This window comes from Centroberyx gerrardi, chromosome 10 (genome assembly GCF_048128805.1).
Source record: "Centroberyx gerrardi isolate f3 chromosome 10, fCenGer3.hap1.cur.20231027, whole genome shotgun sequence".
Lineage (NCBI taxonomy): Eukaryota > Metazoa > Chordata > Actinopteri > Beryciformes > Berycidae > Centroberyx > Centroberyx gerrardi.
Genome location: NC_136006.1, coordinates 6,204,973 through 6,345,112, shown reverse-complemented (window position 1 = coordinate 6,345,112; position 140,140 = coordinate 6,204,973). Strand labels below are relative to the sequence as shown.

The 140,140-nt window shown below is 41.6% G+C and overlaps 6 protein-coding genes and 1 long non-coding RNA gene across 11 annotated transcripts; 6 read left to right on the top strand and 1 right to left on the bottom strand.

The window, feature by feature from the left end:
- Positions 1-11,640: 11,640 nt before the first annotated feature.
- Positions 11,641-15,156, bottom strand: LOC139917170 (uncharacterized). The gene is made up of 3 exons (XR_011784900.2): positions 15,030-15,156; positions 12,480-12,854; positions 11,641-11,940 (listed from the first exon to the last, which is right to left on the bottom strand). It is a non-coding gene; the product is annotated as an uncharacterized LOC139917170 (long non-coding RNA).
- Positions 15,157-44,345: 29,189 nt separating this feature from the next.
- On the top strand, positions 44,346-45,089 carry LOC139917165 (exosomal polycystin-1-interacting protein-like). The gene has a single exon (XM_071906236.2). It carries the CDS (start codon positions 44,346-44,348, stop codon positions 45,087-45,089), a length of 744 nt encoding a protein of 247 aa, XP_071762337.2.
- An 8,737-nt stretch (positions 45,090-53,826) lies between these two features.
- Positions 53,827-65,412, top strand: crfb1 (cytokine receptor family member b1). The gene is made up of 8 exons (XM_071906238.2): positions 53,827-53,923; positions 54,552-54,663; positions 54,866-54,986; positions 59,657-59,814; positions 60,457-60,623; positions 61,235-61,391; positions 61,526-61,656; positions 63,359-65,412. Exons 2-8 carry the CDS (start codon positions 54,615-54,617, stop codon positions 64,217-64,219), a joined length of 1,644 nt encoding a protein of 547 aa, XP_071762339.2. The 5' UTR covers positions 53,827-53,923; positions 54,552-54,614; the 3' UTR covers positions 64,220-65,412.
- Positions 65,413-66,591: 1,179 nt separating this feature from the next.
- LOC139917167 (uncharacterized) lies at positions 66,592-80,478 on the top strand. Of its 4 annotated transcripts, none has more exons than XM_078286035.1 (8): positions 66,592-66,729; positions 67,943-68,085; positions 69,500-69,629; positions 71,510-71,685; positions 72,293-72,441; positions 74,231-74,390; positions 74,909-75,027; positions 79,225-80,478. In XM_078286035.1, exons 2-8 carry the CDS (start codon positions 68,037-68,039, stop codon positions 80,089-80,091), a joined length of 1,650 nt encoding a protein of 549 aa, XP_078142161.1. In that variant the 5' UTR covers positions 66,592-66,729; positions 67,943-68,036; the 3' UTR covers positions 80,092-80,478. The 4 variants fall into 4 exon arrangements, with proteins under 4 accessions (XP_078142161.1, XP_078142162.1, XP_078142160.1 ...); XM_078286036.1 differs by having other exon boundaries at positions 66,592-66,739; positions 67,952-68,085; XM_078286034.1 differs by having other exon boundaries at positions 66,592-66,739.
- A 1,618-nt stretch (positions 80,479-82,096) lies between these two features.
- Positions 82,097-94,232, top strand: LOC139911523 (interferon alpha/beta receptor 2-like). 2 transcript variants are annotated; one of them, XM_071899075.2, is made up of 7 exons: positions 82,097-82,587; positions 83,146-83,278; positions 84,620-84,798; positions 85,957-86,117; positions 88,533-88,695; positions 90,505-90,626; positions 92,499-94,232. In XM_071899075.2, exons 1-7 carry the CDS (start codon positions 82,545-82,547, stop codon positions 92,682-92,684), a joined length of 987 nt encoding a protein of 328 aa, XP_071755176.2. In that variant the 5' UTR covers positions 82,097-82,544; the 3' UTR covers positions 92,685-94,232. The 2 variants fall into 2 exon arrangements, with proteins under 2 accessions (XP_071755176.2, XP_071755175.2); XM_071899074.2 differs by having other exon boundaries at positions 83,122-83,278.
- Positions 94,233-95,543: 1,311 nt separating this feature from the next.
- On the top strand, positions 95,544-107,288 carry LOC139911517 (interleukin-10 receptor subunit beta-like). The gene is made up of 7 exons (XM_071899066.2): positions 95,544-95,673; positions 96,750-96,864; positions 99,892-100,064; positions 101,835-101,989; positions 104,067-104,217; positions 104,909-105,054; positions 106,333-107,288. The coding sequence occupies exons 1-7, from the start codon at positions 95,616-95,618 to the stop codon at positions 106,513-106,515; spliced, it is 981 nt and encodes a 326-aa protein (XP_071755167.1). The 5' UTR covers positions 95,544-95,615; the 3' UTR covers positions 106,516-107,288.
- A 4,293-nt stretch (positions 107,289-111,581) lies between these two features.
- On the top strand, positions 111,582-128,930 carry LOC139911516 (interferon alpha/beta receptor 1b). Its single transcript, XM_071899064.2, has 8 exons — positions 111,582-111,726; positions 117,194-117,323; positions 118,280-118,464; positions 121,288-121,448; positions 125,233-125,386; positions 126,055-126,212; positions 127,477-127,646; positions 128,513-128,930. The coding sequence occupies exons 1-8, from the start codon at positions 111,672-111,674 to the stop codon at positions 128,739-128,741; spliced, it is 1,242 nt and encodes a 413-aa protein (XP_071755165.2). The 5' UTR covers positions 111,582-111,671; the 3' UTR covers positions 128,742-128,930.
- Positions 128,931-140,140: the final 11,210 nt, after the last annotated feature.

Below are 140,140 nucleotides of genomic sequence, written 5' to 3'. Positions count from 1 at the left end.
GATAAGGTGTATCAGTTGAAATAAGGTAAACAAAAATGCTAACAGTAAATACACAGCCTATTTACACATGTATTTACTATAAGTATATGATTAAAACATAGTGAAGCAACATGATAAGGTGTTTCAGTTGAAATAAGGTATTGCATTAACTACAGTAAATGCATATGAAATAAAAACAATACATTCATGTTGTCCAGGCAGGGAGGAAGAGGGAAAAGGGAAGAGAAAGTGAAAAGACAAAGCAACAGGTTAGTTTGTGCGTCAGTGAATTGGTCTACACCAGCGGTTCTCAACCTGGGGTCCGGGGACCCCCAGGGGTCCTTGAGGGGGTTCCAGGGGGTCCCCAGAAAAATGGGGAATATTTTAATTTCACTATTATTTCATTGACTAGAAGTTAGCCCAATGAGAGAATGTATAATAATGACTATTCTGTTCATAGGTTTCACACTCTTCACTGTTAATCTGCCAATCTACAGTACAGACAGTTATGGAATAACTAAATCTTATCAGACGATCCCTGAGACTACAAAAAGGTTGAGAACCACTGGTCTACACCACAGAGCTATATTTTATTTATGATAATATACTGTATCTAATTACACAAGGCCATTTTAGGACCTAGGTGAAAGAACTGTTTAGGGAAAACTGCTTTTAATGCTGGCACACTAAACATTTATGGTGTTACTTTGTAGATATTACAATACATTTAGCAATACATGATAGCAATGCTGTTGGACTTTAAAAGCAGTGTATATGGTTTGGCAGAGGCATATTTTGAGTTCTGGTATTGGGCTGGTTTTATTGGCCGTTGGGCTGGTTTTGGGCTGGTTTTGATTGGCCATTGTGCTGGTTTTGTCACACAGACCTGGCAACCCTGCTACTGACGTGACTGATTGTTTTCCAGTCAGACCCCATGTATTTCCAGGGAAACGGAGATAACACTAGCAAAAAGTTTTTTATTTTGAGAGCGAATTGCCCCACAATATGAATACATTTTGGTTCTATCTTTTATTTTGTTGGTAACCGTTGTATAATCACAATATTACACTCGAGGGTAAGCGCCTCGGTCGTCACTGCATCACTGTCGTGCCAATAACGACGGTAAAGCTCACCTTCTCGTGTAATATTGCTTAAGTGAACGACGTCATAATGCCTGAACTCTTCCTGTTTCGACTGTCCGTGACACAACGTGGTGTTATGTGGTAGAGTGTGGCGTCCTCTGACTCACTGTTGCCATTTCAGGAATCTTTCTGACCAAATGGAGGACATTTTGTGAACCATGCTGGCTGTTCAAACTACACACAGATTTGACACCAGATGAAACCAGGTAGCAGCCGGCTCCAGGAAACAATGGAACACACACACAAACAAACAGGGATGTAAACTTTCTCAGAGGTTACAGCTGTGCAGAAACCACACGTCCCCTTTCATATGACGCTGTTTGAAATAAGCAGTGAGAGCCTATTTCATCGAAACTTTCATTCACTTGGCCTGCCCATTTTCCAATTAGTTTGAATGGAAAGGACTCGGTGTTCTGAAAGCACAGAGAGCTAAATGTGTTTCAAGGCCCCGACACACTGACCGTCGGCCAATGTCGGGCCGTCGGTAAGCGTCTGTGTCCCTAGTTTTTGCGGTGTGTCCTGCAACGTCGGCACTAGTCGGACCCTGTCGGCGGCTTTTCGGCCAATTGAGCATGTTGAATCGGCGGCGGAGCCCGTCGGTGAGAGAGATCACTCTGATTGGTAGTTCGTGTTTTGCCTCTGGATGATTGGACTGATAAATTCCTTCAACATGTGGAACTGAACGGGAAAGAGCCGAGCGAAATTTTTAAAATCTGGGGTTTCATTTATCTCCAGCTCTCGACACAGGTTCGGGAAAGCCCCTTGAGCCTGTCGCTGGCGTATTCATGATTTCACCCATTTAGTGCGGTTTCTCCTTATTTTTCGCCTCCGCCTCTTCCTTTCTTCTTCCACAACCAAAAGACCAAGGGCTGACAACGCCAGTGCCATTTGCAACTTCTTATCAGACATAAGGTATGGAGAGTTATGTCCTCTCACGCGGGCGCAGAACGTACGTGCTAGTTGGCCATCGGGTGTAGTCTTTGCGGTGTGTTCAAGTGCAACTTTTTGGACCAGACGCAGGCGACGTGAGGCGACGCAACAGTCGGCCTTCATCGCCGCTGGTTCTTTGAAGTTGGTTTGGTGTGTCAGGGCCTTTAGCAGAGCGTCAAGCGCTGCAAGTCAAAGCTACAATATGAACCTTACTTTTTGCCTTTAAAATAACAAATTAATAGGATATAGTACACATTCTCAGTCTTTGTGTGTCTGTGACCTTGTGTCTATGTGCCTAAATTCATCTGTGTGGCTGAAATCAGCTGCTCAGTGATGTGCGGGATGTTTTGGGGCGTATATCTTTTATCTTGGGTGCCCGGTGAGGTGGGCTTAGGTGACTATCAAGGTGAGGCTAGCGGCCACAGTGCAGGGAAGTCATTGTAACAAGAACAATGGCAGAAAGCAGTGAAGTCAAATGTGCGTCAGACAAGACCACAAGATGTGTTTAAAACCACAATAAACTGCATTGCTTTTGTTTTTTTGCAGATTTCTGCGTCAGCTGTCTGCTTCTTTAACACCTGTTGTAGCTTTACGGATGTGGGTTACTTCAGGCTATATGACAGCTCATCAAGATAAGAGACAAGTGTTGCCATGGGAACTTGACCAAGTGAGGGGGAGGAGGGGGAATGATGGTGCACTTCCTCCCTCAAGGCCAAAAGTTGTATAATGAAACTTTAAGTGACTAAATGTGTCATTAAAGCTCAGCATGACAGTCTAATTTGATGTTGTAAAGGTATTATACTGTGCACTCATCACACATGGGTGCCTAGCTATCAGTATTAATATGCAGTAATATACTCTCATGGTATATTAGGTATTTATGTAATATACTATGATACACTAATAGTTTCCTGCCCTTTCTTGCCGACCCATATATTACACCAAGACAAACCACTATATTCAGTGTTAGCCAACACAAACCCAATGCACATTAGTACACATAATTGTAAATCATTTTCACCTGTAGTCCCTGGGCAGGTGAGTGAACAAAGATAATAAAAGTTAAGTTCAGAGCTATGCACATGAGTCATAAAATATAAAACAGATGAATTATGCAGACATGAAACAGAAGCATGCACTAAGAACTTAGAGCGACACACAAGGACACTAACAGTTACACACCGTATAAACACAGATAGCACACAGAGCACAAACCCATTGTGTTGCCGCTATGACAATTTAAAAGTCAAAGTGATAACTTACCATATAGAAGGCAAAATAAAAGTTCCATAGAAGCCATTTGCCACTGGAAAACAAACAAGTGATTTTTAGTTAGCTGCAATATATCCTACAGTATGTCAAAGTGGTTACTTCATTGCTCTCAGTGCCTTGTGTAAACACACAGGCTAAGTTATCGTGATGGGGGCAATCTCTAAAAACGAGAGAATAAAATAAATATAGAATTACCCTATTATAAGAGCTTGGCATACACATCTGGTTATGAGGCTGTTGCAGAGCAATTGGCATGCAATAAAAATAGAACTCATGAGTCAGCACACTCTTAACACAGAAACACTTGCAAATCAAAATGGAATAATGAGGAAGAAACAGTCAGTATTTCAAAACACAGGCAAGTCTAACCTCAAAAGCATAAATATTTTATATGTCAGTAACTTTAACTTACCATAATGCACTTTTTTTTACTCCAATCCTCCACTCCAAAATTAATTTTGTCAGTGTAGATGTTATTTTTGGTATAAAACTAAATGCACTTGTCTCTCTCGCTCTCTCTCGCCCCTCTCTACCAACTGAGACTCAACAGATTAGAGTGACTCCCAGCCCGTGCAGCACTTCCTCCCCCATAGTTCTTCACTGCTGACCGCAAGAAAAGAAGGAAGCAGCATGCGTCATTAGGTAGAAAGCCCATCCTCTGTTCTCTGCAGTGAAGCAGGGTTGAACTTTCTCACTAAACTCACTCGCTCTTCCTTTTTCTTCCTCTTTCTCTTGCATTCCATGACTCCTGTTCTATTTATATGTTTCACTTGTCTAGTGTCTAATAGTTTAAGTGTACTCGTACATGAGTAACCAAGATATCGAGGCTGTCACATCTCTGTAGCAGCCTCAGTTTCAGACTAACAGGGAATGCATCCTAACTGGACTTGGCCTCATTGGCTCCCCTTACTACGCAATTACTAAAGTCCCTCCAAACAGGCCAGTTTGTAGCATTTGAACATCTTAAGACATCTTTTGAATTTGCCCAGAGCCTGTGGTCAAAATGAACAGGAGTCAGTGACCCTGAAATAGAAAGTCTGCCTTTGTAGTGTGGAAATTCAAAATCTGTGATCAATATCAGCTAGCTAGTAGTGTGTCGCCTAAATGAAGAGGTTCAAAAAAACAACCTCTACTCGCTGTAACTGCTTCTTACCTCAAAACAAATCCCTTCTTCCTCTCTTGTAGAGATTAACTTTCCAACCACTTCTCCATTCTACCTCTGTCCTTGACTCCTATTAATTATAGTTATTTTCCTAACATTATTACCCTAGAATCACACTTCATTCACATACCTTTAATCTATGAAGGGAAGTATTCGAGGACACACTTCAAACAACAGGAGGGACAGATGAAACATACACACACAAAGTAGCCCTGCTGTTCTAATAGGCCTCTTTTAGATGCAAACTGACCTATTATAGCATAAAGGTGTTATGTTTATGTACTGTAAGGCTAGTGTCTGGAAATAGACAAAGTAATACACAGTCCTGAAACAAAGCTGACAAGTGATAAAACATAAATATGTATTACAGTTACACTCATGGTGAATGTGAAATGATAAAACACACAGAGGAAAACTTGAGAAACCCAACTTTAATAATATTATAAATAGAATATTTCATGAGAAAAACAGCCAGCCTATGCTGAGGAAGTGCAACAGGCCATAATGCAATGCATAGAGAATTAACATTGAACAATACAATGAGGATAGATAGATACTGTACATAGACATAAACACTAAAAGGACACTACAACTATAGTGAAAAAACAAAAGGTGTGCTGGGAAATGATCAGTTTGACACAGTGACCTTTTTTTTTTAATTTCAGTTTCAGTATTCAAGAGCAGAAACTCACGCTAAGAAACGGTGCGCTCTAGGAAAGTTTTCAATACACTCTTCATCTGCTCTTCTAACTCGGTGCAACCCACATTTTCTGGAGACAAATCACACTGAAGTATAATAATACAATAATAATACAAATGTGCTGCTTCTTGTGTTTGTTCCTTTTTCCTTTGAAACTGTGGGAGTGTTACGTCTGCTCAAAACAACAAATTGACCAGAAGTGAGTTATCAGGTGAGACGGGGCCGTGTGCCCACTGGGAACCTCTCATTTCTGCATTTCTCTTTTCTCTGCATGTTTTCAGCGCTCTGAACCCCGCGCTCTAGAAGTTTAAAAAAAAATACTTCAACTTTCAGCAAAAGAGCTCTGCACTTCATATGGGTTTTTAGATAGTCGTTAAGCCTGGCTCAGACTGCCAGACTGTTCAAATGATGCCCCATGAGGGCGGCTCAGTCTAAACAAATTCATTTTAAAAAATCTTTTGAAAGTTTTTTTCGCAAAGGTTTTTTTACATTTTTTTTATCCATGTTCTGATTTTGTCATTTGTATCTTAAGGACATGCAGCAGGTTTACGTCGGCTGTTAGCTAAAATGCAAAACAAAAAATGGAGGGTGAGACGCAGACTTTCAGCAGCTGGAAGTTTTCCCATTACACTGAATTGATCTCAGTCAAGGATGCAAAGAACATTATGGTCCGTTGTAAATGTTGTGTGGCAGCAAGACGCTTTCCACAGCGAAAAACACAACATCCAGTTTATCAGCGATGTGAAACTCAGGGAAAAACAAGGAGCCGCTACTGCTAATGAAACGGAAAGTAACGAGTAATGTAAATAATTTCTGCTCCTGTTGAGTAATTGGTAAAACAACGTGATTACTATAAGTAAAGAGTAACTTAGGGCTGGACGATAATTCAATATTATCGTTTATCGTCTTTCAGTGGAATCATATCGTGATGATATGAAGATATTTTAATATCGTGACACACATTTCTGCTGTCTAAATTGATGAAGACAAGTAAATTTTACTTAAAAACTCTCATAAAATGAGGTACGGTAGGAATATTATTTGAAAATTTCAGTTTTGTTTGACATCACACCTAACATTACCATTTGGTTCAATGAGATAGACATTAATTTGATTATTTAACGTGATTTTGCATACATGAACCATATCGTGATATATATCGATATCGAGAAAAATCCTTATGATTATCATGATATTGATTTCAACCATATCGTCCAGCCCTAGAGTAACTGATTACATTTTCCGAGTAACTTGCCCAACACTGACTGACAGACTAACACTAACAGAAGAGGTTCCCGGTGGACACAGAACCTGAATTCTCACATACATTCCCCTGCACCACTCTTATATTTGAGGTTAGGTTCATCCAGATAATCGGTGTGTGTTACAGTTTTCCATGAGCGGAGGAGTTGCTAATTATACCCCTTAATACAGACTTCCAGTTAACTACAGGATCACAGCTTTAGTTAGGAGCGTCGTCACACTCGGGTGTCTCCCACATACCTTTGGACGTATCGCACACTGCAGATCTGTATCAGTGACTTGTTACTACTTCATCACCTCTGTGTTAGTGTGCAGCACCTTATACTACAGTCTGAAACATGGGAGCACAAGCACCATGACTGTTACAGTAGCTCAAACAGCTGCCGAGAAGACCTTTACTCTTTAATCTTCATATATTCAGGATGCATTTGAGTAGTCTTATTCAAAATGAGGCAATGATTGAACATTTTATTAAACAATGACACCTTTAAAGGATAATGGGTAGCTTAAGTCCTGATAACACTGGATCCTCACAGACTGCATCCTCTGTTTGTTGAATGATGTTCATTGATGAACATCATTCAACAAACATGATGAACTTTGTGATTTTTTCCAAAATTGACTTTTGGAATAGCTGTTTACGAAGTACAAGATAAATACCAAGATAAATATATGTTCAAGTAAATATTACTGTTACATTATTATATGCCCTTTTCCAATGCGTTGAAATAAGAAGGCCACTTAAAAATATAATGCTTCTTTCTTTTCAGGATGGGAGATAATTATGTTTGCTGATAGAAATTGGAGAACTTCCTGCAGGATTTAGCTTGGCTGTTAAAAAGTTACAGGAGGCTAGAAAATGTAAACCATCAAGTCTTGAAAAATATTTATATGGGATAAAATATCAAATTGTGTTTTGACTTTTGATTTTAAGTTCACGTCTATAAAGTTAATAATTAAAAACCACCTTCAACGTATGAGTCTTCTAAATGTCTTCGGTTTGTGGACATCGAAAGAAAACGGGGGGTGTATTGCCTCCATTCTCGTTCCTTCCTTTCTCTAAAGAAAATTAAAGAAAGGAGGGAGGGAGGGGTTAGAAAATAAAAGATTTTCAATATCAAAACAATGGGACAATGACAAAATCTTTTTACTCTGTAGAATCAAATGCTTCCTCATCACCTAGTACAGGGATCTCAAACCGTGAGCCATGCAGAGAGAGGATGGTTTTCATTCAGCCAAACACCACAGCAGCTGATTTCACTGATGGAGCGCGTTTACCTACGCACTAATAAACCAATCATAGTCCAGCTAAAGCAATTCCCTGATTATTCAAGTGGTCATGTAAACACAATGGTGCAATTTCCTTGATGGGATAAAGGCCGTTATCGCATTATGAGAATCCCGAATACAAGAGTTAGGTTTTTGCTCAATCTTTCAAATTATTCGCTACATTTATAGACTTAGTCTGATTTCTTTCTTTGTTTTTTTACATCTGCGCATTAGTGCAAACGTAACCGGATTTTGGACTGATAAGGAAACTGTTTTGCAACAGAAAGCAGTGCAAAGTAATAAGACACAGAAACCTGACCATATGAACATAAGCTCTGTGCAGCGCCATGTTCAAAATCCAAAACAACTGGAAGGAAGTTTGAGTTTTACGTCACTTCCTTAAGGAGAGAAATCCAACTATGTGTGAATCATGTAAACCAGGATTTCCCTCGTTATCGCAATACTAGAATGCATGTAAACGCGTAAATTGAATTATTGCCATAACCTGCCATAACCTTCCCAGTTACTGGGCTATTAGTGAGCATGTGAACTCCTTCATTAACACACCTTCAACCAGAGAGGAGGAACTAATCAGTGAAGTCAGCTGCTGTAGTGTTTGGTTTGAATGAAAACCCGCAGACTCTCGGCCCTCCATGTCACACAGTTTGAGACTCCAGGGGCCAGATGTATAAATGATGCGTCGCACAAAAACAATGCAAACACCACTTTCCACGCCGAAATTGGTATTTATAAAAAAAAGTAATGTGCAGTGAGAATGTGCGAACCTCCACGTTTTACACCATGTACACAGACTTTTCTGAGTCAGCTGAGCAGAGTGTGATTATAGCAATGTGTCAAAGACAAGGAACATATTGAAGAGGGAATTTGGGCAACATTTTATTTGGAGCCTTAATCTTTTCATCCATACCATAGTGGCCTATTAGGTCTCAACAGTTTCATATAACAACATCTACAGATGTGTCTGTTACCATCCTTGTTTCCACAAGCAGGATGTTTTTAGTAGTAAATAGGTTTCATATTGTTCCCAAATTGTATGAGAATGTGAGAATAAGAATATCGCAAAACATCAGATCATAAATTAGACGTGATGTGATGTGAACAAGTCTGATTTTCTGGCCCCTGTTATGATTAGCGTTTATGTCCAAGCTACATTAATAGCGGTGTGTCAGCATCCATTTATGGCTATTCATTAGGCTCGTGCACATGCGCACAGTTTCATGATGATTGAGATTAGAAAACAGAACAATGCGTTAAGAACACGTAAGCACGGTTTTATAACTCTGAAGGAAAAAATGCATATGCATGTCTTCAATTTTGTACAAACAGATTTGAATCTACAGAGTTTTATGCATCTGGCTCTTGGTCTAGTATAACACTTTTCCTTTGATAACAGGCATACACCTACTGCATGTCCTGATGGACAAACATAATTGCAGAAAAAGAGGGGGTTTGGGTAGGAAGAGGGGAGAAAGTGAAAGCATTGTCTTTTTTTAGAAAAAAGATTACCCAATGATTACTTTGGGTAAATGTTGGAATTCTGCCAATACAGGCTTAACACCTGTCTTTATTATTAACAGTTATATAATTTAATATTTATTACATATAAAGGGAATTATGTTGCATCAAACATTCAATCATAAGTTGAGGAGAATGGAATGCACTACTCACTTTTGCAGTACACATAAGTCCCCACTGCAGTACCGACGATGACGATAGCGGCGATGACGATGCCGATAATGGTTCCAGTTTGGCTGCTCACTGTTGGAATAACTTAAAGACAAATACAATACAGTGTTAGGCTGTAATATTGTTTAACACATGAAACTAATAGAGGATAAGCTCAGATCCAACCACTGGGGAGCCTGTCAAAAATATGTATTACGTCTTTGAGGACAAGGAGGCTTGAACCTGGGTCCTGCGGCTTAGGATCCACCCCTGGATTAAGACAATAGCTGAATCTCATTTCAGGACCTTGTAAACTCGTCCATGTGATGTATTATGTCTGTCATGTGGAGGGACACTCACACTGAACAGTACAGTGAACAAGAGGGGTTTCACACAGCAACACGCTTAAATCCAAATTTGAGGGGGAATCACAAAATAACTCCCGGAATGCATTGAACATCACAAATTGATGATGGCATGAATGTGACAGTAAAGAAGATTTTGAGGGATTATTTATTATTATTATTATTTATTATTGGAGGAGACTTCCATTTCTTCCTGTGGGTGTCAGCTGACTGACAGGAAGTAGAGCGGAACGTAACGCAGCACTGAGATGCAAACACTCAACTCAGCTCAATGAAAAGATAAAACGGAGAAACTTTGAAACTTCTCGATTACTGTGATGGATTCTCTCGCTCTGTGGAAGTTGTTTTTCATTCTGTACAAGAGTGAATGGCAGCAAATGGCTTCTTCTGAAGGGAGGAGAACAAGTCTTGATATCTGCAACTATGCTGATTGTTTGCAGACAAACCAGGAAGGATGGAAAGGAGAAGAGAACCTAGATGATTGGCACAAACTTAAAGGTCCCATATTTTACAATTTCCAGTGTTTTATTTTATGTCTTGAGGTTTCATGTACCAAAAACACTCTCAATCCGTTTGTACACGTTCATTTTCCAGCATCTCTCTGGGCCTTACCAAGAACAGGCTGTTTCTGTCGCTGTGCCTTTAAGGCTCATTAATATTAACGACCCTCTGTTCTGATTGGCTAACCGTTTCAAGAGACACCACTGCTCCGCTTAGCCTGGTAAGACCATCCTGATCACGTGACCTCACATTCTGTTTCGCTCCACGGATCAGTCTGGACTTCTAGCCGCCCACATCGATTTCCTGAAATTACGATGTAACCGGGCCAATCAGGGACTGCGTCGTAGTTGATGATGTAACCGGGCCAATCAGGGACTGCGTCGTAGTTGATGACGTAACCGGGCCAATCAGGGACTGCGTCGTAGTTGATGACGTAACCGGGCCAATCAGGGACTGCGTCGTAGTTGATGACGTGAAATACAGGCCGCCGCTGGCGAAACAGTAACGGCGTCTCCCGAAGCAACGAGAGGTAACGTTAACGTTAGTAGAGTAAACACAGCCATAAGTGCAGTTATTGCAGAAATAGACTCAATAACAACAATTAAACAAGAACAAGAATATGCACCAGCGGATTTTCTCGGCGGAAAAGACGTTTTCACCGTTCTTCCGAGTGGATTTGAATTTGGATTGGCTGATTGGCTGAAGGAGTTTGTCTGTCAAGGCAAGTACTCCTAGCCACCCATCGATGTGGGTGGCTAGAAGTCCAGACTGATCCGTGGAGCGAAACAGAATGTGAGGTCACGTGATCAGGATGGTCTTACCAGGCTAGGCTAAGCTAGCCACAGGTGTTTAACTCTGATTTAACTGTAGTGAAAACTCAATGTAAATAAACAATGACAGCCTCTCAACGTAATTTGATCAAACCATACATGTTTGAGCCAGAGTCAGATCCTGAATGTGAAAGAACAGAAGACAACCAACCAAGACTGCAACACAACCAAAACTACAACATGTTTCAGAATGGTAAATTCTTATCTTTTATCTTTTTTATGCTTTGTTAGCCCATTATTTCTTGTAAAAGCCACGGTGCTGTAGGCGGACAAATGATAATGAGCAAACCTTTGTGACAGCACAAAGTTACCTAAGTCCAAACGGCTTGTTTAGAGGCTCGCTTTTCTAATATAGATTGTGTGAATTTAGTTGGCGACTGTGCGTTTTGATACTTTCACCTTCCTCCTTTATAATCAAAGAGGCCTTTATAATCCTTTATAATCAAAGAGGGATATAAAAATAAATAAGTAAATATGGGACCTTTATAAAAAATTTAAATTTAAAAAAAAAAAAACGGTTTTCTCCTTTAAGCACCTGGAGGAGGAGGACCTGTAGTGTCTCTGGTATCGCTGAGAGTCTGGTTTGAAGTCGGGTTGTAAACATGGCAGGAGACAGACGTTACAGACTCTGTGAAGTTGACTCTGCTGCTGATGCGGTAGGTGCCATCTTCCTCCAGGGTCACGCTGGTCTGAACCTCGTGTGGTTCCAGTGTACGTTCAGAGGCCTGGGAAGTGTCCCGGGACGTCCAGGTGATTTCAGGTTTAGGGTAACCTCCCTGTGTGCTGCAGGTTGCTGTCATCTTTATGGGATCTATTTCAATTTTGGGGACCTGGAAGGGAGCTGGAAAGGGTTTAGGATTAGGTTTAGCGGGTTCTTTGCAACGCTTGGGCACATGTGCACAGGCATACTAATGATAAAACAGAAAGACAGAAGAAATAAGAAACACAAACCCAAGGGGCTTATGAAAACGTATCACCCCAAATGAAAAAAGGAGAGAACAATCTAAATCTTATAAAGTAGGAGAGGGGTACAATAGCACAAAAAACGCTATTGGCAGGTAAGGGAAATGCCCTGATGCATATACTGACAATGAAATCATAGAAAACGGTAAGTGTGGTAATGTTACAGTTACAAGAAAAACAACTGTGACAGGAAATGGTGGCAAATTTCGTTCTACTATTTAATGATGATCTGACTTGGTAGACTTAATCATAAAATGCCAGTAATAAAGATGTCTTGTAGTTTTAGAGTCTGGAGCTACATCAATAAAACAGAAACATCAATAAATTAAAAAGAATATGACAACAAGAACTGTGTTATTTTATCAATTCATCAAATCATCAGTTCATTTGACATAATATAAATGCAGACCATCATACCTGCAACATATAGAGTCCGGTGGCAGACTTTCTCTATTCTGCTTGAAATAAAAACAACCTCAAAGGAGGTTCGGTCGTCTCCCAGCTTCAGCGGCTCAATGAGAAGTGAAAAGTTTCCCAAAGGTAACTGATCTGGGAAGATTTCGGTCCTATTTCTGAATGTCTTGTTTTGTTTTTGAAACTCTTCTTGTCCTTTGTTGTACACATGGGCAACAATGTTAGAGCCACCTTGACCCTGCCAGTATATCCGGCTTTCTGCAGGCTGGAACGGTTCACTTAAGTCATGATGGCACTGCCAGAGAACCGCGGATCCTCTTGTTCCGTTGATATTTGTGTTCTCAGATGATGCCAGCAGTGGAAGAACCAAGTGGAAAACTACAAAGAAAGCGAAAGGAGATTTAGTCAAAGCAAACAACCACAAACCAGCTTTGCTCTCTGATCTTTTCTATGAGTTGTTCCCTATGAGTAACAGTTTACGGTTATAAAAGGGCTGGCTTGACGGCAAAAGCCAAAGCAACAATATGCAAATTTTTGCATTGATCAAGCAAAGTATAGCTACCGTCCCGCACTCTTCCCCCTCAGCTGGTCCATTTCCTGCCCCAACACTTGTCACTCGTCTTATGGGCTTGAAACAGCCGGAGTAGTCCATGGGCCAGACCAGATTTCGGTACCACTCAAGAAGGCAAAATCTAGTTAAAAATTTTGAAAAGGTATATGTCCATAGATTATATTTTGGTATGATAACCATTGCTGAATGGTAGCTTTGTCACAGTAATCAGCTCATGAAGTTAACCACTACCCCTACAATAAATTGGATTGTAGGCGCTGATGCATATCCTAATTTAGGCTCATTTTCAGGACCTTTAGTCATGTTTTATGAGAATATGTTTGATATAATTTTAAAGGGTAGCTTCTTAGCTTTCATTCAAGCCCAGTTGTGAGTCTGACAAATAAAGAGGTCACATGGGCTCTTCAAAGTGTCAGTGACATTCATTTTTCCACAATTTTCCCCTAAACTATAGTCTTTATTTGAGCACTGTGACATCTAGGAACATCACAGACACAAACATCAAAAACTGGAATACTCACAGGACTGTAAGGATTCAGAAAAGGTATAATCTACCCATACTATCCCATCGTGAGGGGTGATTTTGGGCCTTAAAGTAGAGTATGTGCTCTGGACTAGTGATTCTCAACCTTTTTTATATCAAGGACCCCTAATTTAGTCCACATTAGAGCCACGGACCCCCATTTGATGAGATTTTGTCTCTCGGACCCAAAACTGAGAATATTTTAATTGCTAGATATGATTTTTTTGTCCAGAATTCCATGATTATCTGTAATGCAGGTAGAGAGATAACAGTGAAACTATGATCAAAACAGTCATTCTTCTGCATTCTCTAATTGTGTTAACTTCTTATAAATTAGTTTAATTCACAACAATTCATCAGTATGCTGGGGACCCCCTCAAGGACCCCTGGTGGTCCCCGGACCCCACTCGGAGAACCACTGCTCTGGACAAGACATACACTAAACAACCCTGTTCTATTTCATACAGGCTTCGCCCTCTAACGGGGCTCTATTGGCTCAACCACTCATCTAGTCGCCGCTACCATGATGACACAATGCCCCACATACTATGTACCATGATGGCAAGACATAAAATAATAGTTTGTACTTATATTCGGGGGTTTTTTTATTTGCCTATCCCCACTTTCAACAGACTGTAAAATGTTGAGACTGAATTTTGTGATGCTGAGAAGCATAGAGAGGATCACTGAGTCATCTGTACCCTGCCAGTGCAGTATAGGTGGGGCAGCCTGAATACCAATGGGCAATTAGAGCATTTTTTTGTCCTTTTGTTTCATGGCACTCATGGTCTTCTCTGGCCTCTCACCCTCTGCACACTTTTGCATTCACAGCATACATGTAAACACCAGAACTGATAAGGCCACATATTAAAGAATCAATAGTCAAATGTTAGTGTATTGACACAGTATATATAGATGCCAGAGATATTTTATTTCCCTTCCCATGCAAGAGGCAAATCTGTGGCTGCAGCTGGCGAGGCTTTATCAGCCGGCCCAGATTCCAGATGGAGAAGGAACACAAAATTGTTTACGGAGGCAGGTTATATCACAGCCTGGGTGTTTTCTCTCCCCTAAAGTGATGTAGCTCTGAACACAGGATTGTGCAATAATAAACAAGATGGCTCCCTATTGAGACATGTCCCGTGTGTCCCGTGTGTAGTCGGCCTGCATTATAGCTCCCAGGGAATCATAGCATGCAAATAGCCAAGCAAACAGTAGCATTATTTCCTCCTATCCTGACACACACTAACTAATCTTTGTTGTTGTTAATGTCAGTGTAGACAGTTTGTGCACACACTCGCAACCAACTGTCCTCCTCCATTCATTGTACTCCACAGCCCACAGTGCCACACATAATTAGCTTTAACTTCAGCCATGCTAAACAGTTTCCCATTGAGTGAGTGGAGTAATGAGCTCATAGAAAAAGTCAAGTGCAAATAAGTCATGAGTGATAACTTACCAAACACGAAAGCAGACAGAACTGCTCTCTGGAAGACAAACCCCATCATGTCAGGTCAACCTCCACTTGTGCTCTGCTGCAATATCAGGAAGTGGGCAGTTTCATATTATGATTCAGAGGCTGAGATGTGACCGGCTGGCCACGCCCACAATATCTTCCCGCATAACTATGTTTCTCCAACACTACAAATTGCATAGAGATTATAAAGCAAAATCACACTGTATTTGGATAGTGCAAATTAGATGTCATGTGACACTTTGGTGAACATCTACATTTTGTCACCTGATAGATGAGTATCAACACTGGACTATCCAAATAAAGCAGACTTGCTGTCTTTGTCTGGGCTCCGGTCACCCGGAAAATAATATAAGATGCTGAGTCATAAGAGTCGCTCTCTCTCTCACTCTCTCTCACTCTCTCTTTCTCTCCTTCACATAATAATTTCCTACCTCTGAAATCTGTGGAGTCTATTTTTCAGAAGTGTCACAGACTGTCAAGCTGACTCCTGCAGTCCCTCCCCTCCCTCTCTATCTCTCTATCCATCTTGCTTTCTCGATCTCTCTCTCTCTCTCTCTTTGCCTCTGTACATTCCTCTCTCCATCTTTCCTTCTCCTTTTCTATTGCCTTCCCCTCACTCTCTTGCTCTCACACTCTCTGTCTCTTTTACTTTATTCCTCTGTCTCCCTACTTAGATCCAAGATGGTGCTAAAGGTCATTTGCCTCCATTTAACCCTTTACCATCTCTCTGTGTTGTCTTCATACACAGCAAATTGATGCTTAGTAACAGTGACAGAAACCGGTTGAAGCAGATTGTTTCCTGTGAAAATTCCCATGCAGCAGGGCAGCACACTAAACTAACTGCCACAAGGCTGCATTCTTCGAGCTTTTGATACTAGACTGACGAAACACATAGCTGTGAGCTAGCTACAGCTTCTCACACATGTTGATGTGGGTTTGATTTGGATAACAGAGCTCACAGAAAGGAAAGCAAGAGTTATGATATTACTCGTCTCCGTTTTCGGGTTCACTCTGTTTATAGACACCAGGTAATTACATCAAGAGGCCACATGCTTGCGAAACTTAATGCAATGTATTTCCTGAGGGATCGTTCAAAAGTGTAAACCAATGGGATATCAGTCTGGGGGAGAAGGGCAGTTTGATTTGATGGGAGGGGCGGAGAATTCAAAACCATGTGATGGCATCATGGAATTTTTATGTTCGTCGACTGGTACACCATGAAGTCACCATTAAAGATACTACTACATTTATTGTTAAATGTGTATATTATAACAATGAAAATGAGGTAACAAGGTGAAAAAGTCATTTTTCATTTCATTGTGACTTTCAAGAGTTCACCACATGTAGCTAAAAATTGTCATGGTCTGCCCCTGTCTTCCATGATCTGCCCCTTTTAGCTCTAGTGTCTGCCCTCTTAGCCCTAGCCCTTGTGTCTGCCATGGTCTGCCCCTGTCTGCCCCTGTGTCCTGGTCACCACCCCAGTGTTTCCCACACATAGACTTTACTTGGGCGAGCCGCCCAGGTATATTAACGGCCGCCAAAGTATATTTGGCGACCCATTTTAGCATTTATTATTTTTATTTTTTTATCCGTCTGAGAGAACGACGCCATCCGCGATCGATTAACTAGTGGACAATCTCCCCTCGCTCTGCTCTACCCCTCTAGGGTTTCCCACACACAGAAAACTTTATATGAAACTATATAATCGTAAAACTGCGTGTAGCGCATTGATTCGCTCAGCCCCTAATTGCTCCACGCGATCTCTCTCTCTCTCTCGCTCTCTCTCTTTCTCTGTCTCTCGCTCGCTCACTCGCTCTCTCACCGGACCCGTCGCCTCCCACTGCACACGCGTGAGGGATATTTTTTTTCCATGCCAAGAAGACGGCCGACTGAATTCCCGAAAAGAAGAACTAACAGTTAACGTTACTCGGAATACAGCTGAGTTTCCAAGATTAGCACGCTGTATAGCCTAGCTGCTAGTCAGTATCCACTGAGTGGACTGATAACGTTAATATTAACTTTTTAACTCTGACTCTGAATGTTTGCTCCCTCAATCCAGATTAATATTGAAAAATATTTTCAAAGAAGGAAAAGGACTGGTCCTGAGGAGGAGCAGGACAGTCTGGACCAGAGGAGCTGCTGAGCAGTAAAACAGAGCAGATAATAATATCAAAGGCTGTAATGTAACGATGTAAAGATACAGGAGAGACTGACAGCAGAGAGATGCAGCAGGGCAGAGGGCAGAACAGCTGATTTCTCTGTAAAAGGAGTCTCATTTCTATTCTTCACCTTGTAGACAAAAGCAAGCAACAAACAGAACAGTGTAGCACTGTTTATATTTTTAAGTAATGTTATCTTTGACACAAAGTACTTTAGATATATACAGGTTAGTTATTTGTTTGACAAATCTCAAATATATTGACAATATAAGAGAATACAAGAATAAAAAGGCACTCGACCCCCCCCCCCCCCCCCGTTGTCAACCCACCTACCACCACAAGGACATTCGAATTCTGTGGGAAACACTGCACCCCTTTCACTCCCCAGTCCTGCCATCCTCCTGCCAGCCACTAGATGCCCTTGGTCTTTCCTCCCTTCTCTGCTCCTTCCCTCCACACCTGCCTGTAATCACTCATCAGTTCGGCTCCCCGCTCTTTGGAGCCCGCTCTGCCTGGCTCACCTCTGCTCTTTGCCTGTCCTGCCTTGGCCCAGCTGCATGCCAATCCTCAGCTCCAGGGTTCCGACTGCCTGCCCAGGCCCTCGCTCCAGCTTCCAGCTTCCAGCTACCAGTACAGTAAATAAACTGTCTTTTGAACTATGCTCCAGCCCCTTGTCTCTGTGTCTGCATTTGGGTCCTCACCACACCTCACCGTAACAAAAATACAGTTTGCACTTTATCCTCATGGTCATTGTTATGTTGTCCCAAGCACGACAAGTATGCAGTCAAAATATTTTTCAGTTTGTCGGCTGGTGCTTGCATAACAATACTATCTCACTGCTTGTATCCTGTACAATCAGCCCATGTGCTTCCTTTTCAGATGTTACAAGTAAAGTTACTAAGTAATTACTAAGCAGTTGGTTGGTTTTCTTTTACATACTAATTTGGTTCTACTGTATAACATTATAAAAATGATTGTCTGCATTATTAATGCAGGATAGATGCAGAATTAACACAAGGACTTCTACAATGGATATGACTGTTTAAGTCTTATGTGTAGCATTTTATATAAACTCAATATATCATTGTCAAATTAAATGTGATACCTTGGTGTAATTACTGTAAACAAATGAGACCTTGGTGGAAATGACTGGTAGCCTCTATCTCATGCCAGGTGCACATTTCATTCTGTGCATGTTTGTTTTGCAGAGCAAGAAGGCAGACAACATCCCTTGATTACAGCAAATATGCTGACTGACGAGGTAAACTGGCATGAAGTTGAAACTGTGCAGGTAGAATAGTGCAACTGGAATAAAGTTGTGTGTCTCTGCAGTAAAAGAATCTTCCTTTGTGCCATAAGAGGGAAATATGGGAATAATAAAGGTATAAATGTCTCCCTGAACACACTGAACAGGTGAGGTAGCAGCCTCTGAACAGCTGCTCACTGTGACTTCAGATTTACTGGCCTTGCTAACATGGCTACGCTACATACTAACATGCACAGTATGGACAAAAGGACGTACAGAACTGATTAAACTAATAATAATTAGCTTGAGGGAACCTCGACAGTAGCCTGGTAAGACCATCCTGATCACGTGATCTCACATTCTGTTTCGCTCCACGGATCAGTCTGGACTTCCAGCCGCCCACATCAATTTCCTGAAATTACAATGTAACCGGGCCAATCAGGGACTGCGTCGTAGTTGATGACGTAACCGGGCCAATCAGGGACTGGGTCGTAGTTGATGACGTAACCGGGCCAATCAGGGACTGCGTCGTAGTTGATGACGTGAAATACAGGCCGCCGCTGGCAAAACGGTAATGCCGTCTCCCGAAGCAACGAGCGGTAACGTTAACGTTAGTAGAGTAAACACAGCCAAAAGTGCAGTTATTGCAGAAATAGACTCAATAACAACAATTAAACAAGAACAAGAGTACGCACTAGCGGAGTTTCTCGGCGGAAAAGACGTTTTCGCCGTTCTTCCGACTGGATTTGAATTTGGATTCGCTGATTGGCTGAAGGAGTTTGTCTGTCAAGGCAAGTACTCCCGCCCACTGATCCGTGGAACGAAACAGAATGTGAGGTCACGTGATCAGGATGGTCTTACCACGCTACCTCGACAGTAGTTCCTGAGAGGGGAGAGTGTCTTCAACCTCTATCTGAAATCCACAAAGTAACATTGTACTTACATGCGGAGGGTTTCTCTAACTCCTGGCCTTGAAGTCCTCTCTCCAATGATCAGACTTTCTCCCTTTTTGCAATGATTTATATGAAAATATTGACTTTGTTCGCCCAGGATGGTTTGGAGGAGGATGTTTGTGTATATGAGAGAGATATGGTTTGTTGCCAATAAGGTCCATGGGTCGGCTGACAAAGACATAACAGCTAAATAACATCAGTAGACTCTGGAATGTGATCATGTGTGAGCAACACCTGGTATTTTGGTATCTGATTGCATGCGGTAAAATCAAAAGTAATAAAACCTGTTACAATAGTATTGTACATTTGACACTGCCAGCAGCACAATATTTTAATATTGGATATACAGACATTATCAGAAAAATCTATTGCCGCAAGCAAAAAGTCAAGAAACTCAAAATAAAGGGATGAAGTATAAACACTGAAAGAAAATACTGGTATGAGGAAGAGGAAGAGGCTACTGTCTCTGCTCTGCTGGACCGTGTGCCCTTCAGAGATGAAGGAACACAGAGTTGGCACATAAACCTACAGCATACCTGCACCTGCGTCAACTAGCGCGTCACCAGTCATGTTTTGTGTTTGCAGAAATGTCGATCAACTTGATGAACAACAATCTTGAATAAAAAGATATTCCACGCTAGATATGTGAGAGAGTGTGCTGCAGCCTGCATGTAAATATTGACTCACTATTGTCCCTGAAAATGTGAAAATTGCCAACGTTAGCAGCAGTGAGTTTAATTATTGACATAGCTGATGTGATTTCTAGGAATATGACACACACACACACACACACACACACACACACACATTGTCCCTGCGTCTTGGCAGTCAGCCAGATCCACTTAACAGGCTAAATGTTTATTTGAAGTGATTACCTGTTCTTCCTCTCTCTCTTGTTGGGAGGGAGTCAACACATGCTGAAATCCTTCAGTTTAATTTGATGTTGCTCTGCTTGATTCTCACTTCTTGCTACAGTAAAGGTCAAAGCTGAGTAATGTCTGTGCTCCCTCCTTTCTCCCACGATCTCACATGCAACGTTAAACAATTCCCCTTTAAGTTTCTCTGTAAAAAACATTCCTGCGCTCTCTCCTTTTGAGCTTAGTTAAAATAGGGTGTGAAAAAATATATTAAAAAAAACAACTATGAAAACACGCATTCATACACTCTCTGGCCAAAATAATTGGAACACATGAAACAGTTTTCCATAAAACATAAAAGAGCTGTTACATGTTTGTTAAGCAAAACCTGCAGCCTCTGTTCTTAATCTGATTATCTACGCTGTTTTGTGACTTTCAATTCATGTGCAACTTTTAGATTATGTCTGTTTTTTGATGAGCATGACAACAAGCAGCAAACAAACATGTGACAGCTCTTTTATGTTTTATGGAAATTTTGGCCAGTGAGTGTATATACACATTATGTACTATGTTGGTGGGAGAAGACCATGTATTAACAGGTCAAGCAGTTATAAAAGTTGGGAAATGTATTGAAATAAGTGCTGCTCAGTGGATTGGAGCTCTGCCTAGAGGGGAACAAGTCTTCAGTCATTCTACAAGGTATTTATGTTTGAGGATAAACAAGACATTAAAATGCTAGATTTCAACACACAGATTGACATGTTCCCTCCATCCAAAAGAGAGAAAGAGAGAACAGATAATTTGAAGCCAAAATCCAAACTTCAGTTAGCAACACAGTGTCAGTAAGTGAATTGATATAGGAGCTACTTTTTTGTCAATGAAAGGGAGCGTGGGAGTTTGGTATTTACTGACTTTAAAAGGGAAACTTACCCTTAATCACAGCTTGCATCATGTTAATTCTCTGATTTTAGGTAGTTTGTAAGAGACGTGTGTGTACTCTCCACTGGCAAAAAATGGAGCGAAGGGAGCTTGAATTGACTGATTGAAACTTTAAGTCTGTATATTCACAAGTGAAATCTTTCTGCTCTTGACACAAAGCACTTAAGGACTGTGTGCGAAGCTCTCCAGCCAAGATGTTAGCTCCTGATTAACTGCATGCTGGCACGCCCGAGTCGACGGCTATACTGATGTGTGTGTGTGTGTGTCCTGTCTCATTGGTTTTTTTTCCCTCTTCACATGCACATACTAAGAATCTGCTCACTGTAGTTTGGAACTATTATCAATAAAGGCCTGCACTTACACAATGTTGACAGACTGTCTACATACAACACTGAATAAGTTTACTTTTATCCTTTCAGTCAGGTGGATAAGTGGAAGAAAATCCACTTACAGCTTCTTTTTTTGTTTACCTTTATCTAAGAGTTCCGCAATTGAGTGAGCACACATGATGCTTTTTAGCAACGCCCTGCTTCACTTTCACAGTATGTATAATGTATAATTTGGCCAACTTGTACAGCTAATGATGGAGGAGCGGGTGGGAGGGGGGCAGAGGTGTAAATATTGAACATATGAACCTCTTCAGACAAAGAAATTACTTTAAGTAGATTGTTGCTCAAAATCTGGGTCAGGTTCTAAATCTGGTGACAGACCTGTTTGTGGCCATCCTTGGTTTTATTGACAGTTACAGCCATTCAGAGAGAAATGAAGACATGAAAGAAACATGTTCATGCGGCTTGCTGCATGTGTTTTTGGTCGAGTCACATGCTTTGGGCATGTCTGGGGCATGTCTTGGGCGTCCTGTCAGACCCACATTGTAGACAGTAGTCCCGTGTTTTTATGGAAAATTCCCTTCACTGAAGAGCCAAAACAAGGACCACCTTGTTGAGTTGAATACACACAGCAACCACCTCCAGATTACACACAGCGTAAGTTTACAGCTAAACTAAAATATCAGAATAGGACTCAGTCAGTTTAACATAGGGATGTAAGTGCAGCACAGCAGTATATACAAGAACAAGCTAAATTACTTAAATTTGGGTCCTCAACTGAGAAAGTTTAAGGATTTTTTTAGAGCACTTTAATCACTAGTCTACGCACAGTGTAATTAGCATAAGATAATATGACACTTTATTGATCGTCGTGGGGAAATTAGGTCATTGCAGCTGCAAAGGCAACAAATCAATAGAGAAAACTATTTAGTATAAAAAAGCAATGTATTAAATAGGCAATAAAAAAACCTATAAAGAGACTATAAGACTAAAACCCATAAAATAGAATTTAAACAATACATAACGTTCTTTTGTATTACATCTTTGTTGTTTTCTAATTCATTGTTGATTAGTTAGTTCTAGCTAGGCTCCATCTCTGTAAAGTCCTTTGAGAGTCTGTATAAACTTGAGTCTGCCAATGAGGAATTCATTTCTTTGTCTGTTATTTCTGAGTCACACCCAGTCAACCAGGAACAAGCGACTGTTGCCATGGCATTGTTTGCACACTTCTGAAACAACAGAGGTAAAGGGTTATCACTGCACAAACACTGTTCATCAGGTTTGATTATGTGCAAACACACTTGATCGCCAGAACACTCCGTCTGCATTAAAAAATGATTTGTGCCTTTGAATGCCCTCTTATCAAGTGTTTATACTGGATTAAGTTATATAGTTTGACACATACGGTACCAGACACCGACGATATCTATCAGTTAAAGATTATACACGTGCATACTTTCTCAACTACAGCGCATGCAGCATGAAATCCAGAATTTTTAAACATTTCCTTTGCATAAGTAGATGTAACCATGGTAGAAGAAGCCCTTGCTTTTTACATACTGCACTGTTAACACACAGTGAGGGAAATTATTTGGGAATTCCTGCCGGATTCTCAAAACTGTTGGGGAATTTCTGCGGTCAGTCACACTGAACGAAAGTCACAAATGATGACTAAACATGTAAAAACCAAACATGAAAAAGAGAGTTGTGTAGCTGTAGATCCACTAGTCTGACGAACCTCTGCCTCTGTCTGTCAGGACGTGTGTGTGTGTGTGTATGTGTGTGTGCTGGACGTGCGTGTCATTGCTTAATGACGATGGATGTGTCAGAGCGCTTGCTAGAGCTTCTCTGTTCCTGGACCCATGGAGGCGCAAGGTCCCACTGGCATGTGAGTCAGATCCCAGTTTCTCCGGGCTTCAAGAGGAAACCCCATGGAAAACTGGACAGTCACGCCCCCCAGGCTTCCGTGTTTGCTCGGACGGGCCTGACTTGAACGACCAAAGTTACTCTGCGGTGGGTGTAGGTCTAACTCTGAGGCAGTGAATGTCTCGGAGGAGGTTATATCTGACCCCAGTATCTAACCATAACCCGAACCCGAACGCCCGAGGTCACCTCATGAGGACGCGACAACAACACTGGACTGAGTCGAGACTTCAAGGGAAGCTCTGTCTCCCCTTTGTAGATCTCTGTCTCCCACACAGTGTTTAAAACTGTAGCCATAGATGAGAGCAAGATTACAGGTTTTACCAACTAAGCTCAATCTTTCCATCTGGCTTCCTGACAGTCATGCTCCTCACTGTAAACATCATGGTCATGAGCAGATAGCCGAAACCATGTCTAACATCCTGAATGGCTGCCATGCATACAGGGCGCTTTACATATAGGCATGACAGAAACGTGGATTTGATATCAAAAGATATCGCATCAATTTTCAGGTCATCTAATCTGTGTTCTTATAAGCATTCTACTGTCAAGCCGGGCATGCTCAGTCTGTGTAGTGATGATTCAGACGTGTTCTCTAATATTGCAGCCAACACCCCTGATGATGTTGTTGTCCATGAAAATCTTAGAGAGGTGTTCATACTAGAGGTTGGCTGTACTTTTGACTACAACCTAGAGGAAGCCTTTCAAACCAAGATGCTGAAATATCAACAGCTGGAGCAGAATATTTCACAGCTGGGCTACAAGTGTAAACTTCTAGTTTTCATGTTTGGCAGCCTGGGTCACGTGCACAAGCTAGTTGTGAGGGGCCTTCAGATGGCTGGTCTCCCTAAGAGAAGGGCCAAGCAGTTAGCGAGGTATTGTTCAGTATCTGCTATCATTGGTAGCTGCTCATTATGGAGAAGGTGTTTTTTATACCCATGAAGTGGATACTATCTGTTATTTTGCGACCTGTCATTACTATTCTTTTTAGATCGTTTTTTTATGCATCAGTGTGGTTGCCAATTAGGCTAATCTGTTTCAACCGACTCTAAACTCATTCTTTTGTCTTGGAATGTGTTTTGGCGGTTAGATATTATGTGAAACGCATCATGGAGGACACAAGAACGCACAAGAAAGCATGTTGAGAAAGAGCCACTAATCACACACCCCATTTTGTTGCATCTGGCGTTGCCTTTTTGTTTCTCTGAGTTTAGACTACACAACATCCCCACACCATACCGCTCACACATCCACTCACTTACATTGACTTTACTGATTAACACACTCCACTGTTCTTTTGTTCACCTTCCTTTTTCACTGGTCAAGACCTCTGATAAGGTCGATTAGTGTCTAAATGTAGGTTACTGTGACACAGAAAACTGTCTTGTCTTTAGCCCTAGTCTCTAAAAATGCTTCGAGTTGTAGCTTGAGAAGAGTCCGCTCAGTTAACCTGAACAAACTTTTTTTTTTGCTTTGTTAGCTAGCAGCCAATGTTAATGTAACCATGCAACTGCTAACACTAGCTTGTACTAGTGACAGGCTTTCAGTATAGGACCCAAGTGCAGAGAACAGACAAGAGGTAGTGGAACGGTTCAACTGGTTTATTTAGAACCAAAGGAAATACTGGAACAGGCAGCGAAGTAGAATACCTACCTATACTAACAAATAATCTAAGAAAATAAAACTAAAAACCTGTAAACTTATCTATCTCTAACTGCCGTGATGGTCGACAGTAATTGATTACACAAACTTGTGATGACGTGGAGCTGAGAACTGGGACGCAGATTGGCGATGTGAGAAACAAGACTCGGCAGGGCAGTGCAACCATAAGGACCTAAGTGCAACAAGAAAAAACATATAATACACAACTCCACATATCATACAATTAGACCGACTTTTGTGTATTTATCAGTTGTATGGCTTTGGGGAAGAAGCTCCGGTTAAGGCGTTCTGTCCCGCCTCCTATTGACCTGTACCTTCTGTCAGAGGGGAGACGCTGAAACAGATGGTGAGCTGGGTGGAGAGGGTCATCCGTGATCTTGACTGCTCGTGAGATGGTGCGTTATGTGTGTATATGGAGTCCAGTGTGGGGAGTTTGCAGCCTATGATCTTTGATGTGATAATTCTGTCCATTTTCTTTATTGTGTGCTTAGATGTATTTCCATACCAGACAGTAATCGATAATGACAGGATGCTTTGGATTATGGCTGTGTAAAATTGGACCAGTAGACCCTGCTTGACTCTGAGTTTTTTGAGTTGTCCCAGGAAGTAGAGTCTCTGTTGGGCTTTTTTCATTTGATCTTTGGCGTTGAGGTCCCATTTCAGGTTATTGCTGATGTGTGTGCCAAGGAACTTAAAGGAGAACAGCAGCGATAGGATGACACAGGCTACATTCTTCCCGTGAGTAATAGAAAAGAGCAGAATACTTCACGTGGATAATTGTCTCCTCCTGCCTCGTCTGCCAGGACGTGCTGTGCCAGGACCGCGGACAGCGGCGCTCGTAAAACAACTAGATACAGCAGAAGATGTGCTGATCAGGTTAGCTGACCAGACACTAAGGTTAGCTAGCTAACAAGCTGATATTATCTGAGCACAATCACATCAGATGTATCAGATGATGAAATGATCAGTTCCCAGTCAAAAACAGCACAGAAATGAACCATGTTTGTTGAATTCATTTGAGATGGATAGGTTGTAAGTTTAGAAACACAATCAGCTGTTCACAGTCACTGTTGCCCAACAGCAGAGGACCTCCAATATGGCCGCCAGAGGGTGAGTTATGAAACCTGAAAGCCTTCCATAGAATGGAGCTCATAGTGTGGCTTGTTTCCTTAGCGGGCCCCATCAGTTTTCAATGGGAGATAGAGACCATACGTATGCAGATGGTGTGAACTTCAACACTCGGCCAAAAAAGAGGGAGGGAGAGGGAGATGGAGGGAGAGAGAGAGAGAGAGAGATGGAGGGAGAGCTTCTTGTTTGTTGTTGGTCTCTCACTCTGCTGCAGCTGGTAGAGTCACACTCACTTTGCCCACAAAGGCACAAAGGCTTATTGTGTGAGAGACCGAGGCCAGGCTGCCTGGGCGCGTTTTGGGTGTGTTGATCAGACAGTGGCACACACACCCACTCATACCCACACACACACACACACACACACACACACTGTAAATGTTTGCCTCTGTGTGCTCAGTCCACAAACGATGTTGCAATCCCCCACACCCTCATGTCTTAATAATCTCTGAATAACTCAAATAAATAAATAGTGCGTTTCCATATACAGTATGTTCCACTTAACACTCACACACACATTTTCTCTTCACCACAAATTTCCTCCTTGCTTTCTGTCACTCTTAAACACACACACACACATACACACACACAAACAGCGCACTCACTCTTTCCTTCTCTCCCATCCATTCAACCCCATTTTATCCTTGCATTCTTTCACTTCTCTCTTTCTCTTTCTCTCTCTCTCTCTGTCACATACACACACACATACACACACTCACTAATTAACAGCTCCTGTGGTGGGAGTGTGCAGAGAGTGAATGCTTGTCACGCTGGTTTAATAATGAAACAAACCGGCCTTTGGCTTCGGCTGGCCACCAGTTACCATGGGTACAGAGAGAGAGAGAGAGAGAAGGAGAGAGAGAGAGAAGGAGAGAGAGAGAGGGAGGGAGGGAGTTCGACAGCTAACTTGGCATTCCAGCTCAGATCCTCAGGGAACAGAGTCTCGTCAGGACAGATTTCAGAGAAGGGAAATAAATAAGTGAAGGAGGGAAAAGAGGGAGGAAGAGTTCAATTAGCACCTTCGGGGGGGGGGAAGAGGATTACGAGGAGGGTGAAGATAAAGGCTGAAGACCTTCTCATCGTCAAAGAGGTGCGTTGAATCTCATGTTGACCTATAGTAGGCTTCATCGGTTCCCAAAGTGGGGTCCGGGGCCCCCCAGAGGGTCCTTAAAGGGGTTCTCGCAACTGATAATGTAATAACTGCTGGATGATGATATAACTTGTCGAAATGTATTGAAATGTCTCTCTATAGGTTGAAAATGAAGTGAAAATATAATTAATTGCCAGATGAGATGAAACTTTACTGACCCACGTAGGGAAATTGGGTCCCTGCAGCAGCAAATAGTCATAGGATAGAGCAAAGAAAAATAGAATATATACAGAAAATTAGAATATAAACAAGAATGTATTGGTTGAAAATGCAATAAAACCTGTTAATGTAATAACCTGCGTGAGATAAGATGAAATATTAACGATACCGTTGTGGAAATTCTATTACAGCAAACTGTAATAGAATACAGCAAAGAAAAATAGAATATAAACAGGAATATATGGCTTGAAAACGCAATAAAACCCTAAAAATAAAAAGAAGTGTCAATAAACGTAAAAAAAAATAAAAAAATCTGCAATTACTTAAAAATAAATACATAATTAAACCTGTTAATGTAATAAATGGCCAGGTAAGATGAAGTGGCAGGATTGTTCAAAAATCGGTGATGTTTGATTGGTTGGAATTTTTATTTACGCCTCCTGGTGCACGATGAAGTCATCACTAAAGATTTTATGTTTCCCAGGAAGTAGAAGTAATGAGATTTTGATATAAAAAATACAATAAAATAACATTTTTGCCTTTTTCCGGCATGAATTGTCAAATAGGTGTATGATAGTATGAGCTAAAAAGGAAAAATGAGATTTCTCACCTCAGTGTGACTTTGAGGCTACAGCATACAGTATACGTTTTGGGGTGATAGAAAGCGCCCCAGCTTCCCGCCCTCCTCAGCCTCAGGACAGATGATCTGCTGAGATAAACCACCTCCTTAAGCTGCACCACTCCACCAAAACACGACCCAGCTCACTGCTGGCTGCTTTGTGTGTGTGTGTGTGGGTGATGTGGTTTTCCTCTCTTACAAGAACTAAGCATGTTCAATAAACCCCTGTATTTTCCGATGACATAATACCATCTGTGTGTGTGTGTGTGTGTGTGTGTGTGTGTGTGTGTGTCAGTGCATATGTGGGTGACAGGGATGTACCTTTCTGGTTGCCAGTTGCAAGAATTCTGCAAAAACATAACGCGGCCTGGTGTGTGTGTGTGGGGGAGTGTGGAGGGTGGGCACTGCGTTTCTAGGAATCAAGTGAGTGTGTGAACTCATTAACTCAACAACCATGTGCAAACTGATTAGTGATCTAGCAAACCAAGTGGAGGGACTGGCAAATGATTTGTGTGTGTGTGCGTGCGTGCATACATGTATGTCTGTGGCTAAGCAATAAGCAGAAGTGAAAAATTAGTTTATGATTTTACCAGAATCAGCACCAGTCATATTCCAGGTAATAACCACTTGAATCAAAGCAGAATTATTGAGAATGTACTGGGGGTTTTTCGCCAGTGAAGGCAAAAAAATTCCTGGAATCACGTCAGTTCCAGATGAAAAGCCACACTGATACTGCAGAAGAGGGAAGGTTTCACATGTCTGTTACTGTGTTGCGTACATTCAGAGTTTACACATTGACATAGAGACATTAGTTAACTGTGAACAAACCAGACCATCAGTGAGAAAAGCCTTGTTTGCAGTTTCACACGTTCGCATCGCTGTCTTTGCAACAGGAAACAATGAATTCGTGTGAAATTTGATTTTAATGTCGGCGGCTGCGGTCGTGTCCTTTGTTTCCTGTAATTATACCAAGGTGGCACTTTTCATTTCATTCAAATTGATTTCATTCATTTTGATGTATTGATGTTTCAGAATGCTACAGATGCAGGGGCACCTTTAAGAATGCAAAATTAAATGAGTTGTTTTGCAATGCAGTGTCACTACACACACACACACAAACACACACACACACACACTTCCCCACACTTCTCTTTTAGATTTTACTTACTCAGCATGCTGCTGGTTGCAATGTTTTTTGGCTGTTAAGGCAACAAAGGCCAGACCCAAATCTCAAGACAAACCTACATATAAGTGTAGTTCATAGATATTTCACACACACACACCTACACACACACACACACACAGACACAGACACACACACACACTTCCTGATGATGTGAATTGAGAAATAATTATAAATTATAAAAAGTGCAATTTCAACAAATATCACTGGTATGTGCAACTAAAAAAGGCCTGGGTGTGTGTGTGTGCGTGTGTGTGTGTGTGTGTGCCTTTCCCACCTCATCATCATCATCATCCCTATTCAAGAGGGATATTGTTAATTCCAACGTTACACACGTTTACTACAACACACATTTATGTTACTTTTCAAAGACAGTTCAAAACTCTGCTGTCATCAACAGATGTTGTGTTGTAACACAAAGATGTGCTGTCCCAAAGAGGACACACAGATGTGTTTAAAACGACACACCCTTTGTGATTATAAAGTATGGAGACGTAACTGACAGTAACCTTCAGACAGTCACATGACGACTGACCCCTCTCCCCCCTGTTGTTCTCAGATATTAGTCAACATGGGTGAGAGAAGAGACTCAAGTGAGATTCCCATGCATAAAAGTATCAGTCATCATGCCATGTTAGATTTGTATAAGTACACTGAATAGGCTTGTGTGTGTGTGTGTGTGTAGGTGTGTGTGCGTGCGTGTGTGTGTGTGTGGTTAGGTGTGTGTGTGTGTGTGGTTAGGTGTGGGTGTATGGTGTTTCATTTTCCCACGAGCCCTTGCCAGGCTGGGCGCTCTCACTGTGGATGCTGACTGTGTGTTTTGGAGGGAGTGTGTTGCCACACACTCGACCCTCCACGCCCCAGGAGGCAGGCACACACACACACACACACAAGCCTATTCAGTTATGTACCTGGAGAGTTGATCAAGGGGCCAAAACAAACGTTAGTTCCCAATCACTTCCCAATATGAAATCATATGTTTTGCAGTTTAAGTCACCTGTGTGGAACAATGAGAAACCTTCTTCTTGATCCTCAGGCTATGATTATGCTTTACATGGTGTGATTGATAATTGTCAGATATTTTTCAACCGGTGGAAGAAGTCTTCAAAAATCTATGTTATAAATTGTTAGTTGAGTAACCTATATGCCTAGAAGTAGTGATGGGCGGACTCGAAACAGCATTTTGGGTTAGGTGTGGGGTTAGGGTTAAGGTTAGGTTTGGGGTTAGGTGTGTGGTTAGCGTATCAAAGTGGCCAAGTCACGTGATTTCAGCAAACAAAGCTTTGTTGCTTCTTATTGTTTCGAAAAGTGTCAAAGTTTTGTTGATTGGACGCTGGGGGGTCGAGCCTAAAGTGAACCTGTGTCAAATTTATGGCAACTTCTGATCTCGAATCAGTTGTCATAACTTAGGCTTATACTAACTGACAAGATTTGGCTGATCTGCAGTCAGTGATTCCAGGTTTCCTGCAGATCACCTGATGTGCCTTCCCACTAATATTTACAATAAAAACAATTAAAGATGGCCAAATGTTGTGGGTTTTCACGTAGGAGAGAGAGACAAGAGTCATTTTCACTGATTTTCAGAGAGATTTAGTTGATTTGGAGAAATGGAAGGAGCAAGAAAGAGGCCAAGGTTACAAACCACTACAAATTGTTTTCTTCAATAAATAAAATCCTGATAACACTCCTTACACTACTTTAATACACAAATGTTTATTTCATACACAAATTACAGTATTTCATACACAAATTAAGGTATAAGCATATAAATGCCTTCTTATATATGTCTATAAAATCTAAAAATAGAACGTAAATATTGTATATAAGCTATACTGTCATACATACTTACACAAATGATATAATGAAAATGATTAAAATACAACCATATGAAGGCCTCCATATTCTGCATAACTTCAGGTCTGTTTATTTCAGGATATCTTAGACTACTCTTAAATGAAAACATATGCAAGTAACTTCCAAATCGTCCAAATCATTGTAGGTGTTGTTTTGGGTCTTCCCATTGGATTTACACACATTCAACCAGCAGATGTCGCCAGCATGCGGTGTCTCAAGCGTTTCCAAACAGCGAATCATTTTCCAAAGCAATTGGTTCAGTTGGTTCAAAGCTTCAGAAAGCCTCATTTCTCCCATCACTACCTAGAAGTATCCATACAGTACTAGTGTACAGACCCAAGCAAGAACAGTGTGAACATGTAGTAATGTTGCTGAATTCAACAGTAAAGATGGCTGATGATTTCATGCTTACAGCTCTTAGATATTAGTAATAATTGATTGGGGCAATGAGATATTTTGTAGGGAGCAAAACAAACGTTAGTTCCCAATCTTCCCCCGGAGGAAGAAAATCATACCTGTGTGGCACAATCTGAGAAACCTTCTCACTGATCCCCAGGCTACGCTTTTATTGTATTGTTTACCTAGAGTGATTAATAAATGAATCAGCTATAAACAGATGCAAATGAATGCATGGTATTAGCATCCAAAAGAGGAATTCATTTGCTTGCCCGCTCCAGGTTATCGTTTGGGTCGGGTGAACTCTGACCCCCGGCCTGCGACTCAGACTGCAGGATGTTTGCTGTGACGGAGCGGGCCGGGGCAGGGCGGGTGCTGCTGGGTGCTGCTGGGTGCTGCTGGGTGCTGCTGGGTGCTGCTGGGTGCTGTGGGAGCCTGCACAGCCAAGGCTGGCCTAGATGTAACACAGTACAGTATTATATGGCTAAAGGCAGCTAATTGTTTTTCCAAACTCACAACCTAGAGAGAACCTGACTGTTTTTGACTGGAGAGTGGAGCCTGATGACATCTGATCAACTTTGTGTTTGTAATGTCAGCTTGTTAGGTACGAAGCCAGAAACAGCCGTTTGTTTGGGTTAACTGAGCTGCTTCTTCTCAAGCTGTACCTCAGTGTTTAGGAGTGTTTAGGACTGAAGGCAAGATAACTTAACTGCAAAGTCTCTGTACCACTTTTCAGTCAGTACACATGCGTTGGTACTGTTGTCTAAACGCAAGAGGAGCGTTTACGTTGTGATTATGAGTGCTTTGGTGCTGTCGATGGTACTCAGCCACACCTTGTACCTACCTGTCATACTCACAGTAATGAACACCCTCCAGGGTATTATTTTTATTTAGTAGTAGAGTTCCAGGTAGCACCACTGCTACACAAATTATAACAGTTTCATTTGACAAAAGTGTAAGAAAGAGAAGGGTAAGAAAATAGTTTTAAGCAGTGCCGCCTGCACTAGAACTAAAACAAGGACAGATGTGGAACCAAATTAAAACGACCCTCGAGCTCCTCTGCTGCAAAACATAACAGAAGAAACTGAGTATGTTTACAGGTACACTAATATTTCAATCGTAACCTGATTAAGGCAATACTCCAAGACAATTTCAATACTTGAAAGTATTGACGTAAACGCCTTTATCTGATTATCTTGTAAGCTATGTTATCAGAGTAAGCAGATAATCAGAGTAAGCATAACACCTAGAGTTCAGCTCAAGCTCTGGGTTAAATGGGGCATGTAAAGGCCTTAGTCAGATGTCTTTTGTTTGTTTTTTCAAACTGTGCATATCATCAAGGTCACCAGACCCAGGCAGACAAGAAAGGAGAGGAAGCGATGGGGAAGCTGGCTATTATGTCCGTTCCTTTAGACCTACGGCCAATTGAACTGGATAATTACCTCCGCCGAGGAAGTCCTGTTTTAACCTGCGTCTGTGTTTGTCCATCCTGTGTTTGTGTGTTAGCAGGATATCTGAAAAAGTTGTGCACGGATTTGCACAAAACTTGGTATGAAGGTTGGTTATGGGCCATGGAAGAACTGATTAACTTTTCATGTCGATTGGCCAAAAGGAGGTGTGGTGGTGGGCATGGTCTCCCACAAAAAGGTGTGTTTTTGTGCATTTCAGAACAGATTCGCATAATATTACAACTTTGACAGAAGCTTGTGCAGGGAGGAACCACTGGGCCTTCTTACGGTTTTTGTTCTGTCTCTGGGTGAAGCCTTGCAGGGTTTTGTCAGACATGCCGGAGGATGTAAACCGCCTGTAAACCACATCCTACACAGTACAGTTTCCGTTTTCCAGATCGTTCCTAGCAACCTCAAACAACGAAACTGGAATTTCCCAAGCATTTACTCAGTTGAAGAGGCAGCCATGCAGCAGTTTCTAGTCATCTGTACTCTGGAAGCTCCTTTCTGTGGACTCAAAGCTGTTTAAACGTACGGTCCGCACTGTACTTGTGCCTGTGTATACATTATACATACTTCAACAGCTCAGTAAGTACTGCCCCAGCTGCCTCCATCTCCTCCTCTGATGCGTTCGCTGCCCCCGCCCAGCATCACGGCTCTGGGTGTCCTGGGTGAACCGGGCGTCCCGGTGCTGCAGCTCTGCCCCTGGCTGCCATGTTGTCTGTCCGCGCCACCAGACAGGAAGTGATCTCACTGCCCAAACCCTGAGAGGAGCAGGAGCCAGTTTTTCCATCTGCTCCGACTCTCTTTGGGATCTGTTTTTTTCTTGTGCGGTTGCCACTAGCAACAGCTGTTGTTGCTGTGTAAACATTTCGAACATACATGAACAAATGAAGCGATTGTACTTCATGACCTTAACCCGCTGCCACCCTGACCATTAATCCCTAATACAAAAGATGGCCGCTATTCAAAACTGACAACCTATCCTGTGTTTATAAGGACAGAACACACACACACACACACACACACACACACACATTAACTGTGAATTAATTAGGTGTTCTCTGTTCTGCTCCATAATACCCAATGAAACCAATGTGTGCTGCCCAGGAAAAATAGTATTTGCAAATAATTCTTAGTGCGTGTTTAATGTGTGTGAAGTACTAGTCCCGTGTGGGTGGGGTTTAGTGTATCAGGATTATATGATCTGCCTGGTACGGCCTTTATATGCGTCTGTGGCTTCCACACTTCACCAAAACTCGTTCACCGACGGCACACATCCACACCCAATACACACATAAACACAAACACTGAAACTGACATCCGCACACACACACTCTCACACACACTTATAGACTCACCGAGGTGACAACTCCGTATTCAGAGTTTTCACACATGCCTGCACATAATCAAATACAATAACCACAATGCACACTGGCCTGACACACACACACTCACACACACACACACCCTTGTACTTGTAACCCTATGAGGACCTGCCACTGACTACATTACTTCCTTCCTTCCTGTAACCTTAAGTAACCCTTACCATAACCTAACCCTAACCCTGAACCCTAACCCTGAACCCTAACCCTGAACCCTAACCCTGAACCGTAACTGTTACCCAAACCTAAACCTCGTTCTAATCTTAACCCTAAACCCAAACCCTACCATTTACCTTTCAATGTTTTTGCAACTTACCTTTGGTGCACTTGTTCATTTATTTATTTATATTTTATGAAGCACTTACTTTTACACCCAATTATTTTATGGCATTTAAGACTCGAGTTCAACTGGGTTCACCTGGCCTGTGCACCCGACACCACAAAACACACTTACAGCCATAATTTCCTAATTTGAACCCAAACTCTAATCCTAAACTAACTTTAACCCGTCATTATAATCTTAGTCCTAAACCCAGATCTAACACCATGAAGAAGTGAGGATCGGCCAAAATAACCCGCACTCCCTCTGAAGGTCTTAAACAAAGATTACAAGAACACACACACACACACACACACATACACACATATTATAATCATCTTTTCAATCCCTTCTCAAAACCTACTTGTGTAAGAAGGCCTTTTTACAGTTTGTTTACATCACCTTTTTATTCTCCTGTTTTAAGTCTGTTCAGGATCCTTGCTTACTTTTTTATTTTGCTGTTTTTGCCTTTTATTGTTCCATCTTATTGTTGTTATTTCACTTTCTCTCTTAGTAGTTGTTGTTGTCTTTGGACTTTCTATTATTTTGACTGTAAAGCACTTTGTAACTGTAACAATAGAGGCACCAACACAATACATATTTTTAATTTTGTTTTATTTTAATATATGAGTCCATATCTTCTGAACGCCAACTAAACTAAGTTTTTCAAATTAATTATTAGACTTTGGGCTTTGGTCTTCAAATAGTCAAAATCTTTTTCAGCCACAAGATGGCAGCAAACAGCTAAAAAAATTCAATGAAAAAAAAAATCACTGCCTTGAAAAAAGAGGGGCGGGTTCCAGAAGAGGACGAGAGAGAGAGAGCGGGGACTAGGGAGCGAGCGAGGGAGGGAGGGAGTGGGAAAAAGATGAGGAGAGAGAGAGGAAGAGAGGGCGAGTGACATGCAGAGAACATGGGCAGAGAGTCTGCGTCTGTCATGCTGTCACCTCAGAAGAGAGATCTAGCTGTCCGCTGTTCAGCAAGTAAGACGTCTCTCTCCATCTCTCTCTCACTCTCTCTCTCTCTCTCTCTCCTTGTGTTTCTCTCTCTCTCTCTCTCTCTCCCTCCATCTGTCTCTCTGCCTTTCTCTCATTTTCCCTACTTCTCGCTCTTTCTCTCTGTCTCTCTCTCTCCCTCTTTGCTTGTTTCTCTCAATCTCTCTCTCCCTCTCTCTTTCTACCTCTCTTTCACTCTCTCTTTCTTCTTCTCTGCTTCTCTCCTCTCTCATACTGCCTCTCTCCCAGTTTCTCTCTCTCTCCCCCCCTCTCTCTCAATTTCCCTACTCCCCCCCCCTCTCTCCCTCTCTCTCATTTCCCTACTTCTCTCTCTCTTTCCCTCTCTCTCGCTCTGTTTTCCCCTCTTTACCTCCGTTTCCCCCTCCGCTCTCCATTTTCGTCTCTCTATCTCCGCTTCTCCGTCCTTTCTCCCTCTCTCCTCTGCCCTCTCTCACTGTTTTTCCGTCTCTCCTCCCTCCTCCTCCCTTCCTTCTCACCCTCCATCCTGACACTCTCTCTCTCTCTCTCTCTCTCTCTCTCTCTCTCTCTCTCTCTCTCTCTCTCTCTCTCTCAGACAGGCACATGAGGTTTTCTGTTGGACCTGCAGACGGATGTGGAAGCTGCTGCTGTTCTTCTTGCATGAGGACGAAGCCGGCTGGATCAGTGTGAAGCCAGACGGCAGCAGCATGCCACCTTAACCCACACTGCGCTCTGTGTAAGTACGCTCACACACACACACACACACACACACACATACATTTTCATATTTTTTTTCCTACGCTCATTTTTCTGCTGCAGTATGCTCTAACGCAGATAGATCGGACACAAATTCATATTTCTTAGCTTTTATTTTCCCTTCTTATTTTTCACTGGACCTCTTCAGCTCTGCCTGTCCCGCCGGTGGGTCGGTCATTACAGACACATGCTGCGCAGTTTCAAATTCTAGTCAAGATCCCAAGGTTTCCAAATATACCAAATATGTCAAGCTGAATTACAGGGAAATGTGTAGAAAATGATGCGCAAGACATCTAGATGTTTTCCATTTGATGTAATGGTGCAGCCGTAAAGTCATGGCTCATTGAGTGTGAACATTTCACTCAGTATAAGCAGCTACAGCTTCAGTGAAGCATTGAAATGAGCAGATACAGAATATGGATGTGATTATCGCTAGCCTCTTCTAGCTAACTAACTTCCCTGCTTAATTCAGCAAGAGGTAATTAGTTTGAATTTTGAGGACTTCAATACCCAGAAATCATGTAACGTGATGTTGCCAACGACGTGTTCACATCATAGCCGATTTAAACATACAAGTTGCCGATTGAGACGTTCAGTTAGCCTCCTGTTGGTAAATACAAGAAGGACGGGGGAATATTTTGCAGGCGCCGATTTCTCCCTCTTGGCGTCAGGAATCGTGGGAGTGTGTCGACACAGGCGGTAAACACGCCGCTGATGTCAGCAGACCAAGAGTAGGGCTGGGTATCGGTACTCGATAACTTTAAGGTATCGACCGAAATAACCCAAGTAGTATCGAAACTTCTCCAGTCAAACGATACCTGCATTCGCTACTTTTTGTACACAGATCTAGAAAAAAATCACTATTTGTATGGTTTTTCTTGCAGCCAATCACCACAAGCGTTTGATTTAATGCGACGTGTGATTGGCCCGCTACCGCAGCAGCTACACCCCGTAGAGTCTGTGGTGAAGTCGAGCGCGGTGTGTGTGACGGAGTTGGCAGTTCAGCGTGCCGAGATGCCACCAAAACGTTAAAAAAAAAGGTATCGAATGAAGTACTCTATTGGTTTCGGTATCACTTACTGGTATCGGTACTGGTATCGCCATTTTTTAAACGATGCCCAGCCCTAACCAAGATAGTCATATTCACACAATTTAATCAACCATGCTTACGAAAAGAGAGCGACAGCAACATCTGCAGTTCGTTTACGGTCGATTTTTGATTGATAGGTAAAAATTAATTTGGATGTGGACGTGAACGCTTCCAAGTTGCAGCAAAGAAATGCCATCCTGTTGTTCCGCTTGTTCCGTTACAACATGAACATCATAAACTTCTGCTCAGTGTGTGTGTGTGGGTGGAGGTGATGAAGAAGTTCAACCAGGTTGGGGAGTCCAGCTCACTGTTTAGGAGACAGTTTTGTATTCCACTTTTTGGCCAGATAGGGTAATTCTAGTCTCAATTAGTGGAGTATGGGACGCTCTTCTCTACTGCAGCCCCATTTTGTGACTGATAAGACAAATATTTTGCCAAGTGCAAGTTTAATATGTTCTAATGTTGATATTGTCTAATGTTTTTTTCGGCTGATGTAAAACTCAGACACAAAAAAAATACACAAATTCATAATCGTCATCGTAAGTAGCATCGAACTGATGTGAATTATGAGGATAGGGTCATACATTTATGTTTTTCTGAAAATATAATTGATTTTTGTCCTGTGGCACTGTAGAAGTCACCGATCTATTGCTGCTGCGTTGTGGCTCCGTACCCAAGAAACAAGAAACTGTTTGGGAAAATCAGGTTCTGCTCTCTTCTCACAAGACTCTGGGGTTTTGTTAATCTGATATTTGAATAATCTGATTCTACTGTCCGACATTCAAGAAAGACTCGCCTGCAGTACTAATGCCAGAGAAATGCATGAAGGTGGACCGCAGCAGCTGCCGTTATATATGAAGCTTTGTGTGCGTGTGTTTACCGACGGCCTCTGTGCGTTTACATTGTAGGTCACAGACATTTACTGGAAACATAATTTTTTTTTTGTTTTCATTTGAACCACATTTCAGCTGTGGAATCCAATATTAAGCTTTGTGTCGATGTGCCCAGTGAAAGGCTCTGTGAGTACACACAGTACGGTACACATCGACACTACATGATTTATTACGCAGCATAGAAACGGACACACCAGATGTTGTATTCACTTGCATAATGTTTTGGCTCTGCAACCCAATATGAAGCTCTACGTACATTTTTACTGACAGACTTACAGGAACAGACTGTAGCTTATAGACTACTTATAAAAAAAACTATTATTATTATATGTTATATTATAGCCTACATGATATTTTTGTATTCACTTGCACTGTATATTGGCTCTGTACGATATGAAGCATTGTTTACACACGTTCAGAGACTCTATAAGTACTTAGACACTACATTAGCTGTTACTTTGTGTTCACTTTTACTGACAAGTACAGTGAACACTACAGATATTCTTGTTTTTAGAGTATTTCAGTAGCTTTTTTGTGTCATTAGATGTTCAGGAAACAGGGAGAGGGCAGAAGATACGACAAAGGTCAGGGGTCAAACGAACACATGGTACATGGCGCAGCCCGCTCACTAATCTGTTTTATTAGCTTGTGCAGAGTTTTATCCCAAAATTTGATATCTAACTCTTCAAAGATGTGATGCCAACTCTGACAAAATGGCTGCTGACTTAAAACTACTTTTTTCCTTTTAAAGGTGCTGTGTGTAGCAGTTTTAAACATCAATATATCATTGCCAAATTAATTGTGATACCTTAGTATAATTACTGTAAACAAATGAAACCATGGTTGCTACGATTAGTGGCCTCTGTCTCACATATTGTTAGTCTTTCTCAAATTAAGACTACATTTCCCATAAACCCTGTCGCCGCCTGCTGCAAATTTGTCACCCTCCCTCTTCGCCTTCTATGCTTCTTCGGTCAAAGGTTTTCTCTTTGTCGTTACTGAAGAGGATCAACATGTTGGAAGTGATTTCTCCATCGCTCCTTTCCCTCCTTCCACCATCTGCTGCCAGAAACTCTTTCAGCTTTAGCTCCGTTTGCTCTGGAAGAACAGAAGAAGAACCTCTTCCTGTTTTGTGCCGTAAAGCGATCCAGCAGATTTCCCTCCAAATCCAACCCGGTGTTATATAATTAATTAATTAAATGCAGAGTAGAGGCTGATAGAGGCTGAGTGATGTTCTCAGCAATGGTCTTGTTTGTTTACAGTAATTATACTAATGTCTCAATCTAATCAAATGGTTTATTGATGTGAAAATGCAACATGTAGCACATTTAAATTATTATATTATTAAAGCTAACAGCTATCTTGAGCTCTATATTTACAAAACGACCACATTTAAGACGATGCAAATGTGTGTTTCTCAAGCGTTGAGTCACAAACATCGGGACATTTTTTTTTTTTTAATGGATATATGACTGTTTTGGAATGAGACTCTTCATTTTTGTCTCTGTAGTCCTATGTGAGGCTGCAGCTGGCGAGAGAGAGTGAGGGGGGAGAGAGACCTAGAGTAGAGATGGGTGACATGGAGGGAGAGAGGGATTGAGAGAGAGAGAGAGAGAGAGAGAGAGAGAGAGGTAGAGAGAGGAAGGGAGGATTAGGGTGGGTGCTTGCGGTGGAACATGATGTCAGAGGAATGCGTTGAGCCTCTCCTTTAACAAGCTGTCTGGAGCGGCAGCCACCTCGCTCTCTTTTTCACACACACACACACACACACACACTTTATTTCTCTATGCGTCTCTCTCTCTCACAGACACTCGCATTTCTTGTCTAACTCTCTCTCTCTTTCTCTGTCTCTCTCATCTCTCTCTGTTTCTGTCACACACATTCACACTTTCTCTGTTTCTCTGTCTCACTTTCACACACACACACACACACACACACACTTTATTTCTCTCTGTCTTCCTCTCTCTCACACACACACACACTTTCCCTCTCTCTGTGTTTCTCTCTCACACACACATACACACGCACACACACACCCTGTCTAACTCACTTTCTTTAGTGTGTCTTTAACTCACTTTCTCTCGCAAAGACACACTCACAGTCAGTATCAGAAAGGCCTAATTAGCAATGAAGTCACTCATGAATATTAATAAAACTTACTACCAAACAGACGCAAGTAAAAGCAAGTTCATACATTTATTCAGTATTTACAGATACACTTTACAAAAGAATCAAAGTAAATACAGAGTTTGCAGAATGAGTTTTCAGCTGTATTCAGTTTGACTGGTTGGTATTCATCTCTGTTACTCTTAGCTCTCTCTCTCTCTCTCTCTCTCTCTCTCTCTTTCTCTCTCTCTCTCTCGCTTTCTCAGTCTGCCTCTGCCTCGCTCGCTCTTTTTCCCAGCATCCGGTCTTGCAGCTGGAGCTTGTTGCAGGGATTACAGAGAGAGAGACGGAGGAAAGGAAAGGAGAAAGAAGAAAAAAAAAAGAGGACAGGGAGAGTCAGGGAGAGAGAGAGAAAGGGAATGGAGGACACTGAGAGAGAGAGCGAAAGGAAGAGCGGGACAGAGAGAGAGAGAGAGACAGAAAGAGAGAGCTATATGGTGTGGGAGAGCCAGTGGGGGACGGAGGCTGGGAACAGCTGGAGAGAGGATGACTAATATTAGCAGTGAGGTAAGAGAGCGGAGGAGGAGGAGAGGAGAGGATGTGTATGGCGGGCAGCGGCTACTGTAAACCAGCCTCACTGAAGTCAGGTTTATTTATAGCAGCCGAGTCACGACACCAGAATCTTGACGTTGAAGCTGCACTAGGCAAGATTTTTACGTTAAAAAACCCCCCGATGTGTCAGGTTAGACTGACACATCACCAGTGATCACCAGTAGTTCTCAACCTTTTTGGCTTGTGACCCCTTAAAACAACGCGATGCCCACTCATGACCCCCGTCACAGGCATGATGATACGGTTCAACCAAAGAACGATTTTCCCTTTTCAGGTTGTTTCATTTGACTAATTACCAGAGGAGGCCCTAGAGGCTGAAAACAAAAAAAACTAAAAAAAAATAGCGATAATAATGAATTTGTATAGTAGAAATATGTTTTTTCTATCCCATAAATAATTTCACAAAATTGTCTCACAACCCCTTGGAGGGTCCCGACCCCCAGGTTGAGAACCACTGGTCTAAACCACAAATTGGGGCAGAGAAGAGCGCCCCCATCCCCACTAATTGAGACTATTTGCCCAAAAGAAATTCTGGAGTCGGGTACGGTCACTGGCGGGAAAACGTCTTGGCACACAGGAGGTGACGAATCGAAATTTAAGAATGAAATACAAAACTGCCTCCTAACCAGCAGCGAGCAACGCTCCGCCCACAGAAAACTGGACTCGCCAGCGGTGGCTGAACCTCTACATTAAGACACTAAGAAGGGGAAACTTTGGTGCAGTTTCGGTGTCATGTGACATGATTTCTGGGTAATGAAGTCCTTCAACTTTAAAAAAAATTCAAACCGTTATCTCCCGCTGCCACTTGGAGACGCCAAGGTGCAAAGTTCCCTTGTGCAGCTTTAATATCTAAAAAAATGTGATACTACTACGATAACACAGCAAGAAAAATTCATCAAGCAAAGACATATAACCGAAATATGAATGGATTCAAGTCAGGGAACATTTCTATGAATGACGCCCCATGTGAGCAGTAAACAGCAGAGAGAAGGGAATAAAGACTCACTGGAGGAACTGAGCGTGTGCAGTAAGGCTTCATGTGAATTCAGTGCACATTTGCACATTTGCACACATGTACATTGTTTACGTTCTATTTTATTGCTTCTATTTTATTGTTTTGTAGCCTTTTACTGTTTTTTTTTTTGCTTAATTGTTACATTACTGTTTTTATATACTGCTCTACTTGTTTTATGTACTGACTTATATCACTTTTGCTGCTACAACGAGCTAATTTCCCCACAGAGGTCAATATCTTATCTTACCTTATCTTATCTTATCATATTAATGTATATCCAAGCTATCTCTAGTTGAGTTTTTTCATAATTGGGAACTCCATAACACATAATAACAGCACAATAACAGCGTATGTTGCTGCATCATGCTTCAAACAAGACAGACTGTAAAAATTAGCGTAATCGTTTTGGCGACGCGCCATCCTCTTCCACAATGTTCCCACTGTGCTGTGCATTTTATTTGACCACAGCTTTAATTGGTTTCAAGGCGTCTAACAAAAGGGCCACTTAGACAAAACTGTAGCAAAAAAACAAAAAGGTGCGTTTTATAGATTATCCCACACATCTCCCAACACTACAGCCTCAGACAGCCTTGTTTCTTTTAGAGTTACTGAGAGTGACGATGTCCAGATGACACTGAATCCGTCCAAGTAATTAGCTGCTTTCATATATAGAAGGTGAAAAGGGTTATATAGGAATTCAAATAATCAAAACAAAGAATTGCAGTAAGGGTTTTCATGCAGCTGTGTTCAAAGTGTACAGCCTGAAAGTTTTCTTCATGGCTTGTCTTGCTGGCTGGAACGCATCTTTGATGAATCAGATTGTTTTGCTGAAACTACCCATTGTAGAAAATCAAGTATGTGGTGAACTTAAGACCTAATTAAAAACCTTTGTGGGGGAACCAGTTACAACCACACTAGTAAAGTGAATCATCATTGCAATGCCCTCACAACACAGTGTTTACTTGTTATATACTGTATACAGATGATGTTATATGGATGATTTAATGCTGGACTGGGGATATTTGCTATTCAGACTAGTATGCACTAACTCTGCAAGGATTGGCAAATGAATCCCCTACTAAGCCAGTGCAGTCATCATGACCTGTGATGTAAAATGGTTTCTTTGGTACCAGACCCATCACATGTATTTTTTTCCAGACGTGTTTTCAGACAACTAAGCAGATTTTGTCCCACCATCCTGCCAATCTTAACATCGGAAAGTTTTCTCCTCCTTCAAAGAAAAAGAGAAGCGGAAAAAAAGTCGAGACTGCTTATTCATCCCACTTTTCCTGAATGGGGGAAAAGAAAGAAGGCAGTGTTTCGTTTTTCCTGAACGTCTTAATGTGGCCGGCCACTGCCTCTCTCACCGCAGCGCAGCGCAGCGTGGCGCAGGCACTTTTATGGACAGCCGTATGCCATCCGCAGTAGCCCGGGGCCTGGAAGGACCTCTCCCCCAATAAAGTCGGAGAAGAAAAAAATAAATGGCTCAATTACGTGTGTGAGAGCCAGAGCTGGACTGGAAATAAAGAGCTGGATTCAGCTGGCTGCGGGTCTGACGCTGGCCTCCGCATGCTGTAAAAACACAGACGCAGAGCAGCGGCAGGTTACTATCGGCCACAGAGCGAGGAAGAGAGAGGCTCTTTGTGTGTGATGTGGCCTTTTAGGGAGAGAACAGGAAAGCTGGAGTGAGTCACAGAGAAGTAAATAATGTCTGATACTCCAGTATTACTATCAGGTTTGACAATGATGAGTCAAAACTCTCAGCTCTGTTGTGACTGTTGCTACTGTGATTCATTGTCTCTCATGTCTATTTATATATATACATATCGTATATTGTTGTTTATAATAACAAACTTTATTTATATAGCAAAGTGCATGCAAAGTGCTTTACAAAACAAGATAAAATCACCAACAGTTAAAAAATTGTCCTAAAACATAAGAGTAAAAGGTTGGACAAAAAGGTAGTAAAAAAATAATAAAGCAAGAGAATAAAACAAGGGTAAAAGAGAAAAATTAAATAATAAAATCATGATATAATATAATAAAAGAGAACATGCTAACATTATTCCTCTGTGCTTCCAGGTTCGTCTCTCTACTCTCTGTGTCTCCACTCGGTGAAGATGTAGCCTGTTTGATTTCGGTGGAGATGTTTCTAAACAGGATCTCCTCTGCCCTGTTGCCGTGGTTACTGTGGCTGTCGTTCCTCCCGGTCCCCGCCGCCCCGACGACAGGCTCCGCCCCCACCTCCCCGCCGCCGGCCAACACCACGCTGCTGTTCGACGGCGGCGCCCCCGGCTACGGCCTGCGGAACTGCAGCTGCTCCTCGCCGGTGCGGGACTGCGACGAGGCTCTGGCCAACATCCTGTGCAGCTGCCGCACCGTCCCGCGCTCCGCTCTGCCCCCCGCTGGGCTGACGGCGCCGGGCGGGCTGAGCGTCTGGCTGAGGGAGCGCTGGCCGCTGGAGGAGCTGCTGAACGGGAGCCAGGTCGGACACTTGCGGCTGTCTTTTTGCGGCGTAAACCCGCCGGACAGTCGGTACCTGGCTCTGTTTGGACTCCGCACCCTGAGGATCCACAGCGCGGCCCCGGGAGCGCCGTACCCCGACCAGGAAATTACAATCGCCCCTGCAGCGGGGGGAGCGGCGGAGGTAGAGCCCCTCTCCTCCTCCTCCTCCTCCTCCTCCTCCTCCATCCTCCACATGACCTTCCTGGATGTAGCGGTGCTGAACGGCCTCTCTGCCCTGAAGGCGTACAGCGTGGTGGGACCGCCGGCGCCCAGCCTGTCCCAGCACTTCCCCCACCTGCCCCTGCCCCGCCCCCTGCCCTCCTCAGCTGACCCCTCGGACCGCAGTGAGCCTCAGCAGAACTGCCTCCTCACCTTCGTCTACTAACAACAAGAGCCTCGGTCAGGCTGCATCGCTGCACAGGGATCATTTACACTGCAGCTGGATGTTCTTCGTCTTTGTCTCCTAAAATTGCAAAGGAAACGTTTCCCATCTGGAATATAATATCTTTCTGTTCGACTGTCACGCTGGCATGCCTGCGTCTCAAGGAGAGGTTCATATCTTTCTCGGCACTATGCATTTTCTTCTGAGAGATTGTTGAATTCATGCGTGCTGCTCCTGCTACTTCGTTTCCCCGCGCCAACAGGAATTGCCTGATACAAGATACAAGGTGTGGGGACTTCTACACCGGCTACAGGTCAAAAATGCGACATGTTTTGGGTGCCAGTCCTTAGTATAAGTGACACTGACATGCAGACGGCTGTAACAACCCAGATCCTGACTTCACAGCTGATCTGCTCCAACTGGAGGCGGCACTTTGGGCATTGCTGCATCCTTGTGTTAATCTACTGGAACTGCGACACATTCCACATTACCTGCGTTGTGTGTGTTCACATACATAAAGCACTCCAGATCCTAGCTCTTATCCTGGTTTGAGTTATATTCGGGATGAGGTGTCTGTGTGCACCGACACATTCTGATCACAAATATCCCCCTAGATATGAATATTCTTAATATTATAATGGAAAAAAGTCGCAAAAACAAGCTAATATTGTCATATTCCAGCTATCACCAGGGTTTCTAATAAGCAAGATGACAGATAATAGCATTTTTCATATGCTAACTCTTATATGGAGTACTTAACTATTCCCGAATAACACTACACAACTGCAAATGTGCTCGTAAACGCTCTCATCATGTTGACTAATCCACCCAGCAGCTGGGTGACACACCATTGGCTATGGTTACACATTTCATTTCAATGCGATGTTCGAGATCTGATTCTAAAGATCAGATTTTATGAGATTGCGTGGCTGAATGTCCACACTCGGGACTGAAAATGTCTGCTGCGTGTCTCCAGTGGATGTGTTTTTATTTAAATCTGCGTCTGCATTGCTTTCCCCCGCTCTCCCTCTCCGTCTCTTTACATTGACTCCATGCACGTTGTGATTGATTGCACCCAGGCTGACGCGAGCCTGTCCGCTTCCATATCCGGTTCTGAAGATCTGACAGCAGTGTGAGCAAAATCCAAAATCTGTCCCTGAAGGCTCGCTGGCCTGATCAGATGATAAACGGTAATCAAAGTGAAGTGTATCCGTAGCCGCAGACCGACTCCGCCAGACTGCGCTCTGATGTATCATCTGCTACAGCAATATCCAAGAGGCGAACCGCTCGCCGGCTCTCAGAGAGGGACGAGACGTTCCAGATCACATTCACGGCTGCCAAGTGGGAGTTTGGGCTTTATCTTCAACTCCCATCCGGGTGTTGTCAGCTATATTAGAGCGGCGGGGCGGCGTGGTGAGTAGGGAGGCCGTGCTTCAACTGGGAGGCCTGGTTTCAAGCTGAGGCCCAGAATCAAACGCACCAAAATGACTAAAGCAGAGAGCCATGCTGTTCAGTAACCGTGTGCAAAGAGTGGAAAGTTGCCTAATAGCACTGGTCAAGAAATAAAGCCTCTTTGCGCCTGTCATGGTCATACATATCGTCAGTGTCGGATGAAAACCTTGTATCTACCTCCACTTTTGGTGATTTTCATGTCTTAAATTGAAAGATGAAGAAGGAAGATGGTCTGTGTGTTGAGAAAGATCTGTGATCCTTGGGTTTGTGAAGACCTTTCATAACCCGCATTAGAGAAACTGAAAAATGCCTGATCATCAAGCTAAAACCAAGGCTGCTCCTGAAAAGTTGACATTTTGGAGATACAAGGTTTTTACCCGACAACAGCGATATGTAATTTGTATGTAAATTGTATTATTTTGCTCACATAAACATGCAAATCGACGTTATGCCCAATTCACTATCACTTCACAACACCAACTCCTCTAAATTATGACCATCAAACAGACTGGAGGGGTTCCCTATGGAAGCCCATTCCCGCCACTCAATAAAATAAAAAACAACTAAATTCTGACTTTATATCTCACAATTCTCACTTTATATCTCGGAATTCTGACTTTTTTTTTTTTTTAAGTCAGAATTCCGAGATATAAAGTCAGAATTCCGAGATATAAAGTCAGAATTCGGAGAAAAAAAAGTCAGAATTCCGAGATATAAAGTCAGAATTCCGAGATATAAAGTCAGAATTCCGAGATATAAAGTCAGAATTCTGAGATATAAAGTCACAGTTGCAAGAAAAAAACTCAAAATTGAGTCGTTTTTTATTTTATTGAGTGGCGGGAATGGGCTTCCATAGGTTCCAGATCAGAGAAAGCTCCAATAATGAAGTGTTTTTTGGGTGCTAAGGTGCCAGCCTGGGTAGGTTAATCTTAAAGCTGAAGGATACAACTTGCAATAGGTGATGAAGGAAGTTGTTTGCTGCTACAACTTGATGTGCGTTAGTTGCTCTGCGCTCTTAGCTCAAGCAACTGAGCTGCAAAAAAATGCAGAGATTTCCGTCGCAGTGCAATCTTAGTGGATCTGGAGCTGAACCCCTGCCGGCTCCGGCGGTGCTGCTCAGTGAGCTGAACCTGCCTGCCGTGCGGAGGGCAGCGAGCGAGAAGACGACTTCCTCCTCCTCCGGGGATCAGTAGAGTAAATCACAAAGTAAATCCAGCAGCCGACTGCGGTGTACGCCGGCTGTAACGAATCCAGAGACTCCAGAGCGGGGTCGGGGCCCCCGAGGCGGAGCCGGGCGATGTTATTGTGTCTGGGAGGGGGCTTTTGTGTGTTAATGCTGCTTTACAGAGGATATTTAAAAAAGCGCATTATAGTCAAAGCTAGATATAAAGACGACCGCCTTTGGCAAAAAGGAGAGGAGAAAGTATTGAATGGAGGACACGGAGAGAGGCTGCTAGATGGAGAGAGAGAGAGAGAGAGAGAGGCTGTGTGGGTCTGCTGTGGTATGAGCTGACTGAGGCGCAGGAGGCTCTCTGTTATGAAGCCTGCGTTTTTCCAGCTGCTCCGCTCGCCCGCTCTTATTGAGTGCAGATGGCCTAATAAAACATGTTGTTTTGAAACAGGTTAATATGGACGCCCGGCGAACAGAGTCCCGGGGTTAGGATCCCGTCTCACCAGCCAATAAATCTCACTCTCCCTGGATCAAAACAATGGACGTGACTCTCAGTCGAATTGTGTGAATCGGTCGGTTGTTAACCCACTTAACGAGTGCAGACTCGCCGGTGGACGGGAGTCAATTCCTCTCCTGTCTTGGACGCGGCGGGAGCGCCCGGTCCGTCAGGGAGCAAATCTGAAGTAAATCACGCTCTGCCCTGACATAATGAATTTCCACAAGTTCTTGAGCGGGTCGTGTTTTGGTTTGGAACGGCACATCAGGAGGCACTTTAACCAGATGAGAGTGGAATCAGAGGACAATTTGAAAATAGCGTGTAAAGAGGTGATGGGAATACTGAGAGAAGTCATGGTCTGGATATGCAACGCTGTGCCTTACTCTCTTCTTTCATGCTCTCTCTTTCTTTCCCTCTCTTTTTATTTCTCTCCCTCTCTCCCTCTCTCCGGTTCCAGCTCATATCCTGAGAGAGACGGAGACGCTGTTAAAGCTGCTCTCACAAACACAATCTGCAGCCAACACTTCTGTTCCGCAGATCATTCAAGGACTGAGCTGGGCCTGTGTGTCTGTGTGTGTGTGTGTCTGTGTGTGTGTGTGTGTGTGCGTGTGTGTGTGTGTATGCCCATGCACATGCAGGCGTGTGTGCATGGGTGTGTCTTTGTGTCTGTGTGTGTGCATGTGCTCGCATTTATCTTCCCTACCCCTCGATCACACTTAATGCATCAAATGCGTCGCTCCCTGATGAAAGTTCAGTCAGTTCAGTTCAAATAAGAGAATCATTGTTCCCATCACCACCGCTGCATCACAGCAGATACAATACAAGTTTATTCTACTTTTGCACAGATTATGCTTTGGAGATTGGAGTCAACTAAACTGAATGTTCTTTCGTAATGAAAACATTTAATCAGTGAATCAGCATTGCAATTAAAACCTCTGTTGTTGCGCTCCAATCAATAACCAATAACTTAATCCCTTTCTTCTTAATATGTTTGAGCCTCAGGATCCTTCGGTAGATAGAAGGTAGATGTAGTTTGCAGCATTAAGTGTGATTGCACTGTTGTATATGTTGCTGTTGTCAGGTGAAAACCTCTTTCTCGGTCTAGTACATCTCTTTTGTTTTTTTGGGAAAGATTGTTGAATTCCTACTTTCTACATGCGTGCTGCTACTGTGTTCCTGCAACCCCAGCAAATACTTGCATTATTAAGTCAAGCTGTGGGGACTTCTACACCGGCTACAGGTCAAAATGTGACATATTTTGGACACCAAACCTTAGTATAACTTAGTATAATGTCGTTATGCTAAACAGAAGGTTGTAACTTTTCAGGAACCAAGACATGGTTGTTTTTAGCTTGACCACCATGCAGTTTTCAGTTTATCCAATAAGTTTTCAAAAGGTTTCATAAGCCCAAGAGGTGCAGAAATTCACGTCATCCTTCAGTTTAAGTTAAAAGACGAAACTCACCAAAATTGTATTTCCGAGGTTTTCACCCGACGACGACGACGACGACGATATGTAGATCTTTAAACTTTCTTTAGCTACAGTTTGCGATGTGCTTCACTTATTTTCACGGCCCTGTGTTGTGTGTTGAGGCTTCATTCTGGCACTGAAGGCACTTTCTGTTTCATCTCTGCTGTTTTTACCACGTGGATCTGAGGATCTGTGGATCTGAGGGTCTGTGGGTCTGTGGATCTGAGGGTCTGTGGGTCTGTGGATCTGTGGATCTGAGGGTCTGAGGGTCTGTGGATCTGTGGGTCTGTGGATCTGAGGGTCTGTGGATCTGTGGATCTGAGGGTCTGTGGATCTGTGGATCTGAGGGTCTGTGGATCTGTGGATCTGAGGATCTGAGGGTCTGTGGGTCTGTGGATCTGTGGATCTGAGGGTCTGTGGATCTGAGGGTCTGTGGATCTGTGGGTCTGTGGATCTGAGGATCTGAGGGTCTGTGGATCTGTCGGTCTGTGGATCTGTGGATCTGTGGATCTGAGGGTCTGTGGATCTGAGGGTCTGTGGATCTGAGGGTCTGTGGATCTGTGGATCTGAGGGTCTGTGGATCTGAGGGTCTGTGGATCTGTGGGTCTGAGGATCTGTGGATCTGTGGGTCTGAGGATCTGTGGATCTGTGGATCTGTGGATCTGTGGATCTGAGGGTCTGTGGGTCTGTGGATCTGAGGGTCTGTGGGTCTGTGGATCTGTGGATCTGTGGATCTGTGGGTCTGTGGGTCTGTGGATCTGTGGGTCTGTGGATCTGAGGGTCTGTGGGTCTGTGGATCTGTGGATCTGAGGGTCTGTGGGTCTGTGGGTCTGGGAGCCGGATGCTGACTGACTGACTGCAGCATCTGCGGCTGCTAATTTTTTCGATACCAATCCCCTCGACACCAGTCCTGAAACGAGACTTCACCCTGTATCTCTCTTTGCTGAATGAAAACACATTTCATTATGCAATGGGGTGAATTATATTCTGTTATGGATGCCATCTGGTTTCATAAATACAACCCAGACCGCACCGAATCGATTTCCTCGGCACAGCGGCCCATAAACAAGAGGCGAACTTGAGCTGTTCCTGTAAGAACGGTGACATTTTGAAGCTTTTCGATGCTTTTGATCGAGATTCACACCGAATATTCAGTACAGGGGGAAAGACAGGGATTGTTCTCCCGATTCCCAGCCGTGCTACTGGCAGAAACCGTGCTTTTCCGGGGCTTTCTGTCTGCCTTTAGTCACTCCCATCTGGTGAGGTGGCGATTACACACCTCCGCCAGCCACCTTTTAATGGTTTTCAGACGGGACGCTTAGAGCACAGGTCGTCCGATTCGTGCTAACGCTCCCATCAGCGCTCATCACACGGTCTTAAAACGTCTGGAACATTCCCACAGCGAGTGACATCACCGGGTGTTTTGGTCTTGACATCACTCTCTTCTGTTCGCTCCTTTTCTCTCTTTCTTTTGTTCTCTCTCTCTCTCTCTCTCTTTTTTTTATTTTTTAAAGATCATTACAGCACCTTAAGTACTTGTATCAGGGAATGTAATTATTCGAAAGTACAGTAAAACAGCTATTTGTTATGATTATTAATAACCCAAGGCTCCGTGCCTCGAGACGACTTGTACACATCGCTCTGCAGATCTGAATATTTACAAGTGTTTGACGAGTCTTCAGAGACTCGCGTGTTGTTTTAAGGAACAGAGTGTGTGTTTGGAAGCGGCTTGGCAGGATTGATCTGTATATAATTTGGTTTGTTTGAGCAGATTGTTGAATTGTTGAAGCTTTATTTGTTTATTATGAAAACGACGGTGTGGATTGTTTCCTTCATCCACAAACTTTGTGCCGCTGTGTAGTCTGTGATAATAAAAAGCAATACAAGCGGCTGAAACTGTGTTTTGGTTTATTTATAATTAATATTCATACATCACATAGTCAGTGAGTTCCTTGTTTTTTTTATTCAGTCTCCATTTTTGTTGCTCAGCCTCACTGCTGTGGTGTCTCTGCACTGCACTTCCCACACATCACCTGTCAATCAAACAGTGTGGGCGGAGCTTGGATTTCCTTGGAAAAGATCTCATGAACTGGATACAGGTTGAATCACTGTTGCTTTTCATGAATCGACGATAAAGAGAAGCAAAACGCACATTTAGCACCAAAGATCACTCCAAAATTTAAAAAAAAAAAAAAAAACAGAAAAAAAAAAAACAGAATCTGATGTATTACCACTTTAAAGTCCTTTATCAACTCTCTGGCTGAAACTGTATTGCACTGCAGTGTTGAGTAACATTATACTGAGCTGCAGTGTTGGTGTCACACTGCTGAGCTTTCCTTTAAAACCGGTCTACCTTTGTTCTCTGCTGTCTGCTTTACATATCTGGACTGATAAGACTCTACATGGTGTTTGACAATCTAACACACTTCTGCATTCACCTGGAAACAAGTGTCATACAAACACATCGCTTGCTAAAAAAGAAATATAGTAATCCTGCAAAATTTTAGAGGGATACTACACAAATATCACAGAAAAACTATATAAAATAATAATATTATATACATATATATATATATATATATATATATATGTGTATATATACATATATATATATAATATATATATACAGGGATGAAGTTTAAGCATCTGATTATTTGCAGAATAGAGTTTACTCACCTTTCTGACCTAAATACATGGAGTACATCATAGGAAGTAGCATCAAATTGAGGTAAATTAAATGAGGATAGAATCTTTGAAAAGTGGAAAAAATATATATAAATTATTGTTTTTGTGAAGAAATAATAGATTTTTATTTATATTGGTGGTCATTTGGCTTCTGATGCTTGCCGACTGGAGGTCATAGTTTACCCACCTTTTTATTTACACTACATCTCTATACATATATAATATTCTATAGGAATATTAGTGATATTATGGGAGATAAAAAAAAACACCATTCATTACAATAAGGTCACTTTAAACTCGCTGTTGACTCCCACAGACACACTAGAAGTCCCTGTAGGAATATCACATGAATATGACAGTGATTTTTCATGAGGTCTTGAGTAATCCTGCAGGTTTTATGGGTTGGAATAAGGACACGGCAGGAAATCACTGAGCTTTCACAACATGTTCCTGTCTTCCACCGCCCTCTTGTGGTCTTCTACAGTACTGCTGCTGTACTGAAATACAATATTCCTGGATGACAAAAAAAAATACACGTGATTATTTGGAAACCGAGTGACGTTTCGAAGGGGTTTGCCGACGATTAGGAGAGTCAAGCTAAAGAGAGAAAGCCAGAACAACACCGGAAGTTAGACGATTTCGCCTTCAAAATAAAAGCGTGAAAAAGTGTCATTTGGAAAAACAAGAATGATGCTAAAGGTGCTGTGTGTAGCATTTTAACACCAATAAATCATGACCACATTAATTTTGAGGTTTTAGTGTAATTACCACTAAACAAATGACACTCCAGTCAACTGTCCCATTGAAAACAAGCTGAAAGACATGTAGCCTATTAGCCTATAGCACAGATCATTTGCGCAGGGTTTTTTTTCACCTCTCAGGAGCATTTAGCACCGATGTTCCTTCTAAGCTGATAGTTCAGATAGTTCGGTGACCTACCGTCTAATAATTTATAAGACTGACCTGATAATAACACCTTGTCAGTTATCACTGCTCCATTTGCACCCAGATCATTTATTGATCCCTGTGGGGGAATTAGGTTGTTGAAGCAGCAAAGGCAATAGAAGCCAATAGAGAAAAAGACAAGTAGAGTAGCCTAGGCTGTAAGCAGGAAACAGAGCAATATATCAAATAAGCAATAAAAGACGTGTAAAAGACTATAAAACAATAAAGCAATAAATAAACAACAATAAATGTGCATAACATGCACATTGTCTGGAGATGTAAAAATGATATTTTCGGGGTGGAAAACAACTGCATTTTCATTTAGCTACTATAGATTTCTTCATTCTTCATTAATTTCTTTATTTTCACATTGGCACTTTGTTATCACTAACAAAAATCGCATGTTCGGCTATAAGGCTTTTATTTTGAAAGCTTCACAGGAAGTTATAGCCTCTTTTTTTTTTTTTTTTTTTTTTTTCATTTCGGCTGACTTGACATTAGAGTATTAGTCAGTCGGCAGTGTTGATCACACAGGAAAGGAGCTGCTGTACTTTACCGTCCGGCCGCACACAACTTTCTCTTCTGCTTTCTGAACACAAGGCGACGACAAGAGTCGGGTAGGTGGATCATGAAGACGTGATATGTGACGGGATATGTGTTCCTGTCAAGTCGTTACATTATTGTTTAATACGCGGAAATATATCAACTTTACATTCTTCAGTGTTGTAGGCTGCTGTTTCCTATCGGTGATACAGTGGTTACTATGAAGTGTGTGATCTTCATGAGGAAAACGCACACCATTATGAATAAAAAAGCTATTATATTTTCCAGAAAAGCACTAATCTCTGTAATTTACATCAGTTTGATACTAGTTGCTATGTATGCTGTGCAATTTATGCCAGAAGTAAGCCTAAAAGGTGGGAAAACTCTATTATATCAGTCTAAAAGGTGGAAAAACTGTATTATATCAGCTTAAAAGATGGAAAAACTGTATTATATCAGCTTAAAAGATGGAAAAACTCTATTATATCATCCTAAAAGATGGAAAAACTCTATTATATCATCCTAAAAGGTGGGAAAACTCTATTTTATCAGCCTAAAAGATGGAAAAACTGTATTATATCAGCTTAAAAGGTGGATAAACTGTATTCTGTGTGTGTGTTTACCCTCCAATACATCCCAAAAAAATGCGCTTGTATGTGTGTAGGCTTGCATATTGAATATGAGTAATTTTCCCTTTTCCAGACAATAACAATGCAGTCTGCGAAGGGAGAGACCCACTACTTTGTGATAAATGAGTAAGGAAGGATGAAATATTTTTTCCTCGCTCTTTATCTGATGATACGGTTTTATTCTGGTGAGTAAACAGTCTTGTTACAGTGTGTATTTGCGGACAGCTGGAGATTTCATAGTCCTGTACACACCCCTAAATCAATAACTATGTGAGGTGTGTGTGTGTGTGTGTGTGTGTGTGTGTGTGTGTGTGTGTGTGTACACCTTGTGCTTCACAGTTAAGTTGAAGTTACACTGCATCATGTGTTTCCTTGTTGTTGGTGCAGCGCTCAGTTCCCTTCCTGCTCCAGTCAATGTGTCCGTCGACTCGGTAAACTTCCACCATGTCCTGCGCTGGGAGCCGGGTCCTGGAACGCCTCCAGGAGTTCAGTACCTCATCTACCGCCGGTAAGTCCCCCGTCCACCGGCTCACCGTCTGTCCCTGCTCTTACTTCACATCACACTGACAAGCCTTTCTCTCTTTGAACGGGAGCGAATGTCCTGTCAAACCCTACAGACCTTATGCTGCCTTCACTTCCAGGTCAGAGGTCGGGAATTCAGAAAATTGCAATTCCAAGTTGGAAACTTGGAATTGCAACATGGCAAATTGGTGCATTCATGTGCTATCGGATATATCGGAAAAACAAATTTCTCAGACGATTGAGTGGGAAACTCAATTTCTGCTACCCGAGTTTCTGAGTTATGAGGCACTGATGTCCTTTAACCTTCTCAACAAGGCAAAATAATAATAATGTTTTGTGTCAGTCAGCAGTAAAAAAAACACACACGTGCGTCTTGTTGTTGGACAAAAGAATTAACGACAGAATAAACCATAGTGGTCCTTTAGCACAATTAATTACTCAAAAATCCCATCCATGTTGTTTCCAAATAAAAATTTGATCACAAAAAAAAAAATCCCATCCAAAAAGATCCGGCAGGCAAGCACTTTATCCTCTTTTAAATCCCACTTAAAAAAACACCTTTTTAGGCTTGCTTTTATTGATTTTATGGGTTGAATTATTTGTCTTTTTATTGTATTATTTATTTTTGTAAAGCACTTTGTAACCATGTTTAAATAAGTGCTATATAAATAAATGATTGAGTGAATGAAAAATGTCAAGGAATCGCATGTAGGCCTATAATTAAAAAAGCTGATAATTTGAAGGAAACGCCTCAGAAGTTCGAGCAGCGGAGAAGCACAAAGCAAACATCTAGCAGCATAAACTGTACAAACATGTACTCACTTAGCAAGTTTAGATAGTTTACCTCAACTTCATAACTGCTCTCCATGTCCGGATGTTTGAAGGGTTGGAGCCTTGACTCTGACTTGACCTTTGATGACTTGAAAAGGTTTCTAAAGTCTTGACTTGAGATCTTGTGTTTGTGTAAATGACTCAGATTGAAAGTGATGAGATTTGTTCCAGCAGACGACTGAATTTAAATTCTGTTTTGTGAATTTGTATGGAATGATTGAATTTATTCTAGTGCTGGAACCTACGGAGCCCCTAAAGTCGCGAAAGGTGATATTTTTTTTATCTTGTGGGAACAAGTTATTATCTTGTGGGAACAAGTTATTATCTGCACACAAGTTAATTAACTTGTGCGCACAAGGTGATATTTTTTTATCTTGTGGAAGGTTGTAGGATCAAATCCAGACTTGTCCTTTCCAAAGTCATTAGTCATCAAGGACAAATAATAGACAGTTTGGCCGTTGTGAACAACTCCAGCAATGTGGTTGCAATGAAAAGATGAACTTGACAGAAGTCACAACACAAAAGCCGGTGTTAGACTGCATGTTCGATCTTCACAACATGTCAGTTTTTGTGTCTTTCTACCTTCTGTAATGTTTTGTCTGTCTGTCTTATCAAATTGTTCTTGGACCCTGCAATCGCCGCTTGCGGCTATATTTGAAGTTGAAACTGATTATAGAAATCAAACTCATGATGCTCTTACCAAGTTTTTATCCTATTAAAACCATATTACATTGAAAAGTCCTAGATATTTAGTTTTCTTTAAGATATTAAATTGATACTGGACTCTTGATTTGTTCTGACTTGACTTGCTGTTCTACATTTAGACTTGAGACTTGGCATTAATGATATGGACTTGACTTGACTACATTTAGACTTGGGACTCGACTTGAGACTTGTGCCTCAAGACTTGAGGCCGAGCAAAGCTGACTTGGTCACACCTCTGTGGCTCGTCTGCACATACTGTTTCTGCAGAAGTATAAATAGGCCTTTACACAATATCTGATGAGAGGATTGACACGGAAATCATCTCTTGTGTCTCCAGTAGATCTCTCTCTGTCCTCACTCTGCTAACGCTTTACAATACAGTACGTTAAGTAATCATAGGTGATTAGCATTATCCAAAGTAGAAAGATAAACCTTTTTAGTAATCAAAAGTTGGTATTGTTTTTTTATTTTATGGCCTTTTATGGCAGATTCATTCATGCAAGTCCATTACGAGTCAACAAGTTACGCTCAAAGTCTCACGGGAACACAGAGCTGCTTTTTGTCGAATAATCCCATAAACAAGCCTGGCAGGTTTAGATGCGTGTTATTAAAATAAACTAACCATCCAGCTGCTACAACTTCTCACTTCCTCACTTTTAAGGTTATGCAAATCGCCTACGAACAACACGCTGTATGATAAAGCGTTAGTGGACAGAACTTTCTAGAGATGAGAATGGTGCCAAGATATTGTCAGATATTGTCAGATATTGTCAGATGTTGGGGTGAGGTGACCAATGGACCAAACTACCAATAAAGTCAGTGTAGTCCTTTAATGCTACACTTTAAATTAATAAAAACCTTTGCATTGTAAATGTCATTCAGTATCCACTGCACTTGCTAGCTGCACTTGCCTATTCAGAGTTTCAGGTTTTATTGTCTTGGTGCTGCAGAATAAAACGAGACTACCGGGTTCAATCAAGTGTAAAACGAACCTTTATTTGGTCTCCACTCTGCACAGCGGGTGATGTTGTGTGTCATAACTTCATAATGCTCCCTGTTATTCTACAGCGGTGAGGCTTTTGGACGTTGGACCTGTAGAGCTGCTGTCACGACACACGTCTGAGCGACTTGCCCGTGAGATAGTCGGGCTGTAGAGGTTAATTAGGCTTTCATGGCTCGGTGTCCTGGTGCAGTGGCCGTCACAGCAGTAAATGCACACGGGGTGGTGAACTTTGACATCGAAGAATGTATTCGATTTTACCTTTTGAAACAGTTTTATTCGATAAAATAAGAATCCAAAAATTGCAAGGAGCCCAGAGGCTTCAAATAATGGTTATATCACAAGAAAAAGGCAGTCAGGACAAAGATTACAAACATGTTTTTACAGTGTATTATAAATATATTGACTCACATTCCATAGGGTTTGGACTCCAGGTTGCTTTTGTGTAATACGCACAAATATGCCAAATATTCATTGTGCAGTGTTGTTCGGTTATTTCCTCCTGTGATGTCGTGGTAAATAACTAAGGTGGGTAAACTATTTTCCTCCAGTCTCATGATAAGGAAAACAACCACCAATATGAACAAAAATGAATTATACTTTCAGAAAAGCGTCAGTCTGATACTACTTACTATGATGTATGCAATGCGTTTATGTCAGAAAGATTTATATCGGCCTTTAAAGGTGGGTCAACAGTTTCACTCTTAGTATTTGATGGTTTCAGTAGCGCTCAGCCAGTCAGTGTGTGATCTGTCTGATAACTCGTGTCTCTCTGTGTCTGTCACTGTGCTTTCTGTGGAACATTTGACTGCAGAACGCCTGTTTTTCCCCTTAAGCCCAGCTCTCTCTTGACCATGGCTCATACTTTGTGTCATGGTGGTTTATGTTTCCATCCACTGGGTGTGTAGAGTTGCATCTGGGTGTGTGTGTGTGTGTGTGTGTGTGTGTGTGTGTGTGTGATGCAGCTGTGACCACAGAGAGGCTGCTGAGGCTCACTTTTAAAGGAACTGAAGATTCAACTGGCCCTATAATCGTGTGTGTGTGTGTGTGCGTGTGTGTGTGTGTGTGTGTGTGTGTGTGTGTGTGTGTGTAGAGGACTTTCAGGTGATGTAACACACCCGTGGTCATATAGTGGAGGTTCACAGTTTTTGACAATAGCTAGTTGCGTTTATAAATGTACAACTCGTCCGTCGCAACAGAATTTAAAATTTAAAGACACGGTTCATTTCTGAGCTGTAATTAACTGGGACTGATTAATTGGATCAATCTTTTGTTTAGAAAATGTCAGTTAGTTAGTTAGCTAACCAAAGTATCTGCAGCTGCATCACTGTCTCGTTAACACATCTGATTTGTATGCCAGCTAACGTATCTAGTAGAAGAAGGTACTTTTTTGGGGGGGAATTTTTTGCCTTTATTAGACTGTTGAAAGTGGAGAGCAGCAGGAGGAAGGATAGGGAGGTGTTGACATGCGATAAAGGTCCTGGGCTGGATTCCAACCCTGGATGTTGTGGTTACATGGTACGGGCCGTATGAGACCCAAGGGAAGAGACCGCTGAGTCATGACTCCGCCCCAGAAGCTAGCATTAGTAGCGCCTAATAGTCACAAAATTAACATCGATGTCATTTGCTTTGCTAACAGTTTGTTCAATTTAGTTTTATTAGCCATTATTAGCCAGTTCTCCACTGCAGCTCCATGAAGCCTCCAGCCGGTCGGTAGATCTGTGATGTAAACTACAAAGCTCCAGTAGCCTCTAAATACAGACGACAGCCTGTATACAGTAGATTGAGTGGTTTTGGTTATATGCTAATTCTACCAGTGGATACATATTTGCATAGAGAAACACACTCTCACTGATAGCCGACCATAGAGATATAACACTATTGTTATATCTCTATGTAGCCCACATTGGATAAATATTATCTGTAATTGGGCGGTTTGAAGAGGGTCATTAAACCATCATGGGCTCGCTATCAGCTGTAAAATGACACTTTATGTTGCCTGCTAGGCTGCTGAACAACAAATATTTGCCTGCCATACTGACAGCATGGCACACACACACACACACACACGCGAACGGTCCTAAAATGAGACTTGAGCTCTGGTGTTTCTCTTTTTGCAGGGTGAACAAGAAGAAGGAGCCGCTGAAACCCTCCAACACCACCTGGCGCAGGCTGAGGCTGAAGACCGATGTTATGTATCACCTGTCTGTCCAGGCGTTGCTCAACCTGTCCCGGTCTCCAGAGTCCAGCGCCGTCACCTTCACTCCGTTCACTGACAGTACGTCAACTTCAGCTTCACGTCTGGGTTGAACTTGGATTTAATGAATAACGTATTAATGATGTACTGTATAGCAGGTAGATAAGATAAGAGAAGGTGAACTTATTGATCCCTGACGGGGAATTCAATCATTGGCGAGCAAAGAACAGACGTGTAGGTTAGAGAACGAAGAGAAAACAAAGAGTAAAAGGATATGAATGAAAAGTTTATAAAAGAATGTGAAGCAAGGCATGCTGGGAAAGAGCATTCATGCTGATTTGACTTGCTCTAGATAAATTAAGTTTACAAAAATGTATGATGATATATGCGATGTAATATATGATGCTGTATATTGTAATATTTAACATACTTATAATGGACAATGGTTGAGATATAATGTGTATAATAGACAATTATTGGATAATAATAATTAACCTGTAATAATCAATGTGGCTTTATTGTCAGATTTGATCTGTGACAGGGGTTGAATTATACCTATAATTATACTTGCATTTTTTACAGTAAAAGAAATATTTAAATTCAGATCTAATGTCACATCACTGCCTCTCTCTCCCACCCTTCCTGCCACTTTACTGTTGGATAAACAGGAATCCCCACTTAACGTAATTTAAAAAGCTTGTGCAAATCTCTCTCTCTCTCTAGCCAAAATAGGTCCTCCAAAACTATCACTGGCTGGATGTGGCAACTGTATCCAGATGAACATTTCACTGCCTGAGGCTGACAAAGCTGCTAAAATAAACGAACGTGATATCCTGAAATACTATGGTGCCTCTTTTAAAGTCTACTGGAAGAAACCTGGAGGATCACAGGTAAGAAATCAATTTCCCTCAAAGTAAAATGTGTTTATTTTCTTCACACTTACTTCTAAATTCAAAGTTATCCCCTCTGAACCTGTATAAAATGGACTATTCATGTAAAACTGAACTCCTTGGAGGCAGAATAGATGTTTAGTTATACTTAGTTTAATACATGCATGAGTTATACATATCCTGGAGGAAGAAATAATCACATTGGTTGAGTTAAACCTCAGTGGGCAGAGTTAGCTAACTGACAAACTTGAATAGCAATGACTTTATTCATTCATGATGTTGGAGCTCAGCAGCTATAGGCTAGTATGGCGAGTTTGAACTTAAAGGTCAGCTAGGCTAACTGAACTAGATAACTTGGATTGTATTTTATCAGCTAGTAGCAGAGCGCTAGGCTTCATAATATTAGCTTCCTCCCCTCTTACTTCTTTCCTTTTCCACTGGGCTTCAGTCTGACGTTACTCAGCCAGAAAGACTGTGGTTGTTTGGCTCCGCCCACTGAGGTTTCGCCCTACAGTAACTCAGCCAATAACAACATTTCTGCCTTCAAGAAATGTTTGTATAACTAAAATCCCGGTCTGGTTTAACCAAGTTTCTCCTTGTTTGATTGGCAGCTCTCTGTGGACGTCTACGAGAAGAGTTATACTCTTCCTAACTTGGAGACCGGTGTGGAGTATTGTGTGCAGGTTCACACTCAGATTAATACTAATAAGAACACTGAGCCGACAGACTGGATGTGCACCTTCACTAGCATTTTGGAACCGAGCAGAGGTGAGATGAAATGTCAGATCTGATGTAATTGGTGGTGTTGACATGAGCATGAGCATTACGGTACCACATATTACAGCATGACTGATTACACTGTTACTGTGTGTGTGTGTGTGTGTGTGTGTGTGTGTGTGTAGTCCCTGCTGTTTTAGGTGCCGTGGCTACTTCTCTGATTATCAGTGGAGCTGTCGTGATAACCCTAACGCTTTTCCTGGTTTACACCGGCTTCATGTGTAAACTGAAGGCTCACCTGCCCAGAGCACTACTTGTAAGAAACTCATTTTTTATATTGTATTTTATTTTTGCTGTGTTTGGTTGTGGCTTCGTCTCCCCCATCGCCCTCAGTGCAGATAACTCTCTTAATGACTTTTCTAACAGTAATAACATGTATAGTATAATAATGACACAATACTCAATAACAGAATGGTAACATATAATAACAAAATGATAATCAATGATCATGTTGTTACTATGTAAGTTAACACTAAATAACTAACACAGTTAAAGGATAAGGCTGGTGTTTTTTAATGCATTTCTTACCGTCAACAAATCCTATGAAAATAACAAAATCACTGATGAATTTATTTTGCCAACAAGTCTCGTCCATGTAGCCGGTGTCCAATAAAGCCAATAAAGTCTCAGCAGCCATAGAGCTCCATTGTATTAAAATTATTATATTTAATCATTGGGTTGCACCGGGCCAGCCAACTTTTTCCTCAAACAACTTAATAAGCCGACCGTAAACACGTTTTCCATCTCAGGAAAGTAGTTCCGTAGCACCGAAAATAGTCCCCGGCGTAATGAAGAATTTGTTCCCATTTGAATTTGATTTGGTAATAACTACAACAGTCTGACTTTTCATGGTAACAGTTAGCGATTTTTAAAATGTAAACTATGTCTTTGTGAGCTGTATTTCAAGGTTTTTAGCTTACAATTGGAGCCAATGACTTCCGGGTTGAAGGCTAAAAAGGGAACGTGGGAAGTCGGAAAGTAACGGGAGTAGAGCAAACGCATTGCTGATTTTGTTATTTTCATAGGATTTGTTGACGGCAAGAAATGCATTAAAAAACACCAGCCTTATCCTTTAACACTAAGTTGCCGACACAGCTTTGCAGTGATGCCAACAGGACAAAATTGCAAATGAAGTGATTCTGAAACAACATCACCGCATCTGAAACAACATGGTTTGCAGGCTGAAATCTTGAATTTGCTTCAGTAATGGATGTGTAGTTTGTGTGCGTTTGTTTGGCATTTGAATTGTCCTTAGGAAATGCAAAAACAAAAGGTGGGACCCAGTGGTATTCATTCCTATTTGGGCCTGCCGAGGGTTACACTGCCAGGGTTACACCGCCTTATAATAAAACCAGTTATTGTGAAAGGCAAACTGGGAATAATAAAGCTGCACTAGGCAGCTTCGCATAATGGCAGGGAGAGGTAACCGAAATTTTAAGGAATTCAATACCCGGAAATCCTGTGCAGTGAAGTCAGTAAACAGCTCACTGCTGGTTAGGAGACAGCTTGTGTGTTTGTGAGCTTTGATTGGTCACTTCCTCTGGGTGGGGAAGTGACCAGACCCGACGCCAGAATTTCATTTTGGCGATTAGGGCGAATCTATGGCTGTTGGTATGTGATTTAGGCTGATAAGATAAGAATATCTTTACATTAAAACACTGAGTCCCTTTTGTAGTTCTGCCAGTTACTGATTTGCATCGCTTTCTTTCTCTCTCTCTCTCACTCCATCTTACATTGTGTGTGTTGAGTTGTTTTGGGGTGTTTTCTTGTGACAAGGTTTTATTAAAGGATATCAAAAGTCAAGTCTCTCTCTCTCTCTCCTCCCTCCACTTCCTCTCCCTTCTTGTCTCGCTTCTCTCTCTCTCTCTCTCTCTCTCTCTCTCTCTCTCTCTCTCTCTCTCTCTCTCTCTCTCTCTCTCTCTCTCTCTCTCTCTCTCTCTCTCTCTCTCTCTCTGTAGTCTGCTCTGGTCCAAGGCAGCGTCCTCACACCAGAGAGGACGATCCCCGACCTCGTCTCTGTCATCTCCGAGCCGGACGGACAGAGGAAGATCCACAATCCCAGAATGCCACAGCCTGCCACCGACGGCCCTAACTCAGAGGAGGAGGATGAAGAAGACGAAGATGAGGAGGAAAGAGAAGAGAAAAACCCCTACATGGACAGAGAAGCAGAGCTTTCCTCGGGCACAAGCTCCTGCAGAGACTCCCGCGACACATCGGGGGCGAGCGCGCCCACCGTGTCCGGGGATTCTGGGAATATGAGTGTCATTTCGTCCGCTGAGGAGGAGGAGGAAGACGGGCGGGACGATCGGGTCGGGGTCAGAGGTGAAAGAGGAATGGTTTCTGCCGCGGCTGATGGGGACCAAACTGGAATTGAGGGACGTGACGTGGGAGGGATGGAGGAGGAGGAGGACAGCGGCGACTCGGGTAACGTCAATCTGTTCTCCATCACCCTGCGGTCGCTGGCGAGAGATGAAGAAGAAGAAGAAGAAGAAGAAGAGGAGCAGAGCACAAGAGACTCTCTCATAGACATTTTGAAACTGTCCGATCGGGAGCCGTTACTTTCCGCGAGCTTGAAGTGGGATTTAAGCAGCGCAGAATCTCAGAACAAAATTCAGTCGGACGACCTGACGCCGCTGGCATTAATGCAGCCTGAACAAACAGACTGGGGAGAGGCTGGATATGAAAGCAGACATGCAGACACAACAGACACGTTCTCCGGCTACCTCGTATCTCGTGTTGGCAAGACACAGGAGAAGGTGGAGGAGGAGGAGGAGGAGGAGGAGGAGGATGAAGAATTCTCAGGATATATGGGACGCTGATATTTGTGTGTGTGTGTGTGCGTGTGTGTGCGTGTGTGTGTAATGTGGATGCATGGGCAGTTATTCATCAATACATTCCTTCCTATTAAAGGAAAAATCCACCCTAACCCCAAAACACTTTTAACACTGTTCAAAACAGCTGTCAGCGATGTATCTTGCATTTCTGGGTCCATTTCTTGTTGTTCGGTGGTGTATTTTTCTTATTCTCACAGATAACTGGACAAACGTAGACAACATGACGTCATGTCGAGATATTTCCAGCGCAGCTACAATGGAGTTTGACAGCAGAAAATGTTTCGGCGATCTGAAACATCAGCGGTAAACGTCAGGTTTTGGTGTCAGTCCCTCAGAATCAAAGAGCGAGGGCTTCTTTCTAGAGCCGCCGTTTTGTACCGAGAGACGTTCAACAATCATACAGGGAGAAATCCATCGTAGAAGAGGAAGAGAGACCAATTTCTCCACCCATGTAGACTCAACAGACCAGAATGCAATGCAGCCACAAGACATGCTGCATCTTGAGTAAGGCGTGCGGCCGCAATCATAAACACGGCCTAATATTCACAAACTAGTTGGGTAACTAGCTATATTTTTGTGAACAATCGCCAACCTTTAACTGAAAGCAACAAGTTCACACCCTTTCTCTGGGACTTGTCGAAAGGCATTCTGGGAAATGTAGGAAATCACTAACTGATATAGAAGTAGACGAGGCAGGTTGAGGGAGAGTGGGTTCATCAAAAACACTTCATCGCAAACAAACAAATAACTCCTGAAATGCATTAAACATCACAGATTGACGGTATCTAACAGTGTTAAGATTTTCCGAGGCTGGATTTCTCCTTGGTGCTGTGTGTGAACATGGCGGATGATGTTAGAGTCTAAACCTGTGCAATAGTTTGGACAGTGACAGTCTTATGCTGAATACTCACCACTGACTGTTAAATACAGAGCAATTGTTGTCATAAGTGTGTGTGTGTTGCTTCCATGTGTCATAAGTGTGTGTGTGTGTGTGTTGCTTCCATGTGTGGATGTGTGTGTTTGTGAGAGAATGACATTTCAATTTCAACCTGTGTCAGAAGTTTTTATACTGAAAGTCTTAATGTCTAATTGTTAACCACTGATGACTAAATAGCTACAGAACAATTGTCGCCTTGTCTTGCTTCACAGTGTATTGAATTGTGTATGTGCAGGGCCAAATAAAGGTAAATAAATACAGTTTGAGCTAACAATGTGTTTTTATATTTCCATAAAATAAGAGACAGCTAAAATGGATAAGGGTATACTCATTTGAAGGTATTTCCCAATGATCTGAACTTCAGATACAGTACACCCAGCCGGCGCGTGCCTATAAATATAACTACCTATAACTATAAATGCCGCCCATCCACACGTTCCCACGTTTTATCAACTATTTCACGTAGGGTTGACAACTCAATGTTATTTGATGCCCATTGTTATTGCCACACAATGACCCACAGCATCAATCAGCTCTCTCTCTCTCTCTCTCTCTCTCTCTCAAACACACACACACACACAACGTTACCATGCAAACTAGAAAAATAGGGTCATCTACTATGAAAATTTGCTCTTTACTTCATTCCTGACATGTATTTTGTTGACAACTTGCCATATGCTTTCACCATTACGCAATGCCAAATGCCAAAAACTGTCCCCTTCTCAGCATTACGCAGTGCCAAATGCGCAACGTGCATGTCCCGTTAACCATCATCACACATTGCCAATTGCTAAATACGCAACCTCCAACAAAGAAAAACAACACAGTAAATGTAAAAAGCACAGCCCAGCAAAAACTCATGAAAATAAACTGCAAAGGCATCTTACCTTCATCCGACGCACAACGTAGGCCTACCCGACGCACACACACATCGCCCTCGATTGGTTAATAGGCTGCATTACGCTACATTCAAAACAATTTAGGCTAGTAAACCCTCCCCAGTTGTGTCTCATGTCACTTAAATCAACTCACGTAGTGCAATATGTATTATTACTTTACTGAAAGAGACTTAAAGCTACTCAAAGCTACTCGTCGGGAGACAGACTGGGAGTAGAACTCAACCTGTTGCTGTAACTCAGTCTCAGTAAAACAAGGAGCACAATGTTCCAAAAGCATAGTAGGTTTATTTCTGTTTTTTCTTTCTTTGTAGATCGCGATAAATGTATTTATGTTGTGTCACCCAGTGTCACCCTAGTTACAATCAAATTAAGACAAGTGTGGCCAAATTTGCAATTGCCCAGTCTGCCCCGCCCACGCGCCGCCACTGATTACACCCACATTGCAAAACGAGATTACGCTGCGTCACGTGATTTCCTATCATCTACCTTAAAGAGATGCTGCTTTCAAGTTTTGTCGAAAACATCGAGATTCCGGATAGAGCGCACATGAACGCCCCAACAAAATGCCAAATACAAAAGTGAAAGTGGGCATTTTCTGTGATGCCCGAGTTCCCCGGACGTGACTTTTAGGAGGCGGACAGCAGGGAAGACCTTTGATGGTAAAATGATGTATGTATGCTTTGTTGTTTGGAATTCTAAGTAAATTATTAGCTTTGTTGTAGGTTTCTCTTCTCATGTTGTATGCTACTACTGTTTAATTTCTAGTTGGCACCAAATGTTTTGCATACTTATACATACATGCCTACATGCCATACATGCCTGATGCACATTTTACCGCCATCATTCTGCCCTTGCAGCACAAAGTAGCTCTAACCTGCTTGATCTCCAAAATAAAACAACAGCTACCAAAAACTAAAATCGTTACAGGATCCTTTCTGTTATTATTTACATTTACATTTACATCAAAGGCACTTTGCGCGACAAGTCGCATGTATGACTGTTAACTTGGAAGTAGGAGTTTACGAGGCACACTTGAAGGCAGCAGGAGTAGCGGTACTGTGGATCCAGCGGGGAATTGAAGTGTGTGTGTTCTGGTATTTCCTGCTATTAGCCAAAATTGATGGTTAAAAATGTGAAAACCTTCCAGAACAGGTATAACAGCTATTATCTGACCGTTGCATGTTACGAACAGTCTGCGGCTTTGATTTACACTAGGTTATCTCGCTAGCGTTAGCTTGCTAGCTAACGTACTGGTCAAATAACTTGCTATCAGTTAATTTAGCTAACGTTAGATCTCCAGCGAATGGGCGTTTAATAACAAGCTTAATGATGTGGCTTCTAGCTTAGTAGATAACGGTATCTATCTTGAGCAAGTGAACGTAAGTTTGAATGTTTTTTTTAATCGAAGCAACCTAACAATAATGAAAGTTAAGCTACAACACAGGCAAAGCTAAGTTATTACAGTTAACGTTATACTAACTCACTGTGACTGATGGAGCCAAAGATAACGTTACGTTACATAACAGCAGTTACTAACTTGACATAATGTTGAAGACCAAGCTAAAATACAAGCAAAGTTACAGTAAGACTAGCTCCACTGTCAATGATGTTGTCAACAGAAAATTTAACCAGTGGTCTCCAGTGAAGTGTGGTACCAACTTGACATAATTTTAAAAGCTATGCTACAAAACAAAAACAAAGTTGCAGTCAACCTAGCTCCAGATTCATTGTATGACAGTCTTAACAGCGGAAAATGGCAGCAGCACCATCCAGTGAAGTGTGGTACCAACTTGACCTCATTTTAAAAGCTATGCCACAACACAAAAAACAAAGTTACAGTCACCCTAACTCCAGATTCATTGTCACTGACAGTGTTAACAGCGGAAAATGGCAGCAGCAGCATCCAGTGAAGTGTGGTACCAACTTGACTGACTGATGGCAGTGCAGTGGAGATGGTTTGGCTGTCATGACTGCTGTCATCTGGGTGCTCACATGGCTACCTCAGGTCCTGTCAGGTCAGTATACAGTCAGGTGACATTAAACATAACTTGCATAAACCTGAAACCATACCTAGCCTGACCGTTTTTACCTAGCCCTGTGGTTTTGTGTGACTTCCTGTGTAAAGAGCTGAAGTTGACTCCTTTATCAATTGCAGTGTGTGTGTGTGTGTGTTGCGGTGGCTGCCAAGTATCATGACATTTGAAGAGAGGCAGAGAGGGTTATGGCTATTGCATGATTAATGTTTATCAGTATGACCAGGAGGTGATGGGAAGGGGATGGTCTCTATTTTCATTAAATGCATCTAACTTGCTGTCAGTTGATTTTAGGGGGAGGAGCAGGGATGCAGGCGAGGGTAAACCCATCTAAACTCACCCTCTTATTTGTGAAGTAAAGTTTACCATCATTTTAAATGTTTTAAGATAGAATCTAGATTAGATTAATTCAGTTTACATAATAGTAAGGAGTATTAGATTGGTTAAGTTACATAAAAATAGGACAAAGTACTAAAGTGTACAATATGAACTACTTCAATTTCCAAATTGCACAAGGCTGCAATTAGTTTATCAGACTGGCGGCTGCTGAAAAGTCACTCCTAAACATGATATTCTGGTGCTGCTGAGCTCAATGAGGCCTATAAATGAATAAAAGAAACATTCATTGTATTCAAACAAAGATTCAAAGCAAATCTTTAGCAACAGCATCTCAGTTTTTTATTGAAATATTTCTTGTTTGCTGAAAAATCTAAAATATTGAAAAATCTATGCTTTTATACTGTATTGCAATTTACAGTACATCCCAATTGCATATGGTGCAGCCCTACTATTAGGAATAGTTAATGTTTGTGTTGGTAAATGTAGTTGATTTTTGCTTTGTTTATATTGGTGGTTGAGGGCCGTTTTGATCATTGACCAGACTAAGCCTACTGTTTGTTTTACCATTACATTACTGGGCCAAAGTCAACGACAGCAACTATTTGTTTACCCGCTCATCATCCACCTTGTGGCTTTTATCACGTCACCCATTGCTAATATCTATCTATTTTCCTCTTAAAGTTTTTGCATGTGTCGTGTATGTTTGCATGTATCAAATGTGTATCAGACCTGGGTCAAATAGCTTAGGCAAATATTTCTTGGCATGTTTTTTTATCAGCTCGAAGCACCAGATGGGTGGGGTTTACTGCATCAGCATGGTACCAATAGTGTCACATAAGTTGTCACTCACAGAAAAGTATACTAGATTGACTTTTAAACGTCATATGATTGTCAGAACATTCTGGCACTGCCTTACGTGGCAAACCCCACCCATCTGGCACCTTCAGAGGCGAAAAAACAACGTGACCCAGGTCTATACTGTGTAGAAGCCTGCTGTAGTCATACGTTGTATTGCTATCTAGGGTCTTTTATTTGTTTTTTTTTGTTTGTTTTTCAGCTATGAGTGAACTCCCTAAGCCTGACAATGTAAAAATGAACTCCACCAATTTCATTCATGTGTTGAGTTGGGAGTCTGGACCAGGGACGCCCAGCGGAGTCCACTACCAAGTCTCAGTTCACTCAGTAAGGTGCGAGCGAGTCATTTCATTTACAGAGCATTTGTCTGTTCATCTATCCGTTCATGTGTGTTTGTTTTTGTACCTGTTTTTATACCTCTCCCTGGAAATCCTGATAGCGTGAGTCAGTCGCTGCCTTTCTGCTGCAGGCCATTTTGGTTTTGTCGTTAGAGGGAGAGTAAAAGATCTGCTCACTGGGTTAGTCACAAAGAGACAACAGATCTGTCAGAACAGGAATAGGATTAGAAGTTTGTTTGTCAGAGTTTGTACAAAAACACACACATCACATACACACACACATCAAACCAGGGTCAAGGAGTATTTGCAAATAATTCTTGATTTTATTTGAACCTGCTAGGAGCTGTCAATCACAGTAAAATACACTAAGTTGATCTTTATATGTCAACTATCTTTCCATCCATCTGGTACTCTGAGCAGGTGAAAACCAGCACTTGAGTGTGTGGGTGTGTCTTGTGTGTATGTGGTTTGTTTAAGTGAGCGTTTAGTCATAAGGTATCCTAACCACAAATCTTTTTATTTACCCTCTCCTGTTCCACTTCACGTGTCATGTGATAGCCAGAGGTTAGAGAAATGGACTTGTGACAGAAAAGTTGCCAATTTGAAAACTAGCAGGGGAAATCTTGGTGGGGGGAAATGAATAAAAAAAAACTCTCTCTAACCTTCTTTCAATAACTACCGAACAGATGCCCTTTAGCAAGACACTTAAAGGGAAAATCCCGCTAAACTGTAGATACTATAGCATCGATGTTTAAGGCATGTTGGGGCGGGGCGTAACACAGAGAGGGACTGTTGAAAAATGCTTTAAGGTTCAAAAATGTTTTGCGTATAATCTGGAGCTGTCAAAAAGTTTGGATTCATCAAAATGAATAAATTCTAGCCAACCATGGTGCTTTAGGATAAATGAACACCCGAAAATGCTGTAATGGTACTATTGGTTAGAATTTTTATGTACGCCATGAAGTAACCATTAAGGATATTCCATTTTCCAGAGAGTAAAAGTAATGGGATTTTGATATAAAAATATAAAACCCTAGTTAATACAAACATTTTCTGTGTTTTTATTAGGGATGGGACGATGTGTTTGCCTCATGATACGATTTGATATGTGATATGGGGTTAGGGCTGAACGATTTTGAAAAAATATCTAATTGCGATTATTTTGACTGATATTGCAACTGCGATATGATTTGCGATATTAGAGGGAATGATCATTTTTACATCATTATTTTCATTTTCATTGAAAAACGTATTAAAATGATTATGGTTTGATTTTTGCGGGGATCTGTACCAAACAAAGATGTTTTCTTAAGTCTGTAGATGATGATGTGTAGGCAGGACATCTCTGCAGCACAACAATATTTAATTTAAAATGGTATTTAACAAATATTGCGCCTCCTGCGATTTGAAAATTGCAGTAGGCCATATTGCGATTTCGATAAAATTTCGATTAATTGTTCAGCCCTATATGGGATTCACGATTCGATACAACCACGGTACGATGTAATAAATAAAACTTCAGTGACAACAAAGTCTGACTGTGCAGAATTAGGTTTATTGCTGAGCCACAAACTTTCTAGCGATGGCATTGGCTCGCTAGAATGTAAACAACAATTTTAAAATGTTACTACAGATTACGAATAATTGAATTTTGATGGAGAGCTTGTGAAACTGTTATGGGCAAGCCGTCTCATTTGTGATTACTACTGCTGAATGAAACGTAGCTAAATTTTTTGTATTGCGATATATTGGATTTCAATATATCGTCTCATCCTTAGTTTTTATATGGTATTTATTGTTAAATGGGTGTACATTATGGTAAAAAACAAGACTCAGACTCTCTAAATCCAGCTGTTTCTTCTCCTGTGTTGCAGTGGCCGCTCCTGGGAGCCGGTGGCTGGCTGTCAGCATGTTGAACTCCCACTGGCGTGCAACGTAACGGAGGCCTTCCCCGACCCCAGAGAGGGCTACATCACCCAGGTCGTAGCGCTGCTGGGGGCCCGAGTCTCACAGCCGGCCCAACAAAAGGAGTTTGTGCCCATCCGACAGAGTAAGCGTCACGGCATTGAACCCAAAAAGGTGTTGAATAAACAGACAGAGAAATCCAGATGTCATTATCCTTTAACTCAGTGGTTCTCAACGTGGGGTCCGGGGACCACCAGGGGGTCCTTGAGGGGGTCCCCAGCAAATCGATGAATTGTTAATCTTCACTATTATTTAATTTACAAGAAGTTAACACCATTAGGGAATGTAGAAGAAAGACTGTTTTGATTATAGTTTCTCTGTTATCTCTCTACCTACAATACAGACAGTCATGGGATTCTGGACAAAATCATATCTGACAATAAAAATATTTTGGGTCCGAGAGACAAAATCTCATCAAATGGGGGTCCGGGGCCCTAATGTAGACTAAATTAGGGGTCCTTGATATGAAAAAGGTTGAGAATCACTACTTTAACTTAGAATATTCAAGTAGGAAAGTATGTGTTTGGTCCAGAGGGGGGCTGCATTATTCGACATGTTTACTGCTGCCTTGTTTTTATCTCAGTTTGTGTCCTTCGTTCCCTGTAAATCACTTCCCGTTTGTTGAATAAACTCGACTGGACTTGGTGTAAACCTCGTTGAACCAGCAGCTCTGTTGTTCCTGTATCTTCCAGCTCACCTGGACTTTCCCCGGCTGACTGTGACTCCCTGTGGCAGATCTCTGTGTGTCGGCCTTCACCCTCCTGTGGAGCGCCTTAGGGAGATCTACGACTCCCTCCAGTACACCCTCCACGTCAACAGCGGAAGCGCAGGCGCAGCCCAGGTAGTTCATTATTTTATTATTTAATCAATCTAAATGAAAAAGAAACTTCACCAAAAAAAATTGCCACTGAACATGAGTTTTTCCCCACTTTTCATGTGGAATAAGTCATTATAGCCAAACAACATTTTAACATATTAGTCAAGAGGCCAAATTATTCGCTACTTTTGTGTTATATTCCAGTTAATAGATTAAGTATTAAGTATTAAGAATAATCCTGCAGACAAACTGTTGAAGGAACCAGAGAGTTGGCAGTTTGACAGATTCATCGAGCTGCAGATTGGGAGCTAAGAAACTCAAACTCATAATACACAGAATTTTATAGTGTTGAATATTCATGTTTATGATAATACAGGTCATTTCTATTACTGCCACTGGTTACAGGTTACTTCTTCGTTATGCCATACAGTAGCACTTGTTAAATGTACACAAAGAAAAAGGTGAACTCCTTCATTTCTGGTCGTAAAAACTAATTATTTTCAAGGACACCTAACCTCCCTTTATCTAAGAGATAGGAGCAGCTGCACATCTGAACTCCCCCGTGCTAACACTTCAACCTCAGAAAGGAAAGAATGACTCTTGTGCTCGTAAATATATCAACTATATCAAAGGGCATCTTGAGTTACAGTATCTTTAAATGGTATAGCCTAGTCTCCAAACTGGATAATATATAGATAGATAATGGGCGATAATTCAATATAATCCTTTATTGTCTTTCAGTGGAATCATATTGCGATGATATGGTGATTTTAGGATATCGTGACACAATTCTGCTTTATAAATTGATGTTAACAAGCAAATTCTATTATTTATTTAACTCTGACAAAATTCTTTAAGGAATATTTGAAAATTTCAGTTTTGTTTGACATCACACCGAACATTACCATTCGGTTCAATGGGATGAAGTTTAATTTGATTATTTAACGTGATTTTGCATACATAGGCCACATCATGATATATAACGATATCGGAAAAAAGTCGTTAGAATTATTGATATTGATTAGATATTGATTTCAATCATATCGCCCAGCCCTACTTCTGCTTCCACAAAGCTAGCCACCTAATCTAGCATCAGTAACACTTGCCATCCTGCTGCACCGTCATATGCATGAAATAACTTGGCTCTGGGATTTTCTGCATGGTAGTCAATGCCATTTCAACTTTGCACAGTGAACAAAGCGCTATATTATTGGGTATCAGTTTACAGTATTCCCAAACCACTGATGCTCTGGTTCAGGGTTTTCATGCACACATTAGTGAGTCGATTTCTCAACTCCAACAAGCTTAAGAGTCGGGACTGGACTTGAAACTGAGCAGAGTCGACTCTTGGTATCTGTTGATTCCGCCTTTTTGACCAATGATTTTTTATTTTTTTTTGGTCTGTGTATATGAAAGAGCTAATTGGTCCAGTGGCATACCACTTCAAGTGTAGCTGATTTAACATGGTTTCTTATTCAGACTTATTAATTTGCGTGAAGAAGTTTGAGGCTGAATGTAGCTTCCTGTGGTTTAATCTAGTCGAGGAGGAGTAGAATCCAGCGACTCCCACAGTTCTCCAGAAATTTGGGAGTTGTGCACCGCTAGCGCACATTTATGGTTTGGCCTTGCTGCAGCCATGTTCAAAACAAAACGACTCAATCATGATTAATGTAAAATCGAGAAATTGACATAGTAACCGTTACAGCTAATCTAACGCTCTGTTCAGTGCCATATTGTTTTCCCTTTGTCTCTGACCAACCTGTCTCTGTCTCTGTTGGTGTGTGTGTGTGTGTGTGTGTGTGTGTGTGTGCAGGTGTTTAAGGACACCAGGTCTCTTAAAGGAGAGGTTTTGAAGGATCTGGCTCCTGGCAGACGGTACTGCGTCTCAGTCCGGTTCTCTGACAGCCTGGTGAACCATAAGTTCAACTACAGCCAGCCACAGTGTGTCTTCACCGCTGGAGCCCATACTGCAGGTACGTGTGTGTGTGTGTGTGTGTGTGTGTGTGCGCGCCCATGCTCTTTTCCCAGCACTTTTATCATATAACCTCCTTATAGGGTGACAAGACACTGTTCTTCTACCATGTTATTCTCCCTGATATTTCCCATGTTTTGTCCTGTTTTTTTTCCTTGATTTTTCACCTTTTTGTTTTTGTTTTGGGGGGTTTCTCGCTTTTTTCCCCAATTCTCCATCAAGCGGTCTTTTGCCCTTTTTGCCAGGCCACAGTTGTAAATACAAATTTGTTCTTAATTGACTTGCCTGATTAAATAATAAAGGTTAAATAAAAATTGTCAGGCCACTATGGCTCTGACGCTTGCATTCCTTATTATTGGTTGCCTGTAATGTTGATTATTTAGGAATTTAAGCTTATTATTCCACTGTTGCACTCACGTCACTCTGGATACGTGTTAAATTTGTGTGTAAGTGTGTGTGTGTCTGACTGACTGTGTGTATGTGTGTGTGAATAATATGTACTGTGTCCCCTTCTTCTAGACCCGGTGATCTCAACAGTTCTGTCCTCTGTGTTGGTGGTGGGGCTCGTTGTGGTCGTTCTGGCTCTGCTGGTCCGCACCGGTTTCATCTGTCTGAGAGAGCCACTGCCTCTAGTCCTGGTAAGCAATAATACAGTAGTAGTACTGGAGGGAGTAGTGGGTGGTAGTAGTAGTAGTAGTAATAGTAGAAGTAGTGGTAGGAGGAGTAGTAGTAGTAATTGTAGTAGTTGTAGTTGTAGTAGTAGAAGGAGTGGTAGTAGCAGTAGTAGTAGTAGTCGTAGTTATTGTAGTACAGTAGTAGTTATAGTCATACTACTAGTAGTAGTAGTTGTAGCAGTAGTATTAGTAGTAGTATTGGTAGTATTGGTAGTGGTGGTAGTGGTAGTGGTGGTGTACTGAACACCCAAATATTCAAATCAAATCAAGAAATGAAGGCTTGGAAAAGTCTTGAATTTTGAAATTAACACTCTGTAGGAACCTGAAATGAACACCAGCCTCCTGATTGGTGGGTAAAATGGTGAAAGTGGCTGGTGAATTTTGGGATGTACTTCTTTAATGCTCTGGATCCCTGTGTGTTCACAACAGGCCAACATTGTCATGAAAATATCCGTCATCATTAAAACAATTCAGTTGGTAGTTCTCAGTAAGAAGTGAAGTGTTTCTGGGACATAGTGTTCCCTTCTTTCCGGTTTTCTCAACATATAGCTCTCAGTTAACAGGTTTGTACAATATGACACAGGAAAGAACTGCAGACGGAGCCATGTTTGTGCAAAGCACACACACGCACACACACATATACAATATATAACACAGGGGCGTGCTGGGTTGTGGTTGATCTGTGGTGTAAAAGAGAAAAAAAGAAAGAAAAGACAAAGGCAGACAGACAGCTGTGGCACCAATCTAATACTTTCACCTGCAACAATCTCACAGAAGAAAAGACCCACTATCATGCAGTTTGTCTCTCCCTTCTTAGATAAGACTAGATTAACGAGGCGGGGGTAGCCTAGAAGTTACAGACTGGAAGGTCAGGGAAGATGTGTGGGGAAGTGAATGAGAAAGACGTGAGAAAGTAAGCGTGCTCACTCAGCTTTCCCTGGGTAAATAATGCTTTGAAAAAAGAGAGTTAAAAAGAGAGCAAAATGAGAATTTTGGATGAGTCTTAAAGTGATGTTGAACTTTGGTAGCACCTTGGGTTGTGTATCTTCCGCCATGATAAACCCCAAAATCAGTGATTCTGTTATCTGTCGCTCCGGTAGAGGAGACTGGAGGATTGTGTTTCTCTCTCCATTCACTGCCATTGTATGAAGGATCAGTCTGAAAATCACTTCTAGCAGATAAACGAATGAGAACAAAGCAGATTCTGACAATATATAAAAAAAAACTAGTCATTCTGCTGAATTTAATCTCTTTCTTTAGGTTTATTAAACCTTTCAGTTTGAACAAGTGTAACACCGAAATCCGGTCGAAAGAATAATGCTGATGGGACGAAGAAAATAATACATTTACTAATAATTGTAAATAGGCGAAAAAAAGTGAGAGACTCGTTTTTTATATATTGGCAGAATCTGCTTTGTCAAGTCCTGTCTCCACTTGTTTTGCCATACAATGGCAGTGAATGGAGAGAAAAAAAAATTTCTCCAATCTCCTCTACTGGAGCAACAGATAATAACAATAATAATAATAGTAATACATTTTATTTATATGGTGCTTTCTCAATAACTCAAAGCACTTTGCAGCGTAAAAACAGCATTAAAACCATATTAAAAAACAGTTTAAGTATACTTAAAACTAACAATACAATCATAAATTATATGCTTCTCTAAACCGATAACAAAGAATAGTCGATTTTGGTTTTTTTTTCATCATGTCCAGGAAGTTACACAACCCAAGCTACTACCAAAGTTCAACATAACTTTAAATTATCAACGGCTGTGGCTCTTAATCTAAAAATAAAGGATTTGGCATTTCCTAAAGTGAGACCATTGTTCAGTTGGCAGTCACCAGTAGCTTTTGAAACCCTCAATTCATATCAGTCTTTTGCCATATTGTATCACAGCAGTATGTGATATAAGAGCCGTTATGTGTGTGGGCGCCACTTACAGTCACACTTTTATTATTTGCGGTGTTCGTCTCATGCAAGGGGGATTTGAACACGCTTTTCTTATAAATTAAGATGGGGTTTCATGTTCCACTGTTAATGGCAATTAGTCAAGCACAGTGACAGCTAGACGGAGAGGGGTTTTCCCTTCACACAGGACTGATACACGGTGAACAAATTAAACCTGAGATTTCGGGGAGATGTATGGTTAGTTCCTGATCGTTGACGGTTTCTTTCCCAGACATTGTTGATGACAGAAAAGCAATAGTGCATCAACCAGTCTGTGGATTCCCAGTTTCATAATAATTTCCACTGCTGGGAAACACAAGGCGTATTTGTCAGTTTGTTTAACGAAATACGACTTCATCTTCATCTTCATTAAAACCCTAAGACTGTCCTTCAACCAGAAGGACTGGGATCAAACCGCCATGACAGCAGGCATCTGATCTGCTGAAGTGTCTTTGAGCAAGACGCTGAATCCCCACCAGCTCCGGGGGGGCTGTTCCTGACCTCTGACCTCTGACCCCTGACCTTAGACTTCTGACCTACCAGTGGAGGGGGAAAAGCAAAGAGAGAGTTTTCCTACAGGGGATCAGCAGAGTATCACAAAACAACATTATGGCAGTTGTTGTTCATGTTGAGTTGAGCTCCTTGTAGCAACTGATACTGTAATAACTGATGGATAGTGTAAAATGTAGTGAATATGTCCGATTACATGGGTTGAAAATGTAATAAAATATGCTTGTATAATATATCACTGGATAAAGTAATGACATCACATTATTAATGGATGGTAAGGGGTGAACATATTTCTAATTGGTGATGTAAAGTAATAATAACATTGACTAAAAATGTAAAACTTGATTTATCATTTAGTTAGTTAGTTAGAAACTTTATTGTCCTGGAAAATTGTCTTTGGCTTCATCACAATCAACATGGATTTACAAACAACACAACACAACATGACGGAAAAATCTTATCACATAATTATAAAAAGCCATACTAGGTTACATTCTTCTTCTTTTTTATAAGTTATCAATATCACATCATCAGTTAAAAATATGTTTCACCCCTTATCACCCGTTAATAATGTGATGTCATTACTTTATCCAGCAATTTATTACATTAACATATTGTATTACATTTTCAACTCATGTAGACTGACATTTTTAGTTATGAATAATGAAGTAATACTCTCTGGTTAATGTAATAATGCAATCGTATTCTTAATATACATTCATTTATTACAGGTTTTATTACATGTGTGAATCATTTAGATGGACATTTCATTACATTTTGACAAGTTATCCCATTATCCATCAGTTATTATATAATCGGTTGCTGCACTCACACTCAACATTCACCCGTCGTATTGAACGAAAAATTGCAATGGCAGAGTTTTTATGGATCTGACCTGTGAACTTTCAGCACCAGGTTTATGAAGTCTGCCTTCATGAATTTATCCTTCATTTATCCTGCATCAGTACTGTATACTGCGGTTGCCATAAAAGGAGTCTCCCTTCATGCATTTATTTTGCATCTTTCCTGCATAAAAACTGCAGACAGTTCTTTCTTGAACACTATACTGAACACTAAAACCAAATTTGTATATTCTAATACAAAATTCTAGTGTCTTTTAAGCAGCTTGTCACTGGACCATTCCTCGTAACTTCTGACAGCTTAAAAAGAGACTAGAATCAGATTTTTCTTCCCCCAGACAATTATTTTTGGGTGAATGGGTCCAAAGTGCAAGCCTGCAGTAAAAAGTATGACTTCTATAATGGCTACATCTCAAAGAAAACAATTAAATTTTTGTGTGGCCTCAAAGGTTCACATCAATCCCACCGTACTTCTTTTTTTTTTTTTTTCATTGTTGTTGTTCGTCGCAAAACAGCGCTGTGTTTAAAATGTGTTTTCCAGTGTTGCATAGGAATAGCAGGGGCGATGTCCAGCACTTCATGTATGCATCTGTTGAGCACTACTAGTTAAAATGGACTGCTGTTCTGACCCACCTAATGACCTTAATATCTGTCTCTCTCTTTCTCTTCTTTATCTCTCTCTTCCCTCCTCTGTCTCTCTCTTTCTCCTCTCTGTCTCCCTTTTTGTTCTGTCTGTCTCTCTTTCTCTTCTCCATCTGTCTCTCTCTTTGTCTTCTCTCTGTCTCTTTCCCCTCTCTCTCTCTCTCTCTCTCTCTCTCTCTCTCTCTCTCTCTCTCTCAGACATCCATCCATCACATGGAGGAGGTGCTGGTCGCTGAACCCTGCAGCACATGCTCGTATTCCCCCGTACATTTTGAGCGCACACCGCCCTCTACAGGTGGAACGGGGAACAACAGAGCGTTATCTGATGACAGCGAAGGAGAAACAGAAATGGAGAGCAGTGCTGGGATCGCAGGAGGGGAAGGAGGTTATGAAGTGCGGGGAGCCACTAACCTCCTCTCCGCCTCTTCCTGTTCTTCATCATCATTGCCCTCTCCTTTATCTCCTGAACCTGGACCGCTGCCAAACTCTGTGTTCCTCCCATCTGAGGAACGCACACGTCCTCACCTCAGTCCTTTTTCGATAGTAGAACCGCAGCCTGGCGCCGCGATTTCAACTGACATCCATTCCGTTGCGGGATCGAACCTCGCACTGACCACACCTACAACCTCACATTCTGTCTCTCTGCCAAAATCGGACCAGCATGCTCCGGGGCACCGTCCTCATTCAGACACTTTTGATATTTTGACTGCAGAGGGAGTCAAGCCAAAAGAAGAAGAAGAAGAGGAGGAGGAGGAGGAGGAGGGGGGAGAGGGGAGTGGCCAGGATGTGAACCTCCTCTCGCTAACCTTCGGTGGGAAGGAAGAAGAGGAGGAGAAACCGGGTCTGAAAAGGCCGGAGGCGGGGCCAGCATCTCTGTTGGACAGGGAGGAGCCCCCGCACAACGCCACTCCCCTCCTCCCCTCACAGACGAGGGATACTGAGGAAGTTGCCATGGAAACTGTCTCCACTTTTGTTGAAGAGGAGGAGGAGGAGGAAGAAGAAGAAGAAGAGTATTCTGGTTACATGACTCGTCCGTGTACAAATCTGCCACAGAACTTTTCATAGACCTCTTGGGATTTTTACAGCTGGAAGTTTCTCAGTGTTTTGTCTTGTTGTTTTCTTGGTGGGGTTAAAATGTTAAAATCAGTGTTACAATGCAAGTCTGTGAAGCTGTCGGCAGCGCTGGTGTCGATTCATTTTCATGAAGTCGACTAACTGTTCAGTCCAGAAACTGACAAGTGATATTTTGACATTAGATTATTCCCATTACAAGATTTATATGTTTACTCATCCTGAGCCCATGAGAAAGTGAGAATGAGCATCTCACATGTTAAATCGCAGTCTGAATTGACTTTTTAATTGACTGAAATGAGGTCAGTCCAGGTATTTGACCCATAATGTAATGAGTTTAATGTCCTTTAATGAAACATCTCAGAACAAAACAGAGGAAAAACGAACTAAAATCACCTTAAAATGCACATAAACTCACAATTCAATGCAAAATAACAAACTATTCCATACAAATTATTACTGATACATGTGAGCTGGTCCTGAACGTTTGCAATTTTTTGTTTAATACAAGAGAATGCTGCAGCTGCTGAACTGAAGACATGCTCTGCAGCTGTTTACAGTGTCATTGTGTGCCATTGTGTTTCCAGTTCAGGTGTTCAGATGCTCCTTGATATTTTAAAGTAGTTGTCCATTTTGTTCAGATCAGTCTTCTAGACGGGCACGAGCAATGCATTTTTCTCAGTGGATAGGTTTAGCATCACTTAAGTAACTATTTCAGAGTGCTAGTTCATACATTTCACCTAACAGTAGTGTGCAGTGCTGCTTCCAGGCTGCCAAATAATTTAAAAAAAACACCACTCCACACCAGAATGCATGCTTGTTTATGGTCCTGTGTAGCTCAGTAGCATCAGTGGCTACAGGCCGGGAACGCTGTATGATTCACAGCCAGCTGCTCCTTACAGTAGATGCAGGGATGAAACCCAAGGATTCAGGGCATTAGCGTGGCAGGTTGGTTTAGCTGCAAACTCCATATGATCTCCTATAAAGGAAAAATCCACCCTAAAACACTTCAACACTGTAAAAAAAAAACAGCTTTTGGTGATGTATCTTGCATCCCGGGGTCCATTTTGGGGTTTGGTGGCGTGTTTTTCGTATTCCTGGGATAACTGGCCAAATGTAGACGATGTGACGTCATGTTGAGATATTTCCAGTGCAGCTACTATTTAAGTTTAGTGACACGAACATTTTCAAATATCTAAAACATCAACGGTAAACGTCAGTCTGAGGGAATAAATGAAAAACAGCTTCTTTCTAGGTGTATTTTGAGTAAGAGGCACCACTCTCACGTTTTAGCCTTCTGGAAAAACAGGACTGGATACACCAAAAAAGTATATTACAACACAATTTGATGATATCTAACAGTGTAAGAGTTTTCAAAGGTGGATTTTTCCTTTAAATGAACTCCATGCAATCTCCTTCAACCTGCACTGAAAGTTTTAATTAGTGAAGATAGTTTTGCACAAGCCCAAGCTGAAAAATACTAGTTGAAAGGTCATTAGCATACAAAAATATGAGTACTGTATTGCTTTTTTATTTTTTTATTGTTTTTACTTTTTGTATGTTGTTATTAGAGAATCTTCCACACCTTTATTCAGTAACAAAGTATAAGTATAGTATATAGTAATATAGTATAATATGCAATGAAAAAATCATGACTGGATGATGAATGTTAGTGAATGAATGTTATATGTAAAGGCAGATATGTTCCATTACTGTGTTTTTCCCATATCCTATTGTATACAGTATATTAACAGGAATTTCACTTTGTGTCATACATATGCCATTGCAAGTTACAGTATAGAACCATTTTAATTCAAATAATGTAACCAAACAATTCCATATCTGTGTTAGCCATATGTTTTTTTCTATTTTTATATTAATGACTGTAAAACTTTTACATAACCCAGTACCAAACTGTTTAAAGGAGTCATATGATTCAGTGTTAAGCTGTTACATCTTTTCAAACAGAATAAAGTTACATCTTAGAAATTAAGGCATGTTTTACCATTTATACAATTGCAGTAAAACAAAACACGTGTAGATACTGTATGAATTTAAGATTTCTTCAAGCTTACCTTGCACTGAAACTCATGTTAACATGGCACACACAGTCAAATATGATATCAACACAATTAAAAAAACACACACAAAAAACATCAGATACAAGAAGGCAGAGTGCTGTCAGCTAACCTCCAGTGCCCCATGCACTTCTCCAGCGAGTGCGAGACTTGACTGAGTTAAATGCAGGAATCGTGGGGTAAAAAACACAGGGAGGGACTTCTGGGGAAACTGAAACTCAGCCTGGTTCATGTTAACTAGTGTGCCGTCTCTCCCAACCCCCCCCCTCTTCCCCTCTATACGTTGTGCTCTAACCCAAACACAACAGTCTTATCATCCTGCCAAAGCCCCAGACTTTTACGGTGCGCCATAACACAGTCCATGGAGGGATGATGGGGTTGTGGATACCACTTCTTCTGCACTTACACCTTGGTAATACTCACTGGGAGGAGGGTTAAAGGGAGAATGTGTGTGAGGTGAATGCTTGTTATCGTTGAGCTGTATAGGTGTGAGTGAGGTTTTGTTAGTTGTGTGAAGGGAAGTTGTGCGTCGTTTTGTCTCTGCTGTCTCTGCATCCTAGCCTTTTGTGTTTTTTCTGTTCCCTTTGTCTTTACCCCTTGGTCTGACCTGTGTATGTGTGTGTGTGTGTGGATAGGTGTGTGTGTGTGTGTGTGTGTGTTTTTGTTAGGAGGGGGTAGTAAATGCATTGTGTTTTCTGATCATTTTGCAACCTCTCAAATTTATATACATATGTAATTGCTTCTTTTATACCTGCATGCATTACATAATGAGTAGTATACGTGACACAGTATATTTATAAGTTATAAAGTAAACAAGTTTCTTTAGAATGACCCATCAATATTCATGAAAATTTTAAAAAACACTTCTCATCTCTGTCATCGTATCTGTGATTGCAGGTTATTTTTTTTATGCGTATTTTATTTATTTGTCGATGTTTTTTAACAGATTTGGTTCTGTCCGTCTCTCCAGCGGCGGGTGTTTCTCTCTCTGCTCCTCTCAACGTCTCCATCGCTTCCTTCAACATGGAGCACACCCTCAGCTTCCTGCCGGGCCCGGGGACCGCCGCCGACGCACGCTTCAGAGTTCACGTTCTCCGCTTCAGGTACTGGATACAGCCGGAGACAAACGGGGAAGAAAGTAAACATTATTTCAGAGAGTGGGAATTGAGTTTTGTGTAGGTAGTATACGGTGGAGAGTCTCAAGAAAGCTGGGAAAGAGGGAAAGGAAGTGGGGTGATGTGATGTTGGTTGTGAAGCAGACTCAGGACCACGATGTTGAGTCCCTGGTCTGCACCTTAGCACCTGAGCCACCAGGATGTCAACATTTGAAATACTTAAAGGATAAGTTTGGTGATTTTGCACCTATATCTAATTAGTCTCTTCATACCTGTAGTACTTGGTCCCACAGACAGTCTTGTCTCCAGTCAGCTGTCAGTTGAAGCAGCGAGCTCCGCTGCCTCTTGCTGCAACAATGAGTCCAAACTGTTTGTCAGAATATCTCCAAAAAATCTGTTTGTGAAAATGATACCGAGACCGACCAACGTATTTCTCTCCACGGCCCAGAAAGCAGCAGCACCGACTGTTTCCACTCAGCGGATCGTCTTCTACTTAACTCTACTGTTTACAATCTGACCTGACCGTCCAGAACTAGATCACTCCGCCAGGAATCGCCTTTCACCCCACAGCGGTCTGTGCTGCAGCAGATCTATCTTCATACGTTAGACAATACTAGTTGCCTATGGGCACTTCAAGATTTTAGTGGTACTCCTCTTGTACCATGTAAAAAGTAAGTTGACCAACGAGCAAAATTCCCAAAAAGTCAGTGCAATCCTTTAAGAAGCTCTTAATTTACCGGTCAGACACTTACAACAAGCTCAGACATTGCTTCTTGTCAGATGAGGCAAAATCAAACAATCACACTGTCTGGGTTAGGGGTTCAGTTCCCACTAAGGCTGCCCATGTTGAAAATGTATGCAGTCATGTTACTGATAAACCTGTCCACCAAATTGTATGTTAGTCTATGCTGCTGCCCAGTTTGGTCTTAAGTTTCCTACCTGTGAAAGTAAGTCAGCCCAGGACAGCTGGGGCAGAGGTTTCCTTTTCGTTTCTTGAGCACTTCACTGTTTATGAGTAAGTGCTTTCCTTTCTCCAAGATTGCGTACTTGAAGTGCTGTCGTAACTGTGCGTGTGTCATTGTATCAGGATGACGCATACAGCACTGTAAGTTGCCTTTTACTCAGCTGTGAATGTTATCTGCACCAACATGCTTATCAGCATGTTGATATATATATTTTCTCTCTCACCCTTTCCCTCCCTCCCTGCATCAATCCTCCACTGCCTGTGGTGTAAGTTGATTTATCAGGATGACACTTTATCACCTCTATTCTTATCAGTGGATATCTACCAGTCTCTCCCTCCCGCCTCCCCCATATCACTTCATCTAGGAGGAAGAACTCCTGGAAGCCGGTGACAGGTTGTTTGGAGCTGACGGCCAGACAGACATGTAACCTCACCAGACCGTTCAAGGACCCGTTGGATCAGTACCGAGCCCGAGTCCAGGCCTTCACACCCAGCCAGGTGTCCAACTGGACGCTGTCCGGGCTGTTCCATCCTGTGATAGACAGTGAGATGCCCCAACTTACTTACAGACTGGAGGTTTATGCTGCATTCCATTGGAAGTCGGAAGTCCTTATTTCCAAGTTGGAATTACCGACTTTCGATTCCAGTGCGTCTTCTCGGGAAAACATGGCCTTTGCCCATTAATGTTAACGTTAGCTATCTGACAGCTGTAGTAATGTGAGCAGGCTAGTTCATACTAGCAAAGACTTCTATCTAGTAACGAAGCACAAGTCAACTGAATTACTTTACAAATGGAAACGATAAAGTTGTTCCAACACGTTTTACATATCAAGTAAAATCAAGTTTTATTAAGTACAAATTGATGCTGTGACGTCAGCTGTGTTTACGTCGGAGAACTCGGGCGGAATAGATCTCCGACTGGGAATTCCGACTTGAACGTTCTGTCCGTTCTGTTGCACTGTTCCGTGTTGGAACTCGTTCTTCTCAGAGTTCCGAGTTCCATGGAATGCAGCATTAGCTCAGAAGCATTAGGCACAGCTGCTCCGGAGGCAGAAATAATCTCATTGGTTGAGTTAAACATCAGTGGGTGGAGCCAAAAGAGCACAAGTTAGCTAACTCTGGCAAAATTGAATGGCAAAGAAGGAACTCTGGTCAAAAGAAATGACTTCTTTTTTCATTCCTTTGTGACAATGGCATTCATGATGTTGGAAGGTCAGCAGCTAGCTAACTAGCTTACCTAGATAGCTATAGGCTAGTTTGGCTAGTTTGAACTAACTTTTTCAGTTTGTTGCAGAGCTCTAGGCTTCATTAGCTTCCTTTTCTCTTACTCCTTTGCCTTTCTCACTGGGCTCAAATTACAGTAAAACTATGGCTCCGCCTATTGAGGTTTAACGCAACCAATCAGATTGTTTCTGCCTCCAGAGCAGCTCTACATCCGAGAAATGTTTGTAGAACTAAAACTCCAATCTTCAATTTACTTACCCATGTTTCTTAATTCAGATTAGCATGTAGTCCAAAGAATCTGCCCACTTAATGTGTCCATTAGTGACCCATTTGGATGGTGAATGTTGCAAATTATTCTTCCCCAACATCTTCTCAATGCCAACCTTCTTTGCTTCAAATAATTTGCTGATTTACTACCACTTGACCTGTGATGAATCTGTTCACGGTGGATTGAAAGCCAGTTAATGTTTCCCTGCAGCTGTGTTGGGCCCTCCAGACGTGTCGGTGTCTGGCTGTGGGAACTGCCTGGTCCTGCAGGTCCGTCCTCCCGTAGCTAGGGGGCTCCAGCAGCGCCAGCAGCTCCTGGATCTGTACAGAGAGCTGCGCTGCCTCGTGCGCAGGACCAGGGATGGTGCACAGGTACGGTTACAGTCAGGGTCTGTAAGGTTAGAGAAGAAGCGATGATCTCAGACCAAAGATTGTATATGTTTTAAAAGATAAATCAAACAAAGAAATTGTCAAATTCATTGTGAAAAGTTGAAAAAAAAAATGAGACTGCGGCCGAGACGATGGATAGCCTCTTTCTCAAACCAGTGGTATTGTTAGTGTTAGTGTTTCTCAAAATTAAGACCACATTTCCCATAAGCCCCGTTGCTTCCTGTTACAGAAGAGAGCATGTCGTCCCCCCTCCTCCTTCTCCCTGGCATCGCTCCACATGCGTTTGTTTTCTCTTTGTTGTTACTGAAGAGGATCAACATGTTGGAAGTGATTTCTCCATCTTCCTTTCCCTCCTTCCACCATCTGCTGCCAGAAACTCTTTCAGCTTTAGCCCCGTTTGCTCTGGAAGAACAGAACCTCTTCCTGTTTTGTGCCGTAAAGCGATCCAGCAGATTTCCCTCCAGATCCACCAGGTGGAGAAACAATGGAGGATGCAGAGTAGAGACCCCCATCAGTAGATACTTGACCTGCAACAGAAGGCTGTATCTTGCACCCTCTCCATTAACACCAATACATTGTGAGCAGATGGATCTGCAATTTTTTTTCCCACCATGCTTTGCAATAACATGTGTGATATCTGGAAAGGGGGGCAGAGTGACAGCTTCTTCCTCCTCTCAGTCTGAGACCAGCTTGTTCCAGGAAGTGGTTGTACTGTTTATTTTACAGTGGTCCACCTATCATGCATTTATACTGCGTCTATCCAATGTTAGACCTAAAAACACTTCCGTCTTGAAACACAGTAGAACAAAATTAGAATATTGTAACACCTCTAGTGTCTCAACCAACTATCTACCAAACCTTTCCCTGTGATTTCTGATATCTGAAAAGTTTTCCAAAACATTCCTCTTGCGTTAGATGGGTCCAAAGTCCAGCAGTAAGAAGTCGGGCTTGTACAGTAACACTTGACTTGACGTTATGCTCATAAGGCATTATAAGCACATTATAAACATTACAATCAGAGCATGATATTAGCCATTGAATACTTTATGGAGCAAATTTGTGTAGTTGTAGTTGTGTAGTCCTTTAAGTATTCATGGGGCAAATTTGTAGTAGTATCAGTAGTCTGATCATTATAAAGCATCTATAAAGTATCTTAAGTACTAAGTATTTATGCTTCTAATGTGCTTATAGTTCACTTGTAGTTATAGTAATGTATTCAAGTGAAGTATAACTAGAGATTTCATAAAGACTAGTTCCAATTGGTAATGTGACCCTACTAGAAATCATATCTACCATTTTTAGAAATTCATACGTAGGGGCGCTTTTGAACTTCTGGCCTTCTGTTTGTAAAGTCTAGTAGTAGTAGCAGTTCCAATTTAGGGTCACTGACCAGTCTATCTTGATAATTAGATCATCATTTTGCACATATATATAATAATGTGCCACTGACCATAGAGGTAAAGATAAAATGATGTGGTAGAAACACCTCAGAGGTAGAATGACAGGATCTCTGTGTCCTCAATCAACACTGATTTTCACCAGTGATATTTACCAGCTACCTTCAGCGCCTGCAGTATTAAACCAGGTTGCGTGTGTTTAGATGATATGAAACTCGGCTCAGAGCAGCATGGAATACCAAGAAATCAAAACAGTGAACCCACAAGGCAGCTCTTCGTTATCTCTCCGAAACACACTTGAAAAAGCCGATCAGGATATCGAGGAGAACAAATGCTCGTCTTATCGCGTCGAAGGCTACATATTTCCTCAGATGGCTTGTTTTTCGTTTTAAACAGCGCGTGTGGTTTTTGCCCACATCTTCCTCTCACCGGCTCGTGTTTGCTTGTGTTCGAGGAAACACTCAGCCTGTTGAGCGGTACTGTACGCCAACACACACACACACACACACACACAGAGACAGGGGACAACTTCATATCTGTGATTTTTTATCTTCTCAGCCCACACTTCTTCCAGTTACAGTATACACAACCCTGATAAGACATGGAAGGGATCAGAGACTAAACCAGCACAAGAGAAAAGGAGAAGAGAAGTGAGGAGAGTCATAAAATGCTGCTGCTTTAGCATCAACTACATGATTATGATCCATGTAGCACCTAAAGATTCACAACCACATCTCAGTTTAATAATGTGAAATTCTGTAGTTGCATGTGCTACATCCAGAAGGCCCGGGTAATAATTTGAGGCAGGCAATATTTACTTTAAGCAAGGATATGTATTAGTAAAGGAATTCAGATCAATACAGATAACATCGTGGGCTGAAAGGAGCGATTAAGCTCAGTGATGAGGCTGAGCAACAAAGATGGAGACTGAATTAAAAAAAAAAAACTAGAATCTCATGGATTTTGCCCTTTAGTTTGTCTGATGTGTTTTGTGTTGCAGTTCAGCCTGAACCTGCCTTACGAAGAGGAGTCTGTGATTGGCTACCTGCAGCCGGAGGTGGAGTATTGTGTGACGGTCACCGTGACAACAGTCTTCAACCCCCATGCTGTTCCCACTAAAGCCCACTGTGCCTTCACCAGCCCTCCTCCAGACAGCAGCTCAGGTAGATGGGTGTCGTAACTCTGAGGGAGAATGGGTGTCTGTCTTGCGTTTATGTGCCATTTTGTCTGAAAATCAAACCTGGAAGACAAACATGGCCGTTCTGCTGCTTAAAGTCGAGATGAAATGAAAAATGCCTTTTTAACCCTTTTAGATCACATCCCCGGTCATATTGTGCACCTATTTAACAATACATGCCAAAAAAAATACAAAAAATCAATTTCTTTGTATTCTTATATCAAAATTCAATCATGTTTTCTTCCTGTAAAACAAAATATGCCGTGTGCTTACATAAGCATGCCTCAACCAATTTCAACCAATAATATCATGACATCCACCCATCAATCAATCTTCAACTTTTAGCGCACAGAGCTAAGAGGCTAAGATTCATTAGTTAGCTAGCTAGCAACAGCACGGTACTTCGGTGTGTCTTCGGGTGTTATGACACGCCCACTTTTCAACGTTCAAATCAAATTCCTCCCAACGTTATGTCCCGCCTGTCTTTCCTGTTTCACTCGGAAATACGTCACGATACGGAAGTTAGATACTCTCGAAATGCCGTTTCATCTCGACTTTAACAAGCTAATTAGATGAACTTCATTCAAACAGACGTTTGGGTAGTCTGGCTAACTTCAAACTTGCAATGAAGGAGCATCTATGAGTTTTCTTACTGTTGACTCACAAAACTTAATTTTTTCACCTTGTTGAGAAGGTTAAACGTCACCATTGTATCGTAACTCGGAAACTCAGGTATCAAAATTTTCTCAGAGTTTCCGACTTAATTATCCAACTTTGGAGAGCGTTCATGTGAAATTTCCAATTTTCTGATATATCCGATAGCACATGAACGCGTAAGTGAAAGCAAAAGATTGTGGGAATCTGACTTTTGCTTAAAATTCAAGATGACAAAAAAAAATTATGCAATAGTGTACACAAATGTAAAGTGTTTCTTTCCATGTTCCAGTACTACAGCCTTATTCACCACATCTGCAACACTTAACAGTTTTATTTCATGTTTTTGTCTAACATAGTTTATAATACAGTTTATAATATGAGGATGAGAGTTGATGTATCATGATAGCATCAAAAAATCCCCCATCCTGCATCTGTCCCTCAGCTCTCCTCCACTGGAACTGAAACAGTCTTTCAGATGTTGTAGATAAATCTGAATACGTTTGTTGTAATACAATCTTTCAAACTACTTTTAGCTCCTGGCTAAAAGAGGAACAGGTGTCGAATTTGCCTAACGGTTCCTTTCAAAGGCGGAGCGTTTTCAAGTCTGCGAGCTGAATGTGGTCGAATTTGGCATTTATCAGTGAAACTTGACCCCCAACCCCTGTTGTGGTTCAGGTTAGCAAATTAATTAGTGAAATCCAAATGTAAATTGACCCTAAACTCAATTTCCAGTACCATCTTATCATTTTTTATCAGGGTTTCCACTGGTGATGGAAGTTCTGGGATATCATGAAAGTTAAGGAGGGATTTTCCAGACAGGGAAAGTCAGGGAATTTGATCAATTCTCTGGGGAAGTCGGAGAATATCAGGGAATTTAACAAATGAGTCATTTTACAGGAATACACCAGCCTGTATTTTACCACTTGTTTCGCACATTTGTAGAATTGGATTAGATGGTTTTCAGCCCAACTGTAGTGGAAAGCAACTTCTCTGCGTAGAAAATCAACATTATCAAACCAGGAAGGAATGACATCCTTAGGTCGTGGAATTACTCGGATTTAGTTATGGAAAAGTCATGGAATTTCTTAACAATAACACTGATTTTCTAACCACCGTCTCTCTCTCCTCTGTCTGACAGTGCATGTCGTCCTCGGCCTGCTGTTTGTCTTCTCTCTGCTGGGGCTTCTCCTCGTTGGATTTGTCGTTTACGGCGGTCACCTGACCTCCAAGTTACCGCGACAACACCTACCCAGACTTCTGGTAATCGATCTGACTCGGCGTGCTGCGACTGTCATAATCCGTTGCCTGTTGAGGTTTTAGCCTGATACTGTATGTGCGTTTAAGAGTGTAAGTAAGTAAAGTAAGTAAACGTTTATTTAGCATAGCACCTTTCACAGAGCAAGGTCACAAATTGCTTCACAAGAGTAAAATTGTTAAAAATAAAAATAAGACCATAAATACAGTAAAAAGAAACGAACAATAAAACTTAACACACAAAATACAAACACTAGACAGCACGAGGCGAGACAAAGGCCAGTTTGAATAAATGAGTCTTTAGCTGCTTTTTAAAGGCATCAACAGAGTGTCTCAGGATCCTAATCGATTTGATCAGTTATTTTGATCAGTTGATTGGTTACTCAAGTAAGCTGTTTTTTCGCCATAACTAGAATAACGTGGGTAAACTCATACTTTGATTACGAGAAACCCGGCTTACTCCCATATTAAACTGGCTACTGTGGAAACATCTTACTCCTCTCACTTTTGGTTTTCACCATCTGCACAAACTCAGACTTGCACAGCATTATGGGTACATTTTGATGTTAACCTAGAAAAGTATAATTGGCTGTGGCCTGAGGTTATTTGTCAGGAGCCAATATGTCCTCATTTATACTTAAAACACGGCAGAAACAACAGACAAACACATTATGGCGACATATTAGTCCTTTTTTTTGACTTTGTGCACTTTGAGCACATTTTCTTTTGTGCACCTTTAATCTGATTAAATAAGATCATCTTTTGCTACCAGGCTTTTGTTCATTATTGGCATTTTTTGCCTGTATTTAAGGTGTGCAGCTTCCTCCTACCTTACCTGAACTCTAGCCAACGCACCCTGTGAGTTAATGTTTGGCACAGTATCAGGTCTCTATTTTGGACATATTAGTCCACACACTTGGAGCGCTCGTCATTTCTTTTTAATTTCAGTAACCGTTTAACTTTGCACCCAGTCTAAGACATATTCATTGACATTTGACCTTTTTTGAGTTGTGCGCTCTATTTCCGCATTAGTTCCTGATCTCTTTTTGTCAGGAGCATCAAGAGGATTGCGCAGACTGCTGTTGTGATTCGTCACATATTTTGTATGTATTAGAAGTAAGAAGAAGAGGGGACTTTCATACTTTTATGCAGACGGACTGTTCTACCTGTGGACAGGAATATTCTGTTAACTGGTTTATTCAAGGCAGCAGAGACACTCAGCTGCAGGGTATCAGAGGTTCATGTAAACAACTGAATCCTAAGGAGACCTTGACTGGAGTATGGTTAGGGTGCAGGGTTATATAAACACAGCCACTGAAAGTCTCTCTCTCTCTCTCTCTCTCTCTCAAATTCAAATTCAAATTCAAACCTGCTTTATTGGCATGACAGAAAGGATCTATGTTGCCAAAGCATTTACAAAGGAGGAAGTCAAATAAATAATGGATTATATATACAAATTCAATACATTCAATATAATTGAAGCCAATCTATAACAACAATATAGGAATTTGGAGGAACGGGGCGCATTTCTTACAAGACACACTCTTACTATCCCATTATCAGCAAGTAAGTCACCTCTCTCTCTCTCTCTCCCTCTCTCTCTCTTCCCCTCTCTCTCTCTCCCCCTCTCTCTCTCTCTCTCTCTCCCCCCCTCTCTCTCTCTGTCTCCCTCTCTCTCTCTCTCCCTCTCTCTCTCTCTCTCTCTCTCTCCCCCCCCCCCCTCTCTCTCTCTCTCCCTCTCTCTCTCTCCCTCTCTCTCTCTCTCCTTCTCTCTCTCTCTCCCCCCTCTCTCTCTCTTTCTCTCCCCCCCTCTCTCTCTCTCTCCCCTCTCTCTCTCTCCCTCTCTCTCTCTCTTTCTCTTTCTCTCTCTCCCCCTAGTCGTACATCCCCCTCCAAGGCCAAAACCCTGGAGGTGCACAGCCTGAACCGTCGAACCAGATCTCAGCCTCCCAGACACATGAAGACGCCTCGGCCGACTCTCTCCCGGCTCTCCACGGTCCTGCTGGCCTGCGGCGCAGCAGCTCGGCGGAGGGGGAGGAAGACGAGGGTCTGCCATCAAACTGAAGTGTTTAAGGTGGAGGTGTGGAGAGAAAGAGCGAGGGGAGAGGCTGCGGACAAGAATCAGGATAACTTGTTTAAGGTGGAGGAAGATGTCGAAGGTGAAAAAGCGTATAAGGTGGAGGGAGGAGGGAAAAGGCTGGGAATTTATTTTAGGAGAACTGGTTCGAAGAGGAGGAAGACGCTAAGGGTCGGGCTGGGCGATACGGTTGAAATCAATATGACAATAATCAATATCAATATATATCACAATACAGTTCACGTATGCAAAATCACATTAAATAATCAACTTAATGTTCGTCCTGCCATATCTCATTTTGTCAGAGTTTTTAAATACAATTTGCTTGTTATCATCAGTTCAGACAGCAGAATTGTGCGTCATGATATCCCAAAATCACCATATCATCCCCATATGATTCCACTGGAAGACGATAAACGATAATATTGAATGATCGCCCAGCTCTAGTTGAGGGTGAAGGCTGCAGTTTAGCATCACAGTAAGATGTTTTGGGTGGAGGGAAATGGAGCGTAACATGTAGCATGCAGTGTTGGGGAAAGTTACTTTTGAAACTAACTAGTTACTTCGTTACTTGCCCTAAATAGTAACTAGTTACGTTACAAAGTTAGTCTTTATTAAAAGTAACGCGTTAGAGTACTTTCACGTTACCCACTTAAAACCATGCCTTTAAAATACGTCTTCTGCTGATGTCATCGCTCTTATTGTACAGAAATCATCACTAATCATCACGTCTGGGCCTGAAGTAACAATCTACTGTTTAAAGAAAACATCAAGGCAGCTTTCAGTCACCTGCTTCCACAGTAAACACTCAGTGGGGGTTTGGACCGACTGGATGCTTTTCTGCCGTCACTACATCACAACCGCAGGTGATTTTGACTTTATCAACACTGTGAAACATTGGCTCTGTGTTCCTCTCTACAAGAATTTGACAAACATTATGCTATTGACGTTAAAAGGCGCATCAACCGGTGAATATATCAAACTAACTTCACCCCGGTGACCAACGGAGCCTGAACTGATCCGGTCTGAACATTTAACCATTTGAAAGAAAAATAAAAGTAGCGAAATGTAAGTTTGAGAAAGTAACTAATAACTGATTACATAAATTGAAAAACTAACACGTTAAGCTACTCGTTACCACAAAAAAAGATCTGATTACTCTAAAAAAAAAAAAAGAAAAGAGTAATCTACTCTAACGCGTTACCCCCAACACTGGTAGCATGTGTGTCAGTATTAACTGTGAAACTCTGAAAATGTTCCTAATTTTGTCTCTGCACTGTTACCAAGAGTAAATCCTTTATGGTTGTGGCTGGTGATTAAAGTGATTCTGGCTTTGTTTAAAGTGGAGGAAGAGGAGGAGGAAGAGGAGGAGGGAGGGTGCATGATGCTGTCTGCCCTTAAACTGTTAAAACCAAACAAATAACTGCTGTCTTCTACCAAATGAGGAGTAGCTGTCTGTCTGTTACCGTCCTTATTGATAAACTACTGTATCATATAATAAACTGTGATCTTTGATTCCATTTCATGAGCCTGCATTGAATTTCAAGTTTTGTATTGTATGCATTTTGATCAACCACGTGTGGAAATGATACCTCTTTCAAATCATTTTTCTCAATAAAGAACACTCTAATCAACACCGATACCTTGTAGATTTTATTCTTCATCGTCAATACTTGGTGCAACATGCAGCATTTTAATATCAGTAAATGAGTCCCTCTGAAAGTTTAATTTCACTATTATATCACTCTGTTGCAGTTGTCCCAATTAAAGAATGTATAAGAATGACTGTTGTCCTTCACTGTACAATATAGACAGTAGGGATGGGACGATATATCGAAATTCAATATATCGCAATACAAAATGACACCTACTTATCATGGGTCAGAAAAATGAATTAATTAGCTCCATTTTATTCTGCTGTCGTAATCGCAAATGAAACGCTTGACCATCACAATTTCACAAGCTCTCCATCCAAATTATATTATTTACGCTTTGTAATCACATTTTGAAATTGTTGTTTACATTTTATCAAGCCAATGACATCGCTAGAAAGACTTGTCCCTCAGAAATAAACCTAATTCTGCACTGTCATACTTCGTTGTCATTGAACTTTTATTAATTACATGGTATCGTGGTTGTATCAAATCGTGAACCCCATATCGCGTGTGGAATAGCATCGTGAGATAAGCACATCATTACATCCCCAACAGACAGTTGTGCAATTCTGTCACATCCAGCTACAAAACATCTCCTCAGACGGGGTTCCTCAGTAAAAAAAAAAAAAACAACAACACCTTATCATATGTGTGTCTGTGGTCTAATGTCTATCTGTGTATCTGATGCTGCTTCACTTGAAAAAAAAGCCTGGAAACCCCCAGCACAGGAGCGCACTGCGCACTGTAAAAAATGTCCATCTCAACAAGTTTCACATTCATAAAACATCATAAAACACTCAAATTTCTTATAATTAGAATCAGTAGAATCAGATAAACTCACTTGTTTCCAATGGGTTTCACTTGTGTCAGGGTTTTAATAATTGAAACAAGGCAGATATTTCCACTACTATAAAAAAAAAAATGACATGATTTAGTAAAATTTCTGAACCAAGCTGATTTGCATTGGAAACAAATCTCACCCCAGAGGCACTTTTTTTTTTTTTTTTCACTTGCTTTGACAAAAATAAGATTTCAAACCGCAGTATCAGAAGCGGTGTATTTTTTGCAGTGTGGAACAACAACCGGCTGATTCCTTGAATCGCGCAGACGTTTCTGAACAAAACCAGTTTCGTTTTCCGCCGTCAGACACCGCCCGCCCCTTCTCAACTGCGCGCTACAAGGAAATAAAGTTTTTATAAATGACAGACGCGACAGAAGTTGAGGTGGACTTTACTGGACTGACTGGAGACTCTTTGGATTAACATGCCAGCTACCGTCTTCACTTTTATCCTGACGGTTTCAACACTATGTGGATCCAGAGGTAAATTAATCTTCTGTAGGCCTACTTCAGTTTGGTTAATCATTGATCAGAAACTATAAAGAGAGAGAGAGAGTGAGTGAGAGAGAGAGAGAGAGAGAGAGAGAGAGAGAGAGAGAGAGAGAGAGAGAGTGTGTGTGTGTGTGTGTGTGTGTGTGTGTGTGTGTGTGTGTGTCAGACTGCGGATATTCTGTAACTGTAACCCCCCTGTATGTGAACAGGAACTACAGTAATTACACAATACAGTTTATACATACTGTTTTCAAAATTTCAAAAATTTAGTTAAAAAAATAATAGCACAGAAAAACCCTACAGTAATACCATAGGAGACCAAAAAAATACACATGTATTATTACAACAGCCTTACTATATAATATGTGTGGACTGTATGCACATGTAAATATGTGGGATTTTTTGGTTTATTTTTGGATAGGCTAGTAGTTGTTTTTAGTTGATTTTTTTTATTCTGATTAGTTTTCTTTTTCTTGTCCTTTATTTTATGTTATGTTATTTTATGTTTTGTTTTTTTGTTTGTTTGTTTTAGTTTTGTTTGTTTCACCCTTTATTGTTAAGTCTTTATAGGATTATTATAGAAGTATTATAGGGATTTTTTGTCATTAATACCTCATTTTGATATAACTTACATTGACTACACTGGAAACACTATTATTGTGGCTGGACTAGCAATATGAAACTCTATTTTAAACATATGGGTCAGCTGTTAAAAGATGCCATGTCCAGATGACCTGCTTTGAAATATAATTTTAATAGCAATCATCAAGTTATAGACAAAAATCACCAGTCTTGGTTACTTCAGACATACAGTAATAGTATGTCCAGTGATGCAGAGGTAAATCAGATCAATGAAATCCAGTCAGTGATCACCATAATGCCAACAAGCACCAGTATAAACAAAACACACCTAGGCTGTATGTATTCATTTGTGTTTTATTTTCTAGAAAAGACCAAAACTTCAAGTATAGCTCCGATCATGGCACTGAGTTCATCTGTTTATCTAGCTGAAATAATAGTAACTTTAATGTCATATATTGTTGTGCTTGTTTGTGCAGTGGTGTCAGGAGTTCTCCATGCGCCCAGAAACGTCGAGATCTCCTCCAACAACATGGACCTGGTGCTGAGCTGGGATCCGCCTGCAGACCCGACCCACGGCCTGCTCTACAGGACCGAGTTCAAGTGAGTCGACAGCAAGCTCATCGCCAGTCAGTTTTAGTTTTGGGAATCTGGAAACAGTTGTTCTTTTGTCAAACTACGGTGCTGCTATACTGCCTAAGTACCTTCATGGCTCTCTTTAAAACAACAGCTGGTTTCTAGCTTACGACCATCCAGCAACATCCCAAACACTGGAAAAATGTCCATGGATCAGGCACAGCATGTATTGTAAGTGTCTAAAAATACAACTACTGCTCATATACCCGGGCCTGATTTTGAGGAGTTTTGTACAGTCATAAGTAGTAGTGAATAGACACAGCATGACATAAGGTACAGGGGGCAATTTGGTCCAAACTCAAGTAAAACCAAATTGAGTTTTAGTTATACAAACATTTCTAACATTGCTAACTCTCTTCCAAAATTGCTGGGAATCACCGGATGACAGCATAGTTTGCATATGGATACACAGTATCTGCTGCACCATTCATGCTCTCCCCCCAGTCTTAGTGGAGGGAGGGGCCAGTGGTTAGACCAGTGGTTTCCACAATGTGGTCTGGAGACCACCAGTGGTCCTTTGGGGGATTCCAGGGGGTCCCCAGCAAAATGAGTAGCAGTACTTTCCTTTCACTGTAATCTCACCCACTGTAGGTGGGCACAATGAGAGAATGGGTAATGATTGATGATTAATGAGTATTGTCGTCATGGGTATCACTGTCCCACCCCCCCACCCCCCCACCTACAGGCTGTTACCATGTCCTGTCCAACCGCAGGGATCTTCCAGCTGGCCTCCTGGGGACAAAATCTCATCAAATGGGGGTCCCTGGTTTATCTATCTGGAGGTCCTGGATTTGTTAGTTAGGAAAAGTCACTAGATTTGATGGTAGTTGCTTTTGAGAAAATAAAAGTTGCTAAATCTGGTGAAAGTGTTCATGGAGGCAGAAATTATTTGTTGCTTATGTGTCCAATTAAACCTCAGTGGGCGGAGCCAAAGAACTATAGTTGTTCACAAGCACAAGTTAGCTAACTGACAAAGTTGAACGACAAAGAAGGAACTCTGGTCAAAATATAAATGAAAATTATAAATAGCAATGACTTCTTCTTTTTTTATTCATCCATGACCATGGCTTTCCTGTTTTGAAAGGTCAGCAGCTAGCTAACTAGCTTACCTAGATAACTATAAGCTAGTATGGCTAGAACTTGGAAGGTCAGCTAGGCTAACCAGCTACGATAACTTAGTATGACTAGATTGTATTTTCTCAGTTACTACCAAGAGTGCTAGGCTATTAGCTTCCTCCTCTCTTACCTCTTGCCTTTTTCACTGGGCTTCAGTCTAATGTTACTTAGCCAGGACAAACTGTGGTGCAACCAATGAGATTATTTTTGCCTCAGAGAAATATTAACTAACCCAAACCTATTGTGATTGTAGTGAAATGAAAGCATCAAAATATCCCTATAGTTTGTGAGGGGCATCACAGTCAAAATACATGTGATATCTTCACCTGTATCTGTACTGACACATGTTGACACATTTCCTAAACTATATTTACCCACTGATATCTCGTTAGTTGTCCTTCTAGAGATATCAGATAGTGCTGACTCTTGTAGCAGCGCTAGATAGATAAACAACAGGCAGTGTTGCTGCCGTCTTACAGCCAGAGATGGTCAACAACTTATCATCTTAATAAACCGAACAGTCAAATAGAGTTGACCCAGAGGTTTTTTGGTGTAAAATGACACCCCCCCCCCCTTGATAATACCCAGCACTGCATGTACAACTTCTTGGAAACTACAGGATTTATAGAAAGTGGGACAGGTGGAACCTTCCTCTAGTAAACAAGTCGCATACTGACTGGTGTCACATGGACATTAGAGAGACTTCCTCCTGTTCTGGGGAAGAGGACTGACACGCCCAGTAATATCAGTGTACTATGACCCTTTGTTATGAGCAAACACGCATGTCGACTTTATATTGCTGCATCCTGACACACTTTGATCTGACGGCAGTCGGACGAAAACCTCATAACTCCCGATTGTGATGTTCTTCTTTTTACTATCCTCCTCAAAGTGAAGGTTTACAAGGTCTTGACTCGCACAGTGCAGTGAAACCCATTCACATGACAATCTTTAATTATAATTTAATGCAATTCAAATGGAGAGTGGGGACTGTGGATCGATATTTCAGGTGATATGTGACACATCACTGGTCTGATTTTGATGAAACTTGGAGGGAAGATGTATCTTTGCACTGTTTTCCAGCATTTTAAAAATGACACTGATTGGCCAAATGGGGGTGCTGTAATTAAAGGGCAAAATTTGATTAAAGGGGGAAAAACTCTGAAAGGCCGTAACTGCTGCTGAAGGGATGTTGCATTTTGGCACTGTGTGTTTAAAAAATACACTGATTGGCCTTTAATTAAATGTCAAAATCTGAAGCTCAAACGTAATATTTCAGCTAACATTGGTGTGATTTTGATTAAACTTGGAGGGATGATGTATCTTGTTACTGATTGGCCCAAAGGGTGCCTGCATCATTCATGGTGAACGGCATGTTTACTGGAAACCATTTTATTTTTCAGCATTTTTTTGCTAAATTCATGAAACGCTTAGGAGTTATTAATCTGACAAGCAACAATTTGTTTGTGTAGAGCTCAGTTACCATGCAATAGCCGTACTTTTTGCATTCACTCGCAAATACACAAACACACACACACACACACACACACACACACACACACACACACACACATATTAGCGTGTGGTTTCGCGGCTGTACTAGTTCCAAATTTATCTTTATTAGATCAAATTTGATTAGAAACCAATGGAGAGCACTCAGAGGTGATACTTAACTTGGCTTGGTGGAAATCTCTGTCACACACACACACACACACACACTCACACACACTCACACATTCACACACACACATACATTAAGTCCCCAGCAGAACGTCCTGGGGTTTTCCTCCTACTATATCTCGTCATCGTGAACTCCCCTTAATCTGAAACTGCAACCAACGCATTTGTAATAACGCTGCTTTCGTTTTCTGTCCGCAGCTCCTCGGTCAGCAAGTACAGAGTGGGCTGTCTGAACACCAGCGCCCTCAGATGTGACCTCACCAGTCTCGACATCAATCTGTATGGGACGTACACAGCCAGAGTGAGGGCGGAGCTGGGGGCAGAGAGCTCCGTCTGGGTGGAGAGTCCCCAGATCATCTTAGACAAAAACAGTGGGTGGAGGTTTACTGCAGCTTTCATTCCACTTAAGCACTTAAGATGGCTCGACCTGTAGTTGAACCCCTTAGTAGGTGATTTGTTTTAGTCTCATTTTGGAACGAAACTCTTCCTTTCCGAGACCAGAGTTCTTCTTTCCAGTCTGTAAAGAAAGTACTGGGAATGAAGATTGAAGGTTCTAGCTTGATTATGCAAATTTCAGCTTTAAAGGTCCCATATTCTCCACTTCCCAGTGTTTTGTTTTATGTCTTGAGGTCCATTCAAAGCTGTGTGTGTGGTGTCATGCACCAAAAACACTCTCAATCCATTTTTACACGTTCATTTTGCAGCATCTCTCTGAGCCTTACCAAGAACAGGCTGTTTCTGTCGCCGTGTCTTTAAGGCTCATTAATATTAACGACCCCTCTGTTCTGATTGGCTAACTGTTTCAAGAGTGAAACGTGAGACTCCACTTTCCCTATCTGTAGCTCCGCAGCTACAGAGAGGGAAAACTCTCCGGTAATAAACAATGACAACCGCTCAACCACTTTGAAAAAAACACTTTGTTAGTCTATTATTTCTTACAAAAATGATAATGAGCGAACCTTTGTGACGCCACAAAGTTACGGAAGTCCAAACGGCTCGTTTAGAGGCTCGCTTTTCTAATATGGATTGTGTGGATTTAGTTGGCGACCGTGCGTTTTGATACTTTCACCATGTTTAGATAGACCATCCAACTCCTTTATAATCACAGAGGCAAGGGGAGTCCTGTTTTACACCATATGGGACCTTTAAATCACATTTTGAATTGGGTGAATTGAAAGTAAATTGACCCCAACCAATGTCCTAGACTGAATAATCAGCACCATCTTATCAGTCATTATTTTCAGATCCAGCAAACAAAATTAACTTATCAGGTCTTCAATCTAAATGCTAGATTTTTGTTGTTAAAGATGCTTTGTGTAACATTTTATGTCACTGTCAAATTAATTATGATACTTCTGTATAATTACTGTAAACAAATGAAACCGTGGTGGAGACGATTGGTCGCCTCTATCTCACACCAGTGGTATTGTTAGTCTTTCTCAACATTAAGACCACATTTCCCATAAAACCCATTACTTCCACGTGCATTTATTTCTCTCTGCCTTACTGAAGAGGATCAACATGTTGGAAGTGATTTCTCCATCTTCCTTTCCCTCCTTCCACCATCTGCTGCCAGAAACTCTTTCAGCTTTAGCTCCGTTTGCTCTGGAAGAACAGAACCTCTTCCTGTTTTGTGCCGTAAAGCGATCCAGCAGATTTCCCTCCAAATCCACCAGGTGGAGAAACTATGGAGGATGCAGAGTAGAGGCTGATAGAGGCTGACAGGCTTCTCGATGATGGCCTTGTTTGTTTACAGTCATTATACTAATGTCTCAGAATTAATGTGGTGATGATTTATTGATGTTAAAATGCTGCATGCAGAGTGTTTACATCGAATCTGTTTACCACTGAACACTCTTACTATCCCATTATCAGCAAGTAAGTCACCTCTCTCTCTCTCTCTCTCTCCCTCTCTCTCTCTCTCTCTCTCCCCCCCCCCTCCCCCCCTCTCTCTCTCTCTCTCTCTCTCCCTCTCTCTCTCTCTCTCTCTCCCCCCTCTCTCCCTCTCTCTCTCTCTCTCTCTCCCCCCTCTCTCCCTCTCTCTCTCCCTCTCTCTCCCCCCCCCCCTCTCTCTCTCTCTCTCTCTCCCCCCTCTCTCTCCCTCTCTCTCTCCCTCTCTCTCTCTCTGTCCCCCCTTACAGCCAACATCGGTCCGCCCAGCGTGTCTCTCATCTCCAACGGGGCGACTATTGAAGTGAGCATTACAGATCCAGTGTTCAAGATCTCTGAGCTCAGGCGGGCGTACAACTACGCCACCTACAACATCACCTACTGGAAGGAGGGCCAGCAGGAGAAGGTAGGCTGACTCCACACAGGCCACACCGCTGAGAGCAAGGCACCAACACTGTCAGGGGTTGGGGGTTTGATTCCCATTAGGGCCGCAAGGTGCTTTGGATAGAAGTGTTAACTGAATATTTGATGCTAGATGTTAGAGACAGGACCAATAGAAAACGCTCATAAAACAGGAGCGGTGTTAATATTTCCCAGCAGACATTTTGATCTTAGATGGATGTTGAAATGATGGGTTGTCGGGGCATTTTTTTGGGGGGGCGGGGTTTAAGGCGTATACCATGTAAACGCAACATTCAGAGTTTGACTCGGGACCTCTCTCTCTCTCTCTCTCTCTCTCTCTCTCTTTCTCTCTTCCTGGTCTTTCCTGTCTCTCTCTACTTTGTTCTATCCAATAAAAGACAAAAAATACCCCAAAAAATAATCTTAAAAAAAAAAATGAAATGATGGGCTCCACCACCGCTCAAAACCTGTGTAAATACAGCGCCAAAATTAAAGTTGAGACGCTTCTACCTGCGTCGTTTTGTGAATATCTTTCTGATATCAGCTCAAAACAGTTTCCAAAGAGCATGAATTTTTACTGCACCATAATATTATGTTGTTAAAATGTTGTGCTTGTTGGACTTGGCCTCCTCCCATAATGCTTGCTGGGATGAAAGTTGAAAGCCAAACTGATTACTTGAAAATGTAGTTGTTGTTTTTCCCCCAGTGGAAACCAGGCTACTGATACTGTGTAATACTGTACCGTCTCTGATGGTGTGAGAGGGTGACTTGATTTCATTGCATGTGTTTTCAATCTGTGTGTTTTGAGTTTGGAGTTTGGAGAAATCATCAGTGAAACAGCAGAGAAGAATGCATCACGCTGTAGTTTGGTTCTGGGAGTTTCTACATCGGTTTTAGCGAGCAGTGAGCTCAGACTGAACGAGCTGCTTCGAGCCAAAACCAAAAGCTCGTCAGTTGCTTATCATCCGTCTTGTGGTTGAGGATAAGATTGTGGCTGTGATTATCTGTGACCAGATATGTTTCTTTCTGTTTTCATTCAAGAAATCAGGCAGATTTTCCTGTCAGTGTTTTATCTCTGTGGTCTTCTATAGCTCAATATCTACAGCAGGGCATTATGGGTAGGCAGCAGTTCAGCAGCCTGGGTTAGGGGTTAGATTCCCACAGGTGCTACTCGTACTAAAATGTATGCAGTCGCTCTAAAGTAAGGCTCTTTGGATAAAAGCGTCCACCAATTGACTTTATTGATGCAGGAGGAAAGTGGGGAGGAACACAGAGAGAGCTAGGAGGAAGAACAAGGAGGAGACAGTTTCATCACAGCCAATCAGAATTGAGGATACAATATATGAGCAGTGCAAGTATGCGACATCATACATCTTGGGAGACGACCAAGTTAAAAAAATCGCCGAGGTTCAATTCTCAATAGCTGACGCACACGTTCTCCATCAATGAAATAAAGACAAATAAAGTTGATATTGGTTGTTTTCTGGTGTATCCATTCACATAAATATCAATATACATCTAGGCTGTGATCATTTAAAAAAAAACATTTTGTGGCATTTTTTTACTTGGGGTTCTATAATTTGACATTTTGATCAAAATGAAAAGCCTCTGTCATTACAAGTGGTGGGTTAGATACTGGATTTATTATATCAATTCTTGATGGCTGAGGTGCGCGTTCATTTTCATATAAATCAATCAAAGACAAATAAAGTTAATACTGGATGATTTGTGGTGTGTTTACTCACTAATTCAATCATTAATTACATTTTTCAAAGTGACATACTGTACATAATATAGTAGTATAACCTACTCGTGTAATTAGGAGCGTACGCTCTACTAGCAACACTTGTACTTGCAAAAAATACTAAAGCTATAAGTCGACCCATATCAGTGAATATGGCACCAGTATAAGCACTGTTCCCCTTTGCTCCTCTCCGCTGTCCGGTCCAAACAGCACGCCACAGTTGAGCGCGCTCAGTGGAGCGGGCAGAGCGCCACAGTGATGTGACAGTAATGGCAACGCAACACAAGCAGTGGAGCTCTGCTGTAACCGCTTCTCTGTCCCACGTTGTTTCCCACAGGCTGTCAGCATCAGCAACGTCCAGCAGAACCGGGTGGTTGTGAACACGCTGCAGCCCTGGACCAGGTACTGCTTCCAGGTCCAGATCCACACAGACAGGAACCTCCGTCCCAGCGAGCCCAGCAGCATCACCTGTGGGAGCACCACCAGCAGTAAGCCTCTTGGGAAACTAACTTTTCCTGTGTACATGTAAAACGCTCCCAGAATCCACCAGTCACTTTCGCTGTTTGACCGGCCGGCAAGGATTTTATCTGCCATTCATGATGGAAAGTGGGAGATATCAGAGCCTGCGAGTAATAGGATGATGAAACGTGTATGTTGCTGTTACTGCTGTGCAAATTAAAAACAAAAATACATACAATGTTTCTATTGTCGGCCGATAAAGTTTAAGGTTTTGAGTCGAGCACGCCTGTTCTCTCTATTCCTACAAATAATATTCCCACATCCTTCTCATAATTACCAATAGGAGGCTGACATGAAAGTTTTTTCCCAGTCGGCAGCTTGTATTTATGGTAAATCTGATATGACATGAACATGCCATTAGAATAAGACGTCCAAAAGAAGTAGAGCAGACAAACTCACTAGGCAAAGCCAAACTTTACCAGCATTTGACTGATTGCTGGTGGCAGTTTCCCATCATGCCTCACTCACTAACCTTTAAAGATCCTGTAGCACGTCAAGATCATGTTTCAGGATCCATTTTTATTTGAAAAGTAAATTGTTTTTAAATTGTACTCTATGTAATGTATTGAACCACATATTGTATTATTTTCCATTGCAAGTAAAGTGGATTTTACTCTTTAACTGTCATATGTAATAACTTCTGTTCTCACCCTTCTGCAGAAGAAGAAGCTCCATGGGTGGCGGCCGTGGTGACGTTTGTCGTCATGGCGATGGTGGTGACTCTGGTGGTGGTCGCCGTGGTGCATCGCAAGAAGATCTTCCACTTCCTCTGTCCCAAGGACTCCCTGCCCCAGCACTTCAAGGAGGTGTGTGTGTGTGTGTGTGTGTGTGTGTGCATGCATATGCGTGTGGAAGATTTGCCCATAGTTTCTGTTGCTTTTCCCCTTGAATTATGGTGGCCTGTAATTGACACAAACAACAAAGTCACATTTTCACAATAGAGAGGAGTAAGCTAGCTAATTAGCTCGTTACCTGAGATAAGTAATAATAATAATAATAATAATAATAATAATAATAATAGCTAATTAGCAGAAATCCAACAGAAACTCGCTGAGTCATTGGTATTGATCAACAACCCCACCGATATATAATGATCATTGCGTGATATGAGACAGGAAAAATCTGACTTACTTCCCCTTTAACTAGAGATGAATGTAATAAATTGGGCTTCTGTTAACAGTGATTCTCAACCTTTTTCATATCAAGGACCCCAAATTCAGTCCACATTAGGGCCACGGACCCCATTTGATGAGATTTTGTCTCTCAAACCCAAATCTGAGAATAAAACAGTCATTCTTCTACATCCTCTAATTGTGTTAACTTCTTGTAAATGAAATAATGCTGAAGAAGAACATTTCATCAATTTGCTTGGGACCCCCTGGATCCCCCTCAAGGACCCCTGGTGGTCCCCGGACCCCACGTTGAGAACCACTGTGTTAACATTCCCTTTCACATCGCGTCCTGTCGTCTCAACTCAGTGCATGTGTTTATCTGCAGTGTGCATGTGAGTCAAATACCATAAACAGCAGCATGAAAATCAAATTTGACCCTGAATCATCCCTTAACCCCTTTAAAACTGCATCTACACTACCAGTCAAAAGTTTGGACGCACACATTTTTCTTTATTTTTACTATTTTTCGCATTTTAGAATAACAGTAAAGACATCAAAACTATGAAATAACACAAATGGAATTATGCAGTGACCAAAAAAAGTGTTAAACAAATCAAAACTATCTTATATTTTAGATTCTTTAAAGTAGCCGCCCTTTGCCTTGATGGAAAGGCAAAGGCTTTGGAAAGAAATTCATACATAGGATCAACTTCACTATTTATATTTGTCTAAGAAACACATTTCAATCATTTAAGCAGAAGCCTTTAGATCAAAATGGCTTTAAGAGAATGAAAAACATAGTACATTCAGTCAGGTGGGTCCAACCTTTTGACTGGTAGTGTGTGTCTGTTTCCATGCAGTGTGAATGAACACAGTGTTTCCGCTCTGAGTGGATTCTATTATTTTATTTGACAGTTCAACACAGATCCAAATCTTTTTAACCAGTTTCCGTCCTCTTCTGCCCCCCCACAGTACCTGCTGGAGCCTCCCACCTCCTCCATCTACCTGGCCATGCGGGACTCCCACCCGCCGGAGGAGGTTTACCACCAGGTCAGCATCATCACAGACGGCAGGACCGTGGAGGAGGAGCGCCCTCCGGAGGCCGGAGGGAGCGACTGCAGCAAACCAACCGAGATCACAGAGGGAGAGACTTAAAAACAAAAACAAAAAAGGGGGCACGGTGCAATGGTGCAAACAGAGGAAGACAGAAACTAAGGCGAGGACAGAAGAGAGAGAGAGAGAGAGAGAGAGGGAGAGAGAGAAGAGCTGAAATGGACAGAAGAGGAAGACGAAGAAGAGACGTTTCGGATCGTCTTTCGCTTTGCAGAGACTCACAAGATGAAGTGCAGTCAAAAAAAAGCTCATGGTCGCTCTTTTCAGGAACTTGAAAAGAGTGAAAGTGAACGATTGGGCTACGCTTGACTCGCTGTACTTGAGTTTTAACGCGACACATGAGGTGTCAGTCCACAGTTATGATGAAGAGAAGAGACTCAGAGGCAGAACAGACTTGATCTCGATGTTGTTTGTGTGCTGTTGAGCCTTGTGTTGCTTGCTGCATCGCTCCATAGCTAACTGAGGGAGCATGGCACTTCCCACACTAAAAACACGTGCAGCCACGGTACTGTGAGGCGCTTCAGACAGACACATCCACCACAGGTGTGATTCTGTATTACTAAGTTATTGATGTGGAAACTTGTGAAATATGGTAAATGTGGTAAATTTTGGGGACGTTTCCTCAGGGGTGGAAAGAGAATTAAAATGCCGAACTCCAGCAGAGGTGCTGTCACCTTGCTGATATTTTACATAAGTAGAAGTGAAAGTACTGGTGTAAAAATCTACTGGAGTAAAAGAAAAGAGTAGCTCATTTAAAATGTACTCTTACTGAGTTATTTTTTTCCATGTGATCTTTTCCATGTGATTCTAAAAGGAAAGAGGACAGAGTTCAAACTAGATTATTTTAATTGGAAACATTAGAAATTACAAAATAAAGTGCACAAACAAAGTAAAGCCAGATTTCTCCTCTCTTCTTTGCTGACTGATCGTTCACTGAGAACAATTTGCCAATTTACATTGATCTAGTTTCTGATGCTGATTAAGAGACACAAAATCTGTCCTCTGTAATGGAAGTGATTTAAAAAGTACAATACTTCAGTAAAAACATACTTAAATAAAAGTCAAATATACAAAAATCCTACTCAATTACAGTCACAGGACTAAATGTAATCAGTTCCTTCCACCCTTGCATGATGCTTTCTCAGAAAAAAAAAAAAAAAAAAAAACGCCGATCAAAATTTTATGGTGCTTGAAGTTCAGAGAAGAAAGTAGAAGAAAACGCTGCAGTGTGTTTGTCAGTTTCTTCAGCTGACCGATCAAACAATGTGAAATGAGGCTCGCTGGCCGCCTGCAGGAAGAGGAAACAAGGCTTCTGCTAAATGTGTCTAGCTTTATACGTTTATAGACAGAGAAGGGAATACAGCTCATCTCCTGTGGCTGCGATGGCTGATCCTCCAAAATAAAATTCCAAGGCACACTTCTTTGCTGAAAAAGTTAAAAAGCCTTTATTGTATGGGCTACGCCAACGCGTTTCAACTTTACGGTCTTCATCAGGGCATATAGAGCCAAGTAGAAGGGCTTGCTTATATAGAGCTACCTAATGATAACAAAATTGGCACCAGGTGTGGCTCAATCAGCAGCAGAAAGTGGGTGGATATTCACTGACACTCATCTGTTTGTGGAAGTTTTCTGTAATAAAAGAGACTTGAGAAAAGAGTTGTCCCTCTGCTGTTTTAACTGTTTGCAAACAAGGCACAAGATGTTCACTCATCAAGTGTGTGGAACAAAAAGGCGCAAAACAGTAGTTTGCCTGCAGTATTAAAAGGTGAAATCCAGTCTGCTGAGGGCGCTGGACCACATTCATCAGAAGTGCTAAGATAACAGTTTTGGTGTCTCACAAAAGACCAGTTCAGCAAGATCCTCAAGGCCCAGTTACTGAAGACAAGAGACTCCATTCAACTGAGAAATGAGTATCATGCTTGATACATGATGAACAGAATGGCCAGGTGCCGGAGATAAAAGATTTCCTGTGCAAACAAGGACCAATTCAACTAGCCACTGTCTTATCTGTCTCAGGTCAAAGGCATGAGGGAAGTGCTGAACAGCAGTTTGTAAATTTCCACACAGAGATGAGCTCTCATAATAATACAAAGAGAGTACAGTACAGATATTAAAGACATCGAAAAGCATAATAGTGTAATTTCCTCCACACTGTTAAAATGTATAAAGCAAATAGAGCTGCAGTTCACAACCATTATTCAAAATATCTGAAAAATCCTGAGGAAAAATTCCATCTAAACTGGAGAAAATTCTTTATAATCTGGATACCCCAACAGGCCAGTCACCTGTAGATAAAGGGGGCTGCAAAGTACACACACAGAGAGAGAGAGAGAGAGAGAGAGAGAGAGAGAGAGAGAGAGAGAGAGAGAGAGAGAGAGAGAGAGAGAGAGACCATATACATATTCAACGTTACAGATAAGGGACAAAATCAAGCTCTTCATTTAAGCCTGGATTCTTGATGGCTCTTTCAACCTGTCTCCTCCCCTCTTAGTCACTTCTACGGCCTCCATACCCACCGCCCTAAGTGAGTCAGAGTTACATCCATGGTGCTGTTTATAGTGCTTTGCCATTGGACAGTCTTCATTCCCGATGCGGATAGCGTATTTATGCTCGGCAAACTCTCTCTTTGAGTTTTCTTTTCGTTCTTCCCACATAGAAAAAGCCACAAGGGCAGTGTAGGTAGTAGATCACATGGGTTGTGTTGCAGTTGATAAATCCTTTAATTCTGTAGATCTTGTTTGTGTGGACATCTTTGAACGTATTCGTTTGATGCATAGTGGCACAGTCTTCCACACTTAAAGAAACCCTGTGGTCTTTGATCAAGCCAGGTATATGAGAAGCCACCTAGGCCAAAATTGAATACTTCACTTGCACATACATATATACCGGTACTAAGCACTTGCACATACATGCATACTCTCATGCATATACATACATATATACATGCATATACATACATACAGACATGCACATACATACATACACATGTAAGTATCTATGTATATGAGTGTGAGAATGTATGTAGGTGTGTGTGTCAGAATGTATTTATGTTTGTGCTTGAGTATGTATATATGTGTGTGCATAAGTATGTATTTATGTTTGTGGTTGAGTATGTATATATGCGTGTGCTGCACCAGCTCCTGCATAACATTGTTAGCTTGTCTGGGAAGCTAAGCAGGTTTGGCTGTGATTAGTCCTTGGATGGGAGACCACGTGGTGTTGGAGGACCAGTTCTCATACAGGTACCTTTCTTGTCTCCTGGTAAGTAGCTGTGGACTAGTTTGTCTCCTATAGTGGGTGCTGTTTTGTAGCTGATAATCGGTGCTGATGGGAACACATCTTGAAGGAGAGGGTCACTTTCTATGATTTCCCAATTATCAGTGATGATCCGTTTGATTTCGTTCGCTTTAGTATTATATTGTGTCTTTATACGTTATACTCTTTGAGGATGGGGAGATGTTCCTACTCGATGGGACGTAAATAAACTAATATTTCGACAAGTGGTAACAGCGGTTCTGGTCGTCTGTTTGCTGCGAGGTCTTGCATGTTTACAGGGAAGTGAAATTTAGAGACAACACTCCTTTCCTTCCTTCCTCCTTTCCGCCTCTCCTAATTTAAGTTACTCTCAGCCAGTTGTAACCTGTTGTGCGCCTCAGAGGTTTATGCCGGAAATCTGTTTTCAGTTGTTTGACACACTTTATCAACACACTTTATTAACACATGACACTCCACCAGGTTCTGCTGTTTGAAAATATCACATACAACTGTATGATTGTGTACAGTAATTAGGGATAATGTGAAAAAAAATGCCGGACAAGAGGAAAATATGTGTCATTGTGAGAAATTTGGTTGAATTTCAATGATGATAAAACTATAATTAGAAATATAAAAGAGTTTGTTTATACCAAGGCTTCTGAACTGTAAGCACATTTTAAATCAAACATGATTGATTTATTTTGATACAATGAAAAGATTCAGTCAGGAAAAGATTGCTGTGGATTTTTAACGTATAAGGAGTGTCATTTGTTTTACTTAATTTGCTGAATCTGTGTTTAAGAGGCAAAACAGATTAATATAAAAAATAAAAAAAAATACATAAAACATAGTATAACATGAAATATTGTTTGGAGTAAGCCTTTACACGAAGCATGCGTTGCGCAAACCAGACGATAAACTACAAGTGAGGCTGCGCAGTAGTGTCAGACAGCCGGCGCTTCAAGCTGCCAGAGATACACAGAGTGAGACCGGAAGTAGGATTATTCTCTCTTCAAAATAAAAGTGTAAAATGTGTTACTTTTGATTAAAAAAAAGAGTAATTTGCAATAATGGGTTAGGGTTGGAGGGGGGGGGGGGCTCAGTCCATCAAACATTATATCTCAGGTGATAATTATTATATAATTAAAGGGCAAGATTTCAAAGTTTGAAAGGCCATTACTGCTACACCAGGGGTCAGATTTTGACAAAACTTAATTGGAAGGATTCCTCTTGTTACTGACTGGCCCAAGGGCTACCTGCATCGTTCATGGGGGAAACATGCTTATAAATATGGGGTGAGATGGACTATAGATACTAAAAAGATGATATTGAATGATGTTGCATGGCAGATGAAAAATTGACTTTTTAAGACAAAAAAAAACACCCATAACATTTGATGACCTAAACACAGTAAGCTATCCCTCTAGGTTGTCTGTTATATTGTGTGATGGCATCTTTTTTTCTGTATTTTTGGCAGCTTAGGCTAAGTCTGATAAATCACTTCCATTTTCCAAATCTTCCAAAATCCATTTTTAGAAATTTCCTGTTTTTGAAAAACTGCTATGCGAATAAAATGTATTATTATTAGTAGGCCTATTCATATTACTGTTTGTATTGCTACGACATTAATATATGCTGTGAAAGAACTTTTTTTTTTAAGAAACAGCTTTGCTATGGATCCCTCCTTCAATATCTACTCTTTATTCACTTTGGTGTCAAGTATCATCGTCATCGACATTGCTGCGCGTTCGTCGATGAGGCTTTTATTTTGAAAGCAGTAACCGGGAAAAAAATTTATTCTACCGGTCTAGTCTTTACAGTCTTGACACAGGCGGTGGGGGGGGGACCGAGCCGAGCCGAGCCGAGCCTGGCTAGAGCGAAGAACACATGAAAAGCAGTAACAGTCGATAGGTGTTCAGTTATTACCTCGGTAAATATCGACCATGTTCGCTGCTGTCTACCTTTTCGTTCTCCTTTGGTGCTTCCAAACCAGCGCTGGTAAGTTATGCTGCTAGCATGCTAACGTCGGCAGGTTGATATGCTCGCGAGTGTGTGTTTGGTCTCGGTGGGTCTGAATTTGTCTGTATGGGGTAACGTTAAAACTGGCAACGACACCGTTAGGCCTAGCTGCTCTACCAGTCTGCCAGGGATTTAAATGTCTCACAGCCGTAAGAAAATATCCCTGTCGTCTGTTTGTCTGTATATCCGTGTCTGTCGAAATCAAGCCTCGGCTGCATTAATTTCTGTGGATTCGCTGTGCAACAGCAACGTAACTGCGATCCAAAGATACGGAGTCTGAACTGGTGAGGCGACTGGACATTTTGGCTTCAAAACCCCAAATGTAGCGTTTGGACATTTATCTAACCTTATCATAAAAACACATTCTACTCTGCGGTTAAACCATATAATCAAGCTTCCCGCAGTAAAGGCTACAATGATGTAATCTGTGGTTGTAGTTGCCAACATGTAGACCCAATGCCTATAGCTGCAGTTCATTATATAAACATATAATGTACTCTTAGAGGGCTATTTAACCAAAAAAATGTCCTTCCATATAACCTGTTGTACTGGAATGATGCTCATTATCATATGCAACTCATAATATACTGTCTGCATAACCAGTATAGCATAACAAAAGCATAACACCTGCATAACACCTGCCAAATGTTGGTACATTTTGGTAAAACTTGACACTACCAGCCACTCTGGCAAATTCACGATTAAGTTAGTTTCCTGTCTTGTGCACAAGTCCTGCCTTCATTTGTTGCCATGGTGACATTTCCTACAGGATGAGTGCTAGCTGTTTGGTTTGCCTTGCACCATGGGAGCTGTTACCATATTTAGACGATGTTACCTTTGTCTCAACTGGAAAAGAGTCAGAGTTTGGCCAGCTTGCTGCAATACTATGCAAGGCAGCATCAGTGTTTTTCAAAGCCGGGAAAACAAATGCGGGGCCTGAAGTTATTCTGGAGAAATTTTGTATCCATATTAAAATTCAAATTAGCTAGTAAAAGCCTTTCCCAATCCATTCAAATAAGGCAGCCTGGGTACTGTAGGGCAAAGATTAATAGCTGACAAAAGGAGTATGATTTGGTAAGAGCTTTCGGTCATGAGAAAATGTGTTGTGGAAAAAAAAATGGGCATCATTTTTATCTTGTTCCATTTCCTCTATTCGTCTCCATGTGACCCGGCCTTGACTTGATGCAGCCTCGTCTTTCTTCTCTTTTCTTGAAGTGGGGAGTTTTTCCTCCCTGCCAAGCTCTTCCTGTCCTTGGACCAGACATGAAGTAGGAGTGATGGGGTGTGTGTGTGTGTGTGTGTGTGTGTGTGTGTGTGTGTGTGTGTGTGTGTGTGTGTGTGTGTGTGTTGGTTGGGGGCGGGGGAGGGTGATGTCTCCGGATAGCTCGGCCTCTTGGACCACACAGCAGGGCTTCATGTTCACTTCTGCGTTGCTGCTCATATCTGAATTTTTGGATGAGTGTTTATATTCATTCTAGGGTGTAACACACATCCGATAAAAGACACTTGTGTGCAGAAGAACAATAACAAAAGACACTACATCCGTTTTTATGCCTACGCTTCTCTCGCTTGTTTCCAACACGTTTCGTACAGTTACAGTATGACAGTATCTGCCTTTTAAGTTTTGACTGAATTGAGACTGAACTATACTGAACAAAAATATAAACGCAACACTTTTGTTTTTGCTCCCATTTTTCATGAGTTGAAATAAAAGATCGAAGACTTTTTCTATGCACACAAAAGGCTTATTTCTCTCAAATTTTGTTCACAAATTTCTTTAAATCCGTGTTAGTGAGCACTTCTCCTTTGCCAAGATAATCCATCCAGCTGACAGGTGTGGCATATCAAGAAGCTGATTAAACAGCATGATTATTGCACAGGTGTGCCTTGGGCTGGTCACAATAAAAGGCCACTCTAAAATGTGCAGTTTTATCACACAACACAATGCCACAGATGTCGCAAGTTTTGAGGGAGCGTGCAGTTGGCATGCCGACTGCAGGAATGTCCACCAGAGCTCATGTTGCAGCATGATAATGCACGGCCCCATGTTGCAACGATCTGTACACAGTTCCTGGAAGCTGAAAACATCCCAGTTCTTGCACGGCCTGCATACGCACCAGACATGTCACCCATTGAGCATGTTTGGGACGCTCTGGATCGGCGTGTACGACAGCGTGTTCCACTTCCTGCCGATATCCAGCAACTTCTCACAGCCGTTGAAGAGGAGTGGACCGACACTCCACAGCCCACAATCAACCTGATCAACTCTATGCGAAGGAGATGTGTCACACTGCATGAGGCAAATGGTGCTCACACCAGATACTGACTGGTTTTCAAAAAATGCATATCTGTAGCCCTAGTCGTGTGAGATCCATAGTTCAGTGCCTAACAAATGTCTTTTTTCAAGATAAAACTGCACATTTTAGAGTGGCCTTTTATTGTGACCAGCCCAAGGCACACCTGTGCAATAATCATGCTGTTTAATCAGCATCTTGATATGCCACACCTGTCAGGTGGATGGATTATCTTGGTAAAGGAGAAGTGCTCACTAACACGGATTTAAAGAAATTTGTGAACAAAATTTGAGAGAAATAAGCCTTTTGTGTGCATAGAAAAAGTCTTAGATCTTTTATTTCAACTCATGAAAAGTGGGAGCAAAAACAAAAGTGTTGCGTTTATATTTTTGTTCAGTATATTTCATTTCCTAGCCATTGTTGAGTCTTGTTGTCCTCTAGCGCTGAAACGATTAGTCGATCGATCGATTAGTCGACCAACAGAAAATTAACCGATTATAATTTTGATAATCGATTTATCAAGTAAAAATACCAAATATTTGCTAGTTGCAGCTTCACAAATGCTAAGATTTGCTGCTTTTCTCCACAAAATGAATTTTGGCTGCTGGTCAGACTAAGTAAGCAGTTATAAGAATCACTTTGGGCTCTGGTGACTTGTGATGGGCGTTTGTCATTATTTTATAGACTATATTTTTTAATTGATTAATTGAAAAAAGAATCAGTAGATTAATCGATAATGAAAATAGTCGTTCTATTGTCCTCCATGCTAACGCTGCTCAACCAAGATGCCAAAATTTTAACAGTTGTCTCAGGTGAATGACATAAGATTTACATATCGTCATGGCAACGCTGACAAATTCTCAGTCCGACGTTGGCCGCATGTCTCAGGATCTCATTTTGTGCCACAGATCCATTTGGTTCAGATGGGAATTGGGGAAAAAATGCGACTCCGTGCGGCTCTTTGCTGTTCACACTGAATAGAAAACATCAGATCTGTTTCATATGTGAAGGGAAAAATTAAGAATTAAGACATTTTCAGCTGCAGTGTGAACGGAGCCAGAGAGGCCGCAGCTGCAAACTCCAGTCTGACCTTTACTCCAATACTCTGTTTATAGCTGCAGTCCACGTCTCCCTGCTGCTGCCACGCCGTAACTGAAATAATAGTAACTTAATCTGCACAGCATCCTTATAGCCTGGTATAGAGCCAGTATCCCAGTGTCTGGTCAGCAATCTGTCAGATAATTCACAAAATAACTGCCGAAATACAGCAAAAGAAAAGAAGAGGGATCGAGTTTTTAGGCTGAGATCCCACGATCCGGAACGGAAACGCAGCGTACAGAGAGCTCTTTGAGGCTAAAGGAGACGAGATCAACACAACATCGCTCGCGTTAATTCAGTCAAATAAACGAGATGCGATGCGTGCTTTAAAAAAAAAAAAACGAGGGATTTCTCGGTTCGCTTTCATTTTCAAACTGGACGAGAGCTGAGTCATCGTTTCACTTTGTGTCACAGCTCGTGAGCCTGGCAGTTTGACCACATTTGGGCTCGTGTTTGTGATTCATCGGTGCGGTTTCGCCCACAGTAGCCGCACCTTCATACCTGAAGCCTAATGACTGTCAGAGGAATCCGTATCTGAGGGGCAAAGGCCGAGAGGAAGCAGCTGTTTACTTCACTTTATTGGACATTGAGAATACACTTGTTACAGCATACAGTGTTGTTCCCTTTCATTGAACGGGAAGCGATCGGGATTTTTTAGAAGCCTGATCGCTCACCAAACCTCAAAAAGTTGTCATACCAGTTGCGACAGTTTCGTGCCAGCTGGTGCCAGACTCCTCCTTTAGCGTTTCTTCACAACAGCAAACATGTTCGGAGCCGTTTTCTTCCTTTCGGTTCAGTTCGTTAGGGCAAAGTGAGAATAAACTTTACCCCGAGGAGTGTTTTTCCTCACCCTGGTTGCAGAGGGCATGTATTGTAAAAGAGGCTGGAGAAACAGCAGTCAGTGGGGGGTTTAGAGTTTAGTGAAATATGTGTGATTTGAATTGTGTTGTGGCCGAGACCGAGAAAAAAACGGTATGAGACAGAGAACAGAAAACACCAGAGGCAAAAAACAGATTGAGTCAGAGAGGAAAATACCACGCAACCTTTTTCGACCAAAGCCTCGGGAGTCCACTGAGACTGAACGAGTCAGCGCACGCACACACACACACACACACACACACAGTCACACACACACACATAGTCACACACACTTTCCAGCAGCTCTGAAAGGGACTGTCCTCCTCCCAAAAACTCTTAACTCCCCTCATCAGATATTTCCTGTTCATATTGTGTATTCAGTCATGCGGGAGATCAAAGCTTCTTTCATCTATTTTTTAACACAGTTTCCCTCTATTCAGAATGGACTTGTGGTATTGAATTGCCTGAACTGACTTGACAATACGAGTCTCTCTTACTTAGTCGACACAGGTGTGTTAGCCTCCGAAGAGTCCAGGTTATTCATAGTGATTTCTTTTTTGTTCCTCTTTCTTGAGGTGACATGTTGCGTTCAGGGGATTTTACAAAATTGGAACATTGCCACTCTTCTACTTCTTCTTCTCAGTATTATTGTGTTCTCCTTTTGGTTTTGTCATTGCCATGGTTAAAAAAGAAAGAAAAGGAAAACAACAAAAAAACATATACACATACTTTCTAGGTTTTTAAACGCTTAACCATGTCTAATAAAGGTCCAAGCGATCATTTGGATAATAAAGATTCGTTTTTAATGGAGAGAGTGCAGTGCCTCATCTTCCATGGATAAATATTTACTCCAAAAGGTTTTTTTTTTTTATTCAAAAATAACACCACAAAAGCAAAACTATCATTCAAAGACCATGAATATGTGGATAACGGTTTACATGTCAAAAATGTCAACCTTCCCTTTCATGTAATAAAACCCAATAATGTAGTTAACAGGAATGTGAATGAAAAGTGCAGTACAAATAAAATGCATTATTATTATTATAAGCTACGGTGTTTCCAGGATTATTACACTAGCAGCTGCAAATTGCGGTTTATTATGTTAAAGGGAAGTCATTACATTAACAGTTGTAGCGCCTCCACTAATTAGCACGGGCTGGTCTTCTGATGCGAGCTTTCTCCTGGTTTTCTTTCAGCCGAAGCGGAGCTGGCCAAACCGCAGAATCTGACCATGATCGCCATGAACACCCAGTACGCTCTGAGCTGGGCCTGCGACCAGAGCGCTGCGGCCGACCACACTGTTACCTTCACCACACAGTACCTCGCGTAAGTGTCACTCTCACACGATCACACACACCAGGGAGGGAAATCTCACTCGCCTGCTAACGTGTGTTCGTCTGGTCGGCGAGTGTGTGTCTGCGACCCGGGATGGAAAAAGTCCAAGTGTGTGTGATGTCTGATCTTCTCACAGTCTGACAGTCTTGTGGATTAAGAAGAAGTCTTTAGGTTTATAGATGCTCATCAGGATCAGGAATCAAATCTACTAGCTCTGAGATTGAAAACCTCCTGGCTTGTTTACATTCTAGCAAGCCAGAGCCATCGCTACAAGGTTTTGTGGCTCAGACATAAACACAGTTCTGCACAGTCAGACCTTGTTTTTGTCATTGAACTTTTATTTATTACATCGTATCGTGGTTGTATCGAATCATGAACCCCAACGTGTTTCGACCATAAGGTCTTCATCATCATCATCATCATCGGCAAAAAATGGCTCCACAATGAGCAAGTCACAGTTTAAAAGTACTACAGCAAATCAAAGACTTGCAATTAAGGCACAGAAAGTCTGTGTAAAGGCAGTGGAGGACCAAAATACCCCCCTGAAATATACAATACATTAATGCAAAATTACAATACTTCAAAGGTGATAAAAGATTCAGGGTTAAAAAAGCATCAAGTAGTAGACAAGTGAGTACTAGGCATAACAAGGTATGAAGTAGAAGGTATTTCTGTATGTAGTAATATCCAATTATGCAGTAGGAGGACTGATGATGAGTTTGCACCAGTTTGCTTATGAACTCCTAGATTTTATACATTCCTAGATTTTATTTTATCTTCCCTTACATGCACATTCAATTGAGTCAACCTTCATTTCTCCCCCAGTTCTAAAAAAAAACAGCCCCGCCTCTTTCTCAAATCAGCTTTGTTTGTATCAACTGAAAATGCTGCTTGTGTTGCCACGACAAACATCTGATGATTTCTATGTTTTTTTTTTCCCCATCCAGGAAGTTCAAGCTGCTGAGGAGGAAGAAGGACTGGACCACGGTGTGTGTGGGGACGCCCCACACGCGCTGCGACCTGACGGCTTCAAACCTGCACTACCTGGGCATCTACGTGTTTCGCGTCCGAGCCGACGCCGGCAAAGATCACTCCGACTGGGCCGAGACAGAATTCTGCCCCGATAAAGAGGGTGAGGGAGAGAAAAGAGAGGGAAGAGGAGCGGGGGGAGGGAAACTTGGTTCAGGCTAAGATAACTTTGCAGGAAATATGTTTTACTCACGAGACGATGGCAGCGTTTGAGCTCAGCTGGCGCACTGCAGACCATCAAGAACAAGGCAAACACACTAGAGTCGAGAGAGAAAGGAGAAGAAAAAAAAGAGCGAGAGAAGGAAAGACTTTGTAAAACCACAGAGAGACGCTGATGAAACTGGTATTTGCTCAGTGAACCGCATTGCTGGGAAAGGTAACCTGTTGTTAAAGCTTAGAACAACAGAAACCGCATTGTTTTATGATTCAACACATGCAAAGAGCATGGCGAGCAAACAGACATGGCAAACATTTCAGTCACAACCCTCTCCAACACGCATAAATACAGTTTCACCAAGCTTATAACACAGGGAGACGCAGCTGTAGGCAACACAAAGTGAATCAAATCTCATATTGCAGTTTAAAGCCAAGGGCAAAAGCTTGGATTGGTCTATTTATTTGACTTATTTGAATTTAATTAATAGAACTGAAATGTGCATAATAGCTTCTTAATATGCACTTGATGGAAGCAGTGACTCATGACACGCTATGGCATATAGCAATCAGATAAAAAAAAAAAAAACGTAATGTTCCTAATTGCTTTAATTATGGTCTAATTTCCAATATACAGTAAAAATGAAAATTGCCCATGCAGGGATAAAATGCATTTTTTTTTACAGCCTTGTTCTGCCCAATTTCCCCATAGGAATCATTAAAGATCATTACAGATTATTAAAGATTTATCTTATCTAATTTCAGAATGGCCTCAACATTGTCCACATGTCCACAGTATCGATATTTACTTGCAAATGAAAAGATGTTATTTTGGAATAAGTAGTACCTAAACCTAGTAAGCTCAAAGCATCTATCTGGCAACCATCTTTTTCTTGCTTGCTTGTTTGCAAAATATTTTTGACAGGACAGTCAGACAGTAGTGAAAAGTGCTAAACTAAAATTGGATAAAATTGGAAATTGGATTCCACAAAAACATATTTGTTGTGATATGAGAACAGGCAGGCCAATCCCAAACAGTGTTCCTGCTCATTACTTTCTGATCCGGCTGCTGGAGTGAAATAATTGGATTTGGAGGCATCATTACTTACAGCTGAGTAATGGAGAACTGTTAAGTTGTCTGTTGTCAACGCGGTAAAATATGGGATTTATACCACAGCTGGAATTCACCCAGTGACTCATCGGCTATGTTAAACAAATTTTAGCCCATGATTTATGTGTCCAACATGTTTGTCCATGTTGCTTAATCTGATCAGGGATGGAAATTTTACCTGCCAGCTCGTCCATGGTTGGTCGTTGGTAGATAAACAGGAAGGTCATTCGTTTGAATCCCTGAACTGACTGGGAAAACTAGTCAAGGAAAGAGTTCTGCAACAGTGGTGGAAAAAGTACTCAAATTCTTTACTTAAGTAAAAGTAGCAGTACCATAATGGAAAAATACTTAAACGTTCTGCATTCAAAAGTGTACATAAGTAAAAGTGTAGAAGTATTAGCAGTAAAATGTACTTGAGTATCAAAAGTAAAAGTCCTCATTCTTTGAGAGTGTTAAATTAATGATGCATTAAGTATTTTAATGTTGTCAGTCTAACTCCATATACTGTTGGGGAGTTTAAACTCTAACAATGCAACATATTTTATGAGCTTATCGTATGTTTTGCATGTAAAACCTTATTCTGCAAAGTAACTAGTAACTCCAGTCGTCAGATAAATGTAGTGGAGGAAAAAGTACAAGATTTCCTTCTGAAATGTAGTGGAGGAAAAGTAGAAAGTCTCACAAAATGGAAATACTCAAGTAAAGTGCCAGTACCTCCAAAATTGTACTTAAGTACAGTACATGAGTAAATATACTTAGTTACTTTCCACCTCTGCCCTTGAGCAAGGCACTGAGCCCCTGACTGCTGCAGTTGAGCTGCTCAGTGTCCAGCAGTACAGGACTGGTTGTACTGGGCAGCTCCCAGTGTGAATGTGGTAAATGGTAAATGAAAAACAGTATGTTAGCTCAGGCAACTTTCCCTGGATAAATAAAGGTTAAAGCTGCACTGGAGTTTTAGAAGATTTTTATGTAAAAATACACCTGTCTCATCAACGTAAATCACAGTGGGGCTGCAACAGAGAAGAGCATCCCATAGTAGAGACTAATAGAGACAGCATAGATTCACCTTATTTGCCTGAGTTATATTCGGTTGTCAGATACGATCACTTCTCCGCCTAAAGGAAGTGACAAATTAAAACTGTTTACTAAACAGCTTTTGGTTTCCTTTGGTATAAAATGACCACAGACCCGCTGGTTGGCAAACATGAGCGTGCTGTGGGCAGTTCACTGACCTCATGTTATAGGATTTCTGGGTATTGAAGTATTTAATTTTTCTTGTGTCAAATGTTTTTTTATTTGAGCATGTTGACATATATACACATACATGAGCACATATATCCATACAAATATACATGCAATTAGACCGGAATATGCTCTTTTTCGTTTTCTTGAACAAATGTATATAAAATAACAGTGATAACTAAAGATATGACAAAATGCAAAATGCAAGAGAAATAGAAATAAATAAAACAAGTATTTAATTTTTCAAACAGTTACCTCTCGCTCCCTAACCCTAACCCAAATGCTTTTAAAAAAGAAAAACCAAAACATAAAAAAAGAGCAGAGCACAAATGTCACGCCGTTGTCCGAACTCCCTCGGTTCTGTCCCCGGGTCTCATGTCTCCTCCTCTTCCTCCTCTTCCTCCTCCTCCTCCTTGCCAGCTGCCGTCGGTCCTCCATCCAAAGTGGACCTGGCTCCAGCTGGGAGCCTGCTGGACGTTTCCATCTCCGACCCGCTGACCAGCACCAACGGCTCCATGAGGGAAATTATCAAAAAAATGTACTACCGCATCATCTACTGGGAGCGCTCCGTAGACGCACAGGTAGGGAAAACAACCGAACTGATTTGATTTGACTCCTCTAAACTGTGCATACTTGTTAAAGCATGCATGCTCTGAATCTGCTATCTGTATGCTTGTTAAATCATGTACAAATTAAATGTTGTACACACGTTCAATCTTGTATACTCTGAAATTTTCTGCTTTCATTTGACGTCACAGTTCCCATCCACAGCCAGTCAACAAGCCATTTTAGACATTTTTAGTAAAGCAAGCGTTTGGTTCATTTCATTTGGATGCATATAATGGCAAAGGCTGGGTATTGGCAAGGACCTCACGATACGATTGTATCACGATACATTGCGATACGATACATATTGCGATATATTGCAATAGTCTACATAATTTACTGAAAATTTAAAAATAGAGCTGAAAATACAACTTGCTGTGTACCACCTGGGTAGTCTAATATGTACATCACATTATATTGATAACTCAGTGGACAAATTGAGTCAAAACTATTTAATTCGAAGGGATTTGAGGGAAATTTAAGGACATTTTAAATCTGTTTAAAACATGAATAATTGTTTTTTAATGTATCGATACGAGGGGCTGGAAAATCGATAAAGTATCGTGGAAAAAAATATTGCAATACTCAGCTGTATCAATTTTTTTGCACAGCCCTAATAATGGCATTAGTGAAAGCAGCGCATTGATTCCTTGAGGTGTGTGTGTGTGTGTGTGTGTGTGTGTGAGTGCTTTAAAAATAATGAAAAAATGAAGAGAGACTTTACAACATCACAGCTTGAGGACTGAAATTCCCCTGACAGGCTGCTTGAAGGCTCCTGTTTCATGGTACCTCTCTTTACAGATTTCTGTATTTTAGATATTTTGCGTTAAACAGGCGAGGCACGCAGCAGAAGCACCATCTAGAAAATACCCCAAAGTTTCTCCTGCTCACACTTCCCATTTTTCTCTGGTCCCTGAAGATATTTTTGACACCCAACCCACCGCAATGAAACCCCTAAAAGTGCAGCAGCCACAAAAACAAGTACTCAAATCAGAATACAAAGCAGGCACCTGGTTTCTCTGTCACTCTATCCTGTTCTGTAATGTTCTGCAGAGGTTATTGTTTGTGCCGTCTTGTGCCGAAACACCTCCAGCAGCAGAGGTTTCATCCGTTTCCTGTCACTGTTGTGATGCGGGTGAATCTTGCATAAGATGTTTTGTCTGGTGCCATCATTTCCTGTCAGCTGCTCTGTCTGAAAACCGGTGTGACGACCGTTTGGACGACTCTCAAGCACCCAAAAAAAAAAAAAAACGCAAGAATGATTGCTTGGAAAGAGCCTGAAAATTCACTTCCATCACGTTGCAAATTGCATGTGCTTTAGAGCAGTGGTTCTCAACGTGGGGTCCGGGGACCACCAGGGGTCCTTGAGGGGGTTCCAGGGGGTCCCCAGCAAACTGAGAATGTAGATTTGAGAATGTAGAAGAATGATTATTTTGATCATAGTTTCACTGTTATCTCTCTACCTAAAATACAGATAGTCATGGGATTCTGGACAAAATCAAATCTGACAATAAAAAATATTCTCAGATTTGGGTTCGAGAGACAACATCTCATCAAATGGGGGTCAGTGGCCCTAATGTGGACTATTTAAGGGGTCCTTGATATGAAAAAGGTTGAGAATCCCTGCTTTAGAGAGACTGGGCAAAAGTTGAATTTCTCCCTCGGGGGTCAATAGAGTATCACAAAACGGTGAGAAGCAATAAATGATAATAAATAAAACAATAAATCTGCAAAGTCTAAACACTGATATGTAGAGACGGGACGATCTGCTTATCTCACAATGCAATTTTGATAAGTGATATGGGGTTCATGATTCGGTACAACCACGATACGATGTAATAAATAAAAGTTCAGTGACAACAAAGACTGACTGTGCAGAATTATGTTTATTTCTGAGACACAAATCTTTCTAGCGATGGCATTGGCTTGCTAAAACATAAACAACAATTTAAAAAATGTCATTACAAAGTGCAAATAATATAATTTGGATGGAGAACTTGTGAAATTGTAATGGTCAAGCCGTCTGATTTGTGATTACTACAGCAGAATAAAATGGAGCTAATATCACGATTCATTTTTCTGCCCCACGATACGTATTGTCACATTTTTGCGTTGCGATATATTGAATTTCAATATAAATCATCCGATCCCTAGTGATATGTGGAAAAGTGTCAAATTTTTAAATGGAAAAAAACAAAGCCTGTGGTAGAAGGCACAAAGCCATTTGTCCTGCCACACCTCCAAATATATTAAATATAATAATATTGGCTGTTGTGGTAATACTGCTAATGTAGTATGTAGTATGTAATGTGACTCTAATGGACAAATATGTCAATATGTGTTGGGACTCGCTGTGATACTTCCAGACCACAACGACAGGGAGGTTTTACGCTCTAAGTTATGTGGAAGATGGAAAATATATGAGACATTCAGAAAAAATGAATGTAAAGAAGTGATGGGGTTGTTTTCTTCCAAATTAGTTGCTCTCCTTCTTAAAAGAAATCAACATCGACTCTGAAATGATTGCTGGTGTAAAAGTCAGACTCATAATAGAACTTGCAAATGTATTATTGAAATACTGAGTTATGAATATAGATTTGTGATTTTAATTAAACCCTTCAGTTATAAGCACTAAGCATTAGCTCATTGCGATACACAAAACTTGCATTCTGCCACTTTAGTTAGGTCCCACTCATTATAAGGCACTTTAGATAAGAGCGTCAGCTAATCCTTAAATAAATGCCAATATTTTAAACTTTAGACTGCAGGCCTCTGTTTTATTTATTTTATTTAACCTTTATTTTACTAGGCAGGTCACTAAAGAACAAATTCTAGTGTGTGTGTGTTTGAACTACTGAGCTTTGAGCCACATCTGTTTGCAGACCTTATTTGCTCAGAGGTTTTTTATCTGCTTTCCATATAGGCCAGGGGTATTTAAATGAGGATCCAGAGGAGAGCGAAGCCCTGATTTCATATTCTGTGTGCGTCTCCCCTGGCCTGCACACCCCCCCCAAAATCTGATCCTCTGTGAGCTTCACTCTGAGATAAGACTTATCTGGTGTCACTGTGGCAGAAAGCACAAAGCCATTAGTTCTTACCAAACCGCCAATCAAGCTCGCCGTTGAGATCGTGAAGATATTACCCGTAAGCCGGGCTGTGGAGACACTGCGGTGTTGCGGTAATACTAATGTACTCCGATGTAGAGCGGCTCTAATGGACGACTAAGTGGACGTTCCTTCAATTTGTGTTGGGACTCTTCCACAAGACAACAAGATCGGGAAAGATATGTGGAAGACGGAAAATAAATGTTTAGAAACGTTGAATGTAATGAATCGTAGGGTTTTTTGTCCCAAAATGAAAATGAAAATCACTCTCTCTTGGAAAATGAATGCAGTGTAAAAGTGGAAAAAAACAATGGAACGTATCCTCAAAAAACAGACATTTCTACAGATGTTTTTGACTTTATTATTGAAATAATGAGTCATGAATATTGAAGAACAGTGATTTTTGTGGATGGATGTATCTTTGGCTAACGGAGAGCGACTCTAATGGACAGCTATTCCTTCAACATTTCATTTTCTTTCTAGCGATTTTCTGTTTTTATTTGTTTTACCCATCATTTATTGTTTGGTTTTTGCACTGACCACATCCCTTGCAGAGACTAGTTTCCAAACTTAAGGTGTGATTGTAATCCTCAGTAAGAGCCAGCAGTAGAGTCTCTCCTGAAGGTTAAGTCGCCTCTCCCATCTGTCCCTCCAGGGCTTGAGAACCAAGGTGGTGAACACCAGCGTGAACCTGGTGACTCTGCCGGAGCTGGAGGTCTGGACCTGGTACTGCGTGAGCGTCCAGTCGCGCTACGACTACTACAACAAGAGCAGCAACTTCACCTCGCCGCACTGCATGCAGACCGAAGGTAGCGTACATCTCCTTCAAATTTACTTTAAAGACTCTGCGGAGTGAAAAATGACTTTTTCACGTTGTTACCGCAAATCCCTGGATGTATTGTGCACCAATCTATCAATATATGCCAAAGCAAATTACCAAAAATGCTAGGGATGGGACGATATGGGGTTCACGATTCGATACACGATGTAATAAATAAAAGTCCAGTGACAACAAAGTCTGACTGTGCAGAATTGTGTTTATTTCTGAGCCACAGATCTTTCTAGTGATGCCATTGGCTGCTAGAATGTAAACAACAATTTAAAAATGTCATTACAAAGTGCAAAATAATATAATTTGGATGGAGAGCTTGTGAAATTGTGATGGTCAAACCGTCTCATCTGTGATTACTACGGCAGAATAAAACGGAGCTAATATCACGATTCATTTTTCTGCCCCACGATACGTATTGCCATGTTTTTGTATTGTATTGAATTTCAATATATCACTAAAAAATGCATTTTCGATTATTTTTATGTCAATATTCTGTCTTCCTCTCTGCTGGGAAAATAGCCACATTTTGTATCTGACACATCCTGCACTCGGGGGCGTACACCTTGTACCTCCACATTGCATTCTTTCCTAAACTGTGTGTTTTTGTGTTTGTGTGTGTGTGTGTGTGTGTGTGTGCTCCAACAGGCACTGTACCCTGGTGGCAGATCTTGCTTTACTTCCTGGCCTCGCTGGTGATCTGTTTCATGCTGGTGGTGCTGACGCTGTACGGCTCCTTCAGGTGCTACAGCACCCTCAAGGCGACCTTGTACCCCTCCATCCAGCTGCCGACACACATCCAGGAGGTGAGCATCAGCTGATACACTTATCTCTTCGATGCAAATTTGCCCTTTGTTCGGACGGCAGGCAAATCTGATTTTGTTCCTCCCAAGTCTTATCTTTATAATCTCCAGGAAATTAACTCCCATTACCTTTACTTCCTCAAAATCTTTAACGGTGACCTCATGCTGCACCAGGAGGCGATAAAAATAAATAAAAATTCCAACCAATAAAACCGTCACAGATTTTTGAACAGTCCCGCCCCTCCTTACCTCAAATAAAACTGCATTTCTCTCCCTGACTGATATTCCATTGGTTTAGACTTTTGAATGATCCCTCACTGCATTATGTAAAGTTATAAAGTAAAGATGTATACTCAAAATTTTCATTCTCTTTCTTTTCCTCCCTCTTTCATTCTTCCTCATCCCCCTATATTCCACGCCTATTTGCATTTATACATATTCCCTAATCGCCCCCTGCTAGAGTTAATAATAATTCCTCCCTAATAGGGATGGGAGGATATAAGATTTTATCGTTTATCGCGATAAAAACACTCAAGATAATTTTATCTTGGTGAATTTTTATCGGGATAATCGTGAATATCCTCATGAGTGACTTGAAAAAGCTGTCTAGCTCAGTAACGTACAGTCCTATTGATTTTATTTTATTTAAAGAACAGACTCACACAGTGTTGCTATTTTTTATTTATTTATTTATTTACCCTTTATTTATGCAGGGGGACCTTATAATTTATGATTACCTTATTTAAGATTGTTTGATTGTTTGTTTTTTTGCATTCATTCTGCTGTCCTTGCTGTACCTCTGTCTGTGTGATCTGAAAACAAAACAAGTTATTCATTTACTGTGCATTTACAACACATAACTAACTGAACCATGTGAATGCTTGGATATCAGGTTGATAGATTGTAGATTATTTTTATTAATGGATTTTTTTCTCCCATTGTGATTACCTGCTGGGTGTTGGCAAGAGTCTGAATCTGTCCTCGTTTGTTTTTCACTAAAAAGGATGTTCACAAAAAAACAGATGTGTCCTATGATGCGATAAAAATATTTGTTTCTTAACAAAATGTAAAGTAAAGTGATTCCAGTATGTTTTAAGTGCCATTTTAAGAGTTTTAAGCATATTTTGATGATTATCGGGATAATATCGTGAATCGCAATTATTTCGGCCGGGATAATCGTGACATGAAATTTTCATATCGTCCCATGCCTAACTCCCCTAACGACTCTTCTTGATCTCCCTCCATGTTCTCTTCGCTCTCCTCCCAGTATCTGTGCGACTCCTCTCCGGGGTCCGACATGCCCCGCCTCCTCACCCCGGACTCGGAGGTCGAGCTGACCTGCGATAAGCTGAGCATCTGTACGGAGGCCGTGCTGCTGGAAATCCACGACCCCCCCGCCTCCGAGGAGCTGCCGTCAGAGCTGGAGCTGGACAGCAGGTCGGTCTGCTTTCTGACGCTGCTGTATCTGTTAGTTCAGTTTCTGTGTAAAAAGCACACATGCATTTTTTTAATAAGAAACTGTTCATTTTATTTTTTCAATAAGTGCTCAAAAATATCATACAAAGACTGCATTTTATACAGAAGAGTCACTCACAACATGAATGTCAACACTTAACTTCACAGTAGCCTTAAATCAGTGTTTTACCCTGTGGAAGAGCATTGAAAGCACACAATATTACTATATTGTGCAAATACTTAATGAAAATCTCCCTAATTCATAAGGGTCTAACAACATAATGTACCAACATACACTCTACCAGTCAAAAGTTTGGACACACCACATTTTTCTTTATTTTTACTATTTTCCACATTTTAGAATTACAGTAAAGACATCAAAACTATGAAATAACACAAATGGAATTATGCAGTGATCAAAAAAGTGTAAAACAAATCAAAACTATCTTATATTTTAGATTCTTTAAAGTAGCCGCCCTTTGCCTTGATGGAAAGGCAAAGGCTTTGGAAAGAAATTCATACATAGGATCAACTTCACTGTTTATAGTTGTCTAAGAAACAAATTTTAAGCATTTAAGCAGAAACCTTTAGATCAAAATGGCTTTAAGTGAATGAAAAACAGAACATTCAGTCAGGTGTGTCCAAACTGTTTGCACTTCAGTTGTGTTATTTAACCCTTACAACCACATTACATATTAGAGAGATTTTTTATCAAGTACTTACACAGTAACATTTTGAACTGACAACACTTTTCCACACTGGAAGAGAGCCACTGTAAAGTTAAGTCAACATGATTTTTTTTCCCATTAAGTGACTGAATCAAATGATTTCCTTTTTGCCTTTGCCAGCGGCAGACACAGCCGCCAGGACAGCGGGGGCAGCGGAGACTCGGGGGTTTACTCCACAGAGGGCGGGTCCGGCCTGCGGCAGCCCGGCAGCGCTCAGTCCTCCGGGGGGATGGGGGACTCCTGGCAGGGCCGCGTCGACCTGGAGCAGGTCAAGATGCGGGACATGGCCCCGGAGGTCAAGGGTCAACGTCTGATCGCCGACGAGGGCGTCGTGGACATGTGCGTCTGAAGGCGCGGCCGGTCGGCGAAAGGAACGGGAAAGACTTAGTGGGGTAAAAAAAAAAAAAGAAATGTGTTGAGAAGAAGCTGAAGTAAGGAAGAATTTAAAGAAGACGGATGTTGCTGGAAAATGGTCAGCGACGTCTGTGGCGTTCCGAGCAATTTCTCCAGCTGTCACTGTGAAGACGGAAGAGGACGGTGTCGCGTGAAAAAAAATATACATATAAAATATTAACCACTAAGGAAAAGGGACTAGACGCTGAGTGACAGACTCACACAAAACAAACTCAAAACTAGAAGTCTGTGGTTTTCGTTTCCAACTGACAAGGGAGGAGCACTTAAAGACAAACCACTTAAACGCTGAGGTGTCTCTCTTTACAGATGCCTTCTGAAGATGTAGGTCTTCATGTGAGATATACATTAAGTGTAAATTTTGGTGCCATCCAGAAAAAGTGCATTAGTGCTGATATGATTCTGTTGTACCTTCCACCCCCACCAGCTGCTGTCTAACTCTGCGTTCACACTGCGAGCGACTGTGTTGACGGGTCGCTCTCTTCTGACGGAGGCTCCGATGGCGTCTGTGTCGTGGTCTTGTGCAGTCAATCATGTATTTTCGCTTTTCATAACGTTACATCTTTGTGATGAGTTAACATAGCAAGGTAGCAAGTAGGGCTGCACGATATATCGCTTCAGCATCGTCATCGCGATGTGCGCATTCGCAATAGTCACATCGCAGGACGTGCGATGTCAAGTTAGGCAAATTAACTCAAACACGTCATGCTACAACTTTTTTGCTGCTTGATACAAAAGGAAAACTCGCACGGTTCTTATTTTCCATGACTAATCTACAAGAGAAGTCTGTCTGATATAACATAATTTACTTTAAGGGTTTGTTATAAGAGTAGCGTATGTTACCTTTCCAGCTTTCGCGGCTCTGAACCGTAGTTGGGAAGCCTCTGGTGTTGTGCTAGCCTACTTTAGCTTAGCCTGGCTCGTAGCTGGTAACAAGCTTTTTACTAAGAGTCCGGACCGACTCTGCAGTGGAGAACTGGCACTTTATTTCGGTACAGCAGCGAACATAATGCACGGCCTCTCGGTGACGCTCTAAGCTCTTTTCCCGCTAACTATGCTAACTTTACTCACTTAGCATCCTGCAACTCACTCTGGCTGCGGCTAAAAACACACTCACTTCCTACTACGTCACCCGCAGGTTACCCACAAGGCCACCTTCTTAAAGGGGCAAGGCTTGATAGAGCGATTCAAGTCATTTGGTGAAAATTCCTGTATTTTTTCACATCGCAATATATATCGCAGAAAAAAAAAATATTGCAATGTCAGTTTTTTCCAGTATCGTGCAGCCCTAGTAGCAAGTGCTATTTTGGTAGCATTAATCGCAAATAAACAGAAAAATTCAATGGAATTAGTTCAGAGCTTCCCATCGACGCCAACGAAGGATGCAGCCGTTCTCCAAGCATCGTTTTTGAAACGTTTATTCCTGTAGTCTTTAAAATAAAATTTGTAGAGAACTGGGAAGCTTTGAATGGCTGGAATCAACTTCTCGTCCATTTTGCGTTTGCCAGGCAGAAAATTACTTCATGAAGTCAAATCACATCAGTAGGGATGGGTATCGTTTACATGTTTGCCGATACCGGTGAAACGATTTAAACGGTTTAAAACGGTACCGATACCTAAAGGGTGCCTGAACGGATACCCTTTTTAATATAAAGCGCAAACAACGACATTAAAGAACGCCTTTTTTATGAATTTGTCCTTAATTACTTGTCATATACTTTTCACGTTACATACTAGCAAACTGATAATTTGTATGAACCGACCCGCCTCTTCTTTTATCTGATTGGCGAAGCGACCAAAATGTCACATTGACGAGTGGCGCTGCTGTTTGGCTTTCTACCAAAAGTTGGAAAGCGCCAGGTGCGTTGTACCAGAGGATTTCAAACGGTAACGTTATTGGCGGCGGTTTCGGAGCATCGGAGGCGGATATTTCAATCGGCAGCTCAGACGTTGTATTTTTAAGTGGCACCGAAATGAGCGTTGCTATTCGGTCCGGTAGCTACCGGTCGTATAGGAACCGGTGCCATAGTGGTCCCGGCTCTGAAGGAAATGAATGGACTTCATGTGACCTGTTGTGTTGCTGGCAGTGTGAACGCACGGTTACAGTTACGTTACTGTGCCTTGGTTAGTCATGGGGCGTGGAAACAATCTCAAAGGTGTGAGAGCTTGTTGTCAAGATACGGGGCCAGATTGATTTTTTTTTTGGGCATTTATATGCTTTATTGGACAGACACAGTGAGAGAGAGACAGGAAGGCATGGGAGAGAGAGCGAGGGGAGGACATGCAGCAAAGGACCGCTGCTGTTATCCAGAAGGCTTCATGTCCATAGACACACCTGGGCTTTCTGCACACTTGCGGGGTACAGCTAACATGCTAACAATGCTAACTTACTAACAGTGCTGCCACCAATACCAAGTCATCCATTCTTGTGATTTTTACACTATATTTACAGCGGAGACTTCCAAATATGTGGAAGTCAACATGGAGGATAACAAAAATATAAAATGGATGATAAAATTTGACAATCCATTCAAAGACGTCATTTTGTCCAGAGGAGTCACTCGTAACGTTAATGTCAATAGTTAATAATTTAAAAAAATCAGGTAGTGGGGGGATGAGTGCGTACCCTGCTGCTGTGTTACTTTATTTTCCCCCTTAGCCCTCCTTCTCCGTTTGCACTGTGTATCCATGCTGAGAACAGTGGAGTGAAGGGAAGTAGTGTACATTATAAGAAAAGTTTCTACATGCCGTGTGTCTGTATATTGTCAGCAGTTTTCTCAGGCAGTGCTGGCCATTGCCGACCAAGGGCAAGCCCTATTTTACATGGTGACATTTGAAATGGTTCCATAGATTGGCATTATGTAAAAATTGACTGTGTGTTTGTTAACAAAAGGAATTAAGAAATCCACTTAAAACAGGGTAATCTGATCCAAACAGGGATTTGTGTGAACTTCCTTCATTCATTCCACAGAACAATTTTGAGTTGTCTTCTTAGGAAACAGTTTCATTCTTCTTCTTCTTCTTCTGTTTTTTTCTTCTGTTTTTTTTCTTTTCTTTGCGTCTAATCTAAAACATGTCTATGTGTTTGTCTGTCCTTTTCTTTCTGTGTGTTTATGTCTAATGCTTGGAGTAATCAATGAAGGGAATCCATTATGAATGAATTCCATGTGGAAAAAAACATAATAATCATCGTTATTAGAAAAGCAAAGGTTTTCAGTTCATCCTTAGTAGTGTATATATGTGTGTGTGTGTGTGTGTGTGTGTGTGTGAATTAGCCTGAGAGGCTAATTTTAGGAGTGTTTGAATACATTTTTATATTCATTTTATTTCTCTATTTACGATTCTTATAGAATCTTCAAACAAAAACGGTGCCATTTTAGTTGTATTGTTCTTTTGTTTTGTTATTTTGACCGGTGTGAAAGAAGGTTTTGGTCCACCTTAAGTCTTAAAGAAGAACTGAATCTCTTAAGATGTAATTCATTGGAAAGTTGATTTTATTTGTAACTCTTCCTCTTTCATGTTTGTTTTTATGGTTTGAGGTGGAAACTTGGTTGGAACAGAACATCCATCTGTACACTTTATATTTCTGCAGAACACGTATTTACATTTACATATAACTCATTTAGCTGCTCTTATCTGTAGTCACACTGTCACTCTTTATTGTGAATAGCTAAAACAGGGAGTGGATTGCCTCTGCTCTGTATACTTGTATAGTCCATTTAACAACCATCACTTTCATCCGCTTTATGACAGCCAATGCAAATTGCTTTTTTCCTGAAGCTACAAGGCTACAGGCCACGATCCATGGGTGACATTTTGAGGCAGAAAGTCAGCGGGACAATACTGACGCTAACTGGGCTGGGGATCGACAAAGTGGGACAAAATCGAAGCGATCAAAATGTAAAATGTGTCGTTGAAAAGTGTCAACAATGTTGAATTCGAGGGCAATATGCTCACAGATGTTTTGAAAAAAGTGTAAAACGGATGGCACTCAGGACAGTTCAGTCTTGCATTTCAGTTTATTTGATCAAGGCTGAAACAGGGAAGGTTGATGGAGCGTTTTGTCAGCTTTGTCCTGCTCAACATTCATAAAACCAACAGTGTAAACGGTAGCTACTGAGGGAGGGAGGAGTGTTTCTTCTTCACTTTCCCCTCCTCCATATTCCCAGTTGGATGTAAACCAACAGCCTTCCAGTCTTAATCTTTTGTCTCAGGGCCTCTAGATTACCGCCAACCTCGTGATTTCCTTGTCCTAAGTGCGATCCGGTTTTTTCGTCACCGTTGTTGCAAAAAATGTCCCATCTGCGTCGCCTCAACATCTTGCCCATCATCCACGGCTGCGATGTCCGTTGAAACTGTATATAAGTAAACTGTGAAGAAGTGTACTGGTGAAGTGTGTGTGCACAAAGCAGTGGTCATGTCAGTAATGTGCTCCGTCATACAGCTACCAACTGTTGCATCTGCAGTAACCATGTTAATGGACAATCATTCAAATTAAAGAAATAACCTCTAATATCAAGTGTTGTTGTCAAGATGATTGACTGGACTGATGCTGCCTTTTCCTTAGATTCACACACTGAGCTCCACATGTATTCAGTAACACACTGTAAGTAAAACTTTATATAACGACTTTTTAAAACGGTTTACAAAGCGCTTCACAACGAGAGGATACAAGAGGGAAAGGAACATGAAAGGCATAAAGCAACTTCAAGAGAAGACAAACCCTTAAAATAACACAATCATACACTATATATATAAAGTAAAAACATAAAGCATTTATAAACTCCATTATGATTAGAAGGCCAAACCTGTAAAATACACACATGACGTCATGCATACACCCAAATCAAACCAAATACACAGAAGAGACCAGAGGTGGGGACTTCAATCACACAGAAGAGAAGACTTGAGACTTGACTTTGATGATACATTAATGACTTGGACTTGACTTGGACTTGACTTGGTAATCTACATTTAGACTTGGGTATTTTATCAGGTCGACCCAGTTTATCCTGCAACAAGCAAACATAGGCAAATAAGTTGTAAATATCCGCATGTGTAGTTGTTATGAGGACACGTCACGTACATTTTTATTTACATTCCACATCACCCACTCTGCACACACAGCACAGCAGAGGGAGTGTTCACTACAGTTGTGCACCTGTCACACACTTCCTGTGCTTGCGGTTTCTTGTAAGTCACACTGGCACAGCGAGCAGGCAGACTGCACGCCATGCCTCGACACCAGCGTCAGCGCAGTAATTAGAGCTGAACCGAGCGGAGAGCATCGCAGAGCAGGAATGACAGTTATGAACCCACATGTCTGACTGGCATTCTCCTTCTGCTCCCGTTTCCCATAAGGCGTAAGGAAAGTGAAATAAAAAGCGTTAAAAATATCCGGCATTCTTACTGAGAGAGACAGGTGGAAACATAAAACTGGACAGACAGGTTGTAAAGGTCAGTGGTTTCCCAAAGTGGGGTCCAGGGATCCCCAGGGGTCCTCGGAAGGCGTCCAGGAGGGACTCCGCCAGTAAAATTAGAAACGGAACAATTTCACCGTTATCTAATTTGAAGATCGGACGGTGAGAGGACGTGACAGGAGTGACTGTTCTTCACTCGCCACACTGATCTGATAAAAACATCCCATAGTTAACGCCTTTCTCTCAGGTGGCCTCTGGTTCAATAGAAACCTTATAGGAGGAAGTACATTGTCATTAACTAGTGTGTAACTCCCAAATGGAACGAATCAAGAGCCTCGTATTCATTATTCACAAATCAATTTCTCCATCAGGTTGCCGCACCTCAATAAGACCCGTTTTAATTAGTATGCAGATAATGGCAGATGATATACGGATGTGCCTGTTAACCTAGAATGAGCTCTGGGACGGGAGTTAATTGGGCAGGATGCTGCACTGGTGTGTGTGTGTGTAGCCAAGGCAACAGCGGTACCATAGTAACGGAGATTCCCCCTGGTTACGGCGGGCCTCGCTGTCCCGTCCCGGTTCAGGACAGAGCTAAAGACTGACTCATGGCTTTTCAGGCTGGATGACAAACACACACACACACACACACACACACACACACACACACACACACAGAGTTCTTACTTCCCTTATTTATTTTCCCAGCACTTCTCTCTTGACTAATCAGTCTGGGCTCACACTTTGTATTGTTTTGACAAATTGACAGAGCTGTGATCAAGTCAACTTTGCTCGAGTCCCAAGTCTCAAGTTTTGAGCCACAAGTCTCAGGTCAAGTCTCAAGTCTAAATGTAGAACAGCAAGTCAAGTCAGAACAAATCAAAAGTCCAGTATCAATTTAATATCTTAAAGAAAACTAAATATCTAGGACTTTTCAATGCAATATGGTTTTAATAGGATAAAAACTCGGTAAGAGCATCATGAGTTTGATTTCTATAATCAGTTTCAACTTCAATAAATTCAATCATTCCATACAAATTCAGAAAACAGAATTTAAATTCAGTCGTCTGCTGGAACAAATCTCATCACTTTCAATCTGAGTCATTTACACAAACACAAGATCTCAAGTCAAGACTTTAGAAACCTTTTCAAGTCATCAAAGTACAAGTCAGAGTCAAGTCCCAAGTCACCAGAACCCAAGTCAAGTCAAGTCTTCTCTTCATGCAAGTCAAGTCTCAAGCTATTCAAACTGTGACTCGAGTCCCCATCTCTGCAAATTGAAGTAGATTCTGCTGTTGCGCTCTGGATAAAAGCGTTACATGTCTAAAATGTAAATGTAAAATATGCACAAATTCAAAATGGCAGTCGTGACTGAACACCAAACCCTGTTATGAGACACACCGTCTCTCCAACACACATCTGAACAGAGAATATCTAATATCTGGGCTTTCATACAACTTCCATTCATTTCTAATGGGCGACGACAGTTTCCCTGCGTTTTTTTTTTTAATTTCATGATGACGTCATTTCACACATAGCCTCAGCATGATAAATTTGTTCCCAGACTGTTTCCCTTCCTGAGTTAAGACTTTCACACATGACGCAACACCAGAGAAGAATAACAAACAGGAACATATGAAGCATTGCTGTATTTGATTTGATTTTTATTTGGATCTCTTTTAGCCCATTGGCTAATCTTCCAAGAGTCCACATTAAAAACATTTAAGCATACAATAATTCATATTATACAACACATACTTGTTGACACACACATATCATATACATACATGCATGACACATATAACCTACATACATTGACACTTATCCTGTATGGACCTACATATATACACATATTCATCTACATGTGTTCACTCTACAAACCTACTGACAGTGCAATACAATAGTGTGATGATAACTACATTTAAATCTTGAGCTGTAGATTCAGTTCAGATTCAGTTCAGATTCAGTTCAGATTCAGTTCAGTTCAGTTCAGTTCAGATTCTGTTCAGATTCAGTTCAGTTCAGTTCAGTTCAGTTCAGTTCAGTTCAGTTCAGTTCAGTTCAGTTCAGTTCTCTATCACACAAGCAGCAGAGCAGAAGCCAAAGTGTTGTTCTTATGTGAGAGTGAGCTGGGGCAGGAAACAGGATGTCAGGGCTGATCTCTCTCTCTCTCTCTCTCTCTCGAAGGTCTGTGGCTTTGTGATCCACGCAGAAATTCGCTTTTCTTACTGCCACAAATAAACTGAATTGGTGTAAATGCACAGAATGAAAGTACAAAATCCGTCTCTTCCAGCATCCACCGAAGTCTCTTGTGTCAGTGGTTCACCCTGAAGAGGCCTGCAGGCTGAGAGGAGGATTGTGGGATTGCTGGAAGTTCCCCCAAGTTCCCTCGGTCGGCTCCCTTGATGAACGCTGCCCTCTGCTGTCCAACCAGAGACGCCACTTCTTTAGTCTTCCTTCTTTTATCTTTCTCTCTTTTTTTTCTGTCATTTTGTCTTTTTGTTCATTTTCAGTGGAGATTCCAGTTTTCCTGTTCAGGTTTTTGCATATGTACAAGCATGCATGTGTACTGTACTGTGTGTATGTGTGTGTGTGTGTGTGTGTGTGTGTGTGTCTTAGTCTATGTATATACAGTATGTGTGTGTGTGTGTGTGTGTGCGTGTGTGTGTTCTTCACTGCTTTGCTTTTTTGTTTAAACCTGATTTTATCGCTGCGTTCAGCAACATGGGGATACACAGCGATTGTGTGCATGTGTGGAAGTGTGTGCATGTGAGGGAGTGTGTGCATGTGAGGGAGTGTGTGCATGTGAGGGAGTGTGTGCATGTGTGGGAGTGTGTGCATGTGAGGGAGTGTGTGCATGTGAGGAAGTGTGTGCATGTGTGGAAGTGAGTGCATGTGAGGGAGTGTGTGCATGTGTGGAAGTGTGTGCATGTGAGGGAGTGTGTGCATGTGAGGGAGTGTGTGCATGTGAGGGAGTGTGTGCATGTGAGGAAGTGTGTGCATGTGTGGAAGTGAGTGCATGTGAGGGAGTGTGTGCATGTGTGGAAGTGTGTGCATGTATGGAAGTGTGTGCATGTGAGGGAGTGTGTGCATGTGTGTCTACCTGACTGTCTGTGTCTGTGTGTATTTGTGTGTGTGTGTGTGTATGTGTGTGTGCGTGTGTGTGTGTGTGTGTTTTAATATCCAGTAATAACTAACATGAATCAAAGGTGTTGGGGAAGCAGATCAGACTCAGTGCTGAAGGGTGGGAGTGTGTTTATTTGTGTGTGTGTGTGTGTGTGTGTGTGTGTGTGTGTGTGTGTGCATGTATTTTATCTTATTTCCATTTAGATTGCGTCCCTGTTTGACCTTTTGTTGGCCCCCATCTCTTATCACAGACAGAGTATTAATTAGTTCATTGTTGTCGTCGTGTGATGAAACATGATCCCATCTCATCTCCATTTTGTCTCCTCATCTTTCCTTATCTGCTGAGGTTTCAGCATGAGTAAACACATTCAATATGAAATGTCTGAATCTTACTGTAATTTGATATTTCATGTCATTTACATTACTTTCTCATCCTGCACCAGCTGCTGTTTTTCACCCTCCACCCTCAGATACTCTTACACTGTTAGATATCATCAATCTGTGATGTTCAACACATCCCAGGAGTTATTTTGTGATGAAGTGCTGTAATTTACTTTTTTGGTGAACCCACTTTCTCTCAACCTGCCTCGTCTGCTTCTACTGCAGTTAGTGATTTCCTACATTTCCCAGAATGCCTTTCAACAACCGTCAGAATAGTACAGGCCTGAACTTGTGGGTTATAAATGTAGGTGGAGAGAGCAATACTGATAGCAGAGCAAGAGCAAGACAGAAAGTTCTTCCAGTCAAGAAGAAGCAAGAGTACTAAAGACTCAACCTGTCTCTCTGCTGCAGTGCATTCTGGTCTCTCTCCTGCTCCTGTGGGTGGAGAAACTGGTCTCTCTCCTCTTCTACGATGGATTTCTCCCTGTACGATTGTTGAACGTCTCTCGGTGCGAAAATGGCGGCTCTAGAAAGAAGCCCTCGCTCTTTGATTCTGAGGGACTGACACCAAAACCTGACGTTTACCGCTGATGTTTTACAACGCTGAAATGTTTTCTCCTACTCAGCAACATTGCAGCTGGACTAGAAATATCTAGAAATGACGTCACGTCTACATCAAGCCAGTAATCCATGGGAATAAGAAAAATACACCACTACACAACAAAATGGGCCCAGAAAAGCAAAGTACATCACCAATAGCTGTTTTTAAAGTGTTTTAGGATGGATTTTTTCTCTGCAAGATTAAAGTTTTTTAAAATTTTGCCTCCATCTTTGTTGCTCAGCCTCATTGCTGTGGTGTTTCTGCACTGCACTTCCCACAGATCACCTGTCAATCAAGCAGTGTGGGCGGAGCTGTGACGTCTTCTTACTTGGATTTTCTGTTGACGAAGCTTGAGTTTCTGTAGGTGACGCTCTTTTCTTAAGTGCCATAAGTGTCATTTGCTCTTTGTAACGGGAGTAAATGTGACAGTTCAGCAGTAGATCCCCCTCTCTATCCCCTGTATTTCTACTCGCTGCACTTTAATATCGCTCAGACGCAGACAGCCTCCCTTCAGGCTTCACTTTTGTGGTTCACTAATGAAAGAAAACGACACGAGAGGAAGAAGTGTTTAAAGCTAATTAAAATTTGGCCCCAGTCGTCCTTCAAGTTGTAACGGAGACTTGTTTAAGGCCGAGTGAAGCGGGTCGCAAAAACAACGTCGCCCTTTTACTGGTGACATTTAAATGAGGATTTGGTACTTTTTTTTTTCTCCCATTATCAGCAAAACCAAACGTAATTATCTTCTGATCTGCAATTACCGCAGTGTAAAGCTGAGCTGAACAGCGCAGGACTTGCTTTTAAATACAAGACTTTACTGCAATCTGCTTCTATCTAATTAGCGTTTTGTCTGTGTTTCTGTTTAATTGATTTTTAATGAGTTTCAAATGACACTCGAGATGAAGAATGACTTGTAACTCCTCAGCAAATTCAATGTAATATTGCAGTGGGTTGGATAGATGTGTTGGAGGTCGTTGAGCGGAGGGAGGGGTGGGGTGGGGGGTGGGGGGGGTGGACTCATTTGCCTCCGATATCCCATCTCCCCCCGCTGCAGGCCTGAGACGTGACGCTGCGTCGTCGTCATCGTCGTGGCTGCGGTTGCCGTGCCGATAGTAGGGGAGGATGAGGTCAGCGGAGGAGAAGAAGAAAATGGACGTACATTTCTGAACTGTTGGACACACAGAGCAATACGTTTTGTGGATAATCTTCATAATGTTTATATTTTATGTTGGGAATCACATTATACAGTGAGTTGCAATTTTTTGGTAAATAATGCAATAACAGCTCATACTAATGAACTACCCAGTTCTTCTTCTGTTCATTCAAAGCAAACCGCTGCTGCTTTTATGTCACCGCTGCTGGAAACGCATCACTTCCTGTGCGGCAGAGGATTTTTCCCAGGAAAGAGCCGCCAGACTCCGGCTGTTTAGGACAGACAGTGGAGAAGATTTATGAACTGGATATAGGTTGGATGATAGAAAGTAGAAAAACAGACATTTATTTATATGGAAATATCACTGATTTGTACTTTAAATGTGAGTTTTCTTCAAGGATGTAGAAAAGCAGAAGTTACCTTCAGCAGTGACTTTTAAATGCAAACAGTTTTTGCTTGCATTCAAACGCATTTCTTTTCGATGAAACACATTCTTGCATTTCCCTCGGCTCATTCAAAGAGACAGTCTTTATTAGCTATTCCCAGTGAATATATAATATACTAACAGGATGAAGAAAAGCCTGTACACACTGTGGCTTTATTAAGATCAGAGCTCACTGCACTTCAGAGGGAAGGAGGGAAGAGGACGCAGCAGCAGT

Excerpts from the sequence above, each read along its gene's own strand:
- LOC139917165 (XM_071906236.2), top strand. The coding sequence starts at position 44,346 with ATGTTTCTAAACAGGATCTCCTCTGCCCTGTTGCCGTGGTTACTGTGG.
- crfb1 (XM_071906238.2), top strand. The coding sequence starts at position 54,615 with ATGAAATATTTTTTCCTCGCTCTTTATCTGATGATACGGTTTTATTCT. Across the intron at positions 54,664-54,865 it reads GATGATACGGTTTTATTCTG|CGCTCAGTTCCCTTCCTGCT; the intron begins GTGAGTAAACAG and ends TTGTTGGTGCAG. Across the intron at positions 59,815-60,456 it reads CTTCACTCCGTTCACTGACA|CCAAAATAGGTCCTCCAAAA; the intron begins GTACGTCAACTT and ends CTCTCTCTCTAG.
- LOC139917167 (XM_078286035.1), top strand. The coding sequence starts at position 68,037 with ATGACTGCTGTCATCTGGGTGCTCACATGGCTACCTCAGGTCCTGTCA. Across the intron at positions 72,442-74,230 it reads GAAGCGCAGGCGCAGCCCAG|GTGTTTAAGGACACCAGGTC; the intron begins GTAGTTCATTAT and ends GTGTGTGTGCAG. Across the intron at positions 74,391-74,908 it reads CGCTGGAGCCCATACTGCAG|ACCCGGTGATCTCAACAGTT; the intron begins GTACGTGTGTGT and ends CCCTTCTTCTAG.
- LOC139911523 (XM_071899074.2), top strand. The coding sequence starts at position 82,545 with ATGATGGGGTTGTGGATACCACTTCTTCTGCACTTACACCTTG. Across the intron at positions 82,588-83,121 it reads TCTTCTGCACTTACACCTTG|ATTTGGTTCTGTCCGTCTCT; the intron begins GTAATACTCACT and ends GTTTTTTAACAG. Across the intron at positions 90,627-92,498 it reads AACACCTACCCAGACTTCTG|TCGTACATCCCCCTCCAAGG; the intron begins GTAATCGATCTG and ends CTCTCCCCCTAG.
- LOC139911517 (XM_071899066.2), top strand. The coding sequence starts at position 95,616 with ATGCCAGCTACCGTCTTCACTTTTATCCTGACGGTTTCAACACTATGT. Across the intron at positions 101,990-104,066 it reads AGGAGGGCCAGCAGGAGAAG|GCTGTCAGCATCAGCAACGT; the intron begins GTAGGCTGACTC and ends TGTTTCCCACAG. Across the intron at positions 105,055-106,332 it reads TGCCCCAGCACTTCAAGGAG|TACCTGCTGGAGCCTCCCAC; the intron begins GTGTGTGTGTGT and ends GCCCCCCCACAG.
- LOC139911516 (XM_071899064.2), top strand. The coding sequence starts at position 111,672 with ATGTTCGCTGCTGTCTACCTTTTCGTTCTCCTTTGGTGCTTCCAAACC. Across the intron at positions 111,727-117,193 it reads GTGCTTCCAAACCAGCGCTG|CCGAAGCGGAGCTGGCCAAA; the intron begins GTAAGTTATGCT and ends GTTTTCTTTCAG. Across the intron at positions 127,647-128,512 it reads GAGCTGGAGCTGGACAGCAG|CGGCAGACACAGCCGCCAGG; the intron begins GTCGGTCTGCTT and ends TGCCTTTGCCAG.